General features: G+C 35.7%; 6 protein-coding genes, 1 long non-coding RNA gene and 1 pseudogene across 9 annotated transcripts; 5 read left to right on the plus strand and 3 right to left on the minus strand.

The window, feature by feature from the left end:
- Positions 1–11,143: 11,143 nt before the first annotated feature.
- Positions 11,144–12,215, minus strand: LOC110728630. Its single transcript, XM_021908275.1, has 2 exons — positions 11,968–12,215; positions 11,144–11,606 (listed from the first exon to the last, which is right to left on the minus strand). The coding sequence occupies exons 1-2, from the start codon at positions 12,213–12,215 to the stop codon at positions 11,144–11,146; spliced, it is 711 nt and encodes a 236-aa protein (XP_021763967.1).
- Positions 12,216–31,222: 19,007 nt separating this feature from the next.
- Positions 31,223–31,907, plus strand: LOC110728631 (putative uncharacterized protein DDB_G0283051). Its single transcript, XM_021908276.1, has 2 exons — positions 31,223–31,312; positions 31,377–31,907. The coding sequence occupies exons 1-2, from the start codon at positions 31,223–31,225 to the stop codon at positions 31,905–31,907; spliced, it is 621 nt and encodes a 206-aa protein (XP_021763968.1).
- Positions 31,908–33,909: 2,002 nt separating this feature from the next.
- LOC110728632 lies at positions 33,910–35,088 on the plus strand. Its single transcript, XM_021908277.1, has 3 exons — positions 33,910–34,290; positions 34,471–34,568; positions 34,770–35,088. Exons 1-3 carry the CDS (start codon positions 33,910–33,912, stop codon positions 35,086–35,088), a joined length of 798 nt encoding a protein of 265 aa, XP_021763969.1.
- A 13,541-nt stretch (positions 35,089–48,629) lies between these two features.
- LOC110728633 lies at positions 48,630–58,298 on the plus strand (annotated as a pseudogene).
- A 13,287-nt stretch (positions 58,299–71,585) lies between these two features.
- LOC110728530 (phosphoglucan phosphatase DSP4, amyloplastic-like) lies at positions 71,586–86,259 on the plus strand. 2 transcript variants are annotated; one of them, XM_021908170.1, is made up of 14 exons: positions 71,586–71,733; positions 71,841–71,910; positions 72,009–72,059; positions 72,396–72,495; positions 72,697–72,773; positions 72,850–72,926; positions 73,073–73,153; positions 74,049–74,181; positions 76,077–76,136; positions 78,602–78,658; positions 82,548–82,643; positions 84,931–84,990; positions 85,245–85,352; positions 85,908–86,259. In XM_021908170.1, exons 1-14 carry the CDS (start codon positions 71,708–71,710, stop codon positions 86,037–86,039), a joined length of 1,128 nt encoding a protein of 375 aa, XP_021763862.1. In that variant the 5' UTR covers positions 71,586–71,707; the 3' UTR covers positions 86,040–86,259. The 2 variants fall into 2 exon arrangements, with proteins under 2 accessions (XP_021763862.1, XP_021763863.1); XM_021908171.1 differs by lacking the exon at positions 78,602–78,658.
- Positions 86,260–86,380: 121 nt separating this feature from the next.
- Positions 86,381–88,251, minus strand: LOC110728532. Of its 2 annotated transcripts, none has more exons than XR_002512706.1 (3): positions 87,273–88,251; positions 86,661–86,769; positions 86,381–86,501 (listed from the first exon to the last, which is right to left on the minus strand). It is a non-coding gene; the product is annotated as an uncharacterized LOC110728532 (long non-coding RNA). The 2 variants fall into 2 exon arrangements; XR_002512707.1 differs by having other exon boundaries at positions 86,661–86,778.
- A 3,388-nt stretch (positions 88,252–91,639) lies between these two features.
- LOC110728533 lies at positions 91,640–95,624 on the plus strand. The gene is made up of 2 exons (XM_021908172.1): positions 91,640–91,901; positions 95,153–95,624. The coding sequence occupies exons 1-2, from the start codon at positions 91,742–91,744 to the stop codon at positions 95,419–95,421; spliced, it is 429 nt and encodes a 142-aa protein (XP_021763864.1). The 5' UTR covers positions 91,640–91,741; the 3' UTR covers positions 95,422–95,624.
- Positions 95,625–102,391: 6,767 nt separating this feature from the next.
- On the minus strand, positions 102,392–115,175 carry LOC110728534 (dihydroorotate dehydrogenase (quinone), mitochondrial-like). The gene is made up of 11 exons (XM_021908173.1): positions 114,290–115,175; positions 113,905–113,987; positions 110,266–110,589; positions 109,229–109,484; positions 105,359–105,439; positions 105,176–105,283; positions 105,063–105,092; positions 104,488–104,625; positions 103,414–103,451; positions 103,201–103,300; positions 102,392–102,976 (listed from the first exon to the last, which is right to left on the minus strand). Exons 1-11 carry the CDS (start codon positions 114,467–114,469, stop codon positions 102,902–102,904), a joined length of 1,413 nt encoding a protein of 470 aa, XP_021763865.1. The 5' UTR covers positions 114,470–115,175; the 3' UTR covers positions 102,392–102,901.
- Between the last annotated feature and the right edge of the window lie 29,004 nt (positions 115,176–144,179).

Consider the following 144,179-nt stretch of genomic DNA (forward strand, 5'->3'; position numbering starts at 1 on the left):
ATTTATAAGGAAGGGAGCCTTGATTTCCCATTCCCCATTAATGTGGGAGAATTGTAATTTTCCTAATTTATTTTAATCTAAAAACAAATTAAAATGCAAAATGAATCAACAAGCGCCAAGTGGAAAATGGTGAGCAAGAGTAGGTGTGGACCACTAAAGGGGGGGGACCAAAACCCCCTTGCTCTTCAAGAAACCCCATGACCGGTCCCCTCCTATTGACCATGAGCTGGACCCTCACGCACAGCTGGCTGGCTGCCAAGGCTGCCCAGCTGGCGCCTAACACCAAGGCTGGGCTGGCTGGCTAGCTCACACCCGCATGCGCGTAACACGCAAGCCACGCATGCAATGCGGGCTGCTGCTGCTGCGTGTGATGTGCGATGTGGTAGCGAGGCCCAGTTGCTGCTTACTTGTGGCTGGTGTTGCTATGCTAGCAAGTACGCACAACCACAACACAGGCACGCATAGCATGCGATGCTGTGAGCTGTGTTGCGCGATGCCCAACATGTTGCAATGGCTGGTGTTGTTATGCTAGCAAGCACGCACAGCCATAGCACACACACCCATGGTACGAAGCTTGCGATGCTCGTGCTGTGCGATGTGCGAGTACTGGGCGATGCCCACCATGCTAGCATGCATGCGGTTGGTGACCTCGCTTAGCCTAGCACTCGCATGGCTAGGCTAATGCGAGGCTACGACTTGTCTCGTACTTGTCGCTTGCTTGATTCTACGTCTAGTCGAATTCTATATTCGAATTAACTTGTGACGCTCGGTTTTGACGCTCTAAGCTCGATATCCGACATCTTTGTTTGTAATAATTTAATGACTCGTCTAATCCTTCAGATTGATTCGTCATCTCAGATCGCTTATTCGATTGGGCTGCGACCTGAAGGGTTTAGTCAAGATTAAGCCGTAATATTAATTACCCATTAATATTACTGATCGGAAGAGGCCTCCACCTAGGAATTCCAATCACTTAACCTCACTGAAGAATTAGCTTTCTAATAATTCCGAACCCTCTATCAGAATAATACCCTTGTTGGAAGGACACCATTCCTTACAATCCCATCTAACTTTCATTATAAAATAAAATGTAAATACCAAAAGAAAATAGGACATGTTAATCAAACATGCATCGAAAAGCCACGAGCTACCACCGTGTACCCCAACTCATAATTATCAATACTCTAGAAGTGCACCCTTTCAAGAGTTTTATTGCTCATCCATGTTTCACTTTACGTGATTACAAATTTAATTAATAGTCAACTCATCATTCAATTAAACATTACACAACCAATCATAGAGATTCACTTTTAATCTTAATTAGGACAATTATAATCACATTACAAATTGACCTTTAATTCCTTTAAATTCCAAAATATCCAAAATTGTTGAACACAGTCAACCCCCCTAGCCGTTTCGGCTTAATCCACCTTTACTCAACCTACTAACTGTTCCAGTTGTATTTTCGGAGCCTAGCTAGTGACTAGTCCTAGAAGCTGGCTGGGATTACCTGCATAATGAATAGTGGTTATGCCCTCGGGGGTGGTTTCGAGGAACCCCCCTCCGATGCTTAAGTTAGTAAGGTATTGGATAATAATGGGTAAGTGATAAAAGATGAATGTGTGAGTAACCCCTTTTTCGTTGTACTTAGGTTACTATTTATAGTTGTTCTATTCTTGGTACTACATGCTGAAGCTTGCCGAGGCCAGCCCTGGTGCTGAGCCCTTGGGAGATTATCCTGACTCTAAGATGAAGCCCTGTGGGGTCAACCGTGAGGCTGAGCTTCCTAGAGGGTTTTTCCTTGCCTTGGAGAAGACTGGCCCGAGTGCGCACCCCTCAAGTAATTCTAAGAGCACAGGGCAGCTCAGCAGGAGCTACCCTATACAACTAGCCCCTCAAAAGGTGGTCTAAGGCACTCAGGCCAGCTCTTGCTGATTGGAGACGTTCTTCTGCCCTAAGGTTAGGAGCATGGGAAGAGCTCTGCCGAAGCTATCCCATACAACTAGTCCCCCAAGAGGTGGTACGAGGAACCCGTATCGGCTCTTCTAAGTATTTGACTCCCGCCAGGTCATTACTTTACTTGATTTGCTGACCGAAATCCTCCTCATACAACTAGCCCCCCTGTATCTCACATCTACACTCAGCTGATTTGAGGCTCAAAGAGTTCCGCTAGTGAGGTGCGTTATGCTGAACTGTTTGGGTGAGGAGCTTTGATTCCTCATGCTGAAGTTATTTCAAAGCGACGAGCTGAGGCTGAGCAAGGACCTTTGATTACTCTCGCTGGAGTTATTTCAACGCGACGAGCTGAGGCTGAGCGAGGAGCTTTGATTAATCTCGCTGAAGTTCTTTCAATGTGACGAGCTGCGGCTGAGCGAGGAGCTTTGACTTTGTCAGACTGATTTTTCTCTTCTTCTCTTTTTTTTGTTATGACGTGGCTATGTTTAGTGGGTGGTTATCTTTCTTTGTTGGGTTGGCAACTGCCATTTAATGCCCTTATTCAGTTTCCTCTCTCCTCTTTTTGTATTCCGCATTTTCACCAAACCGGTTTTCATCTTAATTTCGAAATCATTGTTCCTCCTTATTTTCTCATTCACTCACTTGCTTTTTCCAGCTACTTCCTCCTCACTCTAACTTCTCACTTTCCTCTCTTTTATTACTCTTCTTGCTTTGGGTTTTGCAATTTGCTTGGGTGTCGCTCACCGCAAGTTCACCGTGAACTAGCCTGTGTTTGCCCTCATTTGTTGTTTGTTCCTCACAAGGTATTGCACTTAAACCTTCTTCCACCATTTTTGTACTTTCATTTGTAAAATTTAGTATGCTTTTTTCCAAAGATCGTCCTTTTTCCCCTTATTGTGTTGTTAATTAGCCGTTGTATACTTCCTTTCTTATTCAAAGGCCAATTCTCACTCTGTTGTTGTCATTTTTATCGCCATTGTATTTCAATTGTTCATTCTTTTTTTGGTTATTTTTATTGCCTCTTTATTGGAACTTTTTGCTCTATTTTCTTTTTCCAAGTTTCCATCTTTTTTGGCCATGTTGGACGCTTCTGATAGTTAGAATGATTCCGCCCGCTCTTATGGCGATGGTGGTGAGTCTCAGTCTGCTTCTTCTTTCGAGTCAACTCACTTAGGTGAGCCTTCCAAGCCATCTATCCCTTTTTATTCTCCCATTTCTTGTTCCCCTCTCCAAGTTGTGTTTCCTTCCAACTGCAATATATGCTCTAGTGGGGGGTGTGCCCGTTGCTAGCGCTTCTGCTCGCGCCGCTGAGCCATCCAGCGGACACTCTGATCCTAGTGCGTTCCATCCTTACCTTCATGGTAGGGTGCACAGCGATACTTTCGACCCTTACTGTGAGAGGGTCCTGATGACTAGGGGGGTAATGTTGTCCACTTGCTGCGTTTGCGGTTGCGCGCTGCTCGCTATGTACAACTAGCTGCTGAGGTCAAGGATAACCCTCCTATCGATGCCCCTGAGAGCCCCTTTCTAGATGTACTTCCTTTGCGTGAATTTGCTTAGCTAGATGATATATCTGATGTGCACCATTTTGACTATTATGTAGAGCACAGCTCCACTCTTGTCGATACTTCAATGGTTGCTCCTCAGCCCCAATCTCCTAAAGATGCTGCTTTAAATGCCTGTCAGCCTTGGTATGTAGATGAGGTGGTCCCTCCAGGTGATCCTACCTTTTATTTGGATGACAAAGTTGATGGTCCCCGTCTTTGCTCTTTAAGTTCTGATTGGCAGATGTTAGCTGCCTGTTTGAAGATAGCAGAGTGCGGTAAAACCTTCTACGTCCCGAGAGAAGGTTATGAGCTGGTGTTGCCCAAGGCTGGGTCCAGCCTTGCCAACCCTCCAGCGGGTCATATTGCCGTTTTCGCTTCTCGGCTGGATATGGGGCTGAGGTTTCCTTTGGACCCTACCTTGGACAAATTGATGTGTACTTTCAACATTCCTCTTTCCTTGATCCTGCCTGCTTCTCTGCATACTTTGATATGTTTACTTTAGACAGTGCGTTTCAAACGCTTTCCAGAGTCGTTATCTCTATTCCACCAACTGTTTAGCTTTATACAGAGTGCCTTAGGCGCTGACTCTAGCTGGTTTTATCTTGCACCTAAACCCAAGAGATTTTGTCTTAACCTAAGTTGGGTCGCTTCAAGAATTAGCAGGAAAAGTTCTTCTGGCTGCGAATCCCTACTGACTTTGGGTTTCCTCGTTCTTTCTGCTATGTTAGATCAAATATGGGAGGTGTCACTCTACAGGGAGCTAACGCTGCCAAAGAAACTTAAGCCTTTGATCATTTTTAGGGTGAGTCATATTCTCCCAAAACATGGCTTCCCAATGGGTTATATGTTATAGGGAATGCTCAGCTCTCTGCCATGTGTTTATGCTCGACTCATGAGTCTTGTAAGATTCTGCTCGCCTCGCAATCATTTATTTATTTTTATTTTTTTTTATAGCATGGCTGACTTGTTTTTCTCCTTTCTAGGTTATGACATATTGGACAAGGCTTTGCTGGGTGTGGATGATACATGGAAACCTATGATCAACTCCAGGATATCCTCCTTTTCCCCCTTGAAGTGTTAGAAGTTTATGCCGCCGCCCACTTGGGTGAATCACGTCCACTCCCTCCTGAGTTCAAACATGGTTCCACCACTGCTGGGGCTTCTTCTCGTTCTACTCCTATTGTCCGAGCAGAGACTAAGCCTGAAGTTTCTACTACTGCCAGTGATCTAGTTAGGGGAAATGTTAAGTCCCCTCAAAAGTCTGGGTCGTTGATGGCGCCAAGTTCTTCGGCTGCGATCTCCGGTCGGTGGACATCCTAGACTGTCGATAAGAATAAGGATGATGCCTATAATCGCGAAGTCCCTGATGCCGTAGATACCTCAAATCGCGCAGGGCACAACAACAATGAGTACGCAGATTATCTGTTTAACATTGCCTCTTTCGGTGCTGGTGGAGTATCTAGGTTTGTGCAAGTCGATACATCTTCTGGGCTTGAACCTTAGGGTTCTATTTCAATTGGGCATGTTCTGCCTTCCCCTAATGAGCTTCACTTCCCTATTTCGGAGAGTCGACCTCTCCCCTCTTCCACTTCTGCCGAGCATGTTCTGCTCGAACCTTTTATTACTGCGGGCTTGATTGTTGAGCTTCCTACTTATACTTCTGTATTTCCTAGCGTTGTTGTGACTCACAGTTTCATTCCTCAAACAAGGTCTTACCTTGACCGTCTGCGCAGCCGTTGTCGTGGTGGTCACGCACCAAGCAATTCTAGCTGAGAGGTTCCTGCCCCCATTATTAACTTGGAGCCTATCTCTCCTCCACCCGAGCCTTCTCCTAAAAGGACTAGAGTTTCTACTATGGACGAGTTGCTTGCTTCTACCTCTGGTGAATCTGAGCCCGTCACCGCGCTAAATTCTCAAGGTGGGGCTCCTCCTGCTTCTAGTGAGCTTAATCGCTGCGTGAATCAATATTTTGGGGAGACTTATACTCATCCCTTCTTTGTTTCTTCTAAATCCGCAAATGAGGTTTTTAGGGCAGCGGGTCCTTTGGAGTTTTCAGAGGTGCATATTGACGCGGCTTTGAGGCCTGCACCATGTCCCTCTGGGGTAGCTAACGAGCCTTTCTGCCCTGCCCTGAATGTCAAAGCTGACGAGTCTATTTTTCTTGATGACCCCCTTCAAAGGGGCACTCTAGGGTATAGGATAACTCAGGGTATCCGGCTCCCTGCTGACCTTGGGAATGAGTATGTTAGCGTACCTGCCATGCCGCTGTTGCTTGCCATGACCTGCAAAAAGTATCGTTTTACTTGTTTCTTGTCTTCTTTTATTTTACGAGGATTTCACTTATCTGTTTTCTTTTCATTATTCTTTGATTCTCATAACTTTATTCTCTTCTTTGCCGGTTGCCCAACTCACTCGCTCTATTGGTGATCTGGCTAATGCTTTACTCACTGTTGAGAAAGGATACCAATCTTAGAGTTCGAGCTTAAATGAAAAGACTGCTAATCTGAAGCGAACTCAGAATGAGAAGGCAGAGTTAAAGCGTAGTTTGAGGGAGAAAGATGACGCGCTGCACGCTGCTTAACTCCAACTAGCTGAGTATCTCCCAGCTGCTCAAAAGCTGGCAGTTGTGAAGATGAGCTAAAAAGGGCTCAGGCCCAAGTGCAGAATTTGGAGGCAACTGTTACTCGTTTGGAGGAAGACCGTGCTGTAGAGCTTAAGCAACTCGCAGGGATGCCTTGGTGGAATTTTCCTCTTCTCAGACCTTTGCAGATTTGCTCACAGATAGATATTATGGGGGCTGGGAGGTTGCACGCAGGTGTGCTAACCATGTCTTTGGCACAAGCGAGGAGCAATAAGTGAAGTTTGAGCAGTTTTGGAGCAGGGTTGACCAGACTGGGAACCAAGATGTTTATGTGTATCTTGTTGTCCAGCCTCGCATTGCTACCTGTGGCATCCCAGATCATGTTGTTCTCAACAAGGTACCTGCTAAGTCTCCTGGTCTAGCTGCTGGGGTTGGGGTAGATTCCCTTCCTGCCAACCAATAAAGGTTTTGGTGGCCATCTCACTCTTCTTCCAGTGGCTCCTCTAATTACCCCTCTCCCCGCTCTGTAGTGAGCTAATATTTATCAGCTTTCGCTTTCTTCTTCCATTGGGTTGTGTGGTCGCCAAAGGTTATGTAGTTTTTGAGGCTTGTAGTTGCCTCGACTAATTGCCAGAACTGTCTGCTTTTCTTTTGTTTCCTAAAACAGTATTTTTATGTTTTTCGAATCTGCACTTTGGTTTTTCACCCAGTGCCTGGGGTTGTCTAGCACAGACTTTGTAGCTTATTTTGTTGCACTTGTTGTACTTGCTTTAATTCCCAATTTCCTTTCCTTTCGTTTGTTTTTACATCTTTATTGCGTGTGTCTGCTTGATGCGTGTTGGGTTCAGTTGTCAGAGGAAAAGGGCACTCCTCTTTATGCTATTTAGAGTTCTCCCCTCTCCTGGCTGACACTGCAGTACCCTTGGTTTTGTTGCTAGCTACCTTTGCTTAATAATGCTCTTTAGCCTTGGTTTACTTAGGCAAATTGTTACTTCAAGCGTCCCCGTTGTAACAATTTCCTACCAAGGCTGAAAACAATTTCAGCGCAGGATTGTAGTCCCTTTCTTTTGCGTTTTCATGCCCGTCCTCTGCCTCCTGGGCAGGGCTTTGGGTTTTTGTGCCGCCACTTTATTTTAGTACGATTTTTATATTATGCCACTATTTCTATGAACAGGGTTTCTACCTCTACTTTGTTATAGCGAGGCTTTAGTGAGGCGATAGCGTTGTGTTTCGTTCTTCTCAACTCATGCTGGGTTTTGCTTCGTTGTAGCAACCCTTGCCCTTCCCTGCTTGCATTGGAAGAAACATATAGTCTTTTGCAAATAAATGAGTAAGTTATGCAGTAAAATATTATATCCAAGGAAAGGCCTCACGCAGAGGTTAAGTATTCCATTGAAAATGTGAAACGCCTCATGCAGAGGTTAATGTTCGACTTCCTAGAAATTACAACTTAGCCAAAATAAAGTAGCCAAAATAAAGTTTTAAGCTTTGTCCTTACTTATAGTTAAACAACCTGTTAAAACAAAATATTGAATTACATGAAGAACCTTTTGAGGACGTCCGCGTTAAAGATATTTGTCAGGATACATCCATCTTGGTCAGAGAGTAGGTAGGCCCCTTGCCCTACCTTCTTGTGTATTATGAAGGGTCCTTCCTAATTTGGGCTCAGCTTTCCATGTAGCACCTCTCTGCTCACAACAGTTGTTCTTCTCAGTACTAGGTCTCCTTCGCTGAGTTCCCGGTGCTTCACTTTTCTGTTGTGAACTTTGGCCATTCTTCTTTTCTGAGCACCCGATCTCATAGCAGCTTTCAGCCTGACTTCTAGTAGGAGGTCTAACTCTTCCTTCATCTTGTCTTTGTTTTTCTGGCTGTCGTAGTGCTGCACCCTTAAACTTGGGAGTTGTACTTCGATGGGGACTACTGCCTTAGCCCCATATGACAGAGAAAAAGGACTTTTACCTGTTGCTTCTTTCTCTGTTGTTCTGTTAGCCCACAATACCTCTGGGACCAAATCAGCCCACAGACCTGTGTGCTCTTCCAGTTTCTTTAGAAGGGAATAGAGTATTTGCTTGTTTGCTGCCTCTGCCTGCCCGTTACTCTGCATGTGGCAAACAGAAGCGTTGGCGTACTTCGTTCCCATTTCTTCAAGGTAGTCTCTAATGGTGTCGCAGTCGAACTGGCAGCCATGGTAAAAAACTATGAACTGTAGGATCCCAAATCTGGTAATGAGAGTTTTCCATATGAATGTTCTGACCTGAGAGGCCTTGATATACTTTGTGGGCTCTGCCTCTATCCATTTTGTGAAGTAGTCCACGGCCACAATCAAGAACTTCCTGCCCCCTAAACCAGTGGTGAATGGCCCCAAGATGTTCATTCCCTACTAAGCAAACGGGATGGGACTAAGAATCGGTGTGAGGTTGTTAGCACGCTGATTTATCATTAGGGAGTACTTCTGTCATTGTTCGCACTTCTTGACGTAGTTCATGGCATCTTAGGTCAGGGTTGGCCAACATGCCTCTCGTCTGATGATCTCTACTGCCAAGGCTTTCCCTCCTATATGATTTGCACAGATCCCTTCATGATTGCTTGCTGCTCCCAGTCTAAGACACATCTGAGGATAGGTTTTGAATATCCTTTTCTACACAGCTCTCCATACAATACCACATATCTATATGATTCCTTTTTCATTGTTTTTGCTTGTTCTTCATCATCAGGTAGTGTTTCATGCAGTTTGTATGCCAATATATCTGAGTACCATGATCTTCGCTGGCTAGCGCAATTCACTTGCCTCTGCCCCTTAACACTTTTTCCTTCTAAAACTTCCACCATCACAATTCTACTTAGACTTTGCAAAGTCGAACTTGCTAGCTTGGAGAGTGCGTCTGCCTGACCATTTCAGCCCTGGGGACCAACTCAATATCAAAGCTAACCAACTGGGTTGTCAACTCTTTCACCGCGGCTACATTGCATTAACGGCTCTCTGACCTTGTACTCCCCCTGAGCTGGCTCGCTACTAGATGTGAGTCAGTCTGGAGTTTCACTTTTCTGGCACCCGCTACTAAACTCATCCTCAGACCTGCCAATGTAGCCTCGTACTCAGCTTCATTATTGGAGGTTTGGAATTTGAACTTGATTGCATATTCAAAGACATTGCCTTTTGGTAATACCATAATTATTCCAGCTCCATTGCCCGTGTGGGCAGCTGAGCCATCCACAGCCACCTTCCATGTTCCCATTTCTTCCTTTACTTCTTCGTAGCTTGCCTCTACTATGAATTCTGCTAAAGCTTGAGCTTTTATTGTCGTCCTAAGCTTGATTTCCAGCTCGTACTCAGTCAATTCTATTTCCCACTTTAGTAACCTGTCTGAGCCATCTATTCTCTGCAAAGATTTCTCCAGCGGGTAATTTGTTAATATTTGTATTACATGAGCATCGAAGTACGGTTTTAGCTTTCTAGCAGTTGTGACAACGGCCAAGGCCATTTTCTCTACCAATGAGTATTTCTGCTTTGCCTGGGTCAGGGCATGGCTAACAAAGTAAACTAGGTGTTGAGTTTTTCCTCTCTCCACTAGTAAGGTTGATCCTAATGTTTGTTGCGATGCAAACACATACAATTGTAGCCTCTCTCCTACCCCTGGACTTGTCATTGTTAGTAGGCTGACCAAGTGCTCTTTTACTTGGGCAAATGCCTCCTTTTCTGCTTGCTCCCACTTGAATGTACGATTGCCCTTCAGGAGCTGAAAAAATGGCAGAGCTTTATCAGCTGAATTGCTGATGAATCTGGTGAGGGTTGCCATCCTTCCTGTCAACCTCATAACGTCTTTGACGCTCTTAGGCTCTGAGAGGCTTAAGACAGCTTGTATTTTCTATGGGTTTGCATCGATCCCCCTTTCGCTCACCAAGAAGCCTAAGAACTTGCCCGTTGTCACTCCAAACACACATTTCTTTGGGTTCAACTTTATGTGATATTTGTTTAACATGCTGAATGTTTCTTCCAAGTCAGAGATATGGTTGTACGCTATCAAACTTTTTACTATGGAACCATCTACATATACTTCCACATTCCTTTCTCTTTGGTGAGCGAAGACCTTGTCCACGGGTTTTTGGAACGTTGCCCTAGCAGTCTTTAGGCCAAAAGGCATTGCGACATAGTTGAATACTCCTCCGTTAGTGATGAAGGGTGCTTTCTTTTGGTCTGTTTCGTACAGGTTGATCTGGTGGTAACCCGAGAAGGCATCTTAAAAACTCAGGAGTGCGTGCCCGCTCGTCGAGTCTACCATCTGATCTATTCTGGCAGAGGATAGCAGTCTTTTGGGCAGGCTCGATTCAAGTTTGTGAAGTCTACACACATTCTCCATTGCCCGTTGGCTTTTTTAATCATTACCACATTTGCTAGCCATTTTGGGTAGTCACAAGGTTCTATGAATTTCGCAGCCAAGAGCTTATCCACTTCCTCCTGGATGGCCTTACTCTTTTCTGTAGAAAAATTTCTCAGCTTCTGCTTCATTGGCCTTGAGTCTTCTATGACGTTCAAAAGATGTTCCATGATCTTTTGATCGATACCTGGCATTTCGTCCGCTGAGAATGCGAACACATCTACATTCTTCCTGAGCAACGCTATCAAGTTCACTCTAACATTAAGCTGTCTTTCCCAATCTTCACTGTCCTGGACGCATCTCCTTCGACTAATGCAACTACCTCGTGCTCCCCTTCTAGGGTTGGACGGGCTACATCTTCCCTCTCAGGCTCATAATTTTCCATGGCCAGCTTCTGCTTTTCCTTTTCTTCTTTATACTCCTGCCATTTCCTCTTCCTAGAGACTTTTCCTCTCTTGTGGTCCATATTTCTCTAGATTTTTCATAGCAGTAATGTAACACTACCTTGCCGTTTTCTGGCAGCCCCTCAATTTGGCTAAGTAGCCTCTATTGCTAGCATATGCTAATGCTAAGAGCAGCGTGGACACCACTCCACTTATCTTGTGGATGAGAGGTCTGCCCATTATCACGTTGTACGGAGATTGGGAGTTAATGACAAAGAATTCTGCTCTCACGTTTCTGGCCTAAGCTCCTTCTCCCACTTGGACTGACAATTCTATTATCCCCTCTGGTATCGTTCCTGAGCCATCAAACCTTGTGACTTCATAGTTCACCCTTTTGAGGTCTTTGCTGTCTAGGTGCATTTTGTGGAAGGCTTTTATGAACATGATGTTGGCTGAGCTTCCTCCATCTACTAGAACTCTCCTGACTTTCCAATTTTCGATTGGTATTGCGACTAGCAGAGAGTCGTCATGTGGGTATATGACTCCGTATTGATCCTTCTCGTCAAACACCACCTTTGGCTGAGGAGGAGGAGGAGGTGGCCACTTTCTATGCTCATTGTAGTTTACTTGATGGACCATGTCTTTGAGGTCAGCTCTAGCCCTGCGTACTGTTCCTCCATGCACAGGCCCGCCGCTAACCACTAACACGTCTTCTAGCTCTCTCTTTTCTTTGTCTTTCTCTTCCTCTTTACTCTTGTCACCCCTATTATCCTTCTACGGATCATTTCTGGGTCTATCACTACCCCGATTCCTGTCCTGCCTAGGGTATTGTTTAAATTGATTCAGGTACCCCCTTTTGATGAGTTCTTCGATGTTATCTTTGAGGTGAATGCGTTCCTCAGTCGTGTGACCCTTATCTATGTGAAAGTCGCACCATTTCTTTGGGTATAGGTTACTAGTAGTCATCCTTGGTGGTCTCTGCCACTTATCATCATATTTATTCACATTGAAGATGTGAGATCGGCTGTAAGTTAGCGAGGTGTATTGTTCGTATTTGCCCTGCAATCTTCCTCTGGCCTGAGGACTTTTCATTGTCTCTCCTCTACTGGTCCGCCCTTTCGTACCTAGTAGAGTTAGGTTCTGCCTTACCAGCTGCCTCTGCCCGGCCGGGCTTTACCCTTTTGCCTAATTTGGCAGAGGTTGTCCTTCTAGCCAACATGGCTCTGTCTGTTTCGTTCCCCTTAATGAATTCATGGGCCTTACCCAGGGCCTCTGCCAGTGTTTTCAGATTCTTCCTGCCCATGTACTCTCTGAATGCCAACCCTGGGAGGAGGCCGCTCTGCATTGCTAACAACGCCACCTCCTGACTCATGTTGGGAATTGACGTTGCCTCTTTAATTTATTGAACCGAGTGATGAAATCTCTGAGTGATTCGGTCTCGCCTTGCTCTAGCGACATTAGTTCTGTTGTCATTTTGATACAGTCTACCAGTGTGACAAAACGATCCATGAATAGTCTCTTCAAGCCTTTGTACGAGTAAACCGACCCTTTCTCCAGCAAATGATACCATTCCACAGCCAATCCTTCCAGGGTTGGAGGAAATTCTTTATACCAGACTGATTATGTCCATGTGTATAAGACCATATGATTCTCAAAGGCAGATAAATGATTCTTAGGGGTTGTTGTCCTATTGTACTTGCATGAAGGCATCTTGATTATCTCCATCGGTTCCTCCAGAATTTCCTAGCAGAAGGGTGAGTCCTCGGGTCCAACTCTATTCAAGTTTTTGGCCTCCAACTCTTTCAACTTCTTCCTTAGGGCTGCTGGCTCCTTCTACTTTTGGGTCAGACTGTGTACGGGTGACCTGATAAGAGTCTGCCTAGCAGATGTCTGCGTACGAGTAGAGCTCGATCCTTTTCCAAATAAGTTCAACATAGCCGTCATGGTAACCAGTTGATCCTTGCTGCACTGGGACAAGTTCTGCAGTATCTCTGGTATTTGCACTGTCTAGAACTTTCCCATCGGCGTTTGAGTAAACACCTCGTTGTTCTGGTTCATGTATGGCATTCCAAATCAAAATGTTTGAGCTGGTTCGATCAGTTTATGAGCTCCATTTGTGTTTTTGGTAATGCCAGAAGAAGCTCCAGCATGATTTAAGTTATGGGTATTGGTCGAAGTTGATTTTGCGGTTGCTTTTGCAAGATCAGATTTATTTTGTGGTGTTTGGATACTATCAGCTATTGGTGTTTTAATCGCTAGATCTGGTTTTTCCACCGTCATGGCGGCTTTCCCAGCCTCGAACAAGCTTACTGGTTGAGCTAAGGTGTCGGAACTCCCCTTCCTTCTAACGCCAATTGTTCTGGGTGTAGTTCCGGAGCCTAGCTGGTGACTGGTCCTTGCTAGTTGGGATTACCAGCACAATGAACATTGGTTTTGCCCTCGGGGGTGGTTTCGAGGAACCCCCCTCCGATGCTTAAGTTAGTAAGGTATTGGATAAAAATGGGTAAGTGATAAAAGATGAATGTGTGTGTAACCCCTTTTTCGTTGTACTTGGGTTAATATTTATAGTTGTTCTATTCTTGGTGCTGCAGGCTGAAGCTTGCTAAGGCCAGCCCTGGTGCTGAGCCCCTGGGAGATTATCCCTGACTTTAAGATGAAGCCCTCTAGGGTTAACCGTGAGGCTAAGCCCCCTGGAGGGTTTTTCTTTGCCTTGGAGTAGACTGGCTCGAGTGCGCACCCCTCAAGTAATGCTAGGAGCACAGGGCAGCTCAGCGGGAGCTACCTATACACTAACAAGTCATGCTTGAGTAATAAATAAAATAATAATAACCTCACGAAATAATTAGTAAATTCATTCCACTTAAACCATTAAATTTCAATCCTTCAATAATCCAAATGTGGTTATCAAACCAATCCAATAAAATATGCTTGTATTAACAATCCATACAAATAATTAATCCAATATAATTCAACTTGTTTGCATCCATAATTCCATACAAATTTAATCAATTCACCAAAATATGTCTCATAAACATAAGCACATGCATTAATTCAATGTTTAACCAAACAATTTTCATCCAAGAGTTCTCTAAACATGAAACTAAGTTCTTTCTTTTTGGTACCTAAACATGATACTACTTACAACGAATTAGACATGTACGTACCTCGTGTAATCAATTCTTTGTGCCACTTTTAATCACTTAAAAGTCTCCTAGAGAATAATCACCTCCTAAAAAACAATCAACAATCATGTATTAATACCCAAACTAATTTCCAGCAATATAATTTGACTTAAAAGTCCTTAAAACTTCCTTTAAAACATGTTTTTATGCTTAATTAATCATTAGAAATTCAATAGGAACAAAAGCCCCAATTTAATTAATTATTAGAACCCTAAAATTCCAATTTAAATAAATTAAAACCCTAGGTTTTAGAATTCATAAAATATGAAAATTTAAACATACTTATAATTTGAAAATATAAGTTTAAACCATCAATAACATGAATTTGATACTAAAATATAATCTTTATACTATAAAATCAAAACATAAACAAAATTAATAATTTTAAGCAAAATAAGAAAACAAAGGGGAGAGAGCAAGGAGCAGCCACGGGAAGGCTGCTAAACTACCGTAGGGCTGGCAGGTGGTCGCCGGTGGTCTAGGCACCGACCGGCGACCGGCGGCAGGGGCGGCAGGCAGAAGCAAGCAGTAGTGAGGGTGGAAACTCACATAATAAAGGAAAAAAGAAAAGGAAAAAAAAAAGAAAAACGAAAAAGAAAGAGAAAAAGAAATAAAATAAAGAGAAAAGAATTTAACTAACCTTTTTGTGTGGGGGAAAAATTGGGGATTCATGGGGTATTTATAGGAGAGAGAGTTATAGGGTAAGTAGAGTAAAATTGGGCCTAATGAAAATAATGGGTCAATTAAATAAATAAAATGGGTTAGGCTTTGTTTTAATGATCATGAATTGTAGGAAATAGGTGCATAAAAAAATCCTATAATAAAATAATTTTCCACCCTAAAATAATTTGAAAATTTTAAAGCAAATTCCGGAAAATAGAAATAAATATTAAACAGAAAATAAAATTTCATTATTATTTATTTATTTATTTATTTTTATAACTAGGCATCTTAGAGAAGTATTTAATACTTATACAATAATATTTTAAGTATACTCCATTTATACACATTCAACAATGAGATTATTCTTGCATACAATACTATGCAAAAAAAAATTCCTATCTAAACTTTGTGATGTAATCCATAGTTTTTTTTATTATTCGTGTATGTATTTCTTCCTCTGTGTTTCATTAGTGTAATATAATAATTTTTTTTTTAAATTTTGTAATTACAGAACTTTCATCCTATTTTTTGCAATTAGATATACATTTTTATAGTTAAATAATAATGTTAAACTAATGATAAATATTAAAACTTAACGTGCATGGCATAAGGTAACATTATTAGAATAATGTTGTGCCTAAATTTTCGTCACAGGTTCACTTGTTCGCAGGTTTTTAGGTTGTAGGTTATCATGAAGCCAGCCATCTGATTCCAGGTACTTTACGGAAATTAAACAAAGGCTTTTCTAAGGAATATTGCAAGAATATCTTAGTTGAATGAGTCAAAAAGAAGTGCCAAGAGAATCGAGACCATGAACCGCAGCTTGCCGCTAATGAAGACCAGTTCAAACTCTAACAGATAAGTGCACAAGGAGAATTGCGAGGAAATAGGAACTACCTCAGCCCACTAGCTCCGGATTCTACGGAATCTGGAATGGAGTCGTTGAAGGCTTTCGAGATGATTCTTTTGTTATAAATAGAGAGATAATCTTTGTAAAAAGGCATCACAAATATTCTAGCCTTAGTATTCAAAGTAATTAGCAATTATTAACAATCCATAACATTGTTACAATTCAATAATAAAGTGTACTTGTAATAATCTATCAACCTAGTGGATTGGTGGACTCATTGCCACCCGCAGTTTTTACCCTTATTCTTGGGGTTTTCTGCGTCATAAATTCGTGTCTATTCTCCCCTTTTCCCTTTGCTCATTCTATGCATATCTCTAATCTTGAATTCTAGAACCTACATTGTCATTTGCATCCTCATTAGTCTAGCTGTTGTCTAATTGAGCCTAGTCTTATCTGGCAATCAGATTTTAACCTAAACATTTTGGCACCATCTGTGGGGATACCTTAGATCATCTTATTAATTTCATTTAATCTGTCATTCATCATGGTTAGGAGTCCAAGTCAAGATCCTACCATAGCTGAAATCGCTAAGCAGTTGCGGGAAACCCGAGAAGAGTTAAGAGCTGCCCGGAAGAAGAACCTGAAGTTCCAAAGTGAATCTCAATCTCATCAGGCATCCTTGGAAAAGATGAACAAGGAGCTTGAATTTGTCAAGAGCAATAAGAAAAGAAGGTTCAAAACCAGTGATATTCCTTAGTTCCCCCTGATTTCATCCGACGAATCTGAAGGAGAAGATGACATTCCCAAAAATCCTGAAGAGGAGTCTAATAAAAACCTTGACTCCATGGCAAAAAAAGGTGGTTATTATTAAAGCCCAGAATCAGAAAATGATGAAGCTCATGATCCGGCTACCAGGTGCACCAAAAACTGTAGCCTATGAATCTCGCGATGGATTTGCTGAATCCCCCTTCGTTGAAGAGATCGCTAAAGTCAGAATTCCCACAAAGCTAAATATTCTAGCCTTCTCTAAGCTATACGATGGGACCACTAACGTGTAAGATCATGTGGCTCTGTACAAGCAGAAGATGTGGCAGCTATCAATTCCGTGGGAGCTTATCCAGCCCACTATGTGCAAGTCCTTTAGCGCAACATTATCTGGACCTGCACTCCAATGGCTGATTAGTTTTAAGACTAGATCTATCAGCAGGTTCTCTAGCTTGGTGAATAAGTTCTATATGCAGTTCGCAACCAGCAGAGAGTTGGAGAAGCAGAGCAGTGACCTATACTGAGTCGTCTAGAAGCAGAATGGGATGACTATGCAATATTGGGATAGGTTTAATAGGGATATGGTCAACATGAAGAACTACAATAATTCAAATGCCATAGAAGCATTCCGCAGAGGTCCCAATTACCATTCAAAGCTATATTATGAGTTGACTAGATATCCTTGTGCCTCTTTTAAAGAAGTCAAAACCAGGGCAATAGCCAAAGTCCGTGTAGAAGAGGACGAGCAGGCAAGAGGCGTAGTTAAGAAAAGGCCAGTTGGGTTGTAATACCCCGTATTTTTATACATATTTTAATTTAAATCATTATTTTATAAAGCATTTAAATAATTTGAAATGAACTATTTATGGAATTTTATTAATTTAAAAAGAATTATATTAATTAAAGGTCTATTTTTATTTATTTAATGGTTTTGAAAATATTTTATTTTATTATTTAGAAACTTTGGGGCATATTATTTTATAAAAGGAAATTTAAAATTAATGGTATTTAAAGAAAGTCAGATGACTAGTTTGAATAGGAGAAGGGACCATTAAGGGTCGAAAGAGAATTTAAGAATGGGAGGGTTTTGAGAGGGGGTATAAATACCCATCTTATGAGCAAGTTAGATCTTGCACAAGATAGAGGATACCCAAAAGTAAACTCTCTCTCTCTCTCCTCTTATTTTCTTTCCTTTAATTTTTCCCCCTCCCCTTTATTATTACACACCCACACGCACACACAAGGTGGTTGGCCGCCGCCAGCGGCTGCTGCTGCTGGCGTGGAGGGCGACAACAGTCCCCTCCCCGTCGTGTGGCTGTGCAGCTTCAACAAAACAAAATACAAAAAAAAATATATATTCTTTTTGTCTTAATCCTAATCTAGCTTTGATTTAATTATTATTTTTGGTTGTTGTGATGATTTTTATGATGTTTGATTATGATTATTATGCATATAAATTTCAGATTTGGTTTTTGAATTAAAATCCCCAAATTGAAAACCCTAGGTCCCTAAATTGATGTATATTGATGGAATTTGATTATAGACGATTAATATTATTGAAATAGGTGTTTTTAAACATAATTACAGCAATTTTACATTTTTTATAAAGCTGAAATTTTTATATAAGGGTTGGAATTATGTTTCTTAAAAGGATTTTTAATTACCCATTAATTGGGAATAAAAGTAGGGTTTTAAATTAATATTCAGCTTGTTTTAGAGGGTTTATAAGTGATTTAAAGAGTGTATATATTGCTGGAAATTTATATTGAATAGGTATTAATGTCTCTTTGTAATTTTGGGTTGTAGGAGATTTCCAAGTGAGTGAATTCGTGTAGTCGTGGCGATTTTGAGATCATATTCGAGGTACGTTCGCGTACTCATTAATTATTTAAGTGTATAGAAGCATGCTAGGATTTGTTTAATTATTTCCAAGGTAGTTTCATGATAGGTATTGGTTGGAATTGTTGATTGGATTGATGTTGGCGATTGATTTGTGAAGTATGATTTATTTGTGGTGAATGGATGATCGAAATTAATTATGTTGGCATGTTGAATATGAACCACACTTTTATTATTGGCATGATTGAGAGCATATTTAATTAAACTAAATGTTTAATTGAGGTTGGAATATTGAAAGAAAATTTTATTATGGTTCATATACGTAGTAATTTTTATTGTGTTTGATTGCTTGAATGATTCATTATGATTGATTGTATTATGGTTTGAGAGTCATCACCAAATCTAAAAATATGTAAATCATGTAAAGTGAAAGAGATTGCGCACCAAAACTCTTGGAACGTATATACCTCGAGTATGAATATATGGGGGGAGTTATGTGACTTTATATTTGACCATAACTTCTACTAGGAGTACAGGACGTTGTATATTCCTTTTTATTATGCATAGGAATTTCGCCACTGACGAGTGGTTCTTTTATACTAGCACGGTTAGCTCCCGTGTTAGTACCCCTTTATTGGGGCAGGTTAGGGGGAAGCCCGTTCAATGCATAATCAAGCTAAATAAATAATCTTGTGATTTGTTAGTTGGATATGTTGTATGTTGTATGCTTGTAAACAGGTGCAACAAGGTAAGTTGTGTGATGATAGGATGAAAGCATGTTAGTGTGTACCTTTTACGCTTTTGTACACAACATTGTTGATTGTGTGTTTGTAAGTTTGTTTGGCTTTGTCTTTATCTTGGCCCTACGAAGACCCATTTCTAATGGCGAGTAGTGGGGACAAAGTAAAGAAAGAAAAGCTTTTCAGGCGATGAAGCATATTCATGATGGGCATGAGTGAAGAGAAATCATGCTTAGTTTCTATAAGAATATGATGATGTGATTTATGGTTTTGATTATCATATATTTTGCTTGTGAGACTAACACAAAGTTTATAAGTCTTATTTCGGTTTTAATAATGGCCTACAATGGTTCCAAGTTGTAGGTTGACTTCGTTTAACTTTGGTTTGACCTTTTAAGTTGATTTGTTTTAATTGGATTTTAAAGAGAGTCTTTCGCTTTATGTCTTTGATATTTGCCTTAGCCGTTTTCACGGTGGCGGTAATATCTTATAATTTCCTATTCCTATTTTGAAGAAGCAAAACAGGTATTTTAAAGGAAAGGAATTTCTAGGGCGGTACAAAGTGGTATCTGGGAGCTTTGGTTGAGATTTTTATTACCATTAAAGCCAAAAACGTGTTTTAAAGTACACTAGACGAAAAAGGTAAAAAGGCATCAGTTCAAACCCCCCCCCCCTTTGTCACCGATTTTGCACCGTTGGGGATTTGAAGGATGCCAAATCCATGAAAATTTGGCACCGGTTTAAAACCGGTGCCAACTACATGCTTTGGCACCGGTTACCGGTTAACAGGTGCCAACTACCATAGCGCGAATTTATTTATTTTTATTTAAAATACTATTGGCACCGGTTTTGGGTGAGAACTGGTGCGAAAAACCCCACTTAAGGCACCGGTTCTTACTTTGAACCGGTGCCAAAAGTCTCAAAAAAATTTTAAAAAAAACTTTTGGCACCGGTTCTGGTCCAAACCAGTGCCAAAAATACCCCAAAACAATAATAAAAATAAATAAAAATTCTTTTGCATTTTTTCACTTAAATTAATATAGAAACATTAACATATATATAAAGTTACATATTTTCATTAAAAAAGGCTGCAATATTACAATTTTCGTCCAAAAAAAATTTGAAGTGTCCAAAAAAAAAATTAGGTCCTTTAGAGTGGTCATGCTCGGCCACCAATCTTGGTCCTTATCACCGTGGCCTACTTCTTTAATTTCCTTCCACCAGAGCTGTAATTCAGGATCAGTAGCAACCATGTCATCAGACTCGTAGTAAGATGAGCAATACTCCTGGACCCAAGTCTCAATCGCAGACCAAACTTCTAGTCCATCAACAGCATATGGGTAGTCCTTGATGTGTAGTTTGTATCCATGAGGGCTTTCTGAGTCCTTTACCGCCATTCCTCTGACAGGACATTTTTCATTGAATCAAAACTAGATAAGATAAATACAGAGTTTATAAACAGAAGTATTAGTTTGGTATGGGTAAATAAGGTGACATACCTCTTGACAAGGTCTCTTAGAAGAGCTTGATCAGTGAAAACCCAGTCTTTGTACAGTTTGGATGACCACACCGCAGAATACTATCTGAGAAAGACGGCTTGTTCAAACAACCCATTAGGGTTAAGAGCAGTCTGCCGTGCTATGGAATTTATGCGCATTGTATCACGAAAGTGTGGATGCAGAAGTTTGTGAACTGGGTGAAGTACACTCAGCTGTCTATTTAATGATATTACAAATGGTTCGATGACTGCATGTGTGTAACCTGTCCAAAAGAAGATACCCTGCCAGAAGTCAGAGCTTGAAACATGACTTTGATACTATAAGCTTTAATAGAAAAATATAGTACCAATGGCTGATTAGCTGATGATAACCAGCGTCAGTAACAGCCACATAAGCTTTGGCTAACTGCCAAATAGAGCCTTCTATTCATTTAACTTTGTCTACACAATCGGTTCCCATGTTTTGATGGAAGGAAAAACTCCCATAAATTGTCATTGCCCCCATTTTCACTTTTTTGTGTCAACCAAACCAGAATTCCAAAATGAGATTCATGGAAATTTTGAATGCCCAAGAAATTAAGCCAACCAAACAACACCATGAAAACTTTTGAAAACAAAGGCTAATATCAAATTTGCATCAAAAGCTTTTTTGGGCTTAGCATTAGACAGAACCATGAACTGTTAAATTTTTTATAAAGACTTGATATCAATTATTCTACAAGATGACAATACAAATGTATTAGCAGAGAAAATCGTTTAATGGAACATGTAGAAAGATTTGATGAAAGAAAAATTTCCGAGTCTTTAAAATATCCTATAAACACAAACGAAATGAAAATATCAACATGTAGAAACATTGAAAAGCCAAACCTGTGTCCAGCATGCTGAAAAAAGAGACCTGGAGGAGCATTCGGTGTTCTTAACCCATGCTGAAAAAAGAAGTTGTACAAGTGGTACAAAAATGCAGAAACAATTAACAACAACAACAACAACAACAAAATAAAAAATAAAAAATAAAATAAAATAAAAAGAGGCCTCTTTTTAACAAAAGATGAAATGCTTGAAATATCCAAGTTTTATTAAGTATTGTAAAATCATTAATTATGTCACTAATTCACGATCGCATAACCCTTTAATAACACACGCCAAAAAATTATAATATCAGCAAAGCACAGAAATCTCAAGACTTTGTTCTATCTGGCTTATTTAGTCTCAAATTGCATAGTCTGAATTTGTTATAGCTTTGAACTTTAACTTGTATTATTTGAATATCTGAGTTATATGACTATATCCGACTCATTTGTCTGAACTTTATTACATAAATTTAAGTTAATTCCACTGTGAGGGAACTCATTTGTGAGTGTGTCAAAAGTTATTATTTGTGGAACTTATCTGAACTTTATTCCCAATAAACAATATAACCCATGCACAAGAGTCCCATGGTTATTCTTACACTAGATCTATGACTTAAATAGATGATGTCCTTGCCATGGTTGGTATGTATTCAAAAGTCAATTTCAAATAACCTTCAGACAGATATTAGCAGATGTTCGTAATTATTAAAAGAAGGAAAGTGGGGACCTGGGGCAAGAGAGAATTCAGCAATTGACAAATACAATAAGCACTAGAATATGAAATCAAAAGCTAGAACTCTGGCATATTTCTTTTACTGTGAGCAACTTTCGGCACATAAGTTACACCATAAGTCCAAGCAACTAAACTAATTCCTATCTCCTGAACTCCTCTGCCTATAGTTGTTTTATCCACAGGTCTCTAAAAACATTACAAGAGTAAATGCTAATTTTCTTTACCTTCTCATAGTCCCAAATGTTGAGAACCCCATCCTCTGCAGCACTTCCAAAGACAGTTGGATTGTCAGGAGACCACTGACATTAAGGATGTGTTAAGAACAGAATTTGCAGGATAATAGAATGTGGTTACAATCATTATGCGAAAAACATTTAGAACCTGGACACAAAGAACAGCAGCTTTGTGGCCCTCAAATTTGTGAATAGGTGATCCTACTCCGTCAAAAGTAAGATTACGCCGATCAAACATATGAACAGAGCTATCAGCAAATCTGAAGAAAATAACACAGAAGCCATGTCAACTCCTACAATAACATAAGTGTTATTACTGTTATCAGCAAGGGTAAGGCTGTGCATATTTTGACCTCCCAGACTAACCTACGAAGGGATCAAACTACATTCCTATCCTTCTTCTCATATGAATATATAATAGATGGGCATATCTCATGTATAAATGAAGCAACCTAATACTTCACCTGTTTCACTAAATTGCAACACTTTGACTTATGCAATATTCAATAATGTGTTTCGTCTATATCCTTCTTAGATAACAAAAATGATGAAGGGTAGAAAATGCAACTCAAATTCAGAGCCGTCAGACAAAGCAAGAAAAATCGAAAAAGAAAGTGTCAAATTCTAACTGATAAAGAAATGCAGTGGAGAGAGTACTCCAACGGGAGAACCCTTTGAAACTAGAAAATCTCCTCTCTTATTCGAATATGGCATCGTGATCTCTGGCAGCTCCTAAATAAAGAAAAGTAAGCCACCTCGTCATTCTCATGCGAATGTAATCTCACTCTTTTCCTGAAAAAAATTTGTAGAAGCAATTATATTCACATTCCTAAGAAAAGAAAAGCAATTCTAGAAGCAACCTGAGCCATTATATTCACATTCCTCAGTCTGTCAGTCAAAGATGTAATCTCATTCTTTTCCAGAAAAAAATTTGGTTTTGTACCAGTCTAGAGAGTGGAAGAAGAAGACATTAAGTCCAAGCAAACATCAAAACTTCAGAGTTTAGGGAATACTTCCAATAGTTTCAACATAATAGCAAAGACCTTATCATGCCAAATTATAAATGACAAAGCACGTGAACAATAAGGATTCGCCTTTGCTAGATCCTTAATGCTGCCACGTCTCTAATAAGAACACTACAATCAGTAGTAGCTTCAACACGCTTGAGAGAAATTCCTCTCGGGCCAAGCAGTCACCCGACAAAGTTGTACTGCTACAACAATTGAAAAAGGTACAATGAGATTGTGTTGCATACGAAACACCATTCATGAATCAAGACCAAACAATCAAAATATATAAGAACTGCACCAACTTCATATATTGGGATAGTTGTCAACAGGAATGTCCACTCTGATATTCCTCTTCACGATAAGGCCTGACGAATTACCATGAGAACCAAGCCAGTTCTGAGCTGAAGATTGGTGTAAAAGACCTTAAATCTGAAGAGAAAGCTAACATTTGTAAACGAAAATGCACCACAAAGAAAGGGAATCATATTCCCGGATATCTAACAAAAGGCCCACAGAGATTTAGGAATATCCATTTAGGAAAGTAACAGGTCAACATAGTATCAGTAACCCCACATGACCACATCTATTCTTGAACAGTGCAGGTACAGGTCCACAATATATTCAGACTGCCAGAATGCTCAAAGCGGAAACTGATTTTGAAGTCAAGGCCATTTCCAGTAGAACTAATCTCACAAAAAAGGTACTGACGGGAGGCATTCTAAGGTATAGAGTCTGGTAACTCTTTTTTCTCACCCCTCTTCTAAATTTTTTAAAATGGCTGAAATTTAGTATTACATGAGCAGATGGCATTATGAAATCATGGGTTAACAATGAGTAGTATTACAATCCAAAAGTAGTACCATTTTTATCAAATTAATCCAACTCAAACAATTCAATTTAGATCAATCCAACTCAAACAATTCAATTCGATCCAAGTACAACAACAATACCAAGACCAAATCAAACAACAATTCGAACAACAACAATCTAACAACAACAACAATCCAACAACACCTCAAAACCAGTTCGAACAAGTAAGCAACAGCCCAACACCAATTCGAATAACAAGTAAACAGCATCCCCACCCGTACACCAATTCAAACAACAAGTATACAACATCCGAACACCAATTCTAACAAGAACAAGTAAACAATACCCCAACAATAACAACTCGAACATCAACTCCCAAAACTGATTTCATCCTAATTTCATCGAATTAGCACTAAAACACTGATTTCATCCAATCTCAATTACATAAAATTACAAATAAATAAAATTTAAATTCAAACTAAAAATTAAATTGCTTACTCATTTTATTTGAATTCAAAAATCCTTAAAATCAACATATTAACTTCGATAATACAACAATGAAACCCCAAAAACAAAAATAAATTCAATTATCTAATTAAAATTCAAAAACCCTAGAATCAAAAAAATTAATTAAACAATTCCCCACCCAGCCCGACAGCCACTCCCCAGCCCAGCCCCGACAGCCACCCCCTCCCCCTGCACCACCGAAACCACCCTCCTTCCAGAGCCACATGAGTGCAATAGACTCCCGCCCCAGCCCCACCAACGAAACCGCCCAAAACTTGAATTCCCCAACCCGAAACCACCCTAAACTCCCATCCCTTTCCCCACCCGAAACCTCCACCCCTTTCCCTGACCCTAGTTTACAAGAACTAACCCTAAATTCGAATTTTAAATCAACAACAAACCCTATATTGCGAAAACTGAAATCGATAATCTAAAAAGAACAAAAACAAATTCTTACCTCGAAGCTGCTTCAATGGAGGTGAGAAAGCTCGAATCCGCTTCAATGGAGAATTAACAGTACGCGTAGTGGAGGAGTGATATGGACAAAGCTCAAAATGTGCTTCAATGGAGAACTACGAGCACGCGTAATGGAGGAGAGATATGGAGAAAGGTGGAACTTCAAAGGTGGTCGAAGCTAAGAGAAGGGCGAAAACGAGAGTTAGGGAAAACCAAAAATGAAAAGCAAGGGGAAACAAAGGAAGAAGAAGAAGCAGAGTAACGCATACCCCGTTTTTTTTTTTTTTTTTTTTGTCTTTTCTAATTCGCACCGGTTTGAACAGATGCTAATTACCATAATTGGCACCGGTTCGCCTTCAACCGGTGCCAACTATGGTAATTAGCATCTTTTAAACGGTGCCTTCAACCGGCACCAGTTCGCCTTCAACCGGTGCCAAACCGAATTTTTCAATCCCGCCCATTTTTTTTGGCACCGGTTTTCAAGAACCGGTGCTAAAGGGGGGGTGCCTATTTCATTTTTTCTACTAGTGGTTCTTCGTTTTAAACTTGCCCAACTGTTTATTTAATCAAGTAATTTTTAAAAGTGAGTTATTTTATTGGTCCGAAATTTTTTATTTATTTTGGGAACATCCATATTTTTTTTTTATTAGGGTGTTTGAATTTTTTTTTAAAAGCGCCGAAATTCTTGGCCTTTTCATAATTTTTTTTTCGAATTTTTTTTTTTAGAAAAAAAAAAGGAGTCAAAAATATTTTTAGATTGTTCATTTTGCTGGAAAACGAGGATTAAGGTAAGAATTATGTGTTAAAAGCTCTAAAAAGCTTGTTGGTGAGCTTAGATAGGAAAGAATTTTGGCATATAAGTTAGAAATAATCATGTTTTTGTATGCATTATTATTTAGGTTGTGATATTTGATCATGTGAATTCATTGATTAGAAGCATGTAATTATGTGATTAGAAATAAGTGAGATTGTTTGATTGAACATTGAACCTAATTCATGCAAGAATTATATTATTTTAATTTCTTTGGGAATGGAATTCTTTTCTAAGTCTTTTCCTTTACAGGATGCCAATCTTTCCTAGCAAAAACTCTCAAATTGGTACTCTAATTAAGAAAGAATATGAACATCCTTTCGACTATGTCAAGAAAATTTGTTTTTATTGTTCCTCTTTGAGCGATGTCCTAGGAGACAAGCATTATGACCTTCCTGATCGTGTTTCAGCTATGATAATTCACCGTCTTCTAGATGAACCCCCATATCTTGCTGTCAAAGCAAAGTTTTCTGATTTTTACTTACCTGGGGACATTCTAAATTACTCCAAATATAAAGATTACTATGGATAGTGGTACCCTGACTACAGATACTTGATTTCTTACCTCGCTAGAGTTGAGAAATATCATTGCGAGCGCTTACACATTCCATATCCCAATTATTACTATGATAACCCAGCAAGGAATAATTCCTTTCCACTAGCAATCAATCAGGAAATTCTTCTCTACCATAGGGTAATTAAGAAGGAGTGAATGGAGGGCAAGAGGAAGGGGAGCTAATGGATGAGAGTAACCATACTGTTGATAGTTCCATTATGGAAATTCCAAACCCAAATCCACCCCCAACTCCAATTATAATTGATATTTCATCTGACGATGAGGAAGATGAAGAGTTCATTCAAGTAGAGCAAAATCCAGAGATATCTCAACCAATGGAGGAGGAAGATGACCCTGAATTCGATCCTGGAAGCTACAAACAATCGAAGGACAAGAAGGACAATGTTCGAAGGGACTAGATTTTTGTAGTTTCATTTCCTTTAGGATTCTTAGTTTTATTTCCGCAGTTTTAATTAATTCCTTTGTCAGTAAAGTAATAAGTGGCATAGCCACAGTAAGTCAATAAACCTATTGAGTTGCGTAGGTTATTTGAACTCATTTCATTTCATCTTTCTATTCACTTTCTTTCTCAGCAATAAAAGTTTTATTCATTTCCTTGCCAAATAATTCATTTTACCGCCAAATAATTCATTTCATTTCCAAATCATTCATTTCATGTCACTACTCCAATAAGTCATTTCATATTCAAATATATTCTAATAATTCATTTCTAAACTCTAGGAAATCATGGGAATTACTTTTATTTATTATTGTGATGCTTTATTAAATGTATGGTTGGTTAGCAATCAATATTTGGTTGATCAAGCTGTAATTTTGGGATTTGTAATTTTGCAATATCAATTGTGAGCTTAAAAATTAAATGTGTGTGTATGAAAGGTATAAGTTAGTTGGATGGGTGCGTAACTTGAGAGCTACCCATGACCATAATTAAATAAGACCCCTTGTTTTAATTCATGCGAAGAAAGATGGCAGGAGGAAGTGGGAGCAATAATGAAGGGAATGAGCTAAGTAAGGTTGTGAGCCAGAAACTCAACCAACAATGGGGATGCTCAGGGAGAGCTATTTAATAAGGTGGCGCAAAGCAAGCCACCAACATTTCAAGGCGAACCTAATCCAACAGTGCTGGAAAACTAGTTAAGGGATTTCGAGAAATTATTTGGGGCAGTAGGGTGCCCAGAGAATTCGAAAGTAGGTTGTGCTACCTATTACCTCAGGGGTGAAGCTGATCTTTGGTTGCAACAAAATGAGGCTACCATCAAGGCACTACCTAGGTTTAACTGAACTATGTTTCAGGAGAAGGTTAGGGACAAGTTATACCCTAGCTTCTTGCAAAAACAGAAAGCTAAGGAATTTTCCAACCTAGCAATGGGAGATATGTCGGTCACTGAGTACTATACCAAGTTTATTGAACTGTCACGGTTTGCCAAAGAGCACTACTACATTTTTTACCAAATGCAACGGCCTAATAAAGGCTAATACAATGGTATTCTAATTGTCGTTGTAATAGAGTAGGCTATTGCCATGGATTTAACACTAATGTTCTTAGAGATAGAGCTATTGCCACGGCTGTAAAGAACCGTTGCAATAGCCTAGCTATTTTAACAAAAATGAGAGCTATTGCAACGGTATGTTGTATCATGAAAAAATTTAGAATGAAGCGCGCATTTTCCCTCTATTTTTTTCACCAAATATTTTGAACAACACGTTTCTTTAATTTGCTTCCCTCTATTCACAATTCTCACGTACAGTACCTTTCCCCTTTTTCTCCATTTTCCCCATTCTCAATTTCTCATCACCATTTTCCCATTTTCTCCATTTCTCCATCTTCTTCATCCATTTGGTTATCTTCTTCATCCCACAATCTCCTAAATCGTTCTAACCTTCTATGATTTTTCTGCTCGATTATAGAGTTCCGTTTGATTATTGCTCGGATAAGTTATTGGCCGGAGGTAAATCCTCAAATTCTTTCTCCTTTTTTTTTCTCCTCTCTATTCCATCATCATTATTGCTTGAATTGAGACTTTCTTTGCCTTAAATTCGATCAATTTCAAGTTTCATGAACCCAATTTTAGGGTTTAGTTCTTTTTACAATGTCAATGTAAATTGATTTTGCAAAGACGGCGGTGTAGTCGGGTTTTCTGGTAAGATCTGCAACCTTTGATTTGATTATGCAATTGCAATTGTGCAAAATAGTAATTGAGATTGAAATTGTAGAGTTATAGCTCGATTTTTTTAGATAATTGCGAAATTGCAGAAGTTAATGGTGTTGTTATATAAATGATTTTGGTAATCTGCTTTATAAGGTGCGCGTTATTCATATATAGTGTAGAAAGTTCATACTAATTTGTTCAGCTTTGTCTACCATGAAGCCAAACGTTATTTTGCTGTCACCTTTAGATTAAAAATATGAATCAGTGGAAAGTGAATCAGTAATGCATTTTCGTGGACGCCCTTGTCTACTTTTAATTAGGTAATTTTCTGTTTGGAATATTTAGTGCTGGAGAGTTATCTGGATTACTTAATTAGTGTTATTTTTTGGGATTATTTGCTATAAATTCTGTGATTGACTTTGAAATGAGCAGAATTCAGGCTACTTGACTTAGGATAACAGGTTGTTCAAGTCTTGGTTAAAGGCACATGATTTAGGTGGTAATGGTTTTACTTTAGATGCTGATAAATTATTCTGTGTAGAAGTTAAATTCAAATGATGATTTCATGGATTACACAACTTGATGGTTAGACTCGGATAAGTGAGATTACATACCAAACATTTTGGTTTATTGATGATATGAATTTGCATAAAGTCAGGCATTGTTTTGTGCATCTTGATGAGCTGAAGTCCTTCAATAACTTTAAGTTGTGTACTAGAATGCAGACACAAAGTTATCAGTGATACCACAATTTGCACTAATACCCTGAAGTGAGTGAGAGTTGTCTTTCCAACAATTGTCCTAATCTATTGTTTTTTTCACCTCCTTATTTTGGCTTCTAGTGTAGGTGAAAATGCAGAATCTGCTCTTACAAATGTAGAGGAGAACAACAATAATGAATCAGACAAGTCAATGGGAAAAGGGGAGGCCCCAAACTTTACTGATCATATCAGTCAACAATCTGTTCTTTTTCTGTTATCCTTTTCTGTTATCTGACTTATCTCCTTCAACAACTTCCTCAGATTTGATTTTGGGAAGCTTTGGAAATAGTTTGATGTTGTGTTATGGGTTTTAGTTCTTAAAATAGTTGTTGCTACACCTTTATACTTGCCAAGTAGCACTTATTAGACTTGTGTACAAATGACTACAACAACTTGGTATAATGACTAACTGATCTGATTATACACCTCATTGAGTTTCTTGTCTGATCATGTTGAGATGAGTTAAAACTGAATTTAGAGATATAATCCAATCTATAGCGTCTTTGTTGCTCGTCTCTTGAAACATTTGTTTATTTTGAGAAAAATAAATGATCTGTATGGTTGTGTTATTTTATCATACTACGCTACTAAATGTAAGTGAATTTGCAGATTCAGTACAATATGCATGTCTTTGTTGCTTGTTCCCATGAAACTCTCACCTTCTTTTTTGAAAAAGGCAGGAAGACCATTTTGGATTGTCCAATTTGGTTAGTGAGTTTAAGCTGAATTTATAGCTTATTAAATTTAATCAGTAATGTCTTTGGTGCTTGTCTCGTCAACTACCATATCATAGGATCTAATGTTTGATAAGTCACATTCATGTATGGTGCTTGTTAATTGAAAACTATATTGCACATAGCAAATTGAAGATGGTTTTTTTTTTTACTTATTGCTTCATTTAGTTGTACACTTGTACCCATGAATATATTCTTTTAATAAGTACAAGTGAGGGGTTTTTGTGTTTCATATGAAAATTCTAATGTTGTTAGTATTTCAACAGGATTTCTGCTAAAAGGTAGGGCAGTCAGCACCAGACAGCCACACAACAACAGCAGGACAACCAGCCAGCACCAGCAATAGACAGCAGCACCAGGCTGGAACAGGCACCTGTGGCATAAGCAGTATAGCCCAACAGCAAAAGCCAGCACCAGAAGGACTATTGCAGCACCTGCACCCAGCTGGCAGGCTGAGCAGAAACAGCAGCAGAAACAGTAGCTTGGGCAGCAGAAACAACAGCTGGCAGAAACAGCAATAGACATAACCAACAGCAAGGACCTGCAGACCAAAGCCAGCAAGCCACACCAGCAACACCTCAACAACATTCCAGTAACACAGCACCAGCAATACAGGAACATCAAGAACCAGCAATAGATATCAGCAGCAACAGGCTGGAGAAAGCAGGTTGTGGCAGAACCAACAGATAGACAAGGAGCAGCTGACTAGCTGAAGACCAGCAATGCCACAGCAACAGAATCCAGCATCAACAGCCAGCACCAGTACACCAGTGGCAGCACCTGCAACCAGCAGCAGGCTGGACAAAACCAAAACACCCCCAACAGCAGCTTGCACACACAGAGTTGCAAAGCAGAAGCAAGCAAAGACTTAGAATTCATATTAATAAAATTCTAATTTAATTTTGTAATTTTCCTTATAGGTAACAATGTGCAAACTTTGAATTATTAGCATTAGGTACAGTGAACCGTGGCATTAGGGTATATGCATTGTGTGACATTAGGTATAGGAACCGTGGCATTAGGGTATATGCACTGTGGCATTAGGTATAGGAAACCGTGGCATTAGGTATTATAGCTATTGCCACGGCAATAATGTTGCCGTTGCAATAGGAATTTATCTAACGCCACGGATCATTGATGGCGTGGCATTAGGTGTCATATGCCGTTGCATTAGACCTATTGCAACGCCAGCAGATGCCACGGTACATGGCCGTTGCATTAGGCATAATACCACGGATTTTGACGCCTAATGCAACGGATTTAAGGGTTGCAATAGATAAAAAATGTAGTAGTGGAGTTTGTGGCTACAAAAAAGGCAAAGGATAGGAAATTTGAGAGCGGTTTGACCACTGATTTGCAGCTAAAGCTGTGTGGACAAGTGTTCGAAACCTTGGATGAAGTGTATGGGAGATCTGCACAGCTTTATGCGTTGGAGTTGAAGAAATGGAAAGAGTTAGCTGAGGTGGAAGGGAAGGAAAAGAGAAAGGAGATGGGGCAAAACACTGGAAACATACAAGGTAACCAGAACAACTTCAAGAAGCAAAAGTACCACCATAACAACAACAATAACTTCAACAACAAAAACAACAATAATTTCCAAGGAAATAATTGTCAAGGTGGACGAAACTTTAATGGAGGTGCTAAGAACTCTAACCAGGGAAATAATAAGGAAGGAAGGCGTTATTTCTGTAGGAGGTGCAGGAATAATCACCCTGGAAGAGACTATGACGGCAACTTAGTCACTTGTCGTGCTTGCAACAAGTTGGGACATAGGGAGTATGAGTGCTTCTCTAAAGATTCTAATAGAAACAAGCAGGGCAATAATCAAGGAGGGGCTCAAAGGAACTTTCAGGGAAACAACAACTATTCAGGGAACAAAGGGGCACAGTAGAATGGGGTGAAAGGCAACAATAATGGGAATAATCAGGTGAAGAGTGGAGCTCCAGGAAAACTAAATGTGATCAGTAGGCACGAAGTTGATACTACAAAGGATGTCATTACTGGTACTTTTTCTATTAACTTTATTCCTGTTAAAGTTTTGTTTGATTCCAGTGCAACTTTTTCTTTCATTTAAAAAACCACTGTTTCAAAGTTATCACATTGTTTGAAAACTTTAGATGACATAGATGTACCCATAGTTATTCCTATGGGAGGGGTAGTACAGTGTACCAAAACTTTTAAGGATGTGCCATTAGAGATCAAGGGAAAGGTGTTTTTGTCTTACCTCATTGAATTTTGGTTAAGTAACTTCGATATCATTTTAGGGATGGATTGGTTGAGCAAATATAGTGCAGAGATTAGTTGTCGATCACATAAAGTACAAATGAGTACAACTAAGGGTGAGTTGGTGACCTATTGGAAGCATGGTGAGACAAAGTGCCCAAGGATCACATCTGTGTCAAAGTTGGCAAAGTATATTAAGAAGGGGCATCCAGTATACGTTTGTAGTGTGAGGAATTTAGAACATGAAGAGGCAGCTAAGCCTGAGGACATAGAAGTGGTGAACAAGTTTCTAGATGTGTTTCCAGAAGAGATTCCAGGAATGCCACCTAAAAGGGAAATTGATTTCACAATAGAGCTGGTTCTAGGAACAACACCAATTTCCAAGGCACCATATCGAATGGCACCTGCACAAATGAGTGAATTAAAGAAGCAACTGCAGGATTTGTTAGAAAAGGGGTACATTAGACCAAGTGCTTTGCCTTGGGGAGCTCCAGTGTTGTTTGTTAAGAAAAAGGATGGGAGTATGAGGTTATGTATTGATTATAGGGAGTTAAATAAGGTCACCATTAAGAACAAGTACCCATTGCCAAGGATTGATGACCTATTTGACCAATTGAGGGGCGCATCTGTGTTTTCTAAGATTGATTTAAGGTCTGGATACCATCAACTGAGGTTTGCAGGCGAAGATATTCCCAAAATTGCATTTAGGACAAGATATGGACATTATGAGTTCACAGTAATGCCATTTGGATTGACGAATGCTCCAGCAATCTTCATGGACTTGATGAATAGGGTGTTCCATCCATTTATGGACAAGTTTGTTGCGGTGTTCATAGATGATATACTAGTTTATTCAAAGAATAAGGAGGAACATGTAGAACATTTTAGGGCAATTTTGCAAACCTTAAGGGAAAACAAGCTTTATGCGAAGTTTTCCAGGTGTGAGTTTTGGTTGGAGAAAGTAGCATTTCTGGGTCACTTTGTGTCCAAGGATAGGGTAAAAGTAGATCAAACAAAGATTGAGGCAGTAAAAGGGTGGCCTACACCAAAGACGGTGTTTAACATTAGGAGCCTCTTAGGTTTAGCAGGGTATTATAGGCGTTTTGTGAAGGATTTTTCTAAGATTGCTAAGCCTATGACCTCTCTACTGAAGAAGGACAAGAAGTTTGAGTGGGATGATAAGTGTGAGGAATCTTTCCAACCCTTAAAACAAAAGTTGATTACAGCACCAATGCTTACATTGCCAGATGATAGTGGAATCTATGATGTATATAGTGATGCATCCAAGAATGGTCTAGGATGTGTGCTTATGCAAAATGGGAAGGTGATTGCATATGCATCAAGACAGTTGAAACCTCATGATGTAAACTTACCCTACTCATGACTTAGAATTAGTTGCAATCATTTTTGCACTAAAGATTTGGAGGCATTACTTGTATGGGGTAAAATGTAGGATTTACACAGACCATAAGAGTTTGAAGTACATTTTCACCCAAAGAAATCTAAACTCACGTCAAAGGAGATGGGTTAGAATTTACAACGGACTATGACTTGGACATCAATACCATGAAGGGAAAGCAAATGTAGTTGCAAATGCTCTAAGTCGTAAGACCAGTCATGGACTGCACACTTTGATAGTGGCTAATGAGTTGTGTAGGGAAATGAGAAAAATGAATTTAGAAGTGGTAGAATGGGGAGTACCAGCGAGTATACTTGTGAATCTGAGTATTCAACCAACAATATGTGATGAGATAAGGGAGAACCAAGCAGGAGATGTTAAGTTGGATAGGATTCGTGAGAAAATAAAGCAAAGGAAGGATATAGATTTCAAAATTCATGAAGATGGAAGTTTAAGGTACGAGGGTCGATGGTGTGTACCGCAAAAATGTGAGGAAGTAAAGAGAAAATTAATGGAAAAAGGTCATAATACACCATACTCAGTACATCCAGGAGGGGACAAGCTATACAAAGACTTGAAAAAGATGTATTGGTGGCCTAGAATGAAGAATGAAGTTGCGGAATTTGTAACAAAGTGTCTAAATTGTCAAAAGGTTAAAATAGAACACAAGAGACCGTAGGGAACTTTGCAATCATTGGAAATTCCTGGATGGAAGTGGGATTGTATTTTGATGGACTTTGTGACTTACCTCCCAAAGTCAAAGAGTGGAAATAACACCATTTGGGTCGTGGTGGATAGACTTACTAAATTTGTAATGTTTACACCAATGAAGGAGACCTGGAAGATGGAGCAACTTGCAAAAGCTTACATCAAGAATTTTGTGAGGTTACATGGAGTTCCAAAGGATATCGTGTCTGATAGAGATTTTAGGTTTCTTTCAAAGTTCTGAAAGAGTGTGCAGGAAAACTCTGGTACAACACTAAAGATGAGTACAACATTTCACCCTGCAACAGATGGACAAACTGAGAGAACTATTCAAACCTTGGAGGATATGTTGAGAGCTTGTGTCATAGACTTCCAAGGGGGATGAGAAGATAGCTTGGACTTAATTGAATTTTCTTATAACAATAGTTACCATGCAAGCATTGGCATGGCCCCATTTGAGGCATTATATGGAAGAAAGTGTCGCAGCCCAGTATGTTGGAGTGACATAAGTGAAACAATGATTTTAGGGCCTAAAATGATCGAGGATACCGTTAAGAAAGTAAAAGAGATTCAAGTTAATATTCAAGCAGCACAAGATCGTCAAAAGAGTTATGCAGATTTGAAGCGTAGGGAAGAAGAGTTTGAAGTTGGTGACAAAGTTTTGTTGAAGGTATCACCAATGAAAGGTGTCATGAGATTTGGGAAGAAAATGAAAACTTATCCCAAAGTATATTGGTTCATATGAAATATTACAAAGGATATGCAAAGTAGCTTATAGGTTGGCCTTACCTATGGAACTAAGTAAAGTGCATGATGTATTTCATGTATCTTAGTTAAGAAGGTATATACCTGACAAGTCACATGTGCTACAACCTGAAATAATTGAGTTAGATCAAAGCTTAACAATCGAGTTATGAGGAAAGACCTGTCAAGATCCTTGACAGTAAAGTGTGTAGTACACGCAACAAGGAAGTTAAGATTGTTAAGGTACTATGGTCTAACCAAGAATATGAAGAAGAAACTTGGGAAGCCAAGGATGAGATGAAAAAGAAATACCTTGAGGTGTTTGAGGTATGTTGAGTTATGGGGATGTAACTCGTTTCCTTTAAGGGGGAAAGAATGCGGTAGAATTTCGCTTTTTTTCCTATATTTCCAGTTATTTTAGTGCTTTTTGCACAATTTTAACGGTTATTTCGAGTAATTTTGATTTCAAGTGGACATTAAAGGTAAAAGTATGTCAAAAGAGTACAACAATATTATACAAAGTGAGGAAAAGGTTTGATTTTCGTTACCCAAGTTTCGGTACGAAACTTCTTTTAAGGGGGGTAGACAGTAATACCACGTATTTTTATACGTATTTTAATTTAAATCATTATTTTATGAAGCATTTAATAATTTGAAATGAATTATTTTTGGTATTTTATTAATTAATTATAGGTCCATTTTTATTTATTTAATGATTTTGGAAATATTTTATTTTATTATTTAGAAACTTTGGGATATATTATTTTATAAAAGGTAATTTAAAGTCAATGGTATTTAAAGAAAGTCAAATGACTAGTTTGAATAGGATAAGGGACCATTAAGGGTCAAAAGAGAATTTAAGAATGGGAGGGTTTTGAGAGGGGGTATAAATACCCATCTTATGAGCAAGTTAGATCTTGCCTAAGGTGGAGGATACCCAAAGGTAAACTCTTTCTCTCTCTCCTCTTATTTTCTCTCCCTTAATTTTTCCCCCTCCCCTTATTTTTACACACCCACACGCACACACAAGGTGGTTGGCCGCCACCACCACCTCCCACCGGCCGGCCACCGCCTCCAGCAGCAGCAGCCGCTAGCGTGGAGGGCGGCAGCAGCCCCCTCCCTGTTGTGTAGCTGTGCGGCTTCAACAAAAAATATTATATAAGGCTTCTAAATTAATGTATATTGATGGGATTTGATTGTAGATGATTAGTATTATTGAAATAGGTGTTTTTAAACATAATTACAACAATTTTACATGTATTTATAAAGCTACAATTTTTATATAAGGGTTGGAATTATGTTTCTTGAAAGGATTTTTAATTACCCATTAATTGGGAATAAAAGAAGGGGTTTTAAATTAATTTTCAGCTTATTTTAGAGGGTTGATAAGTGATTTAAAGAGCGTATATATTGCTGGAAATTCATATTGAATACGTATTCATGTCTCTTTGTAATTTTGGATTGTAGGAGATTTCCAAGTGAGTGATTTCGTGTAGTCGTGGCGATTTTGAGATCATATTCGAGGTACGTTCGCGTACTCGGTAATTATTTAAGTGTATATAAGCATGCTAGGCTTTGTTTAATTGGATCCAAGGTAGTATCATGATAGGTATTGGTTGGAATTGTTGATTGGTTTAATGTTGGCGATTGATTTGTGAAGTATGATTTATTTGTGGTTAATGGATGATTGAAATTAATTATGTTGGCATGTTGAATATGAACCACACTTTTATTATTGGCATGATTGAGAGCATGTTTAATTAAACTAAGTGTTTAATTAAGGTTGGAATATTAAAAGAGAATTTTATTATAAGCATGAGAAAGGAGCTATTTAAGTGTCTATGTATACGAGGATTAAATTATATTTTGGCGCCTAAGTGCACTTAAGGTGTTCTAAACACCGAGGGATAGGATTTGTGGTGCTTTATGCGCTTAAGGTGTTATTTAACGCCGAGGTAGTTTAAAAAGGATTCAACATTTAATTTATGTGGTCACTAATTATTCAACAATTAAATTGGTGTGTTTGATTGCTTTGATGATTCATTATGATTGATATTATTATGGTTTGAGAGTCATCACCAAAACTAAAAATATGTAAATCATGTAAAGTGAAAGAGATTGCGCACCAAAACTCTTGGAACGTATATACCTCGAGTATGAACATATGGGGGGAGTTATGCGACTTTATATTTGACCATAACTTCTACTAGGAGTATAGGATGCTGAATTCCTTTTTATTATGCGCAGGAATTCCACCACTTACGAGTGGTTCTTTTATACTGGCACGGTTAGCTCCCGTGTTAGCACCCCTTTATTGGGGCAGGTTAGGGGGAAACCTATTCGATGCGTAATCAAACTAAATAAATAATCTAGTGATTTTTTAGTTGGATATGTTGTATGTTGTATGCTTGTAAACAGGTGCAACAAGGTAAGTTGTGTGATGATTGGATTAAAGCATATTAGTGTGTACTTTTTACGCTTATGTACTCAGCATTGCTGATTGTGTGTTTGTATGTTTGTTTGGCCTTGTCTTTATCTTTGCCCTACAACGACACATTTCTAATGGCGAGTAGTGGGGACAAAGTGAAGAGAAGCTTGTCAGGTGATGAAGCATATTCATGATGGGCATGAGTGAAGAGCGAATCATGCTTAGTTTATGTAAGAATATGATGTGATTTATGGTTTTGATTATCATATATTTTGCTTGTGAGACTAACACAAAGTTTTTAAGTCTTATTTCGGTTTTAATAAGGGCCTACAATGGTTCCAAGTTGTAGGTTGACTTCGTTTGACTTTGGTCTAACTTTACTTTCGTTGGTTTGACTCTTTTAAGTTGATTTGTTTTGATTGGTTTTTAAAGAGAGCCTTCCGCTATGTGTCTTTGATATTTGCCTTAGCCGTTTTCACGGTGGCGATAATGTCTTAGAATTTCCTATTTTGTATATTAAAAAGAGCAAAACAGGTATTTTAAAGGAAAGGAATTTCTAGGGTGTTACATGGGTATTCCGAGAATCAATATTCTGGACCCAGGCAGAGTAACAAGCGTGATAATCCGAGGTGCAATAATGTAAGCAATGTGTCAGATTCAAAAGTAGGTGAAGGCTCCAACAGGCCAAAACCAGAAGATCATCCTAACATCCAATCATACGGATTTGATACCGATATAGTCGGAGTAGTCAATGCTCTAAAAGAAATCGGGTAACCTGTGAGCTGGCCCAGAAAGAGTGACAAGTCAGACCACCAGAAAGATAAATGCAGGTGGTGTGAGTATCGTGGAGATCATGGGCATAAAACCGATGAATGTAACGGATTGAAAAGGGAGGTAGCCTGGTTGCTCAAAAAAGGTTACCTAAAAGATCTCCTAATCGAGAAAGGAAAGGGACCTGAAATCAAAAGAGAAGCCCTGCCAGGTCCGCCAACTTTGCCCCCTTCGAGCGTCGTAATCAGTGCCATAGCAAGCGAATCTAGCATAATTGGAATGACCTATTCCAATGCAAAGAAGATACCAAGGGTTAGTACGTCAGCTTCCAGCATCCCTCAAACCTATCCCAGCAAAGAAGAAAAAGCGTTAGATGAAATGAAAATAATATTTGACGAGAGCAGATTCAATGAGCAAAAGCATCGTGACTGTCTGGTTATCTCCCTCCATGTTGGTCATTACTTAATGAAAAGGGTGCTGGTAGATAATGGAAGCTCGGCCAATACAATATTCAAAGATGCCTTAGACTAAGCCATGTTCAGAGAGTCAGATATTATTAAGAGGTCTACGGTCCTCGTCGGGTTCAATGGTGAAGCCATGAATACCCTAGGAGAAATCCAATTGCCAACCTTGCTAAAAGGCGTCAATATGATGCATAAGTTTTATGTGATAGATTGCAACACTGCCTATCATGTAATAGTGGGAACCCCATAGATCCATAAAATGAAGGCTATCCCATCAACCTATCATCAGCTGCTAAAATTTCCAAGTCCGTGGGGGGTAGCAATAGTCGAAGGAGATAGAAAGCAAGCCAGAGAATGCTACCAGATCGCCATGAAACCCCATGGACCCTCAATCTAGCAATTACAGTAGAAATCCAACACCTGGACGTTTAAATGAGCTGCAATTAGATGAAGTGGTGCTGGAAGAATCCAAGCCAGATCAGATAGTCATGATCGGAGCTGCATTACCTGCAGATCAGAAAGAAGCCATCATAAAGTGCTTGAAGGAGAATTCAGATTGTTTTGCCTGGTCTCATCGAGACATGAAAAGAATCAATCCAGAAGTCATTACTCACAAAATCAATGTAGATCCGAGCATAAAGCCGGTGAAGTAGAAGAGAAGGAAATTTGCACTAGAGTGGAACCAGAATATAAATGAAGAAGTGCAGAAGCTACTAGATACCGGAAAGATAAGGGAAGTTAAGTATTTAGATTGGCTAGCTAATGTGGTCGTCGTCAGTAAAAAGATGGAACCTGGAAAGTCTGCATTGACTTTACAGATCTAAATAAAGCATGCCCTAAGGACCCGTTCCCCCTGCCTCATACAGATTCAATGGTAGATGCTACAGCCGAGCACGAGCTACTCACATTCATGGACGCGTATTCAAGTTACAACCAGATCCTAACGTATCTAGATGATCAAGAGAAGACCGCCTTCATGACAGATAAAGGAATCTACTGCTACAAGGTAATGTCGTTCGGGTTGAAGAATGCTGGTTCTACCTATCAAAGACTAGTTAACAAGATGTTCAAGGACTAGCTAGGGGACACCATGGAGGTCTACATCGACAATATGTTAGTGAAATCAAAGAAAGCAGCTGACCATGTAGACCACATGAACGAAGCTGTTAGCGTGTTGAGAAAATACGAGATGAAGCTGAATCCATCTAAATGCTCATTTGGAGTATCTGCAGGTAAGTTCCTAGGCTATGTAGTAACTCAAAGAGGAATCGAGGCTGGCTCAGATCAGGTACGTACTATTATTGATCTTCAATCACCTCAAATATTAAAGAGGTTCAGAAATTGACAAGTAGAGTAGCTGCATTAAATAGATTCATCTGGAGGTCATTAAATAAATGCCATTTGTTTTACAATGTTTTAAAGAAAAATATAGGTTTTGATTGGACTGATGACCACGAGAAGGCCCTACAGGACTTGGAACTCTATTTAATGTCGCCTCCTTTATTATCTAAACCTGCTGAAGGAGAGTCTTTGCAGCTTTACCTTGTTGTTAGCACTCAAGCTGTAAGTGTTGTCTCGGCAAGGGAAGCTGAAAGTCAACAATTACCTATCTATTATGTCAGCAAAACTCTCCTTAGTGCTGAAACCAGATACTCATCCCTTGAAAAGCTAATATTAGCACTAATAATAACTTGCAAGAAACTACGTCATTATTTTGAAACTCACCCAATAGTGGTGAAAACTAACTACCCTATCAAGGTTGTGCTACGCAGACCAGAACTGACAGGTCGAATGAGCAAATGGGCGATCGAACTAAGAGGATTCGACATCAAATATGAACCAAGAACAACTATAAAGTCACAAGCTCTAGCTGACTTTGTGGTTGACTTCTGCCCTAACCTAGAATAGCAACTAGCCCAAGAAGTGAAGCAGATTACCCAAATCGTAGACCCAGGAACCTGGACTTTGTATATGGATAGATCGTCTAATTTCTGAGGTGCAGGTCTAGGTGTAGTGCTGAAGTCGCCACAGGGGGACATGATGGTACAATCTGTCTGTTATAATTTCAAAGCTACTAACAATGAAGCAGAATATGAGGCTTTGATTGCAAGAATGAACCTAGCGAAAGATCTTGGAGCCTCCAAATTGCAGGTGTTCTGTGATTCTCTTCGGGTAGCAAGTCAGATGAATGGTGAATTCGCAGCTAAGGATTCCAAGATGATCTTATACCTAGACTTTGCCAAATCCCTAGCAGCCAAATTTGCTACCTTCTCCATTAAACAAATACCCAGACACCGGAACACACAAGCAGATGCCCTAGCTAACCTAAGATCAGCTTTAAGGAAATCCAAGTTCTCATCTATTCCTTTAATCCACCTACTAGCACCTTCCATCAACACAAAGAACCAAGCACCAAAAACCCATCAATCTAGATTCTGCTAAGCCAGAGCCCAACAGCACAAACACCCTGAACCTGCTCAACATAAACCTGTCAAGGATGAACCTACCGAACCTAACATTGTTGCACCCATAGCAAATCAATCTAGTTAGATTCAACCTATTTTTATTACCTAGAGCATGACATCCTACCTGAAAACAAGGCCGAAGCAAGAGCACTCAGATTCAAAGCATCCAAGTACATGATCATCCAAGGTGTTCTGATCAAAAAATCAACCAGAGATGTCTTGCAACGCTACATTGAAGAAGATAGATACAAGAAAATACTCAAGGACTTTCACGATGGAGAATGCGGAGCTCATTCAGGTGGAAGAACTCTAGCTAACAGGATATTAACCTATGGTTATTATTGGCCAACACTGGGCAATGATGCACACAGGTATGTAAGTAAATGTGACAGCTACCAACGTCACTCAGGTATCACTCACAAATCCTCTAAACCTTTGCATCCTACTTTGACATCATGGCCTTTCATGAGATAGGGCATGGATATAGTTGGCAAGCTGCCACCTGCCTAGGTCAAAAGGTCTATATGTTAGCTCTAACAGATTATTTTTCCAAGTGGATAGAAGCAAATGCATTCCAACAGGTAAAACACAAAGAAGTAATCAACTTCATTTGGACTAACATAATCTGCAGATTCGGCATGCCCATCTGAAATTGTCTGTGACAGTGGATCCCAATTCATAAGTGCCCCAGCCAGACATTTTTGTGAAATATGGAACATTACTCGTATTACCTCAATGCCTAGATATCCGAAAGCAAACGGACAAGCTAAATCTAGCAACAAAGTAATTATTGGCTCTTTGAAGAACAAGCTAAAAGTAAAAAAGGGCAATTGGGCAGAAGAGTTTCCAAGGATCCTATGGGCCAACAAAACCACATCGAGGGAAGCTACAGGTCAAACCCCTTTCTCGCTGGTATACGGATGTGAAGCAGTGTTACCTGCAGAAGTCACCACTCCAACAACCAAGTATGGTCTACTGACCCCAGAGCGCAACAACGAAGAGTTGTCACATGACCTAGATATCATTGAAGAACGAAGGGACTTGGCATACATAAGGATGGCTACCTATCAACAAATGGTGGCAAGAAGCTTCAATAAGAATGTGAAGGACAGGATATTCAAAGTAGGAGATTGGGTTCTACGAAAAGTATTCCAAAACACCAGAGAGCTCAATGCAGGTAAACTGGGGACAACTTGGGAAGGCCCATATCAGATTGACAGGGTAATTGGCAAAGGGGTCTACAGGTTAGCCACACCAAAGGGTAAGTTGGTATCCGGAAGCTGGAACGCTGCTCACTTGAAACCTCATCATTTCTAAGTTATTTCTAAAGTTATTTCCAAAGTTATTTCTAAGTTGTCTCTAAGTTGTTCCTAGATTGTTTACCTCCGTAAAACCAGCACTAAATTAGGCATTAGAGGGCCATTGATGGCAACACCAATGGTCAGCTCTAATCCGTTGTTTTGCTTGATCAAAGAAAATAACCTAAGTACTAGGTGCAACCCAGATCCGGTGCAAAGTAACAAGGACTGAGCAAAAATAAAGAGTAATTTCAAATTTTCTCAATTTCTCTTTGTTTATTCTATCACAACTCGTACTAACTTAAGCATCGAAGGGCCATTGGCTAGACCAACAGCCACCCCTAACCCGTATGATGCAGGTACTGCTTCAACCTGCCAAAGGTACAAACGAACCACGGGCCTAAACGCCGGATACCAAAAACATCCAAAGCAAGAATCAGAAGTATTCAAAAGCAAAACTCAAAGTACAATAAAGGTAAAAGCCAAAGTCTATGTTACTCAAAGAAACCTAGCATCTGAAGTTCAAAGTCAAAAGCATTAAACCTGACTCCCTTGAGAAAAGTAAAACACAAGTTCAAAAATACCAAAACAAATGTTTCAAAACAAAGAACAACATAGAACAAAAGCCAAGCTAAGCTTGAGGCCCATCCTTCCCATCTCCAGCATCTATAACTAGATCATCAACATTGTGGCCTGGAGAGGAATCAGCAATGGACGCCACATGGTCAATCTCATCACCTTAGGTCCCTCAGATATAAGATCCTTAATGGAACCAATAGTCCGATAATCATCCACTATCTGTCGAAGCTTTTTCCTTCCTAGTTCACCTTCATATTTGTTCATCAGGAATCCATTAGCCATGTGAGCCTAATTTTCATAGTAGCCTCAATTTCAATGTTCTTGTTCTCATCCTCTAGATCTACTATCTTAGTATACAGTAGCTTCATTTCTTCCTTGAACTTCTTCTGCTGCTCCTCCATAGCAGTATTGAGGTCCTTCACCTTTTGGTTAGTCACATCCATTTGAATTTGCAGATCCCTCCTAGCCTTCTCAGCTGTCTTCAGCTTCCTATCAATATCTTTGTTGTGAACTCTAGAAGATAGAACATTCTGAAGACCCTGTTTCACAAAAATAACCCAAGTCAGTAATGTGCCAAGCCATAAAACACTAACCAAATACTTAGAGAAGATTAGAAAACCTATAAGATCAGCTGAGCCCCATCTGCCAGAACAGAAGGACCATCTAAGCTAACTAAACGCTTCTCAGCTGCTGGAAACAAGAGTTTCTGAGCAGCTGACCATATTCCATTATTAGTTCCCTTATCTGCCAAGAAGTCATTTGGGAAGCTAACATCATAAGTGTCCGCTATAATGACTGGGTTAGTGGGGGCATTAGACCTAGTGCAAGGAACCTTAGTAGAAACAGGTACCTCCCTGTTAGACAGAGTCTTAGAAGGGCTTTCATCATGCTGTTGAACTGATGTATCTCCTTATCCACCTTGAGAACCATCCCCCCTCTTTCTCTTAATGCGATTAAGAGCCTCTTCTTGAGACATCACATTAGCACTCTTTCGTGGTATATCTAAGATCAATGAATCTCACCTTCATATCCAAAGTCTCAAAGAAATAGCTAAGTCGCGGAAATATACCTGAAGCCATGGATACACTAGCAGTTGCAGATGGAACAGGTTGGTTACCAAAAGTTCTGTCAGGTACAGGAATCTGGTACAAAGCCTTCACTACTTCTTCTGAACCGTCCTCTGGCTTAAGGGCATCCAAGCGCAAATCTACAAAAGATAGAGTAAAACCCTTAGTTAATATACTTCGTTCAAAGCTGAAATCACATAAGATTGAATGACTACCTTTATGCTAGCCGCTTCTTATCCACCTTCCATGTTCCCCCTATGAATATTTCAAAACAAAGAAGTATCTTGTCTTCCATGTTCGATCACTTGTTTCATACCCAACAATTGGGGGAGGATTAGCTGAAGCCCGCTTGTAAACTGTCACCTTATCTAAGCCTTTCTTCCTAAGTTCATAGCACCTAATAAAATCATCTGCATTCATCTTTTTCCTCCAATTGGCCGTAATTCCATCTAACCTATTAATCACCCTCCAGACTGCAGGCTGGCCTACACTTAAGACAAAATTCTCCAAAATTTGTTTAGCCAAGGGGGAGAGAGGATAGTTAAAGCCATTCTGAAAGGAAAACTCATAAAAAACAATGTTATCTTCACTGCAAAGTTGTGTTCTGCCCTCAGGTCTAGGTACAAAAAGTACAGCAGACTCAGGGAACCCAGCCACCTTCTTTTAGTTCCATCAAATCAGCCTCAGTGATCTTGCTAGGTTTATCCTCATCGGCCTTCCCCATCTTACTTTGATTCACTCTCAAGTTCCTATTAAAGCGTCTATGGCATTTTTTCTAAGTAACTTGCTTAATTTTTACCATAATCAAATTGAATTTCGCAATAGAAAACAACGAAAGCAACAAAATTAAAAGAGCAAAGAGAGCAATAGCATACCTAGATAAAGTGAATTTTCAAAGCTTGACTCCACCACTGCAAATTCCTAACTTAAATTGCGCTTCACTGAAGTAGATTTAGTTTCCCCAATTTTCGCAAGCAAAACCCTAATTTTCGATTTTGAATTTATCTTGAAGTTTCTGACTTGAAGGGACCTTTATCCACCTATTTATAAGCATGCATTTAATATGTCTAGCGGAACAAAGCTATCTTTTCAAGAAGTTTATCATTTGCAACGAATTTAAGGGACTATACTTATCTTTCAGTTTGATAACCTATCCGTTGGTTATCTGAGTTTATCTTTTCGACATTAAAAAATTAATCTTGCCTCGTAGAAGTTTCTGGAAAATCTAAGAGCCAAGCTGGGGGCAAACTGTTGTGCCTAAATTTTCATCACAGGTTCACTTGTTCGCAGGTTGTTAGGTTGCAGGTTATCATGAAGCCAGCCATCTAATTCCTGGTACTTAACGGAAATTAAACAAAGGCTTTTCCAAGGAAGATTCCAAGAATATCTTAGTTGAATGAGTCAAAAAGAAGTGCCAAGAGAATCGGGACCGTGAACCGTAGCTTACCGTTAATGAAGACTTGCTCAAACTCTAACAGATAAGTGCACAAGGAGAATGGCAAGGAAATAGGAACTGCCTTATCCCACTAGCTCCGGATTCCGCAGAATATGGAATGGATCCGTTGAAGCCTTTCAAGATGATTCTTTTGTTATAAATAGAGAGATAATCTTTATACAAAGGCATCACAAATATTCTAGCCTTAGTATTCACAGTAATTAGCAATTATTAACAATCCATAGCATTGTTACAATTCAATATTAAAGTGTACTTGTAATAACCTATCAACCTAGTGGATTGGTGGACTCATTCCACCCGCAGTTTTTACCCTTATTCCTAGGGTTTTCTACATCATCAATTTGTGTCTCTTTTCCCCTTTTCCCTTTGCTCGTTCTCTGCATATCTCTCATCTTGAATTCTAGAACCTGCATTGTCATTTGCATCCTCATTAGTCTATTTGTTGTCTAATTGAGCCTAGTCTTATCTGGCAGTCAGATTTGACCTAAACAAATATTGTACTATTCCCGCACTCCGTATCATTCTACATCGTATTTTTTTCCTTTGAAAGTTTTTTTGCTCCGATCAAAATTAACACTTTTTTTCGTTGAGGAAATTAACACTTTAACTTTTATTATATATTTGTTGATTTATTTATAATAGTAACACTACAATTCAATAACTATAATTATCAAAATTAAAATAAAAAAAAAATTAAACAAAAACCTTGATTATTAATTGTCACAAAAATTAAGTCACTTAAATGTGTATAAAACACTTGTGCTGGTCAAAGTATGTTATAAAATATTGTGCCATTTAAAATATGCTAACAAAATAGGGACATATGGAGTATATAAGTACATTGCACGGGTTATAAATAACATAAAATTTCATTCTTATATAAAATCTTACAATCATGAAATTTGTGTTTTTTAAAAAAGTTTCATGATCAATACAAGTAACTTTTGATATCAATATAACATAAAATTCAAGTTAGTTTTTTTTTAAAAGAAATTCAAGTATTTGTTTCAACTGAAAATATTGATTTTGTTTAAAAAAATTATTGTTAAATTAACATAGTGATTCATAATTAGGTTAAGTAAAAACCTTGCTTTACACGGGACTTAAACTAGTTAAAGATATTAATGGTCAAAGTTATGTCTCGGTAAACGTGCCGGTCAAAGTGATGCAAATATTAAAAAATAGAGGGAGTGGTGGCTTTTATCACTTGATTCAAATAATATTAGTTGGCTAAAGCAGTGACGGAGCCACTAAATAACATGGGGGGACAGCTGTCCCCACATTTTCAAAATAAAAAAATAAAAAAAAAGAATTTTTTTTTAAGGCTAAAAAAAAAAAGAATTATACATGCAATCTATACAACAAGGATAAGTTTGGCTTGGTGGTTGAGTTTGAATTGAAGGTTTACTTTTTCTTATTAGGCCCTAGATTCTAACCCCCACAATAACATTTTTTGTTTTTGGATTTCATTTATTCATAGTTTCATTTTTGTTTCTTTTTCTTATTTTTAGAATTCATTTATTAATTGTTTTTTGGATATCATTTATTTATAGTTTCATTTTTGTTTCTTTTTCTTATTTTTGGATTTCATTTATTAATAATGTTTTTTTTTTACCTTTCTTTTTCTCAGCTTGCATTTAAGTACTAGTTTGTTCATAATGGTCACTAATGTATTAGTTATACGAAGTACAATTTATTAATAAATACATATCTCTAATTTTTTTAATCTCTTTGAAATGTGTGCATTAATTCTTTTTTTTCATTTATTAATAGATTACCATTAATTTATTACTCGTAACTAATTTTCAAAATTTATTTATACGAAATACATTTTAATAATTTGATGATAAGTTAAAAAAAAAAGTTGCTTTTCTTTTTTTTTTTTGTGCAAATGTAATACAAGCCCTTCCAAATCTATTAACAATTTTTTTTAAATACTAATTATAATATTTCATGATAAAGTAATTTATACGTATAATCGATTAGTGGATTACATCAACTAGGATCGAGAGTTACAAAAGAAAATTAGTTCATTGTTAGACTTTGTTTTTACATGCGATGGGACTTTTGCAACTCCTCTTTGCCTATATAAAAGTAATTGTCATTTGTGTGCGATTCAATTATTAAATACTTTTTTTTTTCTATGATTTTTGTCGAATTATTTAATATCCAAAATTTGTCCCCTTGACTTAAAATTTCTAGCTCTGCCACTGGGCTAAAGTAATGGTGGATGCTAGATTTTAACTTTTACAATAGTGTTTCACAAAATCTAATAAAATTAGCTTTTGAAATAGTTTTTGTCAAAAGCTACTACATGTCATATATACATATTTCATATTCGCGACACCATTTCCTTTGTTGTTCATGGTGATAGATCCATAATATTTTCATTAAATGGTCCTAATAAGTGTAATTTTTTTTTTCAAAATAACTTGATAGTATTACAAAAAAAAAATATGGTTTTTTAAATGATGGTTAGGCTTATTATTAAAAATTCACCACTAGGTATTAAAACATTAACATTGTAACAAAATAGTGCAGCAGAAAACAACTAACCAAACCATTTAATTCTGTTACACCTAAAAATTAAATTTTTTGACTTTTCTTGACTTTGAACCATTGACTGAGTTAAGCGAACTCTAGAAAAATGATAAAGGCCTTAGGTCAGTCGATGGTAGAAATTGAAGGTGGGATAGATTAAATAAAACGCTCAAGATGAGGAAAGGACCGGTTTGGAGGGAAAAGAAGACAATTCGATTTCAAAGGAGAGTTGGCGCCAAGAAGAGTAATTGCACAATAGTTACTGGAGTCATCCACAACCGCTCTAATTTGTCTTTAAATAGAAGCAAGGAAACCGTATGAAGACATTAGCAAATCAATCAACAACAAACATTTTATTTTCTTTAAGCTTTTTTCTTAGCTTTCTTAGTTTTCCCTTGGCTTAGTAGCCAAAAGATAGTGTACTTTTCCTAAGCATGTATTGAATATCGATCGTCTTTTCCAATTGTATGAACATGGAGGTAACTTTTCCTTCAACTTCTACAATTGTAAACCTGACTTTATCCTTTAATTGATGGAGAGCATTTGCATCTTTTGTCATATGTTTATCTACTCGTTTCTTTAAGCAATCTAACTTGTTTAATTTCTTTGGAAAGCTTCTTTATTGGTTGTTTTTGTTATGTTAGCGAGGTTATCAATCTTTTGAAAACAGTAACTCGATGGGCAGCCTCCTAATACTCTAGAACAAGATAGGGAAAGGGTGGCTGGGATTTTTTATTTTTTTATTTTGGACCAATCACGTGTTGACACATGTCATGGATACATGTTATAATAGGTCGTTGACTTGGAGTTGACCGGTTGGGACCATTGGAGGCAAACTGACAGCATAGGTTAGGATTATTAATAGTAGATCGTCCATAGTTGGGATTATTAAAGTGTATTTTTTCTAAACAAAATTCCCCTTTATCTTTTAACACACCTACCTTTTTCTTTTTCTTTTTCTTTTTTTTTTTTTTTAGAAAAATTGTATCTTATATTAAATTAAACACATTAGATTGGGTTGGAGGGATTTTTATTTTACCACTTGACATTTAAGGATTTTTATTTTACCATTTGATATTTACTTTGTAAGGAAGAGGAAGTTGTCTTTTGAGATCCGTATATAGTAATGTCAAAGTTTATTTTGTGACCAAGGGAGTATTTCTTTGATTATTTCATTCTATCTCTGTCCCCCTGTATATTTGTCTGGGGAGTGGGAGCTGAAAGTAAAAGCATTAGTATTAGATCTATAAATTTACAATGGATTCACAGTTACATAATTCTTTGTTTATTTTATTATAATGGATCAAATCAATTATTATTCATTATTATTTTGCACATGAGTAGGTTGCATATAGGAACAAATCGTGTATGTTGGATCAGGGATCAATTATTAGAAAAAACAATATTTAATTCAGTTGGTAACTCTGATAAACTTATTTATTCACATAAGGTGTGAAACTCTTCAAAGACAGCATGGTAATATTGATGTTGTTGTATCTTAATATGATGATTTACAAACTTTTGAGTATAACTTGAAAGGTTTAAAGCTGAGTTTAGTTATGATAGGTTATCTAGATCTCAATGATATATTGAAGAATAATAATAAAGAAAGATTTATGTGGTTGGTTGATGAAGTTATTTAAAATGGGTTTAGAAGTGGAAATTTGGTAAAAATAATCAAAAGATCAGTTAATTCTTAATCATCCTTTGATTCAAATTGAAATTAAATTGTTACTAAATATTCAGTTTTCAAGAAATTATCCCATGTGAACATCTTAATGTATTTGTACTTTCCTATAGGTCAATTCACCACATACTACCTCTACTATCATCTAATCCTCAATTCCACCTAACAAACAGACATCATCCATTTTATTGCATCCGTATTATCAAATACCCCTTCCATTTGAATGAAGAATAGAAAGCCTCCATCGTTCGATGACCTGATAAGCTGTTGTTTCTACTTGTTCATTATCTCATAATTGTATTCCATTCACATGAAACAACTTCCATGTATAAAGCACCCTAAAATGCAGTTTCACTTTTATTATTGGCACATGTTCCACTATTTTCCTTTGTTTGGAAGAAGCATCTAATTTTTGTGTGCAAAATATATTAACAGTGTGTTCAGAAAACATCTATGAAATTGTTGCCTAAGGAAGCACCATCTCTATAAGGTGTTTGGAGTGCAAATTTGTATGCAGTTTAGTGTTAATGGATGCAAACTTGGATTAGGTGGAGAGGTAAGATTTTTATGACTCTATGGACTATGTTTTGAAAATTTTAATGTAAAGGGGCAAGTTTAAGTAGTATAGCTTTATCGATGCTTGCTTTTCTTAACTCGCTTTTTTCCAACAAAAAACATTAAAAATGTTGTTCTTTTGCACTACTTTATTCCCACTCACCAGCTACTCTTCTAATAATTCAGGATGGGCATCTAAGAATCATAGAATGTCCTAGCCTGCATCTAATTCTTGATGAACCAAATGCTCAAAAGTCCTTTCGAGATATGGATTTCAAGTGACAATAAATCCCATTTCTTTACAATCTTTATTTTGTTCTGAATTTTATCCAAGGTGATAAATTTATTACTTGTGCACATAGAGTGGATAGGTAGATAGATTATTATTGTGTAAATGAATCTTTTCGAAGGTAATTTGTTACCAACTGTTTATCTGATGAACAAGTTTATTTATCTATTTAATTTTATTTAATTATGTCTTTTTATTTTGAAAGGACAATCATGTCACCTATTATGTCCTCAATCTGATTTCTATTTCCTCTCTATCTTTTTTTCTCCTCTTCTCGGGCAGATAAATCATTGAAACGCATTTCAAGCACTGTAAACATATTGATTGTCAGGTCTACACAAAAAAATAAATTATATAAATAATCTCGAAGCTGCTTAAATGGGTATTTCTTCATGACATAAATTATATGTTGAAACTTTATACACATACATGGTACATCAGAATTTGCACTGCAATACATATATGAGAGACCGAGTGTTTATTTCCATAGATAACTAGCTTTCAATTGTGGATATGAGCCTTGCAAAGCTGACTCTTATTCTATAAGAGAAAGGCCCTAAGTAAATCATACTTGGACATATTGTCATCTCACTTCCAAGTTTTCACCTTTGACCAAGATGACTTTACAATTTTCTCTTGTTGGCTCTTAGTGATGTTGATTGACTCCTAACTTTGGTGCAGTTGGATGAGTCCCTATAAATTATTTATATCGGCATGAATTGGATTATGGTTGATGATCAATGTGTATATTTTTGAAATTTGAGTAATTCAGTAGCTAAATGCAGCTTACTTGTTGATTTTTCTCATCTAAATCTGTAGTGGATTTATTTTTGAAGCCCCCCTTATAGCTTTATTTAGAACAAAAAAAAATGTAAACAATGTATTGTTTCCTTTAGACTAGACTCTAAGCTCTTAGCCTCAACTTCCATTGATGGTTCCGCAAGAGTTTAGAATGCAAGCGATGGAGTAACTGTGGCATCCTTGAAACGAGATGCGGTAGACTGCTTGTTTTAGTCTTAACTGTTCTAATGTGTTTAATTCTGATAGTGTGTGCTTATGATACTAGACTTTTTTTTTCTGTAGAATGAAAAGATTGAATTATGCTGCTTCTCAAAGGATGGAACTAAACCTTTTTTGTTTTGCACTATTCAAAGAGGTAAATAAGCTTCTAAATGAAGCTGAGTCAAAATGTTTGTTAAATACAGCGAAGGCTAAACCGATTACTGTTGTTTGGGATACGAGCATATGGAATAGGATTGGGCATAAGGTACTTCTTGCAAAGCCGTCTTCAGTGTTAACCACAAGCCAAGATGGGAAATATATCTTGCTTTGTAAGGACCTTACCTCTAATGTATTTCCTCGTGCGTATCTACATTCTAAACACATTGAACAACTGTGCGCTTTCCGTATTTTCATGTATTGGTTCAAGTGATATCTATTGAGTTTTACTTTTACTAATTCTAACTAATTTCAAAATTGATTTTTAATTTACTGTTGCTGCACTAACTATATATGTTTGTTATAGCCTAGTTCAATCTAGCTTTGCGTTTAAATTTTTTGTAACAAACTTCTTGCAGAATGATAACATTTAGGAGGGAGAGATCATTGATGTTTGCTTTTTATATTTTATTTGTGTTTTAAGGGGGATTGCTTTAAACCAGTTTTATTTCTAGTAATGAGTAGAATACTTGAAAGTATCAAAAGCTTATTTTATAGTTTGGACGGTCTTTGCATTACAAATATTAATTATTCTAATAGTATTGTCTTTTACTGATTATTCAACATGCTTGTTAGAGGATTAAGTAGTGATTAACCTTCTCTTTTGACAGGGGAAGTAAACATGGAGATGTATGTATGTGAGTTGAAGTGAAAACAATGAGGGTCAATCAATGAAGTAAGAGGCTTCATCCGGGTACATCCATTGGAGCACTGAAGTTTTGTCCTGGTGAAAGGTAACTTAAAAGTTCAATGATAATATATGATTATGCTGTTTTAATTGCTAACGTTTGGACTTTTTGAAAATTATGATTTACTTTGTCCTCTTTCTTGTAAGTCATTAAGTTTTTCTCGCAGAGTCATGGATGCATTGTAAACCTGTACCCATTACAGAAGGTAAGCTTGGCATCAAATTAAACAGAATTTAGTTTAGAATGTTTCTTAGGGCAAAAGTAGTCATAGATACTTCACAAAACTAACTTTGTGACCATTTTTCAAACCCATCCAATTTGTTTTAAATGCTATTTATTCATACTTCGCTTATTCAAAATGACATCCCCTCTTTGTTACCCATGCCAACTTATATTGTTAGTCTGTCACCCCATTAATGAAGATTGAAGGATTTTTATAGATTACAAGGTGACTTGTCTAGTTTTCTCCTGGCTTATGTGTCTCTTAGAATTTCCTGTGGCTTTTGCATTGTCTTATTATGGGAAGCTTCTTAAACACACATCTTGCATTTTCCGTTCAGAGCCTCTAGTTAGTGTTATCCATAACCATCCTTGTAGGATTTTAGAGGATAGATTTGTGTTGGATGTTTTCAGGGAAGTGAGAAGAGATGATGGTTAGATTATGAGTTGCATTAAGATGTTAGAGATTGATACTAAACCAAGAATCTAATATAGAATTAAACCCATGGCGCCTTATATAGCTCATAGAAGAGAGCTTCTATTATAGACTAGCTTTCTTTAATTCTATTTACATATGAAAATTCTTGCTTCACAAGAGACATAAATAAAATAAAATATAAATTAAAAAAGAAAATTTAGAAATTTCAAAAAGAAACTTAGAGGAAAAGTTATCTGAAGAGTTGCATTTTTCGAATCTATGTGAGCCTCTTAGAGGCATAGGGAATTTAGGTCTCCATGACTGTAATACCCCGTATTTTTATACATATATTAAATTAAAGTATTATTTTATGGCGTATTTAAATTATTTAAAATGAATTATTCATGATATTTTAATAATTTTAAAAGGTTTAGTTTAATTAAAAATCCATTGTTTATTTATTTATTTGTTTTGGAAATATTTTAATTCATTATTTAGAAACTTTGGGGCATATTTAATTTATAAAAGAAAGTTTTAAAGTCAATGTACTTTTAAAGAAAGTCAAATATCAATTTGAATGGGAATAGAAATCATTAAGGGTAAAAGGGGAAATTAAGTTAGGAAAGTTTGAGAGAGAATATAAATACCCATCTTATGAGCAAATTAGACTTTGCCCAAGGGGGAGAATACCTAAAGGTAAACTATCTTTCTCCTCTTATTTTTCTCTCTCCTTAATTTTTCCCCTCTCCCTCACTAACACTCACACACACAAACGCACACTAGGGTGGTCGGCCGCCACCACCACCACTTTCCACCGGCCGGCCACCACCACCACCAGCAATCGGCCGGCGTGGAGGGCGGCAGCAACCCCCTCCCCCGTGCGTGCGGTTGTGTATATATATAAAAAAAAAAAAAAAAAAAAAAAAAGCTCTTCTTTGTTTAAATCAATCTAGCTTTGATTAATTATTGTTTTTGGGTGTGTGTGATGATTTTATGTTGTTTTAATAATGATTAATAAGTACATAATTTTCGAATTTGGTTTTTGAATTAAAAAGCCCCAAAAAGATAAACCCTAGGTTTCTAAATTGATGCTTATTGATGGAATTTAATAGTAGTTGATTAAAACTATTGAAATTAATGTTTTTAAACTAGATTACAGCAAGTTTAAGAGTTTTTATAATGCTGGAAATTTTATGTAGAGGCTAGAACTAAGTTTTCTCGGAGGTATTTTAATTACCCATTAATTGGAAATAAAAGTAGATGGTTTTAATTAATTTTCAACATGTTTTAGAAGATTTAAAAGTGTTTTAAAAGGTGTATATATTGCTGGAAAATTGTTATGAATAGGTATTAATGTCTCTTTGTAATTTTGGGTTGTAGGAGACTTCCAAGTGAGTGATTTCATGTAGTCGTGGCAACTTTGAGATCATATTCGGGTACATTCGCGTACTCGTTAATTATTTACGTGTGTAGAAGCATGCTAGGACTTGTTTAACAAATTCCAAGTTAGTGTCATGATAGGTATTGGTTGGAATTATTGGTTGGATTGTTGTTGGTGATTGATTTGTGAAGTATGAATTATTTCAGGTGAATTATTGATTGAAATTAATTATGTTGGCATGTTTAATATGAACCACACTTTATTATTGGCATGATTGAGAGCATGTGTAATTAAACTAAATGTTAATTTGGTTTGGACTATGAAAAGGGAATTTTATTATGGTTCATATGATTTTTATTGATGCTATAAGCATGGGAATTGAGCTAGTAAGTATCTTGGTACACAGGAATAAAAGGAAATGCGATGCCTAAGTGCACTTAAGGTGTTCTAAATACCGAGGGATAGGATTTGCGGTACTTTATGCACTTAAGATGTTTCTACACCGAGGTAGTTTTAAAAAAGGGTTCAACATTAAATGAACTGTGGTCACTAATTATTCAATAATTAAATTGGAATGTTTGATTACTTGAGTGATTTATGTTGATTGATTGCGTTGTGGATTAAGAGTCATCACCAAGTCTAAAATATGTAAGCAACGTAAAGTGCAAGAGATTACACACCAAAACTCTTGGAACGTATATACCTTGACTATGAACATATGAGGGGAGTTATGTGACTTTATATTTTATCATAACTTCTACTGGGAGTACATGACGTTGTATTTTCTTTTTAGTTTTATATGCAGGATGTCCGTCACTCATAAGTGACACTTTTGCCTACCCGGTTAGCTCCCAATGTAGTTTACCTCAATTTATTTGGGGCAGGGATTTGGTGGGAAACTCGTTCGATGCATAATCAAATTAAATAAGCAATTTATTCATTTATTATTTGTGTTGTATGTTGTATGCTTGTAAGTAGGTGCAACAAGGTAAGTTGTGTGATGCTAGGATAAAAGCATGTTAGTATGTATGTACTGTTTACGCTTATGTACTCAGCATTGCTGATTGTGTGTTTGCATGTTTGTTCAGCCTTGTCTTTATCTTGGCCCTACGACGACCCATTTTTAATGGCGAGTAGTGGGGACAAAGTAAAGAGAAGCTTTTTAGGTGATGGAGCATATTCATAATGGGCATGAGTGAAGAGTGAATCTTGTTTAGTTTCCATAAGAATATAATGTGTTTAATTTGCTTTAATTATTATATATTTTCTTGTGACGCTAAAGCAATGATTTTAATATTCGTTGGGTTTTAAAAGGGCCTATAATGGTTCCAAATTGTAGGTCGACTACGTTTGACTTTGGTTTGACTTTATTTTTGTTTGGTTGACTTTTAAGTGTTGGTTTTATTTTTGAATGGTTTTCAAAACAAGTCTTCCGCTGTGTGTCTTTGATAATTGCCTTAGCCGTTTTCACGGTGGCGGTAATGTCTTAGAATTTCTTATTTCGTATTTTAAAAAGGGCAAAATAGGTATTTTAAAGGTAAGGAATTCTAGGGTGTTACAATGATCTTGTGCTGTTATTCAACCTATTTAATCTCCCTGTATGTGCAATTCCTACTGAATATATTTCCTGTACCGAATTCACCTCCTCGGCCTTTTCCTCCCAAAAATGATATAAATAATAATAAAAAAAAATTCAGTTGTTGTCTACATTCCCCTCAGAAACAAACAGTCTAGGAAAAGAGTTTTAAGAAGATGGTGAAGTTGGACATTTACAAGAGTTATATAAGGCTTCAAATATTGATCTCATTTAGGGGGAATTAATCCACTTCAATGCAAATTTGTTGCTTAACTTTACCATTCCCAGTTATAAATGGATGTAGAACACTGTCTTGATCTTCAACTTGGCTGCCTTGCTTTTGGATTGCTTACTTAAATGTTTATCCGACATTATATAATCAGAGTTGTACTTACAACTACTAAACAGTGGGGTGCTAAGGTGACACAACTACAAGGGCGGACCCATGAAGGAACAAGGGGGGACCATTGTCCCCCCACTTTCGGGAAAAAAAAATACAGAGGAAAAAAAATTTTAGGAAAAAAATAAAACTGGAAAAATAGTTATATAAAATTGAGTGTAAAAATAAATAAGAAGTTTGCCTTAGCTAAGTTGGTAGTGGGCTAAAAATAATATGTCGAGAAACCCAATTTTAGGTTTACCTAGATCAGGGTTCGAATCCCCCTTGTAACATCATTTATTTATTTTTTTGAGTTTTTTATTTTAAGTTATTTTGACTTTTACCACCCAAAAAAAGCGAAAATTTTGGCATTACCACCTCTATAAGAAAATTTAATTTTACGACCACAAAAAAAAATTGGCTTTTACTACCAATCACCTCCAACTAACGGATTCCGTCCATAAATCCGTTAGGGGCGTATCATGTCCACGTGTCACTATATTATTGGGTTTTGTTTTTTTATTTGTTAATTAATTTATTTTTTTACCCAATAATATTGGTAACAGGTGGACATGATAGGCTCCACTAACGAATTTATGGACTGAATCCGTTAGTTGGCGGTGATTGGTGGTAAAAGTCAATTTTCATTTTTTTATGTGGTGATAAAATAAAACTTTTTTTTTATGTGGAGGTGGTAAAAGCAATTAAGTTGTTTTTTGGAGGTGGTAAAAATAAAAAATTCCTTTATTTTAACCAAACCACTCGACTACTTCTTATTCCTATTTCCCAACTACGAGGCACAAATCACCACCCACGCGGTCACGAGTCACAGACTGCAGCGAGCATTTTCGGCAAATGTCAATAACTATATACTAAAAGATACACCAGCAATGACACGTGTCAGTTTCTGGTGTGTCCTTAGTAAAATATAGAAAATTTTCGGCAAATGGCAAATATTCACATTCAATTAACTAATTAATATGGAAAATAGAATAGCAAAATATAATCTTTGTAAATATTTTCAAAAAATACAATCTTCTACTATAAGTTTTTATGTGGCAAACATAATATCCGTTTCAAGGATACAATTGAGACAGACAAAATTAATGACTAAAAACGAGATATTACAATATATGATCACTAATAAATATATACGTACATGATTTTTTTTGTCAATAACCGGGCCTAACCTAGTTTGCTAAGAAATTAACATCACAAGATAATATGGCATTCGAATCCCCCTTGTAACATCACTTCTTTTTTGGGGGGGTGTTTTATTTCAGCCATACCACTCGACTACTCCCTTATTCCTATTTTCCAACCAAACCCAAATTACTTGTATTGTATACCCGTTTTTTTTTTAAATAGGTTGATGTTAGTTGAATTATCGAAATTGTCCCCCCATTGTCAAATTTCTAGGTCCGCCACTGCACAACTAACCGTTCCTATAGAATGGAAAGGTCGCCCTTTCTTTCTTTATGCTGCATTCCAAGTCTGATATTTCATAAATGGTGTTAAGGTGATATTCATGTCTCTTTATACAGATTGGCAGATCTATAGTCTCCTGCTTGCTATGCTTTTAATTTCTACAATAGCCTTTTATATCTTATACGTGATGTTTGATTCTTTTTGGCAGCTCCCTCCCACAAATCAGCCATCTACATCACACATTGATTCCCTTTAGGAGATCCAGTTTCATCTGAGGATCCATTTGGGCCACTCGATTTGTAATACTTGCTTCAACATCCATAGTGTTTTGGGGTGCAACCAGGTTGAACCATCTTTTTGCAGTCTTAATGATGAGATTATAATTTACACAACTCTCCTTATTCTATAGTTCTAAGTCTTCTAACTGGGAAAGGTAGTAAATTTGATATTAATTAGGCCCCGTTCACTACACCTTATTTTTGTTGAACTGAAATTATTTTTACTGAACTGAAATTAATTTTGCTGAACTTAAATTATTTTTACTCAACTGAAATTAATTTTACTGAACTGGAATTATTTTTGCTGAACTAAAATTATTTTTGCTGAACTGAAATTATTTTTACAGATTTTCTATTATATTTCTTCTTTAAGTTTATTGATTTTTACTGAACTAAAATTATTTTTATTTTTACTGAACTGGAATTATTTCTATTGAATATTATTTTTTTAAGGTGAAGTGAACAGGGCCTAAGTCTTATGGTTAATTTATAATAAAAAAAATTCCCCATTGTCCACTCTTCCATTGACTCCAATGTGTTTGTTTCTGAATATTAAAGTTATTTTCCTGTTACTTTGCAAACTTTTAATTAATACTTCGTATACTATAGTACACTTGCTTCTGTTTATTATTATTATTGTTTTTGTCATTGTTAAATATATCAGTTTAGTTCATTTCAATTCAGTACAGCTCAATTCACTATAATTCAATTTAGCCTAATTTAACTCAAACAAAACATGGTCTTTCCTCACACAAACTATGCATGAAGGGTCTTTTTTTATTTTATTTTTTTAATCAGCGTGTATATAATTAATGAGCATAAATTCAAATATTTTTGTTCATTTTATTAGACATGATTCATATGAACCTTAAAAAATCAATAGTTATGAACTTAATTTTGTTTCCATCTCCTCTAAGTGACTCCTTTTGTCTACTCCAAAGTATACATTTTCTCTCCTCAAGTAAAATCCATGGATTTTCAAGCTCAAGCTCAAATATGGCGATATTCCGCACATATTTTTCTTTTATTAAGGAAAAAAAAGTTTTGAATTCAAATATTTGAGAGATAACCAGAATTATATTAACCATTATTTTGAAATATTATTGTACTCTTGTTTAATTTGGATTTTAGGACTTTTTAAATATACAAGTCAATACTAGGGTGGTTTGTTGGAGAACTAAATATCACTCCATAAATAATTTAGGCTAAATAAAAATAAAATAATTTTAGTAAAATTTAATTTCAATATATTTGGTATTAAAAATAATTCCAATAAAAAAAAATAAGGTCAAGAAAACTTGGTCTTATTAGTCTTCAAAGAGTAAAGTGTGTCACTCAAATGAAAATGAATGAGCTTATGAGCGATTTGCCAATTTGGTGTTAAATATAAAGAAATTACTAAAATAGTGTTCGCTTGAGAATATTTCTCAAAGTAGTGTCTGTAGTCACCTAAAATTGTCTCACCGACTGAAACCCAATGATGAATAAAACGTTTCATCGCCATTTGGTTCGGGTAGAGTATTGAAAGAAAGGAACACTTGATTCTTGATTAGAAATCCATTCCATTTCTATTTTCTATCATTTCATTGGTCATTCTATTCATTTCAATAAATCAAACAATTTTCTTAACCCAAAATCCACATATCTTAGCTCATTTTTATCTTTTTATACCTATAGTCCCAAAACCGAGCAAATCTGATTTTTGTGTCTCATAATTTTTATCCTAATCTTAATTTTTTGGATAGCACTTGAAATAAGTTTTCCAACAATATATCATAAGCCCAATTCCGAATTATAACAAAAAAGATATGATCGAAATACCAAACTCTATCCAAAACCGACACCCTTGCACTATTTTGACCATATCTTTTTATATAGAAAAGATATAGACTTCCAGAGCCTTCCAACGATATATTATTTTCTTTAATCTGAGTTTGGGATCAAAATTATGATAAAAACAAGACGAAAAATCTAGGATTCTACCGCGCCGCGCCAGAATATGTCACCATGCGACAAAACTGTCGTCTCACGGCAGGAGTTGACCTGGCGCAATGCTTTTTTGATTTCAGCGGTGTATTTTCTATCTTTTTCAAGTTTTATTTCTATAAATACCGTAGCCTTTTGAAGGTTATGGGCACCGTTTTTAGCTCTTCTTTTCTCTAATACTCTTATTCTCTTAATCTTCCGTCCTTCTAAATTGTTCAAGATTCCTCCTTAAATTGTTCCTAGACATCCATACTTCACCCGAAGCTCTATCAACAGTCTACGGCGTGAAAGGTTGATCATAAACCTTGAGGGTTTCAATCTAAACTCAATTTAATTATTTTCTTAAATTTAATTTAGTTTATTTCAATTTTAATTATTTTTTATTGAAGTTTACTAACCGTTTATTCATTATGTAGGTTTTGCAATTGAAGTAATTAAGTAGATTATTAATTATTCTTTCGTTTAATTAATTAGCTAGCATCATGTTTATGAATCGTGTTTTTTATTATTAGTATCATGTTTAGGCGTTATATTATTCTTGTAAGTATCATGCTTAGGATTTTATTAATAATTATTTAGTATCATGTTTATGATACTTTAATTTGTTCTCTAATGATTATCTAGTTGCTTCCAATATTTCTATGCATGCTTATTTAATTTATTCTATTTGTTTTGATCACCTATATTACATGTTTAATTAGGAATATGTAATTGAATATCACGCCTAATAAGATAATTTAGACAACCAATTTAGGTTCCCATTAATCTTTTTGCTTAATTCAAGTGGTCATAATAATTAGATTTATGTGTGCATTAATTATTCAACTGACTTAGATTAATTAGTTTGGAGCAAATTGAATCTTGTTTGCATGTCATTTGGGTTACAAATAATACATGTCACTATAAGAATCGAGTAGAGGCCAATACGGACGGTATTGAATTCATGACTTAATTCGTACCAACATCCCCGAATATCCAATTATGGTTCAGGACCACGATGGAGTTAGTAATCTCATTGATTATAAACGGGGTGTAACCTTCATGGATCAAATCGTTGTTGCCTTTCGATTTTTCCCTTTTTGTGGTTTCCTTTAATCATCCATGAACAGTCTACAAGTTCCTTAAAAACTTGTTGGCGGCTCCCTATTTTTTTGTCCCTATCGTTATATGTCAAATCCATCAAACTTCCTATGATTGCCAAGCATATTCACATATGCTAAAGTAGGCGCACTTCGTGCTATGCCTATAGTGTCCATGTAGGTCTGGATACTACAAAGCTAGGAGTTAAAATATAATGGCTAGAAACATCATTGAAGAGATAATTTTTTATAATAAAATTCTAATAAATATGTATACCATCAAATTCTTTATCTTTAACACTAATGGTAAATTGATCTTTGTAGTTGAGTCTTAATCATTAATGCTTCTGTATTTTAATACGAAGTAGTAAAAAAGAGTACAATAAGCACTAACCATAGTATGTATGGTCATGAATACGAAGTAATGTACGTGTTTAAAAAATATCTAGCATTTTTGGCATGGATATAACTTGTCAAAGAACATGTATGTAACATGATACATAATGCATTATTTAGTCGAACTTTAATCGTCAAAGGGAACTTATCAATCACCATAGTGTTCTTGAAACCTACGATTTTTCCGACGGAATTACATGTCCGCCGGAACCAGTCCGTCGAAAATAGGTTGTTTTCTTGTAGTGTACACTGTAATATCAATCTGGACATGGTATTACACATACTAAGTCAAAAACTCAATCTCTAAACACGACTAATTTTTTTAGCACCATTTTTAATGAACATGGAGATGATGAACAACCTTCAGATGATTTTTTTTATTTAGACTTTTGAAACGAATTGATAAAAATTATAGGTTTGGGTTTTCCGAACCTACACGGACACTACTTTGAGAAGTATTTTCAAGTGAAAACTATTTTAGTATTTTCTTTATTTTTGATAACCAATTTGACAAATCGTTCGTATTACATTCCAAATTCAACATGAAATAAATAAGTCCAGAATAATAAGAAAATATACAATCTAAAAATTCCTAAAATAAAAAGGAGAAAAAAACGGTAGAATATCATGATATTCCATCAATATGTGGGCCATATACTACAAAAATGGTTTTGTCATATAATTACACTTTTAAACCCCCACACAATTGGTCATATACTCATTTGGCAAAACTAACCAACTAATATGAGAGAATGTATGATGTCGGCAACAATCTTTGATTCAAATACAAACAAAACAAAACAAAAATCAATCAATAATCAAGAACTTTAGTCCTACATTAATACTTCAATATGAATATACTAAAGTATTCTCAGAATAATTTGTAAATTACACGTGTCAACACCACATAAAAAAATTTCCTACCAAAAACTTTTTTTGTAAAAAATAAACAATTTCAAGTTTTTTTTTAAACAATAATGTCAAGTTAGTTTTAAAAGTTGATATTTAAAAGCAATGAATAACTAGAAGTTAATTTTATCATGGTAAAAAATAAGATTGAAAATTTTCAATTTTAACATACAGAATCTTATGTTCAATTTGACCGAACAGGTAAAAAAAAAAGAAGAAAGGTTTGTTACATATTGATAATTTCAGTTATTGATCGACTAGATAAATCATCATACAAAATTTTTATTCCATACGTAAAAAGAATCCAATCATGAAAAATCCGAGCTTTTCTACCCAGAATACACGTGTCATCATCTCAAAAAAAAAAAAAAAAAACCTTTTCTACTAAGAAACTTGGTTATAATCAATTATTTTTAATGTTTTTTTTATAGGTTTTTTTTTGGGTTATCAAAAAAGGATACTACCAAAAAGAAAGAAGTTTGTTAAGATATCTAATTATGAATACTTTTGATAATAAAATAAAATAAAAAAAAAGAGTTTGTTACTGTACTGTTGATAGTTACGTACAATTACTTAGATATAGATTAGATTATATCAAAAGTTCATAATTAAGAAAGTATTACTTTGCATATTTGCATTTAAAATTATTTTCCTAATTAACAAACTGGCTTTATATATCAAATTGTAAGTTTGTTATCATTATAGTATTCATTTTTTTTAATGGTCAAGTACATCATTATGGTGTACATGGTGTTATGTAGTATGTTATTAATTAATGCAATCATCTATTTTTCATAGGTTAGTTACACGACTTATGAATCAACATCTACAACACTAACTTATACGTTCATCAATAAAAATCGTATTACAAATCGTGATTCAACCAGAAAGTTTCATTTTGGTCTAAACGAGCATTGTTTTAGTTTATTAACAAATAGCAAACACTTAATTAAAAATGGGAGAATATTATCATCCCATTACTACTGATGAAGAGATTTCTAGTATTAATGGTGACTTCATAGACAACAATATATTGAGAATGGATCAAATATCTTTAGTGACCAGTTTTTAGTCACGGACAACTTTATTTAGCAATACCAAGAGTTACAAGAAAAGTGATGAATTGAAAATTTTGATATGTACTAAAGAAGGTCAGATTTACAAAACTGCCAATAATGTAGTATATAAAGAAGTATTTCAAAATTTGGCATAACATGTACTCGTAGTTTACTACTCTAACCTTACAATAAAATATTATTGTGCATTATATACTTGAATATTATTATAGCAATCATTTTACTATTTAATAGCTTGATAAAAAATTTATTAAGTGAATCTAATATGAACCCTCTCTTCTTTTTTATTATTTTTTTAGGAACGTTAGCTATTATTTACTAGGTCAATTACATGACACCCGTTAGTATTGTGACAAATAAGGAACAATCAATTATTATTATTATTATTATTATTATTATTATTATTATTATTATTATTATTATTATTATTATTATTATTATTATTATTATCATTATTATTACTGTATTTCGTTTTATTTTATTTTCGTTTACTTATTAAGACACATCTTATGGTATATCACATGAATTTGTTTATTGTATTTTTTTTAATGTTTTTTTACTTGTTATGATTATGTTTTGTATGTACCCTTTCCAATGAAAAAATATTATAAAACCGTGCATGGCACGAGTTCTAAACTAGTAGTAGTACTAAAAGCAAAATCAAGATGACATATGTCATTTCTTATTAAAATGTTTTCCAAAATTTCAAGAAAACAGTTTATAACCTTATATTCTTTCTAGTTTAACAAACATTTTTATTCCATATACACCCAACTGAAGTGTTTCTACATCTCTTTCATATTTTTTATATTATTTTTTTATAAAAAAAATGGAAACATCGATTAAATGATTTTTAAAAATTTCTTCAAAAAAGAAAGTAATTATTAATTAAAATGATTTGAGTACTATTACCTAAGATTCCTATAATTTAATCATTTTTTCCCTTTGTTTCAACTTTACTATTTTTACAATAAATTTTATTTCAATTAAAAAAAATCATATTGGTAACATATACAAGTAAATGTATATACTTTACTTTTCTACACTATAATTTTTTTTTTAATAATTGCCACGGGTATAAACATAATATTCAAATTTTTATCAATATAAAATCACATAAACTTTAAATTCTTTTTTTTTTTTTTTTATATAAAGTCTAAGGTCTAATGCATCAATAATGTTAACATTTGTATAAGTATAAAAAGTAATGGTACACCATTATTTAGGTAAATTATTGTTGATTAACATTGCAAGTTATCATATATAATTTAGTAACAACAGTGCGTTAGTTGCATAGGATTTAAGCTAGTACTTGAAATAAAAACCTAAAATTTGCGCCACACTTTCAGTTAATACTGGGCATGGCCTTACCCACGTGTCGAATCAACAAGATTTGTAGTCAATCAAGTGCGTCATGTTTGAAACAAGTCAAGAAAAAGACAAGTCCTATTCAACTCATGCCCATCTTCCATAAATAGGACATTTGCAAGGCTTAACTTACGTGAAATGTCTTGTGCCATTTTGTTTCGCGACTTGCGAGGAGACTCTATTAATAATTTTTTGATATTTTGTACTCCTTGTGATTTTTTTTCCCTTTTTTTAAAATATTATATGACACTCTTATGCTATGCATCCGAGGGGTTTTTTTTTTCCAATGACATACTTTCCCTTTTTGGAAATAATCTACTTTTTTTTTTTATCCCTCTCCTATGGTCCTCACCTCTACACTTTAAATTATTTCCTACTCCCAAGTCCCAACTTCTATATTCATATCCTATATTTAATTCTCCAGCAAACCACATTACTTATATACCTAATATAATTCTCTCAAAACTATTCTTTGTGAAAGCTAGTGTGTAACTAAAATAAAAAAATAAATAAAAAAAATAGTTAAATGAATTTGGGAAAGCCTAATGCACAGGTTAATTAGCTTGTATTAAATTTAAAAATAATGTCTAAAACCCATTTGAGCTCCCCTCCATTTTTTTTGTTCCTTTTATTTTAATTATTATACATGTTTGTCAATGAACAATATTTACAATTAATATTCTTAATTATATAGTACTTTGTAGTAAAAATATTTTATAAAAAAAATAATATTCTTCTTGAGACAAATCAAATAAGTTTCAAATACAGTATTATTTTAGCTTATGTATTGGAAATAATTTAGAATAATTTTTTAAAATTTTGAATATTGTCAAGAGTCTACTCAAGAAGGATAAAATTAAAACGAAGAGGGTACAATTTATTACTTTTCAATTGTAGTGTGAGAAAGTGAGGCCATGCTATAATATATAATGGAGTAGAAAAAAAAATGAATAAGAAAAAAATAATATTGAAAGAAAACAAAAAATTATTATATTAATTATAACTAATTCAATGGTAAAATGAAAAGTTCTTTGTGTGACCATTATTTAAAGAGAAACTAGTGCGTGTCTTGGGCGAAGTATTGGGTTCTAAGTTTCGTAATTTGTTTAATGATGAAAATTTGACGTCATAACGTAACTAGTAATTGCTTAATGTTTGAAGCAAAAATTCTTAAAGTTTGTGAATAAAAAATTAATTAATTAATTAATTATTACCATGAAATAAGGTAAGCGAATGCCTATACTAATATCTTATTATTACAATATAAGTAGAGGTGATCAAAGGGACGGATTGGGTTTGTGGCGTACCAAGGTTATAAAATCAGTCTACTTGATCGAGTAAGACTGAGCTATGTCAAGGTTGAAAATGGTTGTCCAAAACCCGCAAATTGGGACCAAGCCTAGTAGACTTTTAAGGCAAGGCCAAAAAATAAAAATTAAAAGGTTTAGACATGCATGTCTAAGGTATGTGGGAGAATAAAAGAATTTCGTGGACCGAAAATATCTGACCAAAGGTGCCCAAAAATTGGGTCAAGCTAGTAGGACGAACCTTACATGATCAACCCTAAATAAAAGTGTTAGAGATATATAAATTACTTGTCTTATTCTTTTGGACAAGTACCTATGTAAGCTTTTATTATCTTTTATTTTAAAAATTTAGGCATTGATGTCATATTGCAATGATGGTCAGGTTTTTATTTTTCATATGATTGATTATGTGTTTGATCAATTCATTGCAAAAACATAAACTTTAAATTTTAAATTGAAGGGGGTTGACATGCATTTGAAGCCTTTACCTGAAAGAAGGGTGTCATGTGGAAGTCTATAAGGGATTACATATAGCACGTAAGAATATTTTTTAATAGATTAGTATAGATATTATGTACTTCGTACATAGTAAATTTTGTGTGATAGTAGGGGAGTGATATATTACATGTAGTACCTCATTAATTCATCTCAAAATTAATTTTTTATTGACTTTAAATTATTATTTCATTATTAGATTATTTTTTATGATGCGTTTCAATTTTAGATTTTATGTAGAAATTAAATTAGTTTTCAAAAAAAAAAAAAAAAAAAAAAAATTACTGAACAAAACTTATTCACTTACTCTTTATTACCATATATTTGTTCTTTCAATGTATTGATTATTACTACTCTAAATAATTTTTGCAGAACTAAAATTATTAAGGTGAAAAGGGGAATAACTCGGCCGCTAGTTGCGATCTTCAAAGACTAAAGTAAAATGCAAATGCTATTAAAGTGTTCTCAGTTAGTACACATATATTACACCAAAATGTGTTTTATTGTATCAAACAAAGCTTAAATTCTACTCATAGTTGGTTTTAAAATTTTATTTAGTTGGTACTACAAAGAAGTATTTTGGTGTTACAAGTGTACCAACTAAGAACACTTTTATTCCATTTAAAATATTTCAAGTCTTCTATGCTTCTCACAACTAGAAGCTCGGACATTCTGGGTGAAAAGAACATAACGTACGTTGATGACCTTAGAAAAATCCAAAATCATATGAGCTTATTAAATTAATTATGTTATTTTTGGCATTAGTAATTGTAACGTATTCTCTCTTTATAAATTTATGGGATAATTAAGAATTGCAACATATGCTATGTAGAGAGACTAGAGATTGCACAAGGAAGTCCCATTAAATTTGTTTATCAAGTAACAAAATTGTAAATATATCAACAAAATATCTAGTCAGCATAGCATCTTTGTACTAAATAATTTTTTTTTGAAAAAACGATATTTAGTAGGTAAAATGGAAAAAAATAATCCCAATTTTGATCGGTCTTCTCAAATCAATCCACTTCCAATTTATTCTAAAACAATCGCATCTTTGACATCAATCTCTGTTAACAATCCTTTTGACCTTCAGCCTGTTAAATAGGTTAAAATATTATTGATTTACTAACCAACTTATATCTCAATAAACAATTTTTATTTCCCTCAATTTATTTTTATTAATTAACTAATGCACTTTCTAAATAGCCTTATTATTATTTAAACTTTGTTAAGAGCATAAGAAAACCTAGTTCTTTCCTCTCTTTTTTGGATCTCTCTAGGAATCTTAAAAAAAAAGTGTTTCATAAACCGAAAATAGTCAAATTTCAATCTTTTCCCTTTAGTTTCTTTATGCTTTTGTTATTGAATTCAATAAAACTACACTCTTTGAAGGTTCTAAGTACCCCTATAGTAGGTTTGAGTGTAGTAAGTGCCCCTATGGTGGGCTTTGTTTTAGTTTTGTATTTGTATTATGAGTTTAGTATGGTACAAGGGTTTTTTTTTTTGTTGACAAGAAGAAAAAGGATTTCACTAATGAAAGATAGTCAAACGGCACTTACAAACAATTCCTAGGAAATCTAAAATTCCAACACAAGTACAAATCACCTTAAAACTAGTTACATCGCAAATTCGATCAACGATCACCTTAATAAAAAAAAACTTCATCCAAAGAAATACAATCTGTGAGTTACCACTAATTCGGCTTGAGATCCACGGATGAATAGTTGTTTGGGTGAAAAAATTCATATTGCCTGCTATATACCTTCGGAGGAGATTAGGAAACTCCAAATCCTCAATCTTTGGCAGACGAACAAACAAAGAAATCAAGCCTAATAGAATAAACATCATCATAAATATGGGATCCATTTATTGAAAGCAATTAAAAAGTGTTTTTGGGGCTTACCACCGGTTAAAACACCGGTGGAAGCCCCTACAAAAATTTACAATTGAGATCAGAAGAAAAGAGATGAAAGAGAAAGAGAGAAAAGGAGAAGAGTGAAAGAAAACCTTTAAAAAATTAGAGCAATGGAGGCTAGAAAAACCCTCCCAAGGGAGAAGAAACCCTAGAGGGAACCAAACACCCTCCCAAGGAAAAAACCTAGAGGGAACACTTATGTATGTACTTACTACTCCATATTTATGGTACAAATTATTTCATGGGTAAAGATTTGTGCGGGATAAAAATAGAGATTAATCCTTCAATTACAATCCGATGAATCAGACGAAAATTTTCTTCACGACTGCAATAGATCGATAGACCCTCTCGTCGAATAAGGCTGTAAATCACAGCGATAGGAAAGAGGTATGAAGAATGTACGATTTGCAACAATGATCGTAGCTCTGCTAAAGGATTTTTTTTTATTTGATTTGATTCTCATGTATTTATTAGATTTAAAGCTCTTTGTAGATGTCCTATGACTTTTTATTTTATTTAATCAATCTTTATTCAAAAAATAAATAAAAATAGCCTAATTACATAGTATTTGTTTTAAAAAAGTTGTCAATATATTTTTTTTTCAAATTATGTGTTCATAAATCTAATATCATATATATTACTAATATATAAAGCCGGTCTCGCAGCCAGGCCACGAGACAACAACACTTGGCATTTAAGTTTTTCGCCAAGTGTCGAGCCACGTAGGAGATAAATATGTTTAATTGTGACACATATGATGCTAAGTAAGCGATTTTTGGATAGATTTTTTAAGATAAATTTGTAGTATAGAGTTGTATTATCAATATAATTCTAATATAATTCATATATACAAAATTAATCATTAACTTTTAATGAATATCCTATAACTTTTCCATCATCAAATTCGTTTTAAAAAGTTGTTTAAAATAAGATCCATTTATATTTTTAATCACAAACTTTGATACGTAGTTGGCCAAACCGTGTCATCAACTATTACAAGAGTTATTACTTCGTTAATGCTATAGGGGTTACTTAGTCAGTGTTATAGTGGTTACTCAATCAGTGTTATAGCTAGATAGGGGATACTTAGTCAGTGTTAGAGGTTACCCAATTAGTATTACAGAGGTTACTCGGTCAGTTTTATAGAGGTGTTATTTAATTTATTTAAAAAAATATTAGAGAATCAGTAAAAATAAAGTTTTAATCAGTAAAAAAAAATTTAGTTTGGTAAGAAAATAATTTAAAAATAAACTCAAATCAATATAACATAGATATCTATTTACAAACAAAACTACAAAAAAAGTACACCATTATATAAATATAAGCTAAGCCATATGATATCATATGTCTAAATATCCTACATTATTAGAACGAATTATTTGACCGTATTTAAAATTCAAGTAAAAAAGTTATCTTAAAATTTTATCAACCATCTAGGCAAATCCCGTCGCCCGAAAACAAAACTAGTATATATATAAAGGAGAGTTTTTTCATGAGTTTTTAGAGAGCCACTTAGGATAAAATTTTCTTAATGCGCCATGTAGAATTATAAATTTTAGTGACAGCCAATCAAATAGGAGATTTGTAAATTCTTTTAGAACTAAATAATTCAAAAGCCACATAAGAAAAATTGGCGAATGAGATTTTAAAATTTAAATTAATTAAATATAATATATTATTTTTTGAAATTAGGAATTTTAATATATAACAAATGTGAGGAAATTCACAATTTATTTTGAAATTAAATGATATACTACGTACAACGAATAAAATAACAAATTTTATCACATAAATACAAAAAATATTTGTTTTAAATATATAATTAAACCGTGCATCGCATAGGCTTCATCTAGTTCATAAATTACAAGTACATATTTTTTAAAAAGTCTTTATTTAGTGTTGAAATTTTGGAGAAAAAAATAGAGAGAAAAAAGGATGATATCATAAATAATTTAAGTGAGAAAATTTTTCATGAGAAGTTGTCAAGAGTCCATCAATGATATCAACATAACCTGTTTTAGAAATTGTACTAGATTAGCCTCGTGCGATGCACAACATAAAAAAATTCTTTGAAATATATATATTTTATATATATACCTCATATGAGAAAATTTATAGAAACAAAACTATTGATTGCAATGCTATTTAGATCAAAATAATTATATTCGGAAGTCAAATAGTCACTCATAAATCCGTAATACTGTATAATATATGGAGTTTATAATATAATAATTATTTTTAGAAATTATAATATAATAATTTAAGGTAAAATAAGGATCTTTCAGAAAAAAAAAGAAGGTAAAAATAATGATAAGAATATGATGTTAGCAATTGATTTAGGCGGGAAAGTTTTCTACCACAATTTGACATGAGTATAATTTGAAAAGGGATGATGTTAGCGGTTGTTATTTTAGTATTATATATAGATTAGAATAGATAAACTTGCATTTTCTCATAACTGTAGGTCTATAGTTTAATGTAGAGGTGTCAAAAAACGACCTGATCGGACTAGAATTATTATTATTATTATTATTATTATTATTATTATTTCAATTTACTTTATTTATTTATTTATTTATTTTTACGAATTTCGACTTGATAAATGATAAATGTAATAAATTGACCTGACTCAAATTTATGATAGACCCGACCCGATCTGACTTCACTAAACTCGACCAGTATTGACAATTTGACACCTGTCTAATCTAATTTAATTTAATAATGTAATGTTCCAAATTCCAAACTAGAAGATCTAACCAAAAAATATCTGTTATACTCACAGTGTCCCACCAATTATTTCGTGCATTTTTATAGAGTACTCCCCTTTCAGCTTTACAAAGAAAGAAGAAAGATCCCCTCTATTTGCTGTTGCTTTATCTTTTGCATTTTTTTATAATTTTGCAATGAATTGTCTTCAGAATTTTCCCAGGTAAACAGTTTTAGTCGTTAATCTGACAATTTTAAATTATTGTTCTTGGTTTTGCTTATCATTCAATATTATTTATTTATATGTTTGGTATTTTGGGTTATAATCAGGCTTTATGCTTTACCATCTGAATTCTTCAAACCCCATGAAATTAAATCTTCAAGCTTTGTTCATATGTTGGTATGTTATCTCCTTCTTTCAAATTAGTGTATTAATTTGTTGATGATATTGAATTTTTAATATATTTGTGTTAATTTGTTTTGGGGTGGAATATGTAGCCTGTGATGAATGCTAATGATCTGGATATTCGCCAGAGTTTGGCTGTAAAGGTTAGTAATTTGTTTCGACATTTCGATTTTCGAGTTTCAATTTTCAAGTTTCAATTTTGTCCATTTTATTGCTGAATTTTGTTGTTGATTTGCTTTGATTGTGTTGAGGATATATCATGTGGGTCTAATAATTGTTGAGCTCTCAATTAAGAAAATACAGTACTAATTTTCGGTGTCTTTGTGGGTGATAAATGGATTGGAATTTGTGGCTGCATGTTGTTTAATACAATTCATGTGACTAGTTGGTTTGAGGATATTCTACTTGTGTTCAGTGAATTTGTATTAGGTACTTGTATACATCATGATTTAAATGATAGTGTAAATGTTACTCTGCAGGCAGTTTCTGGCTCGAAATCCAGCAGTGAGATGAGCGAAGTTGCAGAGGAGAAAAAATCAGATGTATACAGTGATACCATGACCGAAGCAATGGGTGCTTGTAAGTCCAAACTTTCCTAGGTTTCAGTGAATTATAACGATGAGTCGATGTGCTAGTACACTGTCTGTTTTGTTGTTTTTTTAATCTTTTGTATTATTTCTGTTGTTCTGTATCTGAAGAGCTTTGCTTTTCGTTTGTTGTCTTTTAGTGTCTGAGGTATCCTCTTTGCTAGTATATCTATTCTAACTTTTGAATCCACAGCTCTGACTTACAGGCATGAATTAGGGATAAATTATAATTTTATTCGGCCAGACTTGATTGTCGGTTCATGCCTACAGGTATATTATCTTCTGCCTGTGCTTGCTTCTATGTCTTGAAAACTTTTTCTTCTATAACACATTATCTCTAATGCAGAGTCCTGCAGATGTTGACAAACTTCGAAATATTGGTGTTAAAACAATTTTCTGTCTCCAACAAGATCCAGATCTAGAGTATCCTCTACTGGTCTATAAGAGTCTTCTGGTGGCTTAAATTTGCAAACATTGAACCAAAAAATATATTGAATCCTTGTATAAATGTTTGCTGTTTGTTTTTTTTTTGACATAAATACTCTTGATGATTTCTCAACTTATTTTAGATATTTTGGAGTTGATATCAAAGCTATTCAGAAGTATGCAGAAAAATATATTGATATAGAACATATCCGTGCTGAAATAAGGTTGTTGATCTATCCTTTGTAATTCTCTACTGCCTCTTGAATCTTGAGCATTTGCAAACCATACTTTCAGTGGCTATAATAAACGAATATCAAAATTTTCTTTTGCTCTCATGTTCTATACTCAAAACTTCGACATTGGGTATATATTTGGACAATCTTGTTTAGGCCAAAATCTGGTAGAGTATGCTTTCAAATGGGGTGGTAAGCAGGGTGGGTTGATGCAGTACAGGATGGGTCGATACGAGGTGAAAAAGCTTATAAATACACCACCTACCTGGTACCCCTGACGGTTATGACTTTCGACATCCACACGGTCTGTCCACTTCCTGTCAAAGTCATGCCCTTACCTGCTCCACCTGGGCTGGTGGTGCGGGATATACCAAATTGCCATCTTACTCTAAATCCTTGTGCCCAGATCATAAACAAGGAGTTAAAAGGAAGGATTGCTTTGGCTTGCAGTGGCTTACAACTTTGTTTTACTCTCAAGACTTTGGCTTCAAATTTCGTTCATAAATTTAAATTTGTTTTATATAGATCAAGGAAAAGTACACTTAAAGTGGAGGTGTCAGTTTATGGTAACAGCAGGGTTTCAGTTTTAATTCTGTATGGTAAAAACGCTTGTGTTAAAAATTGACGTGAACGGTGTAATAATGCCGCATATATTATTAAATCTTTAGCTTGTAGGTGATGCATGTTGAGTGCTTCTTGCTTAGTTAGGAATAAAGGTGTGTTGCACTGTACATATTACCCTCTCTACACAATCCACGCAGCGTAGTGTTCTTTCGTTAAGGCTGTTCTATCTAAAGATTAAGGCGTTACCATTAAGATTCCACATGCTCTGTCATGTTGGTTAGCCCTTTTGAAGGATTTTGGATTAATATTTCAAATATGACAGGGACTTTGACGGGTTTGATTTACGGATGAGGCTTCCAGCTGTGGTGAGCAAGTTATATAAGGCTATGAACCGAAATGGTGGCATTGCCTACATACATTGTACTGCTGGAATGGGTAGAGCTCCTGCTGTTGCGGTATGCTCTATATCACTTTTGTTCCCTTTCGTCTGCTTGTGTTTATCATTTTGTTTTTTCGTGTCTACTTTTGTTCAACTGTTTCATTTTCCTATTCAAACCCCTGTTTCTTCATTTGGATTTACTGCTGAAATTTTGCTAATATCGGATGGTCAAAGCATAAAAATGTTTGTGAACTTCTATTAGTTGGTCTACCAATTTATCCTGTCCTTAATGTAATTGATATATATTATTTTGTATTAGGTTTTTTTTCATGAAACATAGTCAATGTTTAATCAAATGGGGGATACTTTCTAGAGAACTGACTTTGCAACACAAGAAATAAGAACTATTAAACAGGAAATAGCTGAAAGATTCAAGCTTTCATTAATTCCAGCCAAAAGGTTGTCTTCATAACTTGAGGTTATCACTTTCAAGAGGTAACTTCAGGCTACCAAACTCTCACAAAGTTCTCAATACTCAACATAACATCAAGGCTAAATCCTTCTTCATTATATATACAAAACATACTACCAAAAGTACTACAATCCTTAATTGCTAATTTGTCTTCACTAGCTGACCACAGTGGAATATTAATGACTGGTGTTTGCTTGTTTCTGGTCCCCTGATGCCAAGTCACGGTTCTTCTCCCTCCTAGTGTACACCTTCAGTGGTGGCTGTAAGGTCTGCTGCTGATTTATCACAATATTTTCTTTCTGAACTTTTTTTTTCCTTGTATAATTTAGCTTACAAAAAAGGTAATAAATCATGAAAATCAAAGAACAATAGGGCGATACTGTGGCTTATTTATTTTTTTTCCTATGGTTATAATAGAACAATCTGACAATACAAGAAGCTCACACAATTAGAATTGGATTGTTTTGATGGAGCCCAAATATAATGATATTTTAATTCTACCGTATGAGGTTAGATTTGATTTGGTGACCTGAAGTTTCTGCATGATTACTTAAAATTTTGGTAAACTGTTGGATCTTTTGACCATATTACTAAACAAGATATAGGCAGCCTTTATATATTACATTATTTTCATCTTGTAGCCACGCAATATTGTTGAGTAACTGCCTTTACTTTTTTTTTTCCCCCACAAGTTCAGCCTCTGAGTTTGTTTATCTCAATTCGTAAAATAGATATCAATTGTGTTAGCAAGTTAAACTGTGTCTGCCGGAGGATGTCTGAGCTTATAGTGCTCACTGACATTGTGGATATGTGCTTGCATGCGCGCGCGTCATGGAAATTCATTGAAACTGAAGTTATGGCTTCAAAAGTTTTGGGTCTAAAGTTATATTCCACTGCTCAAGATCACATAAAAGTGGATTTTGGCATACCAGACTCAATCTCATTGTAGATTATCTGGCAATTTTTTCTTAGACCTTGAAATTGATGTAATGATGGCGAAAATGAGAAGGGGGAAAGAAGACTCAGTAATGGTGATAATGAGAGGGGGTAAAGAAGATTCCACATTTGAAGTGAAATATTTATATACAATTTGGACCCAGAGCAGAGAAAAGGGAGGGTGGGGAGGGGGTGGAAAGAGAATGAGGTTTTAGGGGGAAAATTATACTGCATACAGAAAGTGATATTATTGGCATTAAGTTTTCCAAGCCCAAAACCAATATTATGGTATTCAAGGATTATGGAGTCAACACAATCAACACAATAAAAATACGTGTATTATATTTGTGAACCTTTTTTTTTTTTTTTTTTTTTTTTAAATTTTAAAACGTTTAGTCGGTACCGCACCTTGAAATTAGAGATGCATTTACTTGGTCTATTTATAGTCTTAAATTCTGGCAGATAAACAGGAAAAAGATGAAACACTTTGCTTTACTTTAATTGCTGCATTGTTGCCTATTGCACTTATGTGCTATAATCTAACATTCACGATTGAATTGCAGTTAGCCTACATGTATTGGGTTCAAGGATATAGGCTAAATGAAGCCCATAGGTTACTGCTGGTACGTGTGCATTCTTTCAATTATTCATTTGTGCTGCATGGATCTATTATTTGTCAATGCTGTTTGATTTGGCACCATTCATTTACCAAGGGAGTAAGTCATTTGATGTTTTGATCTAAACTCTTACTAAAATATTTTTTTTAAAGTCGGAAATTAGGGATTTCATGCCCTTGAGTGCTGCCGCCTTACCAATTCTATATGATATACTCTAAGAAGCCACTTGAAATTTTGAAATGATAAAAGAAGACTGATTTTGCTAAATTTGTATAGACATACAAGGTATTTCCAATCCTTTTTCCAGGACTGTAACTGGTCCTGGAATTTTTTTTTCCATGACACAGCACGTTGGTATTTGGCAAATACAAATATGCCATAGAAGCCAAGACAACAAATTGTTTATGCCTTTAGGGTCCAAAGTCTCCAGACTTAATGTGCTAACCAAGTCTCAGAGATATTCAATGTACGTGGTGCCTGTGCAAGAGCTTTAGTAATTTGTATTTTTTATAGCAGTTTTGAAATAATACTATCATACAGGCAAAAGTTTATGATTTATAGGAAGCTCATATTTCCTCCTGGTTCTTGGGATAATATGTCTCAGTCTGCAGTCTTAATAAGCCAAAAAGAAGTGAAGATGGCGTGTCTCTCTGAACTCTAGTGAGAACAGCATCATTGTGTTTGTGCTTATCTTCCTATCTGTGAAGTGAGGAAGCAGTAACAACAAAGTAGATATATGTAGGAAGGTTGAAACAGGCAGTAATTGAGCTACTATAAAAGCTCTTAATCCATCTCTGGCTGATGCTCTCTGTAGATTACATATTGATAACATGTGTTATTTGGTGGGAAACTTTCCTTTAGATCTCCTAGGCATTTGCAACTTACGTTAGAGTTGCATCTTTTGACTTCTGGTATACATTGGCTAGAGTCAAACTCAAAACTCCTTGGTTTAATACTTTAATGCAAAATTTTTTGTACTAGCAAGCAATTTCACACAATTATAACATGTTAAACTAATTTGTTTTTTCTCAGCAACTTCAAAATATTCTATACTTCCAATGGTTTTACCTGTCAATTATCCAACCATATGGTGTAATGTAAATATCAGTTATGGTTATGCCTATTATCTTGTCTTTTGGTAAATTTATATGTTCTGCTGGATGCACAGATACAAGCTTCCCTACTGATAACCTCTTCATATAAAGAATCAACATTCATTTTGTTTACCCATTTCCTAACTAGAGTAATATGTGAATCTGAGACAGCTATATTTCTAATTTCTGATCGAAACTGGCCAACATTATTTAGATAAACGTGTGTGTATGTGTTTTTTTTTTTTTTTATATTTTATAAATTACATTTAAAGATAATGAAATATTTACTTACAACCTGTTAAGCATAAGTAAACCGATATCTTACCCTCCCCCCACCCCCCAAATTCTCATTTTGGATGTCCCGTTGAGTTTCCCCCGTATTATAAGTGGGTATGAAGGACAAATACATTACTCTCAGTCTCTCACAAACTTTATTTTTGGTCCCACCAACCAACCTGCCTCAACTTTGCTTTTCTCTTATTAAAGTGAACTTGGTGCTATCTTTGTGGGACAGAGAGTACATTAATATGGTGTTATGGGGCAATCTTTCGGGACAGAGTGAGTGTATCATTTGTGTGTGTGTGTGTGTGTGTGTATGAGGTAGCCTATACTTTGTAAAGGGGAGATTGATTTATCTACTCAGTAGGTATTCTACCCTTGCTAAATATATGCTAAAATTAGTTTGTGTTTTGAGTTGGACTACTCTATCATCTACAAGTATATATTTATTAGTTATCACCTTTTTCTTAAGGATTTTTTGACAATTACCACCTACAATTGTTGCTGTTTTAGGAATTACCACGTACAGTTTTTTTTATTGAAATTTACCACCTACATTTTATAAAAATGATAAAACTTCCCACCATTTTGAAGATGATGTCATGGTGGAGCCCACAAACGGTCTTTCCCTCACTTTCCCTCCTTTTCCTTCCCTCCTTGTTCGATACTCGGTCTTTCTTCTTCATCTTCTTTTTAATTTTGCACAAATACTAAAATCAAATTACTAAAATAATAAATTAGGGTTTCAAAATGCATTATTCTTGCTTCGAATCTTTAAAAATTAGGGTTTTTAGCAATTTGATTTCAAGCTATGCCTCAATTTAGATGGAAGTGGAAGGAGAGGGAAGTGAGAATCAAGTGAAGAAGAAAGAAAACGGAGGGAAATAACAAGGATGACGTCATCTTTGAGGGGTTGGTCAAAGTGGTGGGAAGTTTTAGTGTTTTGGAAAAATGTAGGCGGTAAATTTCAAAAAAAAAAAAAAAAAACTGTAGGTGGTAATTCCTAAAATAGCAATAATTGTAGGTGGTAATTGTCAAAAAATCCTTTTTTAAATGCTACCTAGGATGGTAAACCTTATTGCTGATCTTTTCTTGCAGAGCAAACGTTCTTGTTGCCCTAAATTGGATGCTATTAAAAGTGCAACAGCTGACATTGTGAGTTGTTTATTTGCAGACTTCATCTTTACAGTTCCTTTTGTACATTCTCATTTAGCCTCCAATTGATTTGGCAAAATCTTTATTTTTTATTTTTCCTATCCTTGAAGAATGCATTTAGTGTTTATATATGCCCTTAAGGGAGGAGAGAGTTCATAGTGTATTTGGATGGTACATGTGGTACGTACCGTTTTATCTGGGTAATAACATATTACTAGTTATCCTCCAAATCATAAATAAGTGAAAATTTTAATTGTTTTCTAGTAAAACATCTGCATAAAATTGTAGTCTTCAATCAGCAATATTGTTTTTGCTCACTATTTATTATTTTTATCATTTATAATTCCATCAGGCCGCATATTCCTTTCAGTAACTTTCTTGTATTTCACTCTTACTGTTGAGGTTGAGGCCATAAGATTGCAACTTGCATGTTGTAGTAGCCCTAGTAGATTAAACCAAATAACTAATTACACGTGTTAACTGTTTTTTTTTATGATCCAATAAGTTCCAAAAATTCTCTTGTTCATAGTCACCATCATTAGATCAGACCTTGTGCTCTAATACCAGTTTGTAGAGGAAAGTTGTGACCCTAACCCCCTTTCTAGTGGCAGATAATGCTGCTTGTAGCTGAGGACCTTGATTAACCCTAAACCCTTAAAGGACAACTTCCCACCAAGCATGAGTATGTTAGTGTAAGAATCCCTTAAGAGGAAGGTTTACTTTGTTGGTATATGTAGTGTGGTCAAATTTCCTTAAACAAAAATTAATGTTCGTCATTCTTGGTTGGTTCTTACATATTCTCTTGACATGCAATGTAGGTCCAAATCTTCCTTGTTAAGAGGCTAGTTTGACTTTCAAGCAAAGTCTCTTGTGCCATTTTGTAGTACTGTAGCCACCTTGTGAGTCATGGATATTTATGAAATGGTACTATTTAGTCTGAAAACTAGTCCTATACACCAATATATTTCCTAAGGTCACCCAACTCAAGACTACTCTCATCCAACCACTCTTAACTATGAAGTATCTTAGCATGTCATAGTATATGACCCCTGTAAAACATGTCTTTTTTGATACATATACATAAAACCTTAAACCTATCAAAGTGCGAATAAAAGCCTAGCTTCAATAATGCAAGTGTGAGTAACTCCTCCAGATTCAACATGATCCACCCTGCAACATAACCTCTGACAAAAATGAGTTAAATTGGACAGTGGAAACACTACTTACTGTCTCAGATTCTCTTTGAGCCAATATATGATTTTAAACTTGCACCCCTTCTTACAAGCACACACTGTCTTTGTCACAACCCTATCTTGTACATGCAAAGTAGGTAAACCTTTTTCCACCAAAGCTCGCATATTTTTCTTCTCATATCTCACCCCCTCATTAAGGCTTGGTGGTGTGAAGGGCTCACACACTTCTGCACATGACAATCCTCCATGTTATAGCCACTCAAAATATATACCTTGTCCACCCGGATCTAAGAAACTTCCACAACTTGTATACAAGAATTGAATCTCCCAACTAAAATATAATTTGTGTGCCACCCAATTCTAAAACTAATATATTTTTATGGTATATATTCTTACTAAGTTATTTCCCTGCACTTTTTTACATACCATCTTTCTTAGCTGACACTTGATAAGGGAAATAGTTTGGAATTACCTCTCTCATAATCTAATAAATTCCGAACTAATCACTAACCAAAGTAGAGTGATAACCAAAGGTCATATTTCCACAGGGAATCAATAATGCAATGACCTCATTTCATGTACTATTTAAGCCAATGGGTATGTATTCTTTTTTGTGTTTTAGGTGATTTAAGAAAGTTGAATAACTACTAACAAACAAGGCAATTGAACAAATTTTAAAAAATTAGAACACGATCAATAGTAAGAAAAAAAAGAAAATTGGGATCAAGCTATTCACGAGGAAATTAAACAATTAATGATGATTTAGTCGATGAAAGAGGTATCAAGGGGTAATTTATCATATTAGGTCACTCCCCCCACACACTAGATGTTCAAGCACCTAATTTTTATGGTCGGCATTAGCTATTAGGTTAGTTAAGTGCAATAAACTAGCTCACTTCGCATAACTAGTTTAATAACAATAAATGTCAAGAAGTAATTGGCCAAAGAGACCAAGCAATAAGGATATTACCAATTATCTCAGAGGTATACAAATATCACAACTTAATCATTTAAGATCATCATCAAGCATCACAACAACCCATCACCCCCTACCCTAGCAAAAAATCTAGCTTAGAGTAGGGACATTAACATCAAAACCATGGAAATCAAGCTACAATCAATAACCAAGCAAGATACATTAAACATGATTAATAAAAGGTTTAAGCACTAATCTTTGATCAACAACAATCAACTAACATCAACTAAGAAATCAACAACTAGGAAAGTAAAATAAGAATTATAAAAAATTGAAGCTTTAATTGAATGTTGAAGATTTAACAATGGAGTTCCACTTCTCACTCTAAAATACACTCTTAATCTAAAAATTTAATGTTAATAATCTGAATATCCCTTAATTGCATGAATTAAAGGTACATATACTCCTCTGTAGCCCCTTAATAAGTGGCCCAAAAATGGTAATTAAAGGTCTGATAAAGACCTAGCAAAGCGGGCACTCTATGGTCGTGCAGACGCTCCAACAAGTCTCCCAATGAGTTATGGAGCAGGCGCTTCATATAGTGGAGTGTTTCTACCTTAAATTCTCCACTCCAAGCCTTCTACTTGGCGCCTTTTGTAGTTAAGTAGTCGCTCCACTGGTTAGTGCGGCTGCTCTTCCCCGGTTTTTCTCCTACTTGTATTCCTCGTTGATTTCTTGATGCTTGGGGCTTTGCCTTCATATTAGCTTTTCGTTATGGTGTCTCCGAGGTATCCTACATTAAGGACTCATAATATTCATGAGCAAAAGGTTCTAATCAATTGAATTGGGGATATTATAAGGACAAATCACTTAAAAACATGTAAATTTATGCAAGGAATATTGAAATAACGCAACTAAAGGATTTACATTAAAGATGCATAAAATGGGGCATAAACTCATGAGAAAGTGGTCACATCAAGGAAATATTGGAATACAAAAGTGGTCTAAAAGTGCATTTAACAACACGTTTTGACTTTTGCATTATTCATATGCTTCTCTTTGACCGTCCTTTATGATATGTACATAAGGAGAAACATATTCATGTGGGATCTTATTAGATTCATCTCGATACGTAATTTTAAAATATATCAACTATATATAAGTTTTTATTAATAGTTGATAAAGAAATTAAGGGTTGCATAAATACATTGGCAACCGTGACTGAAAAAAAAATGTCAGCTAAAAAGAAATGGATGAAGTATAATGCAACCAAAATCACATGTAATCTTAGCTTCAAAGATCAAATTTTCCTTATTATTCATTCAGATGTAAAAGCATTTGTTTGGGGAGTTAGTTCTACACTGCATGTATATTAAAGTTGTAAACATTGAAAGAGAAAGGGAGCAGAAGAGGGATAATGGAATATTACTTGTTGAAGAGCGGGGATTTTGGGAGAAGGGTGGTTGTAGGCTTGTAGCAAAAAAGAAGAGGGTTGAGCAATGGTTGACAAAAATTTTGACTTGCCATTTTTTTTACCTTCTGCTTTGTCTAGATAACTCATTTGATTTGAATTATGCTTTTCTGCATCAAACCCAGTCAAGTAAAAGCCTAAATATATACGAAATATATGACATTCCCCTTGACCAAGAAACATAGTGTCCACTCAACCAGTAGAATTTGATCTCTTCTTGATGTTGTGAAAACTAGGAAGTACCTAATTAGTCACTGAAAATTATCTCTGTTTGCTCACAATTGTGCATGTCTTGCTGCTCATCCAAAGCTTACAGGCCTCAAAAAGAAGTCAATCATATGCAAATGGGATGATCCAAGTTGTACCCTTGTTGAAATTTCTGGGCTTGATGTTGGTTGGGGCCAGGTAACAATATTATAATCTGCATTCTGTTTTTTTGATAATTTTCTTACTTATAGGTTTGTTAACTTTTCTTCTGCTTAACTAATGTTTATAAGTATTATTATTGGTTTTTTTTTTTTTTGGAAAGATAGTGGATCTCAATCATCTCATCAGTTAACCTAAGCTTACAAAAGTACTGGGATCCAACCTGCTGTCCTAGACCAATATTTAGTAGTACAAGGGTGCATTTTTGTTTTGTTTACTTTTAGATGAGAGGTTTAGGACCAAGTATCTTGGAAAACCTTAGCTAACTGGTGAATCAGGAAGAGGTGATTTCAAAGAGGCTGAGTCCAATTGCTGGTTGAATTCTGAAATACACATTCTTGATTCTTACAAACATTGGAACTCTGTAAACGAATGAAGAACAAAGTTGACTTGTTAAGAAAATTCTTGGGCACATAGACAAGGGAAGACTAAATACATCACCAGTGCTATTAGTCAGAGATCCAGTCCAATTTCATCTCTCATTTTTGAATTTGTGTTGGATTATTTCATTTCCTGACATTAAAGATGGATCCCGCATGAACATTATTTAGGTGTACACGTGTCATGTACTAGTGGAGTTTCCATTTCTGTGTATGTGGTGTGATTATGTGGCTAGGTAAATTGTGTTCATTTGCTAGGTGTACAAGTGTTTCATGGCAGACCATCTCTTTACTATGAACCCCATCCTTTGGTGGTTGGTTTGAGGTTTTGGTGGGTGCTAGGCAGTTTCTGTGGGTGGCTGGTGGTGTTGGTGTGGCTATGGGTGGGTTGGGTTGGATAGGAGCTATGGGTGATTGGGTGTTTGGGGTGGAGTAGGGTGTCTGGGAGAGTGGGGATGCCTATTGGTTGATTCAATTAGAAGGGTAGGTTAGTAAATTCAGTTATTTAAGCTAAGAGTTAACAATATAACACCAAGGGTTAGCCATAAAATTCTAATAAGAGCACACTAATTGCTTATGCAATTTCATGAGGTTACTCGAAAAGCTAAAATAAAGAAGAAGAAGAAGAAGAAGAAGAAGAAGAAGAAGAAGAAGAAGTTTCCGCCGTGTAGAATTTGCAATATCACGAGGTCACCGTGTAGAAATTCTAAATAATAATTGATAACTAAACACCATTTATCACTTAGTTCTTTGTGCAAAGGTGAGTGTAGACACCTTTATGGGATAAAGGGAGTAGGCTTCTTAATAGGCAAGTGGTAGCACCATTTATTTCGTGGATCATGCCCCTTGTGAAATATGCACATCCAAACCACCTAGTTACTATGTAATTAATCTAAGTGCTGACAATATATTTATTTTGGTTGGACCAACATCTTATTGTTATGATTTTAGGCCTTCTTTCATTTCTTCCTAATAGAATTAGTTTTAAAGAAAAGTAATTGCAAGATAAGTTTGGATTAATAAAAAGAAGTCTATGCTTCTACTTTTTTCTGTTTTATTTTATTTTATGTTATCTTATAAGTGGGGCTAATATCTTATTCTTTTAAAAGCAAGGCCTTTGTCAATTCACCTTTAAAAAAATTTAAGAAGAATAATCTTATATAGATTTGGACGAAGACAAATAAAATCATTTCATTGTTTAAATTAAAATTCAGGTAAGCTTAGATATGTCTAATTTGTTTCAATAAGCTCTTACTAGATATGTTAATTGGACACGGCTAAAATCACGGAGTGTCACGGACACCGACCCTTCACCGTGCACTCGGACACTTCCATTAAGAGTGGAGAGGAAAAAAGAGGAGAAGCATGAAAGAAAAACACATCTTTTTTTAAGACCATCATTGATATAGAGTAGATGGAGAGAAGAAGAATTAACCGAGGAAAGAATTAAAGTAAAAAAAAAAAAATAGGGGTGGACGTTATGAAAATTTTAAAGCTTTTGTAATAAATAATTTATTTATATAAATTTAAGTGTCTTATTGACGTGTCCCTGTGCCAGTGTCCAAATAACGGATAGATCCCAGTGTCCTAAAATTTTGGAACTTGTCGGATCAGACACTTGGACATGTGTCCGTGTCCGACACCCGTTCCCGAGTCCATGTAACATAGCTTACAAGTTTGGATAAGGAATTTCAGCTGAAATAAAAACTAAACCTTATGTTTAGATCATGAACTCATTCTATTTGTCTTTAGATAAGTGACTCCTGCTCCTGGTCAATTTGGCATGTGTTACACTGAACTGTGTTCCTGCAATTTCTTTTTGCTACTTCATTGCTTATCTTGGATTCTGTATGAAGCATCATTTACTTAAGAGTTTTTAATTTCAGAAAGTTCCACTGAAATTTGACAAGGAGCAAAATGCTTGGATTCTACAGAGAGAATTGCTGGTAAGTTATGCGTAGATATACATTAATGCCTGCCCTATGCCACAAGTTTGTTTTCTATTTATATTTTGTCTTTCTTTCTTTATGGAGCACCAAATTTCCTTTATTGTTCTCTGTAAAATTTCTATTTAATTACTTGGATGATTATATTATAACTATTTCAATTAGGATTATTAATGTTTTGACAATGCTAGTTGCTACTGAAGTTAAAAATACGTGATCGAACGGATCCCATGACATTCACTATCTCTTAACAGGAAGGACATTACGAGTACAAGTATATTGTTGATGGTGAATGGACTTGCAACAGGAATGAACTTGTCACTCCTACAAATAAGGATGGTCATACCAATAACTATGTTGTGGTGAGTCTCAAAAAATGTCAAAAGTTTGCTATTCTTGCTGCACATTCTTAAGATTCTTTTATATACTCCGTTATTAGTATAATGCATTTCATCATGACCAATGAGAGGGTGGTAAACTAAGTAGTTTAACATTAGAAGCTAGGTGATGTTTACTTCCTTGGTTGCAAAATTGTTGCGTCATTTCTCATTATTTTGGGGGTTGGGGGGAGAGGTGATAAGCATAAATTAAGAAAGTGGGTAAAAGGTGAGAGGGAACCACTTAGTAAGGCTGTAAGGGTACATTGGATGTCCGCAATGTGAAAAGCAATTTTTGTGGAACTTTAAAAAATGGCGAAGTTGCAATGATTTTGTAACAAAGGAAGTATAGTTTAACCAATGCACAATTAAAATACTTATGGCTAAATTATTGTATGAGAATGTGAAGAAGCAAATGGTAAAATTATTTCATAATGGAGAAAGTGTTTCAAGTGTGCCCGATGGCTGATGCCATAGTATTAATTAAACACCTTTGTTGCGCATTTGATTCTTTCTTTGCACTCAAATCTCTATCTGCAGGTTTCCGCTGATGATCCAGATAGTGATAGAGCACAGGTGAGGAAGAGGTTAACCGGGGAAGATCCAGACCTTACCACAAATGAACGAATCAAAATACGACAATTTCTCGAGGAAGTCTCGGATCATGAATGATGTTGCTGACCTCTTGAGCTGTGTTGTAAAAGGATGCAAAGTCAATGTGATACAGTCGCAGCAATACTAGTAGTTCATACCTAATACTCCGTACTAGTCAATATCTATGTTAATAATGTAGTTGACATATGTAAAGAACCTCTCGATGTAAAGTTGACTAATAAAATAATTTTTAAGCTTTATGTGTGGGTTTATGAAGTTTGGAGAATTGGAGGTTTTAGTTACATTGCAAGGAAAAATTGTTACATATTTATCAATTATTGTCGATTATATCTATCTATAGATATAACTGAAGTAAAAACCATTGACATCATAATTGAACACGTGTCATTTAGTTGAGAAAGAGAAACTCAACCGAGTGACCTAAAATTCTTAGCTGACAAGCTTAGTTGATAAACGAGAAACTTGTTTCCTCTGGCTAAGATAATATACTTTGTATACTTTTGTGATCGTATCTGATGCCTGCAACAGAACAACAGTCAGTAAGTCATTAAGGATGTTGAGAATTTGAAAAAACATTGTTAATATGTACTTATCTCATTAACAACAGAAGAAGCCAGTGACATTAAAATACATGGTTTCATGACAGATTAAAGACAACAACCAGGAGATATCACAAACCTCTGGCTTATTCGGCACATCAAATTCATTACTTCTAAGTTGCTCTACTGTTGGGCTCACAAAGTTGATCGGTCACGGGTTCAGCGTGCACATCTCCTTGCCAAATATGCTGCAGCAACTATGTTTTGCTTTGTTAACAGTTCGCAAATTTTAAGGTACACCCTGATGCACCTAGATAGGTGCAGTGTGCACCACACCTATACTTTTGAACATTTAGTAAAAATATATGAATCGCAAATTTTGAAACATGCAGTATATTAAATATGAACACTTAGTACAAATGAACATTTAGTGTTAAAAATGAACATACAATTATTTATAATGAACATATATATTTTAAACAATTTATTTTATCTTTATTTGTATATACATTGCATTTGAACCTATTTGTTTTTAAAATGAACATTATAATTTAGAATATAAACATGAACTATTAGAATTTGAACATATAGTTTTTGTATATAAACATTGAAATTTTTAAATATAATCATTACACTATTTTATAATGAGCATCAATAAATATGAACATGACACTACTCGAATTTGAACATTTATTATTTGAAAATGAACATTGAAATTTTAAATAAGAAAATTTAACAACAACAAACCAACCTTTGCTCCATTGTCCCAAAATGGACCAACCTTTAAATCTTCCCAAAATAAACACAAGTTTGCATTTTTTCTCTCGTAGTAAACCAAGCAGGTCACTTGACTTGTTATATCAGGTTGCAATCCACGTGTCATGTCCTCATTGGTTTTTTTTTTTTTTAAATATTTTGATAATTAATAAAAATTAGGATATTTTTTATTTTAACACTTGACAAAAATCCGAAATTGGGTTTTAACACCTCCAAAAAAAAAAAAATTTATTTAACACCTGACAAATGTTACGAAAATGGTTTTTACCGTTAAGTGGAGTCCACAGTGACACGTGTCACCATTTTACTTGTTTTAAAAAATTAAAAAAAAAATCCTAAAACTACCCATCCACCCCAGCCCCACCACCGCCACCTTCTTCTCCACCCTCACCTAGCGCGGCCGCCGGCGCATCCCTCCCCCTCCGTTTACCCGACCCACCAGAACCCCTCCCCTTCCCTTTCCCCAGCCCTAAACCGCCCTTAACACCGCCATCAATGGCCGAATTCAGCCACAAATAAACGCCCAAAAACGGCGACGAATTCAGCCATTAATGGTTGAAATCGACCGGTTTTGGGGCTGAGTGGCCTTAACCGGCCGATTTCGGCCATCAATGGCCGAATTCGTGGCCGTTCTTGGAGCAACAGCCATAAACTCAGAGCAAATTGAAATTCGTGGCTGGTGATGGCGACGGGCAGGTGGCGGCTGCAGGTGATGGCGACGAATTCTGGGTTTATGCTTGAGGTGATTGAGAGGGGGGAGGTGGAGCTGCTGTGATTGAGTGAGTGGGGAAGGGTTTAGGTTGGCCGGTGAGGGAGGGGGAGGTGGTGCGCCGGTCGTTGCGTCGCCGGCTGTGGGTCAAGCTGAAGAAGAAGAAGGTGGCAATGGTGGGGCTAGGGTGGCTAGGTAGTTTTAGGTTTTTTTTTTTAATTTTTTTAATTTTTTTTGTTTTTTTTTAATTTTTTGGGCAATAATAAAGCGACACGTGGCTCATGAACCACCTTAACGGATTCCTAAACAAAATCAGTTAAATGGTGTTAAAACTATTTTTATATTTTTTGTCAGGTGTTAAAATAAAAGTTTTTTTTTTTGGGGTGTTAAAAACTATTTTCGGATTTTTGTCATGTGTTAAAATCAAAAATATCCTAAAAATTATTTATTTTAATTTTTAAAATCAAATTATTTAAAAAAAAAAACCCTCCCTTTCCCCACCTAACCCCACTCCCCACTAGCCACCTCTCTCCGGCTTGCCGGCTGCCGACGCTCAACCGCAAGTAGCACCTTAACACACAAAAACCGATCAATCCGACAAGAACCGATCAACCAAGATCGAAAATCGATCCCCTTTTTTCTGATCCGATCTTCTCTAATCGGATCTCATTCTACCCAGAAATCATCAATGGCGCGCCACCGCATCACCACCGTCGCCTTCTTCTTCTTCTTGACCTATTTTCTCTTTCCTCCGCAAAAATCCGATCAACCAAGATCAAATCCGACAATCGACCCATAATACCCATCGACAAATTCGGGTTAACTCATATGGGTCGCCTCGAACTCAACATCACCGGAATCACCCTCTCCAACAACAACAACAATCTCGATCAGAAATCTGGCCACCATATCAACCCGCATCACCACTGCACTTCCCTGACATCACAGAACATAGCAAATCGCAAATCACCCATTTAGGGTGGTTACAGCAATTTGGGTGGGAGAAGAGGAGGAAAGGCCGAAAGGGAGGGGGTGGGGTCGTCGGCGCCTGGGGGTGGGTTGAGCGCCGGGCGTCGGTAGAGGGAGGGAGGGGGGGAGTGGCTGGCAGTGGGTGGGGGAGGAGGGCTGGTGGTGGTCAGAGTTTTTGTTTGTTTGTTTGTTTTTATTTATTTATTTTTTATTTATTTATTTATTTTGTTAATTTTTTAAATTAAAAAGATAATTAAATGAAAAAAAAAAAACTGACCGGTTATTCAGGTCATAATTCAACTTAGTTTAGTATGGGAGAAAAAATGCAAACTTGTGCTTATTTTGGGAAGATTTAAAGGTTAGTCCATTTTGGGAGAATGGAGCAAATGTTGGTTTGTTGTTGTTAAATTTTCCTTTTAAATATGAACACAAAACTATATAATGAACATCAAATTTTTGAAAAATGTTTGTCTGACTCGTAATAATTCAATAGTTTTGTAATATAAACTGAACAATTAGTGCATTTTTTTTTTGAGAACATTTAGTGCATATAAAATGAATATTTCTGTATAAACTATGTGAATTATTAATATCAAATTTTTTTTTATTTTATTTATAATTAGTTTTTTAAATAATTTAGATCTTAATAATTCCTCCGTTCTTTTAATATTGTACCACTTGCCTTTTAAGAAGTTTCACAAATATTGCATCATTTCTATTTTATGACAAAAAATTATCTATGTTCACACTACAAATACCAAAATACCCTTACTTTTTCACACTAATTATTTAGTCTATGTTTACATCACATGGACACTTTTGTATTTTTACCTTTCTATCTCTTCCTTTTTCCACCACCAAAATTATTGTACCCAACTTGTATGGTGCAATAATAATAAAACGGAGGAAGTATAAAAGATAATTTTTTTTTTTATAAATTTAATTCGTTAATTACTATTTGTTTTCCCTCCGTTTTTAAATACTTGCTCTATTTCTACATGCGCAGAGTTTTAGGAGAAATTGGAGAAAATAATAAATTATGAAGATAGTGGGGTTAGTGATGCGGAAGGTAAATTGGAAGAGAGAGAATCTAAAGGTAATTATATATAATTCTATTGGGTCCCACTAGTTGAGATAAATGAGTTATATATTGTAAAAGTTTTCCAAATAAGGAAATGAAGCAAGTATTTAAAAACGGTCGAAAATAGAAAGTGGAGCAAGTATTTAAAAGCGGAGGGAGTATTTTTTTTACCAGTATTATCAAACCTCATTCGTTACTTTTTCTAAGATGGTGAATGAAATTTTTAATTATAAAATAAAACATAAATCTAATTTTTCATTGGTCGAAATAATACTTTTGTTTATGTGGTGTGTCGAATGGCTCCCAAAAATGTCTCCTTTATTTGTATAATATTAGATTAATTTTCTCTCCTCTCACATTCATTACTTTTTAATATATTACTAGCCTTTTGGCCCGTGCAATGCACGGGTTGCTTATAGGTATATAATGTAATTTTTAGTTTTACAATATGTTTTAATTTAATGGAAAAATAAATAATTGATAAAGGAGAAGAAGGGTTGGAAATTGAATAAACTTGAATGAGATATAATTAGAGAAAAATGAACTAAACAACATTTATATAAGTATTAAATTAATAAAAACTCTTATATGTGGCTGGTCACACGATGTGGCGAGCCAAAATAGGGGTTATTTCGTTAGTGTTACTGGGGTTACTTAGTCAGTGTTACACGAGTTACTTGTTCAATGTTACATAGGTTACTTCGATAGTGTTATAACTTTATAGGGGTTACTTTGATAGTATTATAAGGGTTACTCGATCAGTATTATAGGGGTTACTTTGTTCTTTTAAAATCGGCCACACCGTATGACCATCCACACACAAGACGAGCTGAAAAACAAAATAATAAAGAAATGTACACAAGTTCTTATATGTGGTTGGTCACACCGTGTGGCCAGCCATCATAGGGGTTATAGGGGTTACTCGGTCAGTATTACAGGGGTATTTCGTCAGTGTTGTAAGGTTACTCGGTCAGTGTTATAGGGGTTACTCGGTCAGTATTACAGGGGTTATTTTGTTCTTATATAAGTGGTCACACGGTGTGGCCAGCTACACATAAGGCGGGTTGATTAAATTAAGGCTTATATTATTTTTTATTAAATGTTAGGAAGGGGATTAAAAGGATAAGGTAAATGAGATGACATGTGGCATTGTTTAATAAGATGGTTTGTGTTTTTAAATACTAGGTATAGATTAACCCCACTATATTTCTTTTACAAATTTTTAATACTCCTAGTGCCCCACTTATCTCTTATTATATTTAAAATCAATTGAATTGACATAACACTGTGTCGGTCAAAGTGTACTACTAAAAAAAACACAGAAGGAGTATTATTTGGGGTTTGAGACACAGACGAAAATATCGAGAAAATTCAACTTTATCTCTTAGATAAACCTACAAATATATTTCATCTCACCATCTTTTTTTCTCCTTAGTTTTTAAAATAATAAAAGTTTTTTTTATTGAAGAAGTCCATGTTAATCACTATGATAGATAAAAATTGTTTACCTCGTGACATTTTGATAAATAAGTCAACAATTTTATCCCGTCATTATTCGTGTGTATGTGGCCTGTGGGTAATAAGCAACCAATAAAGAATCGTTCAATTTGATGTTGAAGGTGTGGCTTGTAGTAAACTGGAAAACCACTGGTTAGCAGAGTCATTTCAAACTAGCAATGAGAAAATGATGAAAATGGATATTTTGGTTGTAAAGCCTAGACGAAGCAGCTTCTTATCAAATTCCTTCAACTTTTCTAAGTCTTTCAGGACTCGTTGCTCCAAGAAGAACTCTCAGCAACCTCAACCAAACCCTGATGATGATGATGCAAAAGACAATAAAACTGGTAAAATAAAATTAATCTTTTCAATTGTTGATTTAATTTATCATGTTTAGTTAAAAACGTCTCAAATTTTGTAACCTTTTCCTGTAATTTGGAGCAAATATTCTCTTATTCTTATGCATTCTTGTTTGTTTATACTTTGATGCTGAATTAACTGTAGTTTTCAGCTACTTAGGAATACAATTATTTGTTGATATTAATGTCATTTTATTTAGCTGTATTAGCATAAGGGATTATATATTTTTTTAATTAATTATAATTTGAGGAATATTTTTTGGTGAGGATTAGGAAAATGAACTTGGGTTAGTTGGTTGTTTTGATTTGATCTTAGGCTTAAATGGTTATTTGTTGATTGATTCAATATGTATCTTAGAGACGAATCGGACCCGGAATTTGGGGTTAAGTTAGCATGAATTTTCATCCTGCTAGAACTTCGGGATTACTTGGATACTAATGCAAGGCTAGAAGTGTGATTGGCATTAGGTGGTGGAATTTGGTAATTAAGCAACACATTGTGATTGCTAAATGTTGTATATCTTATGGAACCGTTTACTGTGTTTTTGTAAAATAGTATCTATTTATGCTCTTGGTTTACTTGGTTGGTTGTTTTTTTGATGAAGTTGTTTTATCTGGGCTTTTGAAAGAATTGGAGAAGTGCGAATTTATTTCCGTATTTTGGACCTTCAAATACTTTATCCCTTCTCAACTGTCTGAGTACCTTAGTGCATTGTGCAGTTGAATTACTTCGTATAGAATTGGGATTTCATTGGAACTTCTAAAATTTTGGAGAAAGGATTCATCCATTCTACGTGATAGAGGCCTGCCAATATTTGGCAAACGTCTTGGCAATATGTGTTTATTTAGTATAATATAATAAGACTTCATATAGTCCCAACCTTTAAAAAGAGAGAACGCAGGGGGGGGGGGGGGTTAGTCTACTATGAAGCAAGTGGTTACTTATCTTTTTACTTTTGTGCTACCAGCTATATCCTTTTGGGTATAACATGTTCAAGAAAAAACTGTTTGATTAAAAAACAGCATGTTAGAAGTTGGATCTGAGCTAGAAAGTCGAATTTCTTTTTGTTTTATTTCTGTTCTATTCCATTTTGGCCATTAACAATCAGAATTCTAAAACAATCAGACCAAAGCTACCTTAATAGCAGCAGACTGCCTTTGCCAAGAGCAGGGCTTTAATATTCAAGCAACAAGTTGCCTGACATTGCAGAAGCTATGAATTACTTCAAAAAGACAAAATTTACCTAAATCAACCAGATAACCTTTGAGCAGCCTTAAAGATGATCTCTTTATAAGAACCTTCCCGGTTTTAGCACAACCAAATATGATATATAGACTCTATAAAATGCATGTTGTATAAATAAAAGGGTGGGTGGTCTTCCTTCTGTTCCGTACAGCTTCTATTCGCTTATAATCCAGCCCTGACCTCACCCCAACATCTTCAGAAATATTCAACCACCAAATTGCAGCAGTAAAGAGGCAGTGAGAACAAGTGTTGGGTTGTTTCGACTTTCAAAATGACTTTGCATGAACTGCAAATTTCTGAATGGTTTGCCAAAAGTGTCAAGTTATAGAGATGATACTTTGGACTTGGTTCATTATGACACATGAGATCTTTCTCCATGCCACCTCCTCAAACTTGTGATAAAGTTTATACTTCGTACGAGTTGTACCCAAACAAAAAAAAAAATGAACCCCTTTTTTCTAGTCTCTTCTTAAGAAATATAGTTTGGTAGTTGAAATTTTGGTATTACATCTTTGGGCTCAAGTCCTTTGCGTCTAAGCATGAAGGCATTCTTAAATGGACTATGTTATATGCCTTCTAGTAAGAAATGGATAGAATGTTCTGCTGAAAATATATATCTGTGATGAGAAAGTTCTGAATGCCTACAGCAGCCTTACAGATAAAGTTAGATCCATTTTGGGTACAGTATGAAATGTCTTGACGCATATCATTCCTTCCTTTCTAAGTACATTTAGGATAGGTTTAGATTGTTTTAGCATCATTATTTGAAGCTCTCTCCGTATCATCCTGTCTTGAGAAGTAGTCGGTCCGCATTCCCTTCACAAGAAGTCTTCTCAATGATTATATGGAACAGAAACTTATTTGGATTTCTTAAAATAGTCAGATACTTGCTTTGTTTCTGAGTTCTGACTTCCAGTATTTGCATCATTCAAGGACTTAATCATTTGATAGTCTCTCATTTTTTTGCATCTTGTTCATAGCATTATCTTTGTGAAATTAAACATTGCTTGTCGTCACCTTGTCCAATGTTTACTTTGCCGCAATATATCATTTTTAACTGAGCTTTATACAAAGATGTCAAGCTTAAAGCACCTCTCAGTATGTGCCCCAAATCAATATACATTCTAATGAATTTCTTTCTCTTGAGCATGTCAAATTAGGTTTGTAGATTAATATGTTTATTCCTGCTAAATCCAAATCTACCTGTAAAGAATTTAAAGTGACATTTCTGTTTAAGTCAAGAATTATTATAAGGAAAAAGAATGTTACTGAGGTTGCTTCACTTATTGTTCTGCATTCAGATGATATTGCTTATTACCTATTCTTCTTCACTTTTTTTACAATAACTGTCTGTGGTAATGAGCTTGAATAGTTCTGTTAATGCCTCACAAAACTATAAATATTATTCAAGTACTTCAGGTCTGGTAGACATTGGTGTCCTCAATCTGATCAGGAGTTTATGGCTAACCTTTTTATTATCCATACATTAAAAGTATATTCCAAAGAATACGGTGTTAGGTTGATTTGCTTGGCCAACATAACCTTTTCCATTTCAGGTTTTTTCATGCAACAATTAATTCCTTAGAGTTTAGTCTCTCCATAAAGGTTTTACACTAACTTGTGGTCTTGGATTCTAATAATCTCTTAATTTTCTTTCTTCTGGAGAAGGAAAGATGAAGGGACCCAACAGGGACCTGGCTCTTCACGGCTTGACTCAGTACAGCCTTTATGAGCCAGGTCCCTTGCTGTTTTTTCCCCTTTTTGTAGAGGGGAAGATGAGGGAAATCCCACCCCTTAGAACCGTAGTTGGTGCAGGACTCAAACTTGTAGGAATCCTTATAAGAGTATTAACTACACCAAGCAAGTTGGTCCAAACACTCTCTCCTTTAGTCGGGCTACTGCTTGACATACTACTGGGCTAGACTTGCTTTACATTGAAATTTAGTACAGTTGTAAAATAAGAACCAAAGTATAATATCTTGAATTTTTCTAGGTGACAAATTCTCGACTGATTGGGACAAAGCATGGTCAAACTTCAAGAAGCAGGGGAAGAAGAGCTTCTCATCACAGTTTTCTCCAAACAAATACGTGACCTGGAATCCAAGGCGTTCAAACTACCCTTTATCCGAAGAGGTTGATCCAATCAAGAGAACAGAGAGATCAAACCTCATGTTATGGACAAGCCCCAGGTTTACTCTAGGTTTAGCGATTGTGATAGTCTCGTTATTGTTAATTTACACCATTCTTGCTCCAATGAAGTGATGATTACTTTACGATTAGATACAAGCCTCTACATATACATATGGCTGATAGAGAAATTGATTTAATTTCATTAAAGTGCTGAGCTAAAGTATATTATGTGAATTCTTTTTCATGATCCCTTGCATGAATCGGTGTCTATAATTTGGCGATATTCTGAGTTCTAAAAGGATGTTTCCAATGAAAATACTGTATTTGATCTTCGAGATATGTTTCTTAGTTTGTTTACCTTTTGAATGGCATTGTTCACCAACTATACCTCTATTAGAGTTCTGATAGTCTAGAATTCAGTTTTTGGTCAGTACTCCCTTTAAAATGATTATGCGCCTTGCATTCAATCAACCCTTCTCCATTTCCTCGATCAGTACTCCCTTCAATGATTATGCGAATAGCATTCAATCACCCCTTCTCCCAAAAAAAAAAAAAAAAACCTTCTCCTTTTACCTTTTACGTATGCTGTCATGCTCAGCTAGTCGAGTACCAACTTTGGAGTTCAGGAACCTGTCCATTGAATGCAATTGTAGTTTAAGGAAGGGCTATGGGGTACTACCAAAATTATTGTTTCTTTAGTTAAATCTGTTCATTTCTGGGAACTACAAATGAGCAAATAGAGCGATTATAGTTTTACTTGTACCATGTGCATGATACTGCCGGTTAAACCATAATTGCTATAGTCGGGGAAACGTGTAAAAATTTTCCAACTTGATTATACTATGACAAAAACTAACATATTGACGGACTATTTCAAGCATGACCTGACATTATGACACATCTAAGGTTGAATGATTGGATTTTACCCAAAAGATTTTTGTTTAATCAAAAATTACTATTAGCAGTATGTTTATTGCAAATATGATTTGGTATTGACTATGTTTTCTTGTTCACATTGTGTGATTATGGAACTCTCAGTCTCAAAATGACTTGATGAATCTGTTGACGCGTAAATCATTTTCAAAGGAGACAAACAAAGTGGTTTATATTGGTTGAACAAGTAATTTATGGAATTGCTAATGTTGGCATGGAATTACTGTTCGCTTCATGAATCATTTATTCAGACTAGGCCTGGTTATTGGGTAGGGCTACCCAATGGCAAAAGGGTCGGGCCTAATACTAAAGGGTTTTGACCCTTTAATTTTTTAATGGACAGGGCTTTTATAGGGTCTTATTTTATAGGGTTTTTATAGGGTTTTATTTTATAGCCCAATAATTTAATAATTAAACTAAAGAGCCCAATAATAATTGTAAGGGTCAGCAGTCAGCTACTACCTCTCTTCCATTTTCTCTCTCCTCCATTTTCTCTCTCCTCCATTGAAGCCACTCAGAGTTCTCCATTGAAGCGCAACTTCAGAGTTTTCCATTAAAGCACTCAGAGTTCTCCATTGAAGCGCAACTTCAGAGTTCTCCATTGAAGCGCAACTTAATAGTTCTCCATTAAAGCGCACTCAGAGTTCTCCATTGAAGCGCACTCAGAGTTCTCCATTGAAGCCGCGCACTCAGAGTCTCAGGTAACATCATTTTCTCTCTCTTAATCTGTTATTCAATTTTAATATCTGATTGAAGATCCGGTTTAGGTTATATGATGTGATCGAAAATCAATTCAAATTGGATTTTCTTCTGGGTGATTTTGCTTCTTACTTGAGCTTGGAGAGTGATAAAAGGATTGTGGGTAATTTTGCTACTTATGAGTCTGTTGTTCTTGGTGTTGCTAATGCTGATTTATTTTGGTGTTTTTAATTATAATTTGGGAGTTTTTTTTGCTTGATTATAATTGTGTTTGATCTGAACTCATGGATGAATGATTATAACCCTTAATTTTGTGTGCTAATCATGTCACATATTTTCTGCACTTGTGCCATTGAATGTTTTCATTTCTATATTAGCTACAATTTGAAAATACTTGAATTAAATCAAACCAATAAAGGCTTGATAAAGTATACTATTAATCCATCTATATATTCATACAAAGCCCATATTATCTACTAATATATGTAGTACTTTGAATGAATATAATGTGACTAAGCTGATGATTTAATTATAATTTGGGAGTTTTGCTTGATTTGATTATAGTAGTATAAGAATTGACTAAACTAGCATGATTAGTTGGTCTTGTTTCTGTGTGCTGCTGGCTTTTTGGTTCTGTAGTTGCTTGTGTTGGTGTGGCTGGGAGGTGCTTTGTAGCTGCTGCTGTTGCTGGAGGCTGTTCTGAGTTCATGAAGCACTCAGAGCCAAAGAGCTTGTTTCATTCCTACTGCTGCTTCATTCTTTTGTGGTATCTGAGAACATTTGCTAAAATGTTGGCAATGAACTAGACCATTCTAGTAGTATTTCGTAAATCTAGAAACTAGTATATTACAATTGATGTAACAGGGTTAGTACTCTTGGTGAACTTATTTTGGCGTGCTGGTTTTCTCTACACAGGCTCTACTTCTGGTTTTATTTTGATGTGAAAGATTTTTATGAGACTTTGATCCTGCATATATCTTTGTCTGAGCACAAGTATACTATTTAAAGATTAGTATACCATTTAAAGATTAGTATGCTATTTAAAGATTAGTAGAAGTTAATGGCCCGTTAATGGCCCGTTTTACTTTTACCTCGACCCTGACCCGACCCTGACCCGCATTGACCCTGACCCGACCATGACTCGCTAAATATTCATCATGACCCGCAACCGACCCGCCCCGCTAATGACCCGCACCGACCCGCACCGACCCGCCCAATAACCACCCCTAATTCAGACTAAGAGCTGACTTTGACTTCACCTCCTTAAATTTAGGTCTTATTAAGCATTTTTTTTTCTTTTTGAATAAACTTATTTTTTTCATAAATTTATTAAACATGTATACGAAGTACAGTATTTCGTTAAAAAAAAAAAGAACATTATATTCTCTTTGGTTTTTTTTAGTGTCACACTTGAGATTTTCATCTATGTCAAGACATTAGTTTATTCATTACTCGTAATATCATAAATTGTCTAATACTCAATCTGTAGTAGACCTGGTTATTGGATGGATCGGGTCAGGGTTGGTGCGGGTCAATAGCGGGTCCGGTCAAAGAGGAATACATTTTATAGAGTCTATAACAAAAAATTAAAATAATATTGTATTGTGAAAAAATACATTATGTCTAATTCAACTACATATATGAATAAAAAATTATGTCAAAAACCAATATTTAAATATTGCAAAAAGTGGGCGTGTCATTAACAAAAAATAGAGGATGTATAAAAAGTTGTAAAATTTATTTTGAGCTTGAAATTCTCGAAATTTGACCCAAATGGCCGTTAAACAAGTTGAGCTTGAGCAGACATTAAGTGTTCTTCATCATACGAGTATAACAAAAGACGAACGACAGTAACATTGGATTGGATTAAAGCAAATTATATTATCTTTTCCCATTAATTTTTATGATAAATTATAATAATGTCGTTAATAATGAGAGAATAATACAATGGTTAAAGTTGTTTTTTTGCCATTTATATATGCAAAAACCATCTAAAAACAAAGTAACGATATTTACTAGTTTGCTTATTGAGTTGTTAAAAAAAAAAAAAAAAAAAGATATTTACTAATACTCTAATAGACACTTCATATATTAAAGATTTTTTTTTTTGGGTTCATGCGATCGTATATACTTCATCCGTTTTTAAATACTTGCTCGGTTGCTCCACTTTCTATTTCCTACCATTTTTAAATTCTTGCTCCATTTTCTTATTTGAAAATCCTTTACAATATTTAATTCATTTCTCTAAACTAGTGGACTTAACATAAATCATACTCTTTTCGTTTTTTTTTAATTTGTATCACTTGAAGATGCACGGAGTTTTAAGAAAGTGAATTTGCTATAATTTAATTACGTGAGTAGAAGAATAATTTATTATAGTAAAAGTAATGTGGGGACATAAAAGTGAAAGTATGTGAAAGAATAGTGGGGGCGATGAGAGAGATAAATGATAAGTTAATTTGAGTGGGGGTTAAAGTAAGAAACAAAAATAATAAAATATTGTATAAAGTTACTATATATAGAAGTGTTGCAAATAAAAAAAACACCCATAAAAGACAAGTGATGCAAATAAATAAAAAAACGGAGGGAGTATTTTATTACTTTTGCTTTTTACAAGTTTTTATTCTTTCCTCTACCCCACTACCTCCATATTTTATAACTTTCTTCAATTACTCCTAAAACTCCGCGCATGAAGAAATGGAACGTTTTAGGAGAAGTGGAACAAATATTTAAAAACGGAGAGAGTATTGTGTTAGAGATTTAAATACTAATTAAAGTGGTTTTTTTTTTTTTTTTGGCTATACGTATAAGTCAAGTCAAACTATTTCATTATCATACCAAGAAATTGAGTCTTACTCACTTGGTAGTTAGTACATAATAAATTCAAAATGATTAATGTAAGAGAATGGAAAGAGTTATGATTTGATCAAGTCACACGTGCAACGGTGCAAGTAGTCTCTTCATGTCGTAACTTTTGCCTAAACATGCAATGGATTTAGGAAACATTATAACCCTACATTCACCAACTCTGCCTCCCTATATTCTCACCATTCCAAACATCATTCAATCTTGCCTACAGTTTTAGAGCTTCACAATGTTGTTATATACACTACATTGATACATTTATATGATACTACAAATTAATTTTGCCATTTCTTTCTTGACACTACTTGAAAGTTGAATGTCCTGTTTAATTCTTTCTTAGCTTTACAGGACATTTATTTGCTGCTTAGCTTTGGTTCAATGGTACTTGCAAGCCCTGATGCAAATAAAGAAAAGGAGAGATTGCCTCCGAAGAGGGGTCGGATTAAGGTTGAGATCATCCGTTGTTTACTAAGCATGGTTAGTCAAGCAATTGCGACAAAAGGAAGAAGTAAACATTGCAACAAGATTACAACGGTGAGTGAAGAAGGCCGAAGCCTCACAACATGAACTACTGATGAATGTAAAAAGGATTGTTGTCTCTGCCAATAATGTAATTTGATCTTTGCATGTTTAATGTTTGCCAAGTATGTATTATGTAACAATTAGAACTAGCTAAATTGATCTAAATGTCCAACAAGTATCTGCCTTAATTTTCTCCAAGTTACCTGTTGCACCACTGTTAATACAAGTAGTATTTATTTCTCTCTACCAATTTTGCTTACAACATTGTTTTATTATTTCTCTCTACCAATTTTGCTTGCCCCACTGTTTTACAATATCTCGACCAAATTTGATGGCAGCACTTTTTTATTATTTCTCCTAAAACACTAAAAATCAAATGTACTCTCATTAACCAATCAAAATCAAAGTTAATTGAGGGTATAATTGTATTGTATATTAGTTGTAAAGTTACCCTAAAATGATCAAAAGTTACACAAATATAAATAAACGTTGCTCATTTTTTATTGAATAATTTGCTCTTTTTTAAAAGGTAAAAATCAAATTCTAATGAATGAAGGTAATCAAATTTAAAGTTAACCCAAAACAGGTTAAGGTACCCAAATTTAGTTAAAAATTAACCTAAAATTATTCTTTAGACACTTATACACCCGGTGTACACAAAAGTTTTTATTATTCTTAACTTTGTGCATAATCTACTATTACAATCAATAAGAACACAATAAGTGTATAGATATTTTCTACAACATCATGTAACATCCTATAGGATTTTTTGGGAATAACTACCGTTTTTTTTTTTTTTAAAAAAAAAAAAAAAAAAAAAACCAATTATCATTATTTGAAGATTTGTTTGAGTACAACTACCATTTAACGATAATTGTTAAAAAAATCCGTCTTGTGGGGTCCACTTGAACCGAACCCTAACCACTCCCACATACTTGAACCGAACCAGCCACTCACCACTCCCCTGCCTAAATCAAACCCTTACCACCCACCACTCTCCCCCACCTGAAAGGTTGAACCTCACCTTAACCACCCAACCACCCCCCCCACTAGACCCACACCATTTCGACATCTTGATTATGTTGTTGGCGTTGAAGTTCGGGCACATGGAGGTGAGAGAAGAGGTGATGCGGTGAGTGGGGTGGGGTATAGCAACAGAAGGCAGGGAGGAGAGAGAATGGGAGTACGTCGAGGTGAAGAGGAAGGAGGGGGGTTTTGGGTTGCGATGGTGGCCGTGTAAGTCTTGGTTTACGGCTAACAGACTACAGGGTTGGTGGTCTTGTGGGGTTTTAGGTTGGGGTTGTGGCTAGATAAGTCTGAGTCTGGTGGGATTTCAAGTTGGGTTAGGGTGAAAGGTGGAGGTGGAGGTAGACTGGTAGGGGAGTGGTGGGTGACTGGTTCGGTTCAAGTGGGGGAAGTGGTGGGTGGTTAGGGTTCGATTTAGGTAGGGGAGTAGATGATGGTTAAGGTTTGATTCAAGTGGGTTCTATAAGACGGATTTTTTTAAACAATTCCTGTTAAATGGTAGTAAATTGGTAATATAACAATTTTTTTTTTTTTTTTTTTTTTTTTTTTTTTTTTTGTGAGAAGTATTATAACAAATTTTCAAATAATAATAGTTATTAAAAAAAAATAGTAGCTATTCACAAAAAATAAACAGCAGTGGTTCAAAAAAATCCTATCCTAAAGCATAAAATAATTTGACAACGTGACTACATTCTAACATAGTTTACTAATACTCTAGTAGTCAAATCAAAGTATGCTTTGTCATAGATTTTCATGTGATGATTTACTGTTGGAAATTATCTGATTAGCTTGTGTCCAAAACACGATATTCCACCCTAATTTACTGAGTAGTTCACAGTCAGCCATTAAAGGGAGACAATATCATGGCATGTCGGCCATAGAATCCCAAGTCTCCTACCAAGTCTATTCCAAAGTAGACAGTTTACCTTATCTGTTGACCATGAAATTAGTCAGATACTTACCACTTTCGTACTTAGGTACGTCAAGAAAAGACTTTCATGACAGAAATTCATCCCCTAGTTCAATTCGTATGGAACCGAGTTCTTTGCTCCTTCCATTTTCAAACAATGTGTTGTAAGGTTTGATTGCACCAGAGATAAGACGTGCAGTTCTTGTTCTTTCGGGAATCCTTACAAGGTATGGTCCAAGCACTTTCAAATAATCAAATGTATGTCTGAACTTTACAATTCCTAACCGTTCCAGTGTAATAATAACCATTACATGTTACCATCAAAAAATTTCTCACATCCCTATCTAATTAACCATTTATAAGATCTCGGGTGCAGCAAAACTCCCCAAACCCAACAAAATGAAAGTTGAAGGGAAAACCAACAGACATCCTTTAGCAAGGGCATAAAAACCATGTAATGTGGGGGAAATATAAATTAATATACGCAGTGTATTCAATCAATCACTTGATGAATTTTTCCCTTGTCTGAGAGCTGACTTCCAAATCTCAGCAACGTGGACTCACTAAACTTTCTTGCTTCTCCTTGAGAACTCTTAAGAAAGTCACTAGTAGCAGGTTAAGGTAACTCTCATGGCACTCAATTTGCCTGTCCAGAACTCAAATGCAATCAGCACCAACAGCTTCGTGGACCGACTTGTATCCATCCCTCTCCAAGCATTCAGCCAATTCAGCCTAAGGATAAGATCATCAAGAATGTGAAACAGAATATTTTAACATCAAGATATTCTGAGCATGGTACTACTGCAAGAGTGACCTCGTGGTTGCACCCCACTAAGGACCTGCTCTTCAGCTAATATAATCACTACTGAAGCAGGACAGATCTCACATCCAATCACCTAGATAGCATCTCATTTGCACACGAACTACCAATAATGGTGGCTAAAGCAATAATATACCTTTATTCGCGGAATAAGGGCAGGTCCTCCATAGGCAAATGCAGTGTACAGCTGAACTAGTGTAGCTCCAGCACGTATTTTCTTATACGCCTCTTCTCCACTGATTTAAAGACAACAGAGTTGCAAAATCAATCAAAAGGCTTATAGCTTAAATATGATCTTACCTACAGTAACATACTAATGAAGTAACGCTGCTATGAGTTAAAATGTAACCTGCCAACACCACCACAGCCAATCAAAGGAATCTTCCCCTGTTATTAAAATACAAAAAAAAAAAAAAAAAAAAAAAAAAAAAGGAGCTCTGTTAAACCAATTGTCAAGGGTGAAATTGGGGAAGAAATATCCTAAGAAACATAGCAATACTAAAAAACACGGCTCATAGGTTATGTCTTCCTTGACAAACGGATATAGCCAAAGTTACACACCCAAAACCAAGCTTAGCTAATATAATTGCTAATCTGCTATATTACTATATAGGCTTGCATGTTTGCAATTGGGGCTCAATGCATGTTTGCAATTGGGGCTCAATGCATGTTAATGGAGCCAAAATGATCATAAGCCCACCATCAACTACAGGTCTACAGCGTCCCTTCCCCTCCAAAAAAAAAATCCGCATAATAAAAGGAGGAAAAAAAATTCCACAAAAAATTGATCAGGATGAAATTTTCACTCGGACGACTTCTCGTGCAATGGAGGAATCAACAAGCCAAAATTCATTCACCAAAATGATATTATGCTGCTCAGCCGATAGGTAACATATAGCTTCCTGGTATAAGGGAACTTTAAAACTAGCTAGAAAGAGAGCTCAAATCAAGCTCCCTCATAAAATTCCAAATGATGAGTACCAAACATGCTCACAACTCACAAGAAAAATTTCAAGAAATGAGGAATATTATAAACAGTTAGATGACAGAAGGTGGTGCTGGATCACCAATCAACTAATTGAAATCAGAAAGCAGGCAAATGCACAGTTAGAAGCAATTTATAAAATAATAGCAAGATATATACATAAAACCAATCAGTCTTCAGACTACTATAGTCTTATTTATATGATGAGCTACAACAAACAAGCATTCAATATTTGTGGAAGAATTCACTCTCCTTACGCCTATGCATGTGTTAGTGCCTTGGGAATTTTCAGAAAGTTACATACTGTGAAAGAAGTGAAGATAATTTTTAAGTAATAAAGAATCATCTCATTAAGGTTGTCTTGCAGTTAGCAGGCTTGCGATTGTAGTTGAAAACACCCGCTATAAAATAAGGGATTTCGGAATGGAGTAACCATACCCTTGTTAAGTTATACATTTCTTTCAAGACACTGGTTGATAAGTCAAACAAAGGCTTCCCACTTAAACCACCGACTTCCTGAGACAGAGGATTCTGGCTGATGGAGTCAGGCCTTGAAATAGTCGTATTTGATATAATCTGCAGAGAACCAAACAATTTTTTAGAATGTACTAGGTAGCACATTATAAGTTAAGAGCAATCTATTACCATAATCAAATTTCCCAAAGTTTATCAACCAAGTCTTATAAATACTCATGCAGTCATGCAAATATGTACTATTGTGCCACTCATTCCTCATAGTATAAGAAAGCATACAGTTAGAAATTCCAATCCTAACACAAATGGAGGACATTTTCTACACTCAATTTGAAAAAAAAAAGTAAAACATTATTTTGTTTGCTCGCAAACTCTATTATCCTACTATCAATCCACTTGAATTAAGTATACCTTCTTCAATCCAAGCAAGAAATTTATAAAAAAAAAAAAGTCAATTTACATCTACAATGGAGACCAGAAAATATAACATTTTATCGTAAGACAAGGCATGATAACCTAATATGAAGAAGAAAGCTTACCAGTCCATCTACTTGGAGAGCAAGCGCAACCTGGGAAAGGAATGAAATAGAAAATCTTAATATAGTATATAGATACTTAACAAAGAACATACAGTTCACAATCAAACAGGTACCGCAGCAATGTCTTCAAGGTCCTGTTTAGACAAGTCTGGGGCAATTTTCACAAGCAACGGAGGTGGACCTTCATCCCCCCATTGCATTTCATCACGAGCAGCTTGAACCTACATATTTTCCACAACATAGTTAGTAGAGTAAAAGCAATGTGTAGATATAAACATAGGATCTGAAGACAAAACCTTTTTAACAAGATCCTTAAGTTGTTTTCTTCCTTGAAGCTGACGCAGTCCAGGTGTATTTGGTGATGAAACATTGATCACCTGATTAAAAAAAGGACACTTTAGATTTATGTATTGCATACAATAAACAGATTTGGGTAGCTAACACGACCATCAACATATTGTGATATCAGCTAAAACTTAAATTTTATTGTGACAGCCAATTAAAAATAAATAAATAAATAAAGAGTAACTAACACATTGTTTGGATTGAGGGATTTGAGGGGAAAGGGAGGGATGCAATTTCCTTTGTGGATAGTAAATTATGGAGGGGAAGGAAATGGAAGGAAAGGAAATGGGGGGAAATTATTTCAATAATTGCTTAAGAGTAAAATCTTTCCAAATTTGAAAAGATTTGGAAGGAAAATTAATTATACAACCTGATTTTTTTTTAAAATGACAATTTTACCCTTTTTATTTTCAAAAATTAATCCCCAAATTTTTTATCTCCTCCAATTGCTGGAATTCTACGCTAATTTCCCCAATTTCCTAACCCTAATTCCAATTTTCTACCACCACCAATTCGCCATTGTTATTGTCGCCGTAATCAATGGCTTCCAGCTTTCAAGCAAACTCTATCTCTGCCTCTTTCGTTAAGCTCTTTGATGAAGGAATTCAATTATTGTTCCGAAATCGAAATTTCGCTCGAATTTAAGAATTGTGTAATTCACCATGATTGATCTGAAGATGAAGGAATCATGCGCTGATGGAGGAAGATAATTAAGAAGAATAAAAAAAATCAAGGGTTTTTGGTTTGATTGTGAATAGGAATTTGGTGGTTGAATGGAACAAAGTAGCACAATGTTGTTGTTGGTTGTTCTTTTCCTTTTCGTCCTCCCTCCCATCCCTTTCTTTTCTCCTTAATCCAAACAAGGGAGCGAATTTTTTTCCTCCCTCCCTTCCCTTTCTCTTCCCTTCCCTCCCCTTCCTTCTTGAATCTGTATCCAAACAAGCTGTAATGCATTGTTTGGATAACAAAGGAGGAAGGAAAAAAGGAAGGAGGGGGGGGGGGGGGAGGGGAGGGGAAAGGTGAGCTCCATTTTCCCTCCAAATCTCTCCAATTTTGGAGGGATTATGCTTATCGATGAGAGAGGGAAAATGGACCCCTCCCTCTCACTCCCCTTCCTTCCCCCAATACTTCACCCAAACAAGAGAAAATGTCCTCCTCCCTTTCTCCACTTCTTTTCCTTCCATTTCCTTCTATCCGAACAAAGTGTAAGATTTTACATAGATGCAAATGCAATAAGGACCAATGACTATCACAAACATGAACACAAATTAAAAAATTACTCTAGCTGATACAAAAGAAGACATAAGGGACAGAATCAAGAGAATCAACATGATGTACCAACATTTTGAGAGGGCAAACAAAAAATTAATTAAGCACCAGATAAAGGAAGTCACCAAATTAAATTTTGTAGTAAATTCTTCCCGGTCATTGGATAACTGGCCAAACAAAGGGAACATGATTTAAAAAAAATAAAATTAAATAAATAAATAAATAAATAAAAAACTTTCTTCAATCAACAAGACGAGCCCCCACCATATACATTGCTTATTTTCACAAAATTTTACAGTTACTAGGGCGGCTAACGCGCGCGATGCAAGCGCCATAGCTAGTCATGTCCGATGAGCTATTTCGGTATAACCATATGTCGGAAACTTAATTGTTGACAACATTAATGAGGGAAAATATGTAAACAGATATTTTAAGGGTAATGTCCGCACACTATTCTTTGAGGAGTTTAATAAAAGGACAATCAACATTAATAAGGGCAAATAAGTAATCAAGCATTTTAGTGGATATAATTGTCCAAACTCTATTCATAAGAGTTATCTCATACTTTTTAAAAGGTAGAGATTTTCAAACTGCTATAAAGCCAACATAAAAATGCTAACAGATTAATTGCATCTCTAGATTCTAGGAAATATCAACCATTTGGTACTAGCTGACAGAGATATAATGGACTTCGGATACAGACTCATGGACAATTGGTCATACTAGAATTTTGATGTGATACAGATTAGTTGTTTTTGGTAATTGTTTCACTTTGACTTTCAAGCTTTCCAATGCACAACTTTGATCATAATATCTTTAATTACAAATTAGTAAAAAGCTAAAAATTATACATTGAAATAAATCCAACATCTTACAAGATAATGTGCTAAATAAGGTCAAAGTGGCTTATGTGAATAGAGTAGAAATCCAAGTGGGAAAAGCCTGACAAGGGCGACAACTATACAAAAATGGAGGGAGTATATAATCTGAAAGCTGGAACCATAATTTAAAAAAAAAGACTAAAAATAAAACACTACATAACCTAGATTACATTAAAACAGACATAGGTATGGAAACAATGTAGAAAAAAGAAAATTAAACCCAAATAGACAAACAGTACACAACACAGCAAAAAAAATCTTGTAAAAAAACATTTATCAAAAAGAATATAATTTTAGATCACAAAAGGGAATTAGCTAAGATGAAAAATGGCTAAACTCAATACTTAACCACCCAAAAATATTGTTGCCAGCAAATTCAGAAAGGAACCCAATTACATGTTTCCTTATCATCAACTAAAGGGAAGCCAAAAGGATGGATTATCCCTGGACATGTTCAACCCATGATGAGGGCCTCCTCAAGTTAGATCTTGTATAGACATTTTTCACGAGGAATACATATTAAAATTATTAAAATAAATTTTTGGAGAAAACTTGTAATGGTTATTCCAAAACAACATTTGGCCAACTTCCCATCACAAAGTAAACCAGTAAATAAGTTAGTAAGTAGCTTTATTGATATATATAAAAGTTTATATCTTTAATAAATAATCCCCCAATTCTTATTTGTTCAAAGTATTTTCCATTTTTGTTCATCCTTGTATGATCTACCCACTTTGCTTAATTTTATTTTAGGCATATCCCCTTTAGGCCTTTACCATCTTACCCCACATAACCCACAATAATTAAATCTTTTCACACTCTTTCTTACTTTATTCAACTTTAGATTACCTCTATCCACCTTTTTACAATCTCTCTTACACACTTTACATTCACTCACATTTTTTCAAAATTTGCTTAACCTACATATCTAAAACAATTGAGTAGAACCAAAAAATAGAGGTAGTATATATACTCTACTTCCCTCTTCTTTTTCTTTTTCTTTTTTTTTTTTTTTTCTTTTTTCTTTTTTTTTTTTTTTTTTTTTGACTTGTTTAGAGTATTTGATATGAAAAGAAAACTTTATTCAAAAGACACATTCATGTGAGATCATGTTAGATTCTTATCAACGTGTATTTTCAAAATATCAGCTTTTCACCATTATATTGCACAAATTTGCGTAATATATGCATTGGAAATTTTGCAAAAATTTAAATGGGACAAACAAAAAGGATTGGAGGGAGTATGAGTTTAGTCATTCTTTATTCAAGGAGAATTAATGACTACTATAAACATACAAGAAAATTAATCACAGTGATACAGTCCATAAATAAAAAGTACTGTAAATAGCAAAAAGTGCAAAATTCAACACCAAGATGCTTTTGAGAAAGCTGAAGCTTGTTCCTTAAATTTTTTGATAGAATATTCGAAGGTTAGTTAGATAAATGCTTATAAACATGTGTTTTAGTTATGTTGTTGCAAATGGATGAATCTGAACGTCACCTAATTACAAAGTTGGTATACACACAATCTGTATATTTATGTTTATATAGGCTGAATATTTGATAGCTCCTTTAAAAGAAATTTGGACTCACAGTAGCTAAAATTTACTTTACGGAAACAAATTCAATAATTATTAAACATAAAGCAAGTAAGAAACAAAAGAATATCTACCAGGTAGTCTGCATACTGGGATAATGTGTGCACTCCTTGTACATAGTCGTTAGCAGCATCTTCGCTCGTCTTATTCTTGCCGAGGTTGACACCAAGAATTCCTGGGCCAGCCTTTCCTCCTGGTTTCCCCCCATCATTAGCAGTTGGGGAAGTGCTAGAACTTTCATCTAACTTCCTCTTGCCGTGCTGTGCACCTAAACGTTTAGCAACAGCTTGTATACCCTCACTATTAAAACCACAGCGATTGATGATAGCACTGTTTATATGTCAATCAAATGCAAGATATTAGAGAGAGAATGTTTGCATGTATCCAACAAACTATATGAAACCCATGCAGCAACATGGTCTTATTATTACTTAACAAGTTAACATAGCTTATGGCTTCCTATTCAGGCTCTCTCTCCTAATTTGCCAGCCTCAAACCAATGTTAACGATGCGCATCTCAAATTGAGGCTTGAACAAGAAGCGATGGATGTTATGGGCTGTGGTTATACGGGTTTAGCTGAGGGATGACATGGGGACAAATGAGTCCAAACCAACTTTCCCATTTTTTTATATCCATAGACACTAGGCAGGCTTTGCTAAAGCTTTGGGTGGTTTCTATATAAACATAACCTCTAAGAAGATTTTAGATGATTCACCTTACTATATGCCAATATTTTTAGATAAAAAAAGATCAATTTACAAAAATGGGGAATTTTCAAATTATTAATTGTTTGTTCATAGGAAAAGTGATGATACACTGGATTATAGGTAACCGTACAAATGAAATGAAACTACAGTTGATCACTGGAATTAATTTGTAATTCTATCACAGGCATTATTGATAGGATGTAAGCGCGCATGTGCGTATGTGGGTGTACATCGGTGTAAAATGTATATTTATATATGTACTTATGCAGAAATTAACAGACAAACACAGCCAAAAGTGTGCACACGCTTATACACCTCTTTATGCGGGATCAAAGGTAGAAAGGATAGGCTAGAATCATGAAAAAAAAGCATGTGACGTAGATTGTTTCAAAATTATAATTACCGTTCCTCCCGCAATCTAAAGATACGAGGCTTTGGATTGCCCTCCTGTGGAACAGGAGTAACAGACCCAACTTCTACGAAGCCATAACCAAGACCAAGCAGACCTTCGACAGCCTCAGCATTTTTATCAAATCCAGCAGCAAGACCTATTGGGTTGGAGAACTTTCTTCCCCAGACTTCCAACTCTAGAATGGAAGGATCTGGCCTTTTTTCTCTAGGAACCCATCCACGAGCAGCAGCTGAGACAGCCAATCTATGAGCAACCTCTGGATCTAATAGGGCAAAGAATGGATTCACAAGTTTTGTCGCTGAAAACAACCAACCACTGCAGAAGAAGAATACAGCTTTTATCATAATGAGGGATTAGAAAGATATGAAATAATACTTCTCCAAAGAATCAGCTATGGAGACATTGTTGACAATAAATCACAATAATGACAAGCTAGTCTGAGTCACTTATTAACAGACAAAAATGTCAAGAATTCAATCACTGTGCAGTAATTCCCTTCATTATATACCTTTGGCAATATAACTCATAAAAGGACTTGAATTCTAACAACATTTTACTCAATTGCAAGTATAAAAGGACTAGGGAATATGTTGGTTGAAGTAGGGTACATTTCGGTACATTTCTTTTATATGTTAAAGTGTATGAGCTGAGGAATTAGATTTTAGCTATTTCAAAATTATTGCTGACTGGTTTGCAGATATCAGAGTTCTAATAATGGGAATTTTCCATCTCTGAATTTAACTTATAAAGAGGTTGGGGGTTCGTTTTAAACTGTTCGAGAGATTGTTAGGGAAATAATTCAAGAGAATTGGGTTCTGGGTCCTGGACAATTTAATTATGAAGAACAAAAAGATGATACTGTAGCGGTTGATTATCCGTTGGGAACAATTTCTTCTGAACCTCAAGGTGTTTTGTTTCATACAGCAAGTAGACTGAATGGATTTTTGAGTCAAGAAAAAAAAGGAAACTATGGTGCTCAATATAGACAACAATGGGCAATCTACCAGACATTTTGATTAGGATGTTGTTCCGTACTCTACTGAACACCAGACTGAAAAAATAGGGGAAGATGCTGTTAAGGTGGCATGTATGTCAACAAGTGACAATACTGATAACCTTGTTATTTTGAATCATCAAGAACAGGCAAATTTGGAGGAGGTGTCTTTGAATAGCAATGGGCAGTGTTTCAATGTGAGTGAAAGGGATAATGTTCATTTTGTGAATCATGTGCAGATTAATGAAACGTCTGAGGAGTTTGATAAGCTGTTAGCAGAAGGATCACCAGAATGTGAGACTTTTGAAGCAGGTGAGGAATCAGAAGGTACAGGTGCACTAGAAACTAATTCAACACTTCCAACTGAGGATGTGCAGACTTTACCATTGAGGCCCACAGCTGAGGAAACTAATGACTTAAGAAGCACATTATCTGAATCGAGAAACTTTGATTGTAATTTAAATGATTTGGTAGCTGAAAAGATTCAATTAAGCAATAGCACTCTGGTCTTGGATAAAGATATCTCCTCTGACAGTTCTTCTGATCTGATTACAATTAAGAGAGCAGACAACTTCAAAGTTTCAGCGTCAGGTGGAAGTCAACATGCAGAGGTCAATCATATGGTGGTTCAACATAGGGAGGATAATCTCAAAATTGACTCGATAGATATGCCCAATTCGTTCCCAATCAAAGATGATATTGTGATCCACCTTGATCGCGTGAACCATATATCACCACCACACGAGTCAACATCGAAGACTGCTGAACCAAATAATCAAAAATTAAAAAAAAAAAAAAAAAAAAAAAAAAAAAAAAAAAAAAAACCTTGGTTTCTGTTATTGATTGATTCGTGAATTACTTAGCTGTCCTTACAATCATATTGTTGCTTACTCACATGTTGTTTGACAAGGTAAATTATGTTAAAGCTGCAAGCTTTGCCAAATGCCTAATCTGTTTGACACTGTCAATGCAACAATGTTAGATAATCATTCTGTAAACTTCTCAACACTCAACAGAGCCAACTCCTGGGAACATTTCCATCCTGCAACTAACTTGAAACTAAAAGAAACCAATAAAACAAAATGACCAAAGATAAAATATGAAAAGCCTGTAATATAGTCCCTATAACAGCATAACCTTTTTCTTAGGTTATAACAGTATCACCTTGAAGCAGAATGAAGCAAATCCGTAAATATTAGTTTCTAAATGGTACTCCGTATGATCTCATGAATCCCAATCATACTTAACTCTTAAAATATACCATCATTAAAATCTCTGGAAATGGGGAAGAAACTTAACACTCGAGGAATTTTACACAAAAGGGTGCAATGCTATATTACACTGCCAAAGAGAGCAGAAAATTAAGAGGGCTGTCAAAGAAGGGGATCAGCGCAGCAGCACAGTACTATATCAATACAACATGACTAACAAGTGAAAATATCCATGAAAAAAGAAAAAAAAAACCATCCAAAAGGTAAGAAATAACTGAGCCATTTTATTAAAAGATTTGCATATGTTTAGAGTTTTGGCTCTTCTGAATTCCGCCACGACAAAATTATTAATCAATATGCCAGCCTTGAGTTTCGTCCCCTAATGGGATGTCAAAGCTTAGCACCCTCAATTCCAAATGTATAAGTTAATTACTCTCAAAAATCAATATGTGTCTTGTCACCTTAGTTGAATCTGCAAATTCCTAATTTTACCCAGGATCAGCAATAACAACAATCTCACTCCTCAAGTAGCCTCTGGTTGATAGGTGATTCTGCCTAGTCATAAGCATGTCTCACTAGTTTTTAGTGTCTAACTCCGTCATCTCTGCTGCTTTGACTAACTCAGTCAGTCCTGTAGGTGCCTTGCATGTAATGCTAGCTTCTTTTGGATTGGCTGCACTGAAACATGTTGCTTAGATGGTTTTGCATCAACAGAAAAGATTTTCACTATCAATCAATCAAATCTCACTTCTCCCACATGATCATCAAACTCACAATGCCTTCATTATCAATTACACATGACAATCCAACTACACATTACAAGTTGTATTGCCACAATTCCGACTGTTCTCTTGTCAAAAAATCACTCTTTATTTGCCACCATTTTGCAAATCATGACAACAAATGTTGCGCAATTTTCTATGAGGTTAGCATATTACATTAAAGTTAATAATTGGTATATGAGCACTTCAAAGAGCTACTTTCCATAAAGAGCTTGGGAAGTGGGAAGCTTTATCACATTCCTATGACTGTCAATCAGTCACTATGAAGATACCTTATTCTATGCCAATTGATCCGTAAATCAAGGCTACCTAAACTAAAAATCAAGCGACATTGCCGACATTATCCTATCAAGAGTCTCTAAGACTAAACATCATATGAACTTATGAAGCCCAAAGCCTCAACGAAAGTACACTAAATTGTGGATAGAAAAGTTAACCAAACGTTGAAGACACTATGTTTTGCCTTCCATAAATCAAAGGGCTCTTTTTTTCCTATTGCCCTTCCTTTCATGCTACGAGCAGATGATATTAGCAATGCTTAGAAATAAATATTAAAGTTTTATCAAACATTAAAATCACCAAAATGTTAATAATGGCTACACAAATTGCATAGCGAAATAACGATGAATCGGAAACAAAATACCAGAATGTCGCTTCATCCACGGTACTAACATAAGCTCCTCCAGCTATAATTAAACCTATTGTTGCTCCAGTCAATAATCTACCCTATACAACAACCAAAACAAATATAGCATAATAAGAACTCAACAACGAATTAATTTTGATCTGTAATTTTAAAATCTTCAAATTCAACAGCACAATATAAAAATCCAAAGTAAACAAATTTAATTTAATTTTCTTCAAAACCCGAAGCTTATAATGCCAGTAAAAATTCAATTGAGTAATCAATCTGATGCTTTTATACAAGAATTAACAGTGCAATCGACGAAATTTACATCAATTAATCACAAAATTAAAATTGAAAAACTGAAATTGAAATTAATAAGATAATAAATAGAAAATAATACCTTTGAAGGGTCAACTTTATGGAAGTTTTTGGCGGCGGAGGTGACACGAGCAGTAACCTCGGAGTTGTCGAGTGAGGAACCTCGTACTTTGTCGCAAAAATGGCGACGAAAGAAGAGGGAGTTGAAGAAAGGAGTTTGGGAGACAGCCCTTTTATGTAGCTTCATGTAGTTTACCGCCATTGTTGAGGAATGGGAGAGAAAGGAAGTGTCGACTATTCACTATTGTACTGGAAATAGGAACTTGTATTTCATCACTCAAGTTTACCCGACTAACTTAGAAAATTCCTTCCTAGAAGAGGAAGAAGAAGGAGGTGAGCAAGCGAGTTGAAGCTGAGTCGACTCGGATGAGAGGGGCAGCAACGGCGTTTGCTTTGATCGTCTTTTGGTTTTGTTCCGACTTCTCAAGTTACTACGAAGTTTGTGTTTACCGCATTAGCTGTACTGGCTAGTAATTCAGGTTTTTCAAGGAGCTAAAGGCCCAATAAAGACCCATTAATGGGCTGTATTACCAACAAGTATTAGGCTATTAGCTTGTCCCGAGATCTAGGGCTGAGCAAAATTATCTGATAATCCGAAAATTCGAAATTCCAATCCGCATCCGATCCGAAAATTTAAGATAACCGATCCGAAAATATCCGAATATTCGAAAAAAAAGTCAAAAACATATTTTTTACAAAAAAAAAAAATAATAAAAAATAAATATTATTTTACAAAAATTCCGAAATTCGGATAAACCTAAGTGCTAAGTCCCTAATGTAATCTGCCTCTTTCTCTTTCTCCTCTATTTTCTCCCTCCTCCCTCCTCCCTCCTCTCTCATCTCAGATCTCCTCATCTCCCTCTTCGTCTTCTGCTCTGTAGGCCGTCATTATCGACAATTTCTGAGTTTTCTCTCTGCTCTGAAAATGGCAAGTTGTTCATGATGACTTCTCAAATCTCACATCCTTTTCTCAATGTCATATCGAGCTCCAACAATGGTGGTCGTTGCATTGTTCTAGGATAAGGGTTTGGCTCATTGTCCTAATCTATTCTACCATCAATGAAACTTTTCATCATCGCTCGATTAATTTCATGCCAATGTCTGTAATATTTCTCGTCTATTCCCTCATTTTTTTTTTGTTAATTTAATTCGTCAATTTTTTTTGTTAGAATTGGTTAATAATCTGATTTGTATAATTTACCCCTTATCTTCTCTTTTATGCTGATTAATGAAAATTTCGTATCTGACTAATGGTTTGAATTTCAATGGGTTTGATTTGAAACCTTTTTTTTTTTTTTTTTATTTATTTTGGTTGTTGAATCCCCTCTTCTCTAGTCAGTTTCTTCAATTTTGGGGGTTTACTAGATAAGAATATGGTGTATGATTGATATTTTGATAGCAAGTTGCAAGGTTTGATTTATGTATATATATTTTTTAAATTGTTAAAGTGTAAAAAAAACCCATATTATTAGATGGGTTAGATATTGGATATCCGAAAATTTCGGATCGGATACGGATATCAAATATCTGATTTTTTGGATACGGATATCTGATCCTTGCTCACCCCTACTGAGACCAACTGATCCCTCGTTTTGAAAAGAAACATTTACTATAACAAAAAGGATTTTCTAACAATTATCACCTACAATTGTTGGTGTTTTAGTAATTACCATCTACAGTTTTTTTTTTTTTTTTTTTTGTTTTTTTTTATATTTTATCACCTACTATTTTTTTAAAAAAAATGATAATTTCCCACCTGATTGCCTACATGACGTCATTTTGGGCCCCACCAACGGATTTTTTTTTTAATTTTATTCCTTTTTCTAACCTTGTTTTTCGATTTTTGAATTGCAAATCCAAATTATGCAAACAAATTTGTAAATTAGGTACCTAATTTACAAATTGGGGCTAACTATAAGATGGTGTTCATCATTTAGGGTTTTGAAATGAAATTAGGAGTTTGTTATTTTGTGATTAATTTATGAAATTGGGACTAGTTTGCATCGATAAAACGTATTATGTCTTCAATTAATACTGAAATTGATATTATTGTTAAGAAATTATTACTAATTATTGATATGAAAAATTAGGGTTCATATGTATTGTAGGGATATTTTATAATCAAACATTTTTCTAAATTATGATTTACAATCCTAAATTGAGCATATATATTAGTTCTATATAGATTTAATCAATGTAAATAATGCTTAATTTGAAAAATATCTCAATTTGAAAAATTCCCCAAATTTGGGATAAACCCTAAATGAAGAACAAATTATAATTGACACATATTAGTGACTTAATTATGTTCGTGTGAGCTGGAATTATGTTAAATCGACTACTAAATGCTTTTCCCTAATCTAATTTTAATTTATATTGAAAAAAAATCATTGAACATGAGAATCGAGGAAGAAGGCATGATGACGTCATATATGAGGGCTTGGAAAATTTGGTGGAAAATTTTCATGTTTTTAAAAATAGTAGGTGGTAAAATACACAAACAAACAAAAAAAATTACTAAAAAAAAAATCATTGAACATAAGAATGTAGGTGGTAATTACTAAAACGACAATAATAGTAGGTGGTAATTACTAAAACGACAATAATAGTAGGTGGTTATTTCCAAAAAAAAAAAAACCTAACAAAAATGAACATCTTCTTACTTTAGTTGGCTAGTCCTCCCCAACAAAAATGAACATTTACTAGAAAAAAAAAAACATTTTTTGCTGGTCTTATGGCTGGTCCTTCATTTGAAAAGTGAACATTTAATATAATAAAAATAAACATTTTATATTGAACATATTTTGACATTGTACTTATTAACATTAAATATAATACATACAAATATTAAATGAACATTTACTTACACGAAAGTATACAAATAACATGTGCACTTTTATTGCGTAAACGTTAAATATAATGTATACAAACAATTGAACATTCACTCATACGAATATGAACAAAATAACATTTGTACTTTTCATTGCATATATATTAGATATGTATGAGTAGTAGGGATTTTAAAAAATAGTGCTACAATTATGAACATATATTGTTAAAATTGTGAACATTAATAATTTTAATAAATTTGAACATCCAACTCTTTTTTTTTATTATTATTTTACAAAATATAGTTTAAGTAACTATGTGCTTTGTAAAGTTGAAAGAATATCTATTAAAAAGAAATTATCTTGATTTTTTTCAATTCTGTTGAAAAAATGTCATGCAATTTGATGAAATGTATGATTTGATACCAATTGAATAAATCAACAATATGTTTTTCAACGATGAACAAAATGCTTATGTCTAACTATTTTAATGCTAATGTCAATTGAACATCCTTTAACATATAAATGAACATTTTATACAATTGAGCAAATAAAAAAATTTATATTAATTCAAAGTGAAAATAACCATTAATTTTATTAGAATGAACATCATATAGTATGAAAATGAACATTTAAATTTTATAAGAATGAATATCCTATAGCAAGAAAATGTTCATTTTTGTTATTTCCTTTTTTTTTTTTGGTGCAATCATTTTTGTTATATTAAATGTTCATTTTCAAAACAAAGGGACCAGCTAGATTTTTGTGCAGTATTACCATTGTTAGATTTTTTTTTCTGTCTTCAAAGTTTGAATGGGCTGGGCCTTATGACTCATGTCCCAACCCGCCCCATTTCAAATTAGCCTTAACCCTGGCTCGGCCCGACCCATTTAATTAAAGCCCGAACCCAACTTGTTGAACAAGTCTAAACTCAACTCAAGTTGACTCGATTACTTAGAAAATGGTAACCGACCAGAAAAAGCTTTGGTTTCTTTTTTGATGATCTACACAATGCACTCGTGGAAGTTATGCAGAGTACTCGATAACATATTAGATGGTGGATGACCTGTAGGTTAAGGATGTTAACCTTTCCCTTTTCCCCCCTTCCTCTTAGTCTCTTAATGAAGTGAAACAATTGACGTTCTCTTAAACTAAATCGAACTCTCTTTCAAGAAACACAAACTTTTTAAACAAATCGAGTGTATAATAATTACTATACACTTGTTGTAAAGTTTTCCTAATATGATCAGAATTTACCCTTAAAATGAATGAAGTTACCCTAACATGTATAAAAGTAACCTAATACAAATAATAGTTATCTATGTTTTATAGGTTAGTTTAAATGAGTGAAAATCAAATCTTAGTGATTGAATTACTGAAAGTAATTATATTATTATTATAAACCTTATCTAGTTGCCTATTTACATTAAAATTGTATCAAGTTTAAGGTTAGCAAAAAAAAAAGGCAAAAAGTTATCTCAAATTGGCTAAAAGTTGCCCAAATATTATTCGATGTACACTAATATTATAGTAAATTGGGTGTTCACAAAAAGTTTTTTGTTAAAAATAGTTTGTACACATGCCAATGCATGGGTTTAAGGACTTGTTCTCTTCACCTGAAATAAGGTGATTTGGTCTGGACATTGCAAGAATAAGTTTGGTCTGATCTGAATATTTATGATATGATTTGAATGCTTCGGGTCAGGGCTAATTTGAATGTTTCCTGTCTATCTAATCTAATCTAATTTGTCTGATCTGCATTGAATCTTCTTGTAATTATTTAACAAGTTTTTATTTTTATACTTATTACTTTTTTGATATAATTATAGTTATTTACTACTATTAATACTATTTTAATATTATGCATTATAATTATTATTAGGAAAATTTGACTTATACGTACTATCACTAAAAAGCACCACTTTGATTTTGTTACCTAACTAAAATTTTAATTTTTTTTACTATCACCCAAAACAAAAAAATATATATTTTGCTACCCACTAACAGTTAATGTCAAAGAAACTGTTAGTAGGGCCCACTCGTCAGTAATTAAATGTTTTTTTTCTCTCGATTTACATACCGAAAAATGTTCTGTTAAAACTTTTAGTGGTCATTTGGTTCTTAAGAATCTTATTGAACTCGAAATTGACAAAAAAAAACAAAAGTGCCTTATTTTGCATGGCAAAAAGTGTAATAATTTGCATGTTATTATTCCTTTTGTCGCAAAAATTGCCCAGACAAGGTTTTGGGGGCAATTGTGGAGGCCAAAAATGTGCTCGAAATTGAAAAAAAATTAACATAAATCTCTAGTTTTGCGTGTCCAATAATGTAAATTTCAAGCTTAATAATGTCATTTTATACATGCAAAATGACGCATTTATAAATTTTTGTCAATTCCGAGCTCAATTTGGATCCTTAAAGGTTAAAATGACCACTAAAAACCTTACCCGACCAATGTTCACGGCAAAAAGAATAGTCACACGTAAATCAATATATTTTTAATTTGACATGCAAAATAAGGCACTTCCACGTAATTTTTTTGCCAATTCTGATCTCAATTTGAACCTTTAAGGTCCAAAATGACCCCCAAAAAGCTTAATGAAACATTTTTTAGCACGCAAATCGAGAAAAAAATTCAATAACAAACCCGTAATGGAAACCGTTAAGTGGTAGCAATTTTTTTTTAAGTTTTTGGTGGTAGTAAAAAAAAAAAAAATAGATAGGTAGCAAAAATCAAAATGGTGCTTTTTAGTGGTAGTAAAAGTAAAAATTTTCTTGGCTCCTATCTTACCGGATATCCCCGTTGATCAGCCCTTTATTGCTATCTGCTGTTGTTTTGGATCAGATTAGGGGTTTTCCACATGGTACATCATGCGGTAGAGACGGCTTGCGTGCTCAGCACCTTCTGGATTGCTTGAGTGGTGCTGCAGTTGCTATTTCAGATGAGTTGGTGGGCTCTATTACGCAGGTGGTTAATCTCTTTCTCGCAGGGAAATGTCCTGCTGAGTTGGGGGAGTATATTGCTAGTGCTCCTCTCACGCCACTTGTTAAGCGCGGTGGTGGTATTCGGCCTATTGCTGTGGGTACTGTTTGGCGGCACCTGGTTTCAAAGGTTGGGGCTGCTTTAATTGGTCCGCGTTTGGGAAACTATTTAGAAGGTCTTTAGTTTGGTGTTGGGGTGCCGGCGGGTGGTGAGGCTATTCTTCATGCTGTTAATCGTTTGGTTGAGGCTTGTGGTGGTGATGTTGGCCTCTCTATGTTACTGGTGGATTTCCAGAATGCCTTTAATTTGGTTGATCGTACGGCTTTACTGCGTGAGGTCTTTCTCCGTTGTCCAGCTCTCTCGCGTAGGGTTGAATTCTGTTACTCTTCTCCAGCTAGGCTGTTTTATGGGGAGCATACCTTAAGGTCATGTCAAGGTGTGCAGCAGGGTGATCCTCTTGGCCCTTTGCTTTTTACTTTGGTGCTCCATCCGTTGGTTTATCGAATCGGGGATTCTTTTGACTTATGTTTGCAGGCTTGGTATTTGGATGATGGCATTATTATTGGTGACACCTTGGTGGTAGGGAAGGTTATGGAGTTGATTTTGGTGGAGGGACCTCGTCTCGGCCTCCATGTTAACGTTGAGAAAACGGAAGTTTTCTGGCCCATGGAGGACCTACGTAGCCGTCTGGCCGGTGTCTTTCCTCCAGATATTGCTCGTCCTGTTCATGGTGTTAAGTTGCTTGGTGGTCCTGTCAGTGCAGATGCCTTTTTCTATGGTTAGCTTGTTTTGTAGAGAGTGTCGAAGACCATTGTGCTCATGGATGCTATTGCTAAGCTTGAGGATCCCCAATGTAAGTTGTTACTACTTCGTGCGTGTATTGGGGTTTCAAAACTCTACTTTTATATGCGCACTTGTCCTCCTCGTCTTTTTAAAGCGGCCCAAATTTCTTTTGATGTGGCCCTTCGAGGTTCTTTGGAGCGCATTGTAACTGCTTCGGGCCATGTTTTGGTGATTGGAAATGGCGACTTGCCACCTTACCTTTTTCTTATGGTGGATTGGGTGTCTATTCAACGAGTGATGTTCGACACTATGCTTTCCTTACGTCGCGTTTGCAGTCTTCTGGTCTTAAGGCTTCGCTTCTTCGCAATTCTGGTATTGTTGGTCCAGGTCCGGCCTTCGATGTCGCTCTTAGTCTTTTTAATAGGACCGTGGAGACTGAACTTTTGCGTAACCCTAGTGAGATCGCTGCCCCCAAACTCATGAAGAAATTGGCAGATATATATTTCACGAAGGTCACTGCATCTGTAGAATCCACTTTCTCCTTATCTCCGCGTCAGGTTGCCTTATGGAAGTCCTAGCAGGGGGATCACACTTCTGCCTGGTTGCGAGCGGTCCCGATATCAGGTTTGGGTCAGACTATGAATGGTAAACTTATCGTTGTGTTCTTTGCTACCGGTTGGGTGTTCCCTTGTTCTCCGTTTCGACACCTTGTTCTGCTTGCTCAAGGGTTTTTGATGGGATATTTTTGGGGATCATGTAGTGTCTTGTGCTGGGATAGTGGGTATTAAACATCGACACAACGTTGTTCGTGATACCCTTGTTGATATTTGTTTCTGCTCTGGGATTTCTGCAAGGAAGGAGGTCAACGTTGGGTTGACTGGAGGGAACGATGGGGCTCTTCGACCAGCAGATGTGTTGCTTTACTCCTGAGATAAAGGGCTAGATGTATGTGTTGACTTGACGGGGTCTTCTCCATTGACACAATATGGGTTGTTTGACTTCGTTCCTGGTCGTGTTGTGTCGGCTGCGGCTGCGGCTCAGCGAAAGCGAGACAAGTATGGGGCGCGTTGCAGGGCTATTGGCTATGGTTTTCTTCCTTTCTCCTTTTCTTCATTGGGGGAATTAGCAAAGGATGCTGTTGCGTTGCTGAAGCAGGTTCAGGCGTTCGCTAGGACTCAGGATATTGGTGCTCGTGCGGATGTTCACATCTTCAACTGGATTGGGTTCGCTATAGCTAGAGGGGTGGGGGCCCATATTGTATCTCAGCTCCCCACTAATTTCTTGTAAATCGTTTGAGTTTGTAGGTTTTTGTTATAACAATAACAATAATAATAATAGTAGTAGTACTAATAATAGTAATAGTAGTAATAGTAATAATAACAGTAATATTAATAATAATAATAGTAATACTAATAATAATAGTAATAATAATAATAATAGTAATAATAATAATTGTAATAATAGTAGTACTAATAGTAGTATTAATAATAGTAGTAATAGTAATAATAATAGTAGTATTAGTAATAATAATAGTAGTAATAGTAGTAATAGTAATAATAATAGTAGTAATAGTAATAATAATAATAATAGTAGTACTAATAATAATATTAGTAATAATTATAGTAGTAGTAGTGTATTTGTCCTCCTATTACTTTTGAGACTGCTCAGCGCACATTCGATGTGGCTCTTAGATCTTCCTTGGAGCGTATTGTTACTGCTTCAGGGCCTGGGTTGGCGATTGGCAGTGGCGGCTTGCCACCTTGCCTTTTGCGTATGGCGGGCTTGGTGTTTATTCCGCAGGTGATGTTCGTCATTATGCTTTTCTTGCTTCCCGGTTACAATCTGCTGGGTTGCAGACGAGGCTTCTACGACATGCTGGCGTTGTTGGCCTTGGTCGAGCCTTTGAGGATGCGTTTTTCAATAGAACGGTGGAGTATGACATTATGTGTAATCTTAGTGAGGTCGATGCCCCTAAACTCATGAAGAAATTGGCAGATATATATTTCACAAAGGTTACCGCTTCTGCAGAATCCGCCTTTTCTTTGTCTCCTCGACAATCGGCATTGTGGAAATCGCAACAGGGAGATCACTCCTCTTCTTGGCTTCGGACGGTCCCCATTTCTAGGTTGGGTCAGACGATTAACGCAAAGACCTACCGATGTACCGGATGGGTGTTCCATTGTTCTCTATCTCGGCGCCGTGCTATGCTTGTTCTCGGGTTTTTATTGGGGATATTTTCGGTGATCACGCGGTGTCGTGTGCTGGTATTGTGGGTATTAAACATCGGCATAATGTTGTCCGGGATATCCTTGTTGATATTTGCTACAGATCTGGGATTTCAACAAGAAAGGAGGTTGACATAGGGTTGTCTGGAGGACATGACGGGACGGGGCCCTCAGACCTGCAGATGTGTTACTTTATTCCTGGGATCGTGGTCGTGATGTATGTGTGGACTTAACAGGGTCTTCTCCTTTAACACAGACAGGGCTATCTGACTTTATTCCTGCATGGGTTGTGGCTGATGCGGCTCATCGAAAGCGGGTGAAGTATGAAGCTAGTTGTCGGCTAATTGGATATGGTTTCATTCCCTTCTCGTTTTCTTCGCTTGGGGAATTAGAGAAGGAGGCTGTTGCGTTTCTGAAGCGGGTTCAGAGGTTCTCGGCGATGCAAGGCATTGGTTCTCGTGCTGTAGCTCATATCTTCACTAGGGTAGGCTTTGCAATAGCTAGAGGAGTGGGGGCCCAGATACTATCTCGTTTTCCCACTAATTTATTGTAGACTGTATGACTTTGTTTGTTTTTGAGATTTAATAATAATAATAATAATAATAATAATAATAATAATAATAATAATATTTGTGACGGCCATTACACTGTTGCAGTCCTGGTTCTTTCTTCTTCAGGCGTTGCTCCTTATAATGACGCCACTCTTGCAGATTTACAGTCTAAACACCCTACTTCTCCAACTCCATCCTTGTCTGGTATACCTGTTGATGGCCTACATCTTGTTATTACTTCTGCTGTTGTTTTGGATCGGATTAAGAGTTTTCCGCGTGGCGCATCATGTGGTAGGGACGGTTTACGTGCTAAGCACCTTATGGATTGCTTGAGTGGTGCTGCGGTGGCTATATCAGATGAGTTAGTTGGCTCTATTACCGGGGTGGTTAATCTCTTTCTAGCTAGAAAGTTGTAACACCCCAATAATTCTCTCTTAAAACCTGTAAATACCTTTATCAATTTGCAAGAGAATTACTGACGTGCTACCGCCACGTGTTCAAAAGTTAAGGCTAGTTCAGAATTTAGCAGCGGAAAACTAACTCAGTGATAAATAAGTTTCAAAACCAAAAATCAAAACCAAATTTAGTCTTACAAGTCGGAACCATTAAGACCCTTATTCAAAACCCAATAAAAGTAGTAAATAAATCAAACCAAAGTTAAAATAAATCCAAACTTATGAAACGAAATATACTGTGGAAATATCCAACACCCCACTCAAAATCCCACCACCTTGACGCAAGTTTTGGTTATGTAAAAACCTGTGATTAATTTGCTCCCCAATATTACAAGAGTAAAAATTGGATCATTACAGGGTCATTGAAAAGGCGAAGGCCATGACCAGGAAAAAGACACACAAAAGCACGCAATCAATAACGCTGAGTACATACAAGCTACGAAATATAACAAAGAATTCCTAACATGTTACTAAAATCAATCAGCACACACAATCTAATTATTGACTCAAATACACACGCCTCAACTGTTAACATTACTAAGACCTCACTAATTACTAACAATAATTCATTTCATTCATTGGTTGGATTAAGCAATAGACCAGGTTGTCTCCCCATGCTCCAATTCGGAACATCAATAAAAGAAAAACCCTATGCCTCCTTTCGGAAACATTAATAAATATCCAATGGCAGACGGGCGCGACTCCGTGGCCATAGCTAGTATGAGATCTCATCTAACTCCTTATAGTTTAGAAAAACATTTGTAAACAAGAGACTCGTACGTAGATCAGACGCCCTCTAGAAAGTACACGGCTAATACCCCGTGTACCCCAACCCCTGTTTGTCATTACTCTAGATGTCCACAAATCCTGAGTTTTATTGCTCATCCTTCTTGCACTTTACGTGATTTACCAGTTTAAACTTGGTGATGACTCAAATGCAAGACAATACAACCAATCATACATCCATCATTCAAACAATTCAAATTTCCAATTCAATTCTTGATTTATTAGTGACAAACAATATTTAGTGTTGAATCCTTTACCTACCTCGGTGTATAAACACCTTAAGTGCATAAGGAACCTCAAATCCTCGACCTCGTCTTATAAGACTTTAATTCTCCCTTTACTCATTCCATTCCAATAAACATGAACGAGTATTAAAATAATTCATTCCACATATTCACGTACCTTTGCCTCTAAGCTCATCTTGCATGTTAATGCATAAATAATACTTACAAGATAAAGTAATACGCATTCCTCATACATGAAACAAAACCAATCACCACATTAATCACCAATCAAACTTACTACCATACAATTCCAATCAATTTACAAGTTTCCTAACATGATTCTAAGGTTTTCCAAGTCCTTAAACATGCTTCTAAAATCAAGGTTTTCGTATCCTTGTACGTACCTTGAGTAAACGAGTTGGTTGGCCACTTTAGGAACTAGAAATCACTTTCTACAAAGTCCTCTCCTAAACCAAACAATAATAATTCAATCAATACCCAAGCAATATAATTTACAGCAATACTAACTTACTTTAAAACCCCTTAAACCTTTGAAATAATGCTTTTAAATTGTTCCTAATAACCAATGTTAATAATTCAATAGTTCAACTATAAGTCTATATGTTAAAATCATGAAAATATAGCTTTTAACATAAAATTCCAGCAACTTTAAAGTAATGATTATAATCTGGAAATTTAGTTTAAAATTATAAAACAACCTTATAGACATCTCTACTTGAAATAATCATTATATAGTAGGTTAGTATGTTAAAAACCTAAAAATCCATCATAAAACCATGATTTAAAACCCTTAAAACCAAAATTAAAAATCTGAAAATTTAATTTAATAGTAGAATGTATGAATACAATAATCTAAACTTGAAATATATAATTAGAATTCAATTAATTTTTTTTTTAAAAAAACTCAATTAAACCTTCAAAATTCAATTAAACAACACTTTAAAACCTTCCTTTTTGCTAGAAATAAAAGCTTATAGATTATTCTTAAAATTTCCTACATAAAAACATTAAGATACATACTTATTCATAAAATTTCAGCAAGTTTAGAGCTTTATAAAAATCTAAAAAGTTATTTTAAACATTAAACCTTCGTTAAAAATCAAAAACTGCCCGAAAATCATATTTAGAGGCTGAATTTGGCCACGAGAGGGTGGTACTCACAAACAAAGGTAGTGAGTTTTGATTAAAACGTCATTTACACACGAAAAACACTATTTTTTTTGTAAAAATCGGACGAGTTAGAATCTAAACGTGATTAAAAAAAATTAAGACCGGAGATCAAAGTTGATTGGAAAACTGAAAATTTGTTTTTATGCTTAATTAATCATTAGAAATTCAATAGGAACAAAAGCCCCAAATTAATTGATCATTAGAACCTAAAATCCCAATTTAACTAAATTAAAACCCTAAGTTTAAAATTACAAAATCTAAAAATTAAAACAACAATTATAAGTTAAAATTATTAGTTTAAAACATCAAAAACATGATTTTGATACTAAATAAAATAATTTCAAGCAATAAAAAATCAAAACCCAAAAATAAATTACATAAGCTTTATGAAAATAATAAGAAATAAAGGAGGAAGAAAATAAGACTAACTTTTTTGTGTGGGGGAAAATTTGGGGATTCATGGGGTATTTATAGGAGAGAATTGTAGGGTAGAATTGGGCCATATGAAAATAATGGGCCAATTAAATAAACAAATGGGTTAGGCTTTGTTTTTATAATAATGGATTGTAGGATATAGGTTCATAAAATAATTTACCCTAAAATAATTTTTGACCCAAATTAATAATTTGAAAATTAAATTCTGGAAAATTACAAATAAATATTATAAATAAAATAATATTTCATTTATAAAATATTTAAAAATACGGGGGATTACAAAAGTGTCCTATGGAACTAGGAGAGTATGTTGCTAGTGCTCCTCTTACACCACTTGTCAAGCCTGGTGGTGGTATTCGTCCTATAGCTATGAGTACTATTTGGTGTCGTCTGGTTTCGAAGGTCGGTGTTGTTATGGTTGGCCAGTCTTTAGGAAGTTACTTTGATGGTCTCCAATTTGGTGTTGGGGTTTCTTCTGGAGGTGAGGCAATTCTTCATGCTGTGAATCGGTTGATTGAGGATCGTGAATCGGTTCATGCTGTGAATGCCTTCAATCTAGTTGATCGTGCAGCCATGTTATGTGAAGTTCGTCATCGTTGTCCGGGCCTTTCGCGATGGGTTGAGTTCTGCTACTCTAATCCAGCTAGATTGTATTATGGGGACCACACCTTATGGTCGTCTCAGGGGGTGCAGCAGGGTGATCCCCTTGGTCCTCTACCTTTTGCTTTGGTTTTACAACCCCTGGTGTGTAAAATCAGAGACACTTTTGATGTATGTCTTCAGGCTTGGTATTTGGATGACGGCATTGTTATTGGTGACACGTTGGTGGTGGGGAAGGTTCTGCAGATGATTATGGATGAAGGGCCTTGTCTTGGGTTACATCTAAACGTGGTAAAAATTGAAGTTTTCTAGCCTTTAGAAGACCCTCGAAGCAGGCTTGTGGGTGTCTTTCCACCTAATATTGCTCGACCCTTGTGTGGTGTTAAGTTGCTTGGTGGTCCCGCTAGTTCTGATTCCGGTTTTGGAAGTGAGCTTGTGCTGCAGAGGGTGACCAAGACCATTGCGCTTATGGATAGGGTTGTTAAGCTTGATGATCCTCAGTGCGAGCTGTTGTTGCATAGGGCTTGCACCGAAGTTTCTAAACTGTACTTTGCATTGCGTACTTGTCCTCCTAGTACTTTTGAGACGGCTCAGCGCACATTCGGTGGGGCTCTTCGATCTTCCTTGGAGCGTATTGTTATTGCTTCAATGCCTGGGTTTGGTGATTGGCAGTGGCGGCTTGCCACCTTGCCTTTTGCGTATGGCGACCTGAGTGTTTATTCCGCAGGTGATGTCCGTCATTATGCTTTTCTTGCTTCGCGGTTACAGTCTACTGGGTTGAAGGCAAGGCTTCTACGACATGTTGGCGTTATTGGCCTTGGTCGAGCCTTTTAGGATGCGTTGAGCTTGTTCAATAGAACGGTGTAGTCTGACATTTTGAGTAATCCTAGCGATGGCAGGATGTATGTGATCAACCGTGGACCAGTGTATGGAGGAATAGTGAATAGGGCAAGGGTCGACCTGTGAGCAATGATTCACCAAATAACAATGAAAAGCGTAGATGGCCACCACTGCCGCCGCAGCCGCGAGCAGTATTTAACGAATATGACCAAGAAGGCATAGTCTATCCTCACGATGATCCTCTGGTAGTCACGGTGAGAATTGCAAATTGGAAAGTAGATAGAGTACTGATTGATGGTGGTAGTTCAGCTAACATAATATACATCAGCGCGTTTAAGGAACTAAAATCAGACAGGAAAGACCTGAAAAGGGTGAGTTATGAAGTCACCGGTTTCAACGGGTCAGGTCTCATTCTAGAAGGCATAATGGAGCTATCAGTCCGTGTGGAAAGGGTCTAGGCGACTCAATGTCCGGGCTGAGTTCTTAGTAATAAACTCACCTTCACCCTACAATGTGATCATGGGAAGACCACTCATTCATAAGATTGGAGGGGTGGTCTCCACTTACCACCTTGCTATGGCATACATTGCTAATCATGAAAGATCCGCAAAGCTTAGAGGAAGCCAGAAGACAGCACAACAGTGCTACATCATAGCCCTAAAGCAGCCAGCCAAAGCAAAACTGCAATCCAGCTCAGAGCCGAAGCCAGAGGGCCAGGGTGAAAGAAAGTCGAGAAAGAGAAAACGAGAAGAATACCGTAGGGAAAAAGATAAGTAAAAGCTAGCAATGGAAAACTTTGAGCCTATAAAGGAGGAAGCAACTAGGCCAATACCCAGTGGTGAGCGTGAAACGGTTGAGCTCGTAGATGGAGATAACTATAGAACAGTAAAGATTGGAAAAGACATTGAGCAACAAGTAAAGGTGAATCTTATGGAGTTGCTGAGGAAAAACAAGGACATCTTTGCATTTTCAGCGGATGAGATGCCTAGAATTGACCCGGAAGTCATGGTTCATAGGCTGAATGTGAAGGAGGAAATTAGACTAGTCAAGCAGAAAAAACGAAGTTTCTCCACAGAAAAGCTAGAACCAGGACATTTAAGAAGAAGTGGACAAGCTGCTAGAAGCCGAGTTCATTAAGCCTTGTGATTACCCGGAGTGGCTTGCACACGTGGTCATGGTCAAGAAAGTAAATGGTCAGTGGAGGATGTGCGTTGATTTTATAGATCTCAACAAAGCATGCCCGAAAGACTGTTACCCACTACCACGAATTGATTAGTTAGTAGACGCAACAAGTGGACACGCATTGCTAAGCGTCATGGGTGCTTTTTCAAGATATCACCAGATCAGCCTGCACAAGCCAGACAGGTAGAAATTTGCATTCATCACTGAAGGGGGAGTGTACAATTACATATCTATGCCCTTCGGGTTGAAGAATGTACGGGCCACATTCCAGAAAACAATGGATAGGGTGTTCATTCTTTAAAAGGGGCGAAATGTAGAAGTGTATGTCGACGATTCAATTGTCAAAAGCATCACACAAGCAAGGCACATCCTAGACTTGGAAGAAACATTTGCCACATTGAACAAGAATCATATCAAGCTGAACCCGAAGAAATGTGTTTTCGGGGTGAGTTCTGGAAAATTCTTAGGCTTCATGGTGAGTGAAAGAGGAATTGATGCCAACCCCGAGAAGTTAGAAGAAGTTCTCAACCTCCTAGAGCCTAGATGCACTAAAGACATTATGCGCCTGATAGGGAGAATGGCGGCGCTGACCTGTTTCATTAGCAAGTCAGCCGACAAAGCATTACCATTTTACGAGCTACTGAAGGGAAACAGAGATCAAATGGGGTGGGGCAGAAAGGAAATCTTTTGAAGGAATCAAGGAGCACCTAACCAAGCTCCCTACTATGATTAGCCCGGAGCAGGGTGAGCAGCTCCAACTATACATTTCAGCTTCAGTGCAGACAATAGGATCGATCCTCCTAGTTGAAAAGCACAAGCAGCAGAAGCCGGTATATTTTGTAAGCCATGAATTGACTGACGCTGAACAAAGATACCCGCTAGTAGAAAAACTAGCTTTGGCAGTGGTAACAACAGCGAGAAAGCTGAAACCCTACTTCTACATGCACATAATCTAAATTCTTACAAATCACCCACTAGAGAAAGCCCTGCAGAAAATGGACGGTTTGGGAAAGCTCTTAAAATGGGCAATCGAACTTTCTAAGTATGAGTTCGAAGTCAAACCTAGAGCAGCTATAAAAGCTCAAGCTCTGGCTGACTTCATAGTAGAAGCTTTGTATGAAGAAAAGGAGGATGAAATAGGAGTTTGGAAGGTAGCAATAGATAGATTATCAACCCAAACAGGTAGTGGAGCTAAAATAATCTTAACATCACCAGAACGCAATGTATTTGAATATGCCATCAAGTTCAAGTTCAAGGCATCGAACAACGAGGCTGAATATGAGACAACCTTGGCCGGATTGAGAATGAGTATCGCAGCCGGAGCCAAGAAAGTGCACTTGCAGACTGACTCTCAGCTAGTAGCTAGCCAGCTGAAGGGGGAGTATGAGGCAAGAGAGCCACAATGTTGAAGTACACAACAAGAGTAAAAGAGTTAGCAGCCCAATTGATGCTCTTTCAAGTGGATTTTGTCCCTAGGGTAGAAAACTCTTAGGCCGATGCGTTGTCGAAATTGGCCAGCTCCACTCTTCAAAGCCTCACAAGGACAGTTATGGCGGAAGTCTTAGAGGAAAGCAAAATCACTTAAAGTAAGCAGGTGAATTATACCACGCAACAGCAAGCTTGGTTCTCAGACATATTGGCATATAAAATGCACGACGTGCTGCTAGAAGACATAATAAAGGCTTAGAAGGTCAAAAAGGATGCCAATTGGTACGTTATAATGAACGGAGAGTTAAACAAAAAAGGTTTCTCCAAGCCACTCCTGAGATGCATCCCAGAGTGGGAGCAAGAGGGAATCATGGAAGAGGCACACTCAGGAATTTGTGCAAACCATATTGGTGGAAAGGCTCTAGGAGCTGAAGTACACAAAAGAGGAGCATACTGGCCAACTTTAACACAAGATGCTTTAGCATATGTTAAGAAATGTGAAAAGTGCCAAAAGTATTCCCCAGTCATCAATCAGCCAGCTAACGACCTGACTCCGATTCTCAGCCCGATCCCGTTCGCTCAGTGGGGAATGGACATATTGGGACCTTTCACGACTGGGTCAGCGGGCAGAAAGTATCTCATAGTGGCAGTGGACTACTTTACCAAGTGGATTGAGGCTAAACCCACGAAATACATAAAGGTGTCCCAAGTCAGAACATTCATATGGAAGAGTATCATTATAAGATTTGGGGTGCCGCAATGCATAGTTTTCGACCATGGTTGTCAATTTATGTGACACCATCAAAGACTACCTGGAAGAGATGAGCATCAAGTACGCAAGCGCTTAAGTCTGTCATCCGTAGAGCATAACAATAATAATAACAATAATAATAATAGTAGTAGTAGTAGTAGCAATAGTAGTCATAATAGTAATAGTAGTAATAGTAATAACAATAGTAATAACAATAACAATAAGAATAACAATAATAATAATAACAATAATAATAATAATAATAATAATAATAATACCTAGCCCTCGAATGGCTAGGCCATTTCGAGGCTAGGATTTTTACATGCGTTGACTTGTTGTTTGACTGATTTTTCCATCTTGTGGATTCCTAAATACGACTCGACTTTCGACGCTCGACTTCGACGCTCTAAGCTCAGAATTTGACGTCTTAGTTCGTACAATCTATATTAACTCATTTAATCCTTCAGATTAATTCGTCGCTTTGGTTCAGTTACACGATTAGGTGTGACCCGAAGGGTTCAGTCAAGAGCAAGCTGTAATATTAATTATACATTAATATTACTGATAGGAAGCGGCCTCCAACTAGGCATTTCGATCACTTGACCTCACTGAATAATTAGCTTTTCTAATTAATTTCGAACCCTTTATCGGAATAATACACTTGTACGTAGGGGTGTACAAAAACTGGACTGGACCTGAAACCCGACCTGAACCGGACCGGACCTAGACCAGACCTGTTGATTCAGGTCCGGTCTCGATCCTTGAAAATAAGCGATTCCGATTTTTCGGTTCGGTCCGGTCCGGACCTGAAACCCTGAAATTACAATTTTTTTATATTTTTTTATATTTTTTTTATATATAAAATATCAACTCAGCAAAACCCCAGATCTAATATCAGAGTTTCAGAGTTGTAGGGTTGTATCTCAAATTCTCTCCTCTCCTCTCTCTTCTCAAACCCTAGATCTAATCTCCTCTCCTCGCACAACACCGACAACCACCGCAATAAAACCACTGCAGCAGTCATTACAGCAACTTCCAGCAAGAATCTTCCGACAATTTGGCGTCAACCGCAGCAGCCATTACTGCAACAGCCGTTACCACCATTTAGCGTCGAAATCTTCTGGCAAGAAAACCACCGCAACAACCACTCCTTCTCCTTCTCCTCCTTCTCCTTCATCTCGGACCCAAGAAAACCACTGTGATGGGTGGTTTTTATTTTTTAATTTCAGATTTTTATTTTTTGTTCATTCATTCGTTAATTTCCAGATTTTGATTTTTTATTCGTTCATTCGTCAATTTCCAGAATTTTAATTTTTCTTTTTTTGTATTATTCAATTTTTATTGTAGATATGTTTTTGTTCAATTTGTATATTAGATCTGTTTTTTTGTTAATTTGTGTATTCAATATTCTGATCTCCCTTTTAAAGTCGTGAACTCTCGACTTGTCTGCACATTCAGATCACTTGTGTAGTTGTGTGGATTGTGTTTCGCATGTGGATCGTGTTTTGCTTTTTGTATTCTCAATTCTCAAAATATAATGAAATTACGAGTGCATAAGTGAAATATTAGTGGGCTTTTGTGGTTGAATATCAGTATACCACTAGAGGCACTAGTCTTCATTTGTACATAATTGAAATGTAAGTTCTGCGCATGGATTATATTTTTTAATTTTGAGTTACTCTCGATAATCATAATATATATATATATATATATATATATATATATATATATATATATATACACATACATATATACACATATATACATATATACATATACATATACATATAATATATCTTGCTATTTTTAACAAGTTTTTGAGATTCAATATCTAGTAACCGATATAAAGTTTAGGAAGTCGGTTTTTAATTTTATTATGAATCAGGGGTTTCTTATATAGCTAGAACGGCCTTCACAAATTGCAAATACTAATTTGGTAAGAATTAATCGAATTGAAGCTATAGCGTCATCGTTTGCGGGAATCGAAATATCTGCAAGATCCGGATCACAATTTGTATCGATTAAACAAATCGTTGGAATTCCCAAAGTAATACATTCTCGAAGAGCCGTATATTCTTCGTGTTGATCAACGATGATTATAATATCTGGTAATCCTGTCATATATTTGATCCCACCTAGATATGTTTGCAAGTGAGATAATTGTCTCTTCACCACCGTTGCATCTCTCTTTGCGAGACGAGCGAGTCTCCCTGTCGTTTGTTCCATTCTCAAGTCCCTGAATTTATGAAGTCTCGTTTCTGTCGTGGACCAATTCGTTAACATACCGCCAAGCCACTTTTTATTAACATAATGACAGCGAGCCCTTATTGCAGCCCGTGCTACTGAGTCAGCTGCTTTATTTTTTGTCCCAACAATTAAAAATTGTTTTCCTCTACTTGATGCGTCAAAAACTAAATCACAAGCCTCTGATAAAAAACGCGCAGTTCTAGTAAGATTTATAATATGAATACCTTTACATTTTGCGGAGATATAAGGCCACATTCTAGGATTCCATTTCCGAGTACCGTGACCAAAATAAACTCCCGCTTCCATCATCTCTTCCAAATGGATGTTCCAATATCTTCTTGTCATTTCTCCCCACACTTTCTCTTTTTTTTCATTAAATTAAAGAGATGAGGTATTCTGAAATTAAAAATTGTTCCAACGGAACCTTCTTTTCTATCTCTCTACCGCGAATTGGCCGTTGATATACAACCCCAACCATTAATTCCTTTCTATTCGTCATTTTTTAATTTCTTTTTTTTATTACTAAATTAAATAACCATAAAAAATACATAAATGATAAAAAAGATGAATTTCTTCTATTTTTGAAACCCCCAAAATCATTGTTGTTTTGATCTATCACGGAAATTCTTTGAAAGACAAGAATCAACTAATTCTCGGTGGTAAAACAAAATATCTCCCATCTTCTCTCGAATCGATTGTTTTTTTTTGTTTTCAAGGGAATATCCTTATGTTGACTTGAATGGTGTATGAATCCTTTGAATCCGGTACCAACGGGTATCATCCCCACTAGAACAACGTTTTCTTTTAGTCCTTTCAACCAATCGATACGGCCTCGGAGAGCCGCTTTTGCTAAAACTCGAGCAGTTTCCTGAAAACTGGCTTCGGAAATAAAACTTTGAGTATTCAGAGATGCTCTCGTTATTCCCAATAAAGTAGCTCGGTAACATATCGCTTCTTCCAAAGCGCGTCCCGTTCGTTCCGCCCGAAACAATCCAATTAGTTCTCCAGGTAAAAAAACATTAGACATTCCATCTTCGGAAACCAAGACTTTTGATGTTATTTGACGTACAATAATTTCTATATGCCTATTATGGATCTGCACCCCTTGTGATCGATAAACCTTTTGGATCTTGTTAACCAACGAAATACGACTTTTCGCTATAGTTAGCTCAGCCCCAATCAAGAATTGCCAAGGACTTCCAAAAATTCTTGTTATACGTTCGTTCCAACCATCAATCCTCTTTTCTAGATTCATCGATATTGAATCAATCGAACGAACTTCTAAGACTTGCTCCACTTTTGGAAGGCCTTGCGTGATGTAACCAGACCTAAATTTTTCATATATAAATGTAACTAATGTATCCCCTTCATTAATGATTTCTCCATAATGACCATGAACTGTTGCTCCTGGAGTAGCCAAATAGGGCTTAGCCGATCTTATTACTACAGAGTCAAATTGAACAATTAGAACTTGACCCGATTTTAGGTGCGTTCCTTTTTTTGTTATACATACATTTTCACAAACAAATTGTCCAAGATAAATTTTTGTGGATATCTCTTCACAAAAATTATAATAAAGAAAATACCAATTCAATTTGAATGGATTCAAAATGATGTTACTGCATGGATCGGGATTATAAATTCTTCGAGTTTCGTCTATTAAATAATATTGAAATTTAAGTAGGTGAAAGGTTTGTTTTAAATTCTCAAGTTGCAAATAATTAGTTACCAAGATCTGATTATGAGTTATTAAATGGTAAAATGAAAAAAAATGCGCAATTTGAAGGGCTGATCCTAACGGACCAAACGAATTCCTGATTGGAATTGGGGGATCTTTTTTAATTGATTCTTTGTGATATTTTACACCCTTGAATGGTAATGGGCCTAGTCGAAAACAATTGGATGATGACAAAATTATAAAAAATGGACATTCCTTGTTTATCCCCAACAACGTACGAACAGTTACTTGATTTTGGTTAAATGATTTTTGAAGTTTTGTCTTTTAATAAATGGAATAAAATGGATTCATATTGGTAGGATCTCCTCCCTCTTTTTTTCCAGATTATGGATCATTCCTTTTACCAATATATGAAATAGCGGATTTTGCTAAATTGACCTTTACGAAGTCTCGAATCATACCATTTGTTCTTACTTCAACAAAGGAAGTACGGGCCTCTTCGATAGAAGAACCTTTTTTTTTTATTCCAATTCAATACTAAACAAGTACGTACTAATTGAATATTTGTGTCAGAAATTCCTCGAGTGACTTTGCCATTTCCATAAAGGATATAATTGACAACTCGAAGTTGCACATTATCCCTTTCCTACAACAAATCCTGAGGGAAAAGTGTTATATATATATATATATATGTATATGTATATATATATGTATGTATGTATATATATGTATGTATATGTATATATATGTATGTATATATATATATATGTATGTATGTATGTGTATATGTATATGTATACGTATATGTATGTATGTATGTATGTATATGTATGTATATGTATGTATGTATGTATATGTATGTATGTATATATATATACATATATGTATATATATATATACATATATATATATATATATATATACATACATACATATATATACATACATATATATATACATATATATACCAAACCCGGACCGGACCTGATTTTGTTCCTATGTCACTTAGTGTCTCTTCATGAACTATAAGGTAAGTTTCTTCGTCATCCTTATTGCGTCCAGAAGTGTTTCTCGATTTCCGAGTTCGACTATCAATAAGCAGATGATTTCTAAAATCCATTTGAGCACGACCATGCATTTTCACAGTCTCGCTATTCGAGAGGCATTCACTAGCAGAAAGAGGGAAATGTGCACCGGTTCAAAACAGGCTTTTCGCACCAGTTTAGATTTGAGGGATGCCAAAAAGTGAAGGTATTCGCACCGGTTCAAAACCGATCGTAACAACATCAAAACGGACTAGTACTTAAATAAGAGAACTTACAATACTCAGGGTTGAGGAAAGAGGTTCCAATAGCCATAATGAGTAATATACTTATGACAATTGTTAAATCTCTTAAAGTATTCTCATAGGTCGATCCGGTGTATATAGTTCCAAACCAATACCTGTGCAAATGATTTATGACATTCTTGTCCTTGTAGCACAAGAAACGGTGCTATAAATCATAATACACACTAATCTCACGCGGTCATTAGTCATCCAACTTTTAAATGACCTTGATTAAGGATAATTTTGATATGATATTCAACGTTCACTTAATAGGTGTTTCTTCATCCAAGACATTGTCTTGATACCCTATTTTGAATATTCTCAAATCGAATGAACTCATTATTTAATTCTAAACCACAATAAAATAAAAATGGAATAATAATTTACAGAAATATTAAATTACTCCATAAATGAATGATTCAACATAGTGTTTTACATTAAGATCTCCACAACTTAATTAAAACACACAAACAGGGAAATCAAAGTCAATCTCCAATATGCCTAATTCCCATTGCCTCAACGTGCTTGTTGTGTTTCACTTGAGGCAAAGGTTTAGTGAGTGGATCGGCTACATTGTCATCCGTTCCAATCTTGCGAATTCCGATTTCACCCTCGGACTTCCATTCCCTTATCGTGTGAAATCGCCTCATGACATGTTTGACTTTTTAATGCTCCCTTGGCTCTCTGGCTTGAGCAATAGCCCCACTAGTATCACAATAGAGGTTTATTGGTCCCTTTATTTAGGGGAAAACACCAAGTTCACCAACAAACTTATGAACCCAAACTGCCTCTTTAGCTGCTTCTAAAGCTGCCAAGCATTCGGCTTCAAATGTAGAATCTGCAATCGTGCTTTGCTTAGCACTCTTCCTACTGAACGCTCCTCCATTAAGACAGAACACGTATCCTGATTGCGACTTGATGTCATCTCTGTCAGTCTGGAAACTTGCGTTGGTATAACCTTCAACAACCAAATCCTTACTCCCACCATAGACCAGAAATTTATCCTTGTTCCTTTTCAGGTACTTTAGGATATTCTTGGTCGTAGTCCAATGCACCTCTCCTGGGTTTGATTGGTATCGGCTCGTAGCATACGATCACTAGACGAAAAAGGTAATTTGGCACCGGTTCAAACCCCCCCTAAGGCACCGGTTTTGAACCGTTAGGGATTTGAGGGATGCCAAATCCCCAAAAATTTGGCACCGGTTCATAACCGGTGCCAACTAAAGCATTTGGCACCGGTTAACCGGTGCTAACTACACGCATTTGGCACCGGTTAACCGGTGCCAATTGTAAATGTCGCGCTATTTTTTTTTTAATTTTAACTACAATTGTCACCAGTTAACCGGTGCCAATTATGCCTTCAAACAGTAATTTTTTTTTTTATTTCAGCATACAATTTATTCATCAATCCAATTTATTCATCAATCCAAGTTCAGCATACAATCCAAAACAATAAATCGAACAAGGCTATATTCATCAAATAAATTGTTATTTTACAATTTATTAAAAAAAACAGAGAAATTGCTGAATTTGTTATTTTACATCCCAGAAACTTTGAACTTCATACTCAGCAAATTCACGACCTTCAAACCGAAAATTAAAAAATCAGAAACTTCAAACCTACATCAATTAAAAGAATAAAATTAGATAAATTCAACAAAAATTGAACAAATAAACCCACAAATAAACCCCAAAAAAATCGAAAATCAATAAAACAAATAAACCCAAAAAATCGAACAAAAATTGATTAAAAAAACCCCTTAAAAACGAACGATTAACCCAGATAAATTCAACAAAAAAACCAAAAATAAATAGAACAAATAAAACCCAAAAAAATTGAAAAGAAATCGAACAAATAACCCCAAAAAATCGACCAAGGCACTAAGATTCAACCTAGATAAATTCAACCAAAAAAACAAAATATAAATAGAACAAATAAACCCATAAAAATCGAAAGCCAATCGAACAATTAAACCCAAAAAATCGAACACAAATCGATCAATTAAACCCCATTAAAAACGAACGATTAACCAAGATAAATTCAACAAAAAAAAACAAAAAATAAATAGAACAAATAAACCCCCATAAAATCGAAAATAAATTGAACAAATAGACCCAAAAAATCGAACAAAAATCGATCAAATAAACCCCTTAAAAACGAACGATTTCGCACAAATACACCCACACAGGTTCAACCCACAAAGCCCAGAAACCTAGAATCGTGAAAAACCCAGAAATCGTGAAAAACCTAGCCGAAATCGTGAAAAACCCAAAACCCAGAAACCTTAACCTCAAATTTCTGATTTTAGGCGGCGGCGATATTTGTTGTGGTTGACGGCGGCGGCTTGGTTGTTGTGTTGGCTGTTGTGCTTGGTTGGAGAGAGAAGAACAGAGATGAGAGATAAGGTATTGAAGGAGATAGGCATGCATTCTGCGTTTTATTTCAGAGAGCTAAGAGAGAGAGAATGAAAAATGAATTGAAGAAGAAATGAAGGAGTTAAAACCCGGAAACTCGACTTTTTGTTGTTTTAAATGGTACCGGTTCGAACCAGAGCTAATTTCAATAATTGCCACCGGTTCGCTCTAAATCGGTGCCAACTCCATTCCCTTCTTTTGTTTTGTTTTTTTTTTTTTTTTTTTTTTTTTTTTTTTTTAAATGGTTGGCACCGGTTTGAACCGGTGCTAATTAAAGGATTTGGCACCGGTTTAGGTTAGAACCGGTGCCAACTCTGAAATTTCCAATCCCGCCCATTATTTTGGCACCGGTTTTCAAGAACCGGTGCTAAAGGGGGGTGCCTATTTCAAATTTTCTACTAGTGGATACATCCGGCCTTGTACATATCATGGCATACATGATCGATCCAATAAGCAAAGCATATGGAATCTGACTCATTCTCTCTCGCTCATCAGGTGTTTTTGGACACTGGTCCTTGCTGAGAGTTAAACCATGAGACATGGGTAGGTGGCCTCTCTTGGCTTCCACCATATTGAATCATGCCAGTACCTTATCGATATAAGTATTTTGGCTCAATCTAATCATCCTCTTAGATCTATTCATATATATATCTTGATGCCCAATATATACTATCCCTCTCCCAAGTCCTTCATTGAGAAACACTTTCCAGGCTAAGTCTTTACAGACTCCAACATTGGAATGTTGTTTCCAATGAGAAAAATGTCATCAACATATAGGATAAAGAATGAAATGTCACTCCCACTGACCTTCTTGTAAATACAAGATTCATCTGAATTCTTGATAAAACCAAACTTGCTAATGGCTTCATCAAATCGCAGATTCCAACTTCTGCTTTCCTGCTTTAATCCATAAATGGATTTCTTAAGCTTGCATACCTTCCCAGCATTGTTTGGATCTAGAAAACCTTCCGACTGTGTCATGTACATAGTTTCTTCCAAAATCCCATTAAGGAAGGCAGTTTTGACGTCCATTTTCCATATCTCATAATCATAATATGCGACAGTTGCTAGGATAATCCGGACGGATTTAAGCATGGCGACTGGAGAAAAAGTTTCATCATAATCAACCCCGTGAATTTGCCTGTAACCTTTTGCCACCAGTCTAGCTTTCTATAAATATACAACTCCATCTTTGTCGGTTTTCAACTTGAAAATCCATTTGCAACCGATAGGTGTATAACCTTCGGGCAAATCAACCAATGCAAGTCCCAGACTTAATTTTCAAACGTGGAGTCCATCTTGGATTTCATGGCTTCTTGCCATTTTACAGAGTCAGGGCTCGTTATAGCTTGTTTGTATGTCGCTGGCTGATCTTCATCCATAACTTGGATGTCTTGATCCTTGGTTAAGACAACACCGAGGTATCTGTCTGGTTGAGATCCTGGCCTTTGCGACCTCTACAGGGTAATAGATTGAGCATTTGCTTTGTCATTTTAACTTTGAACATTGTCGGTTTGGCTCTGACCATTTTCAATAGCTACTTCCAAAGCACTTTGATTTTCAGTTTTGTCAGGTTGACTTTGTAGCTCATCTTCTCGAACTTGATCAAGTTCGATTGTCCTCCCACTTGTCATTTTGGAAAGATGCTCCTTTCCAAAAAGACACCATCTCGAGCAACAAATAATTTGTTTTCAGATTGGTTGTAGAAGTAATACCCCTTTGTTTCTTTTGGATATTCCATAAAGAAACATTTGTCAGATTTTGGTGCAAGCTTGTCAGACATGAGTCTTTTGACATATGTTTCGCAACCCCAAATCTTAAGAAAAGACAACCGTGGAGGTTTCTTCGTCCATAATTCATATGGAGACTTTTCGACAGCTTTTAACGGAGCGCGGTTCAGTTTAAGTGTCGCGGTTAGAAGTATGTGTCCCCAGAAAGAGATAGGAAGATCACTAAGACCTATCATTGATTGAACCATGTCTAATAGAGTTCGATTTCTCCTCTCGGACACTCCATTCCATTGTGGAGTTCCGGGAGGTGTTAATTATGAGAGAATACCATGTTCTTTCAGATGGTCGTCAAATTCATAGCTCAAATACAAGCCACCTCGACTTGACCGAAGGGCTTTAATTTTCTTGCCAAGCTGATTTTCCACTTCACTCTGAAATTCTTTGAATTTCTCAAAGGATTTAGATTTGTGCGACATAAGGTAGACATAGCCATATCTACTATAGTCGTCCGTGAATGTGATAAAATAGTGATAACCATTTCTTGCGGTTGTGCTCATTGGTCTGCATAAATCCATGTGTATGAGACCCAATAAGTCACTAGCCCTTTCTCCCAACTTGGAGAATGGCTGTTTTATCATCTTGCCAAGTAAGCATCCTTCGCAGTTTTCAAACGACTCTAAATCAAATGAATCAAGGATCCCTTCATGAAGAAGTTTCTTGATGCGTTTGATAATGTGGCCAAGACGACGATGCCACAGGTAGGTTTGATTCGACTCAACGGTCTTATCCCTTTTGGTGGTATTATTAACATTATAAACCTGTTTGTCTAGTGAAAGCACATAAAGACCATTTTCTGAATGTGTCGTACCATATAAAACATTATCAAGATAAAATGATCTACTATTGTCTTTTATCCGAAATTCAAAACCCTTGGCGTCTAACGCCGAAATTGAAATAATGTTTTTGGTAATGTTTAGAACATGATAACAATCTATAAGTTCTAAAACAAGCCTAGAGGGGAAAGATAAACTAAGTGTCCTAATGGATACGACTACAATCCTTGCTCCATTGCCGACCCGGAGTTCCACTTCTCCCTTCAATAGCCTTATACTTTTTCTTAGTCTCTGAGCATTGGAACAAAGGTGTGAGCCACATTCGGTATCTAATACCCATGAAGATTACTAGTAAAGTTAAGGTCTATAACATATATACCTGATCCAGAAGTAACGATGTTGTTCTTCTTATCCTCCTTGAACATGAGGCAATCCCGTTTCCAATGTCCCTTCTTCTTACAGTAGAAACATTCAGAATCGAATTTAGAAGACATTACCTTCTTTTCTTTGTTGCTCTTGGTAGCTTTTGACTTGGGCAAAAAGGTATTCTTACCTTTCCCCTTGTAGCCCTTCTTCTTGCCCGAGCGCTTGAATGGCTTGCCCTTCTTGACCATAAGCATATCATGCTTCTCCTCATTCTTAAGCGTTTTCTCGGCCTGCTTCAACATCCCATGAAGCTCGGCGAGGGTTTTCTCCATGCTGTGCATATTATAGTTCATCTTGAACTAATCATAGCCTTTGTGCAGCAAATGGAGAATAATGTCAATTTCCATCTCATTCGAGTACCTCGCATCAAGTCTCTCCATGTTCTCAAATAATCCAATCATTTTGAGCACATGAAGGCTGACGGGCTCTCCTTTCTTGAGCTTGCTGTCAATAATTTTCCTATAGGTCTCGAACCTCTCAGTTCGGTCCTGCTCTTGAAACATATTCTGAAGTTCAAATATGATCTCAAAAGTTGTCTTCTTCTCAAAGAAAGTCTTTTGGAGATCCGGAGACATTGTGGCTAACATGAAGCATTTGACATCCTAATTGGCAGCGTGCCATTGGTTTAGGGCAACCTGAGTTCCTCATTAGGAGCGTCGGACATTTTCTCATCAAGGACGTATTCCTTTTGCTCTTGCATGAGAACTATACGCAAGTTCCATTTCCAATCAAGGAAGTTTGGCCCACTCAATTTCTCCTTATCGAGAATTGAGCGTAATGAAAATTGGTTGTCGTTGGTGTTAGTTGTAGACATTTTTCTACAAACGAAAGAATTTGCAATGAAAAACCATTCATAAAACCAATAAGAAAGAAATTTAAAGCAAACATGAAAATTTCCAATCTTATTAAGCGTTTTATCCACATATTTAAAATTGTCTCTTTTAGGCGAGAATAAAATGATTCCAAGACCCCAAAAATCAAAAAGTGATTAAACATGCTTTGGCTTGTCTTAACACTTAATATTTTAGGGTAAGAAATCCAATTGCCAATAGCTCTAAGATATTCTTGGTTTGATAAAACGTCGCATCTAATGCTTTCTTGACGTTTATCTTCATTGCCACGACATTTAAGTACTCCTTACTGATATCGTTGAGTTTAACCAAAATTAACGCGTATACCTAATATACCTTACGTCCCTAGGAAAGTAGTAATGCCTTGCTTTGGCATAGCCCATTACTATTCTCATTAGTTTGGTAAGTGTCATTTTAGAATGGCGAATTTTAACTTAATATTATAGTGACTTAGGGTTTCTATGTTGGTTGATTTAAGTGAACTAAACTAATCATTCAACATTCAAAACCTAAACATGCATCTAATATCGCAATTATATATAAGCAAAATATATAAGGCATAAATAGAGATGCATTTGGCAACTAGCATGACCCCTTGAAACTTGAATCATCAAATCTTTAAGGGCCTTCATTGCATCTTCTTGGCTTCGTCTTCTTAGAAAAGCCGTCTTCGAGGCATCACCACCAATTATGCAAGTACTAGAAAATCTAGGACTAATCTAAATAATTTAAGTACAAAAATACTTAACGGCACGCAGTCCGTATTTAGATTTACAAAAATACAAAATGGAACGCAATCCGTATTTACTATCCTAGTCGAGCCCCACTAGTTGCCATTTTGTAAAACATGCATTAGAATATCTATTCCATTCATCCATTCACTTCTAAATGAATGCAAAACTAGTTACTAACTTAGGTGGTTAATCCAACTAACGTGCCTAATTAAAACTAGTCAAAGTAATTATCCGATTATGTGAATTAACGCAATAATAAAAGCTTAAAATGATTAATGAAGCTCCCACTAAATTCCACATCCAACTTAATTAAAATTAATCCAATTAAAATTTAATTAAGCCGGTTAACCCAAAATTTTGCCAAATAATTTTTACAAGTGCCGGCAATACTAAGGCCTAGCCTCGTTTT

Source organism: Chenopodium quinoa, unplaced genomic scaffold (genome assembly GCF_001683475.1).
Source record: "Chenopodium quinoa cultivar QQ74 unplaced genomic scaffold, ASM168347v1, whole genome shotgun sequence".
In the NCBI taxonomy this organism is placed as follows: domain Eukaryota; kingdom Viridiplantae; phylum Streptophyta; class Magnoliopsida; order Caryophyllales; family Amaranthaceae; genus Chenopodium; species Chenopodium quinoa.

What these genes read in the sequence shown, in the direction of transcription:
- LOC110728533 (XM_021908172.1), top strand. Translation starts at nt 91,742, where the DNA reads ATGATGAAAATGGATATTTTGGTTGTAAAGCCTAGACGAAGCAGCTTC. An exon ending in TGCAAAAGACAATAAAACTG is followed by an intron (nt 91,902 to 95,152) that starts GTAAAATAAAAT and finishes GAATTTTTCTAG; the next exon opens with GTGACAAATTCTCGACTGAT.
- LOC110728534 (XM_021908173.1), bottom strand. Translation starts at nt 114,469, where the DNA reads ATGGCGGTAAACTACATGAAGCTACATAAAAGGGCTGTCTCCCAAACT. An exon ending in AAATGTATAACTTAACAAGG is followed by an intron (nt 103,452 to 104,487) that starts GTATGGTTACTC and finishes TTTTAATAACAG; the next exon opens with GGGAAGATTCCTTTGATTGG. An exon ending in GGCTGTGGTGGTGTTGGCAG is followed by an intron (nt 103,301 to 103,413) that starts GTTACATTTTAA and finishes TCTTTAAATCAG; the next exon opens with TGGAGAAGAGGCGTATAAGA.
- LOC110728632 (XM_021908277.1), top strand. Translation starts at nt 33,910, where the DNA reads ATGAATTTAGAAGTGGTAGAATGGGGAGTACCAGCGAGTATACTTGTG. An exon ending in AGTGTCTAAATTGTCAAAAG is followed by an intron (nt 34,291 to 34,470) that starts GTTAAAATAGAA and finishes ACACCAATGAAG; the next exon opens with GAGACCTGGAAGATGGAGCA. An exon ending in GTGTCTGATAGAGATTTTAG is followed by an intron (nt 34,569 to 34,769) that starts GTTTCTTTCAAA and finishes TTATAACAATAG; the next exon opens with TTACCATGCAAGCATTGGCA.
- LOC110728530 (XM_021908170.1), top strand. Translation starts at nt 71,708, where the DNA reads ATGAATTGTCTTCAGAATTTTCCCAG. An exon ending in CATATCCGTGCTGAAATAAG is followed by an intron (nt 73,154 to 74,048) that starts GTTGTTGATCTA and finishes CAAATATGACAG; the next exon opens with GGACTTTGACGGGTTTGATT. An exon ending in ATACCAATAACTATGTTGTG is followed by an intron (nt 85,353 to 85,907) that starts GTGAGTCTCAAA and finishes CTCTATCTGCAG; the next exon opens with GTTTCCGCTGATGATCCAGA.
- LOC110728630 (XM_021908275.1), bottom strand. Translation starts at nt 12,215, where the DNA reads ATGAGTCAGGAGGTGGCGTTGTTAGCAATGCAGAGCGGCCTCCTCCCA. An exon ending in GCAGAACCTAACTCTACTAG is followed by an intron (nt 11,607 to 11,967) that starts GTACGAAAGGGC and finishes GAAGGATAATAG; the next exon opens with GGGTGACAAGAGTAAAGAGG.
- LOC110728631 (XM_021908276.1), top strand. Translation starts at nt 31,223, where the DNA reads ATGGCCGTTGCATTAGGCATAATACCACGGATTTTGACGCCTAATGCA. An exon ending in ATAAAAAATGTAGTAGTGGA is followed by an intron (nt 31,313 to 31,376) that starts GTTTGTGGCTAC and finishes ACTGATTTGCAG; the next exon opens with CTAAAGCTGTGTGGACAAGT.